Below are 144179 nucleotides of genomic sequence, written 5' to 3' on the forward strand. Positions count from 1 at the left end.
TAAGGTGTTTCTCCAGGTGGCCCAGACTTCGAGGGCAAAAGATGAACACAGGAAAAGACGAATGAAGAGTGATTTGCGAGCGATCATCACCTTTGGGCATCAGAGCGTTTAATCGATCAATGATCTCATAACGACAGAGCCTGAGTGTGACGCACACAGATCTGCATCCTGGTGTTTAACGTCTGTTCGGCTTTTTCAGGGAAGCAACAATGGACAGAGTGTGTGCGTGTGTGTGTGTGTGTGTGTGTTTGTGTGTGTGTAGTTTTTTTACATTCTCATTTCCAATCTGTCTGGTACCTGTATCAAACCTGGAGTAGCTGCCTCCCATGGGTGAAGCCACCTCTGCCTGTTTACCTCTTTTACATTCAATAACCCAGTCTGATACAAGACGTCAGGTCAACTTATACTGACTAATTGCAGTGAATGAAGGCGGGGGGGGGGGGGGGGGGGGGGGGAAATGCCATCAGCAGGCTAAATGAGTTTTAATTACCACCTCTAACCAGACACAGCAGATCTGTCAATCTCCAACTCACTCTGCAACTGTGACAAAGGGGGAGGGGGAGCTGGGGGGGAGCTGGGGGGGAGCTCAGAGGAATGACAGCACGAAGAGAAAATGAGGAGATGTGAGAAGAAGGTGTGAAAGGAAAGAAGGAAAGAGAGAGAGAGAGAGAGAGAGAGAAAGAGAGAGATTATGGTGGTTTAGAAAAGTTAGACGAAGACAGTGTCGGCCATCACATCAGACAAACATTGGTTTTACTGTCAGTGAATGTAACTCTGCTGCCCTCTAAAGGTTACAGCTCGCAAAATATGGGCAGTCTCAAAAGGCAGTGAGTGGGTCACCATGCACGTGTGGAATGTGTGTGTCTGTATGTGTGTTTGTGTGTATGTGTGTGATTGTATTTGTGCGCTCTGATTGCTCGTAAGCCCTTTGAAGACCAACCTGAGGCATGGTGGGTGCAGTGGTGGGGTTACCAGGAGGTAGAGAAGGGGGGTAATGGGGATGATGTGAGGTGTGAAGCATGAAGGAGGGCCAACAACAGCAACAAGGAAGAATGGATGAACACACTTGGATGAACTCTCCCATCACACATGCACACACACACACACACACACACACACACACACACACACACACACACACACACACACAGGGAGGTCAGTGGTCTGCAGGTAAATACGTTTTCTCTCCCGTCTTTCTTAGTTACCACAAAAAGATCCCACTTCTTTCTCATCATCCCTCAGCAGCAAATACTGAATAGACCCCACGGTGACATTTACAGGCTGTGTATAAAAGTCCTCAGCGTGAAAAAAAAAATACCGACTCAAGATGAAAATAGTGGGATTCATTGATTTCCCTCAAATGTCAGCAGTTAGTCGGACGTTACAATGAAACGCGGCTGCCTGTAAAATTCCACAGGACACATTGTTCAATCTGAGATGGCTCCCTTAAAGAAAACAGTGTGTGACGGCCAATCAAAGGCCTTGCAGTTATTGTGTTGTAGGAGCTTTGGGGGGTTGCTCATTTTTAGAGTGTGAGATTTCTCTGTCTTGTTTTCGCCATCATGTTCTTCCTCTGGTTGTGAAGTAGGCGGGGCTCTTTTTAAGAGAGATGATGATGTCATCTAGTTGTGTGCACCAATATGAATTTATATGATATTTGAGATGGGATCTGGAAACTTAAACAAATATAATATTTCAATGACCTGATACAGGGCCTTGTGGAGCCCCATTCAGTTGTCAGTCATAGTTTATTTAAAAATTGAACATATCCAAATATATCAGTGATGCAATCCAGTATTACTTCCTGTTGTTGTCTCTTAAAACCATAAGTAGAAATGCAGTTTATACCTCAGACCTTTTTAGAATGGATCAATGGGAGAGTCAGTCTGGAGCACGATGAATCTTGTGTGTTTTGAAACTGTTCACAGCAGGAGGTCTTCTGGAGCAGATGCAAACGTCAGTGCACGTCTCCTCAGAGCCGGTTTATCCTCAGGACGTACAGACAGTTTTAAGAGCTGGAGCAGAGGGAGGATTGTTGTGTGAGCTTTGAGCTCTTCATTGCTCTGCAGCTCGATGCCGTCACGTCAACAATCACAAATAGGTTCAGTTCATTTTGTTTACTTTTCATATCCGGAAAGTTTTTTTTCCCAAACTCACCAGTATGTGGCAGAAACTTGGACTATGGGCAGAGAAGGTCTCTGGTTCGACTCCACGGAGAAACAACAAAAAGACGAACCTGGATTGATCTGTCCAAAAATCCAAGAGGATTCTCCCTACCCTGTCTAGTGCCCCTGAGCAAGGCACCTTACTCCCTCAACATCTGCTCCCAGGGCGCCGTACATGGTTGCTCACTGCTCTGTGTGTCCTGCACCAGATGGGTGAAAAGCAGAGGTAAAATTTCCCTACAATTGCATGAGTGTGCCTGTGCATGTCTGTGCATGTGTTTGGGATAAATAAATGCATCTTAATCTTAATCTTAATCTTAATCATTTGCAGGATTTTGTTCTTTGCCGAGTGGGAAGATACAACGTGTAACGTGTGATATGGAACTTAGCAGTGATCCTATGATGCAAAATGTGTAATTTTATGATATATGTAATATCTGTTATGGGCCAGAGAGAAAAGCTGTTCTTTCTTTTAGCATTTTTCCATATCAGTGAAATCATTTGAATTTGTTTGGTTCTTGCAGCGCTGCAGATGTAACAAGACACAATTCTCCCTCTGGCTGAGGTTTCAGCTTTGTTGCTATTAGCTCGCTTACAGCAAAACCTGCCTGCGTCAGACTCTGGTCCATTGGGCACAGAAACTCCAACAAAGAATATTAACTTTATCGCAGAACATTTCTCCCACTCCTGTAGTTTAGCTCCATGTTTAGAGCGGTAATAACACGTCTTTACAACCTAGCCACACTGGTTTGTCTTCTGCTTCAACAAAACATGTTTATCAGTAGCTCTTGGAAAGCGCAGCACTTCATTTCTTGACAGTTGCCATAATACGTGTCAGCAAAGACATAAAGCAAAGATGTGCTGGTTGTGTTCATCGTGACCTGAAAGACAGAAAGTAAAAAACAACCCTGAAGACAACGTTAGTCTGTTTCAGGATATTCTTCTTTTACCACAGATGTCATGAGATTTTATTTCTATCTCTGAGTCTCTGAGTCCCAGGGGCCGAAAGTCCCCCCCCCTCCCCCCGTATTAGATCATGAAAATGCCACAGCCACCACTCTCTGACTTTTTCCGTGATGTGTAAAAAATTGATTCGCTTCATTTGTAAGGCAATTTCCTCTGAACGAGGGACCAGGAGTGAAATGCACCACCCCCCCCCCCCCCTCCCCCCCACACACATGCGCTGCCCTTTCTTTTTCAGATGAAAAAAAAAAAAAAATTAGATAGAAGAACTGTCTGAGTTACTGACTTATTTTTAGATGAGACGTGAATTTCCACAGCAGACAGTCGCTAATCAATTGTAATTAGGTCTTCTGCTGCTTTTGGTTCAGTATCGGCTCTGAGAGGTGTCAGAGAACAGAGCTAGGCAATATTGAACTTGGTCGTGAATCCATTATCAACATGTGCTGGACTGGAAATGTGACAAAACTGCAATCAACCCGCAAGATTAGATACAAATGAGGACTGGCCTAAGCACACACGGCGCCATTTTGGAAACTGTCAGTGATCGGAATACTCGCAGCTACATTTGTCCACAGAGGGGAAAAAACGAAAATCTAATTTCCCTGCAATTTGATCACAGATGTTTTAAAGTGTCACACTCCGCCTTTGTTGCAATGAGACTTCAGGTAATTACATGTTCAGACACCGTTCACTTCTGAAGCTCTTATCACATTACCTCCGCTAAACACATGAAAAGTGGACACGATTAGCACTTTTACTGTCGGCACCTTTAAAAACAATTAAAAGCCTTCCCCATCAGATACAGCGCTGCAATTGACTCCATCCACAAAAGTCTCCATTGCACGCAGAGGTTGGAATCATTTCATTTAGCAGCTCCCCCGATGTGTCCATAAATCAGATCTCAGGGCTGTTAACGGTTTGCCATGTGAGCAATTTGTCTTTAGCAACCCCCATGGGAAATACCCGGAGGGAAAAAAAAAAAGTGTTACTTTCACCGTGGGACATAATACATTAAGAATCTATAATTAAAAGCTTCTGGACTTTGAGCTGCTCTGTGGTCAGTGGGCTTGGTGAGACCTGGGCAGGTGGTGACTCAAAAACACAACGAGCTCCGGCTGCCAGCACAAAGTGTGGAGCATCCTTCTTCATCGTGAGGTGGTGTGACGGCATCGCTCTTCATCGGGGCCCAGAGAGGCATCGGGTCCCTTATTGTTTCCAATATCTCTGGAGGCACCGGCGCTGTCTCTCAAGGGCATCCTTTAAACAACTGTCCCTTTTATGCTTCTTTATTCTCCTCCTCCCTTCCCCCCCCCCCCCCCTTCCTCACAACTGAACACCATCAATCTAGCCTTGTACTTTAACTTTATTTCTCAGTCCATTAGTTTCTAGGACACAGAGCAGCACCAGGCAGAGCACAGAGGGGAGGGAGGGAGGGAGGGGGGGAAGGGCAGAGACAGTGTGGAAAAAAATGAAAAGAAAGGTTGGCCCTCCTGAGAGATAAAATGTAATTTCACAGTCAACTTGCTGTGATATATTATTTCACAACAATGGGGTGTGGGCTGATATGAGCCCTGCTTGGCACCTGTACAGAGTAGTTAGAACATCAGCGGTGGTTCTCTGGAGAGGTTCGTTGTGTGTGTGTGTGTCTGTGTGTGTGTGTGTGTGTGTCTGTGTGTGTGAAAGGATCAGAAATACACCTGAGCGGGGGAGGGCACCAGGAGGGTCCGACCTGCACATCAGAGCAAGCACAGTCGACTGTAAAATACGAGCCGTGATTAAACACAACAGGGGGAAAAAAAGTCTGTTTTGTTGACAGTTATTTAATATGAAATAATATTTCCAGTCAGCAGGTTTAAATAATCCCCAAACCAAGCAACAACAACAAAAATAGAAATTCACAGTGTTTGCAGCGCGTCGGCCAGATGAAAGACTCTGAACATCATTTATTCCAGTAGCTGCACTTACTCATTGCTCCTGCTTCACCATCACATGCAGTTATCAAGGAACATAGAAAGACATCGATAAGACGCCTCCTGCTTCATTAGCTCCGGTCTCTCAGCCTGGGAAACACTCGCACAATATCAAACACCTTCTGCCAGAAACATAATGAGGCTGAAAATAAAACCTATGTACTAAATACAGAAGATGGGATGAGAAACGTTAATGTGACAAATGGTCTGATTTCAAATCCAAAACATCATCAGCTAAAGTTAATTTAAAGGAGCTACCGGAGCCTTTTTTTTTAAATTAAATATCAAAGACAAATTAAACAAAAATAAAGATTTTCAGAATGTGATAATAAGATTGTGATATCAAGTGCTAATCTGTTTATGGGCTTCTCCTCGTCTCTCTCTCTCTCTCACAGTTTGCTGTTCTTCTGATATTGGGAAACGAGTCCCAGAACCTGGTCTGACGCCATGATGCTCTTGTTCTGCAGGTACACAGAGCTGTTCTTAGGCGTCTCCTTCAGGAAGTAGCGATAGTTCACCATGATGCCGCAGGAGTTCGCCACGCCCCTGGGGCTGGTGTCGGCGCGCCAGTTCAGTCGCCACATGGTGGCGCCGTTTTGCAGGTGAAAGTTGGCCACCGGGTTGAGAGCGTAGCCTCGCCTCTTCTCCCCGTAGAGGTACCAGGCACAGAGACGCATCAGGACGGGCTCCAGGACACCGGACAGCCGCTCAGAGCGCGTCCACTCGCTGGTGCCGATCAGCTTCCGGAGGGCGTCCACGGTCTGGGTGCCGGGGGAGGAGTCAGTGGCCTGCTCCACCTCCTTCCACTCCTGCTCAGAGAGGAGGTCCGAGCCCCGGCCTTCCTTTCGGTACTGGCTGAGGAGGCCTTGGAGCCAGGAGGAGAAGCCTGGGATGGGAGACAGGCTGGAGAACTGGGCCATGTGAGGGAACTCGCTCTGGAAGACAAGAGAAGACAGGAAAGTGGATTAAACCCCTAAGAGAGACAAACTGTTTTATGCTTTTTCAGATTTATTTTACTCTGTGTTATAAAAGCCCCACATTGTAAAAACTGCCTTAAGTCTATCGCACTGTTTGATGAATAATGAAACTCTTAAGGATGAAGAAGTTTGTTTCTTTCCATCCCCCATTTTGAAACACAACATCTTACATACAGTTCATGTAGATGTAGAAGTAGAAGAACGACCTCAATCAGAGACATAATAAGATATAAGGACTTAGGACGAAGAAAACAAACAAACAAGAGAGAGAGAGAGAGAGAGCAGAGATCTGATCCTCACTATAACGCAGAGAGAATCACATTTTTTATGATGGAATCCAGGGAGATGAACCCTCAACCTCGGCATTAAAACATGAAACACATTGATATTTCTTGTTTTCACTCAGGCTTCTGTTTGGGCCTTTGGTTCTTCAGACAGGATCAGAATTACAATTCACTTCCATCGCTCCATGATCCTTCTCTGCTGATGGAGATTGACGATGGCCTTTCTCCTCCCCTCCCTATTATTCTATCCTCCTCCTCCTCCTCCTCCGTCCCTTCCTCTCCTCCCTCTCCTCTTCCTCGTGTCTCTGTCTCGTCTAGACACCCCCACCCACCCTCCGCACGCACCGATCCATCTCACGTGTTCTCTTCCATCCCACTCCCCTCTCCTTTCGTCAGAATAACACTCCCCTCTCACACTCTGCCCGTCCTCGCGCTCCTGCGTCTGGTTTGATAAGTGATGGAGCGATGTGCCAGGCAGAAGAATAAAAGGCTACGGATGAAAGTGGAAGTGTCAGACAACCCCTGGAGGGACACGTCTCCGTCTGTCTGCCTCCATCTTTCTCTGGAACACTGTTTTCCTTTCTTCCCCCCTTGATTTCTCAGTCAGTTCGTTTCCAGAATCCAGACTTCTCACTTTCCGCGTCCTGCTGGCTCTCTCCTCCTTCTCACTGAGCTGTGTCATGATCTCAACCTCCACACTCCCAGCCTCCACGTTTAGCTCCACAAGTGTTCGGATGTCGAGAGTGGACAGGATTGACAGGGAAAAGACGGTGGAGGAAAAAAGGATGGAGGCGGAGGGAGAGGTGAAAAAGAAAACAGGGAGGATAAGCTGAAAAAAAGGAGGAGAGGAGGCAGAATTGCGCTCCAGGGTCTAATCTACAAAGACAAGTCAGACCTGCTCCCCCCCTCACCTTAAATCACAACTATGACCTTTTCTTTTTCCATTCTTTCATCTATCCATCATCATAGTGAGCCCTCTGTGGCTGCGCTCCTCTCTTCACCTTTATGTCAGAGAGACAGGCCCTCAGCAGAATACAAGACTGTTAGTGGTTCTTTTGTGTAACCTCGAGGGCAGGGATACGCACTTACACTGCCGGGGTCAGGGGTTCGATTCCCACTGGGGGCCGTAAAAAATAGATGCGCTCACGCCGCTTTTGATTAAGCGTCCACTCACTGTCTGTGCTTTGATTTCCTCAACAACTGTGTCTCCAATTAGGTTCAGTCTTGGCACCGCGGGTGTGTTTCTTAGGGGAAGGGCGATGTGGAGTGTTATAGAGACGGTTCTTCAGACCCCAGCTCTGACCTTAAACCTCCATTAATATATCATGATGGCAGTGACATCAGGATTTAAGATGGAGTGAAGACCAGCCGGAGAAGAAGTAAACAATAAATCCTGCGTCACTGCCATCTCCCTCCTTATTTTGTATTTTTATGATTAATATTTTCAGTTTGTCATTTTGAACCTTTTGAAGTATTATTAGCTGGACAGAGCGATCAGATCGCTATGGGATCTCAATGAGGACACTGGAGACACATAGTTATACCAGGTTTAAATGTATACAGGTTAAAATTAAATGTAGATACAATCTGGATATGAAATTCATTTTAAGGTGTAGCACAAATTAACATTTGCATTTTTCTGAAAACCTGTAATTTGTCTCAAGGTCACTGATTTGTAGCCGTGCCTTTGCAGTTCAGTACAGACACATAAAAAATTTAAATGAATTTGTTTTAAAGATGATGTTGGCTTATGAATCCAGAGGACAACCTGATGAGGACAACATTCTACGTCAGCAACGATATCGTTGATTTCCGACCTCTGACACAAACGGCCCCTAATGCTGAAAATGAAAATGCAAAACAATATCTGCTGTGATCCCCCCGAACCGTGAGTCCCCGTTAATAAAAACACCAATAAGTGAAAAGCTCGCAGTGATCACAGCAGTCGGGTTGTGTGAATAACCAAAGAGGCGTCGGCTTAAAGCTCCTGATTTTTATGAGGATTCACTACAAAGAGCCGTTTCCCATCTGTTGGGCATCTGAGTGGCTTTTGATTTTTTTTTCCATTCAGCGTTCCAATCATTTAACAAGTGCGAGCTGGAGTGGCCCGACATGAAGGGCTGCCGCGCTCATCGAGAGGGATGGATGACATTTCATTACTGGCTTTCCTCCTGCTCTGTTTGTGTCTGTATATGCATTCATGCAAGTGGTAAAACAAGCGGGAGATTTATGAGCATATATATATATCAGCATCGAGACTAAAATAAAAATAAAAGATAAGAAAACTTCTGAAAAGCAATCAAACCCAAATCTTCAGTCACAGCTCAACTTCACAGGAATGATGCCGAGCCAGCTGGACTTCACCTGGAGGCTCGGGGCCCCTTTTAATTGAATTCAGCATTTGGAGCATCTTTAGACAAACAACACTTTCTGATGCCGCACCATAAGGAGGCAGGTGAGTAGCTCTGCAGGAGATAACAGCTGTATCAGTGCACGTGTCATGTGCACCGTCATGATGTGTTGTTATTATCTCGCCGTTATGGGACAGGATGGTTAAAGGCTTCGCTGATAACACCCGAGGGTTATTGTTTCCAGATAACAGATGTTGCCTCTTCTCTCACCTCAAGCTCTTTCTCATATTCTCCTGTTTACTCCCGTTCAAACAATCAATCATTGCTGCATTTTAAAAATAGAAAAGTTGTTTTCCTTTGAAATAAAAATGAAAGAACAAAAGAATTTTATACACGGTTTATTATGTCAATGTGAAGAGAAATTGTGTTTAAAAAGCATGTTGCATTGATTCTGCTTAGTTTCTTCAGTTGTGTGCATTAAATTATGTTTGATACCAGATGTGTCGGTGTTCTGAGGACTGAAAAAAGTGATTTTGTGTTTCTCTGCTCGGACACAATCATGTCAGGGTGATGATTCAGGGTCAGGTTAGAGCTCTGTTGTGAAAACTGAGCCGAAAATGTAACAATCATTCGAATTGTGATGATTTCTCCAGTTCCCATATTGAGTATTGACTCATTAAAATAATATTTTCTGAATAAAAGGTGCTAAAAGACACAAATTTAAGCAGCAACTAGGTGAGAGAGCTTTTCACAAATATATCAGAAAAGAAACACTTTCATCTTCACACTATAAACAAAAGGATTGCGTGTTTAATTTCCATTTTTTGGCTGTATTTGTATTTATGGTTGTTTATATTAAAAGTTTAGGGTTAAACTGTTAGACATCAGTACAGTTATTTTGACAGCTTAATAATGGTATCAGTGTTTTTCTTGGCTGCCACATAAATTCCTACTTGTACTACTAATATTTCTTTCAGTAACATTTTGTTGTTTTGTTTTTTGCGTGACGTGCACCTACATTACATTCTGAGTTCCAGCCGCACCCACCTGCAGTTCTCGCACTACCCTCTTGATGAGGTAGTTGCCCAGATCGACGCCCTGCAGGCCGGCCTGGGTGGAGGAGATGGAGTAGAAGACGGCCGCGTTTATCTTGTTGACGTCCTCCTCGGAATCGAGGGTGGCGACCTCACGGACGATACTCTGAGAAAGAAACAGAGACGGCTCATTCAGACACGAGTGGCTTCTGGTCGGGAGAACTTGAGTCTGAACTCGAGTCTCTTTCAATTTTTTCAGAGATGCACTTTATCCCAGCCTGAAATACTCTCAAATTTCACTGCTGTCAAAACTCCTTTTTCTCCCCAGTACACAACATAACAGGTAGTGAGCTCTGAAGAGGTCGCTCCCACGGGGATCAGCAGTTTTAAAAGGTCTAGGTTTTGTTTTCCACACAGCAGTGATGCATTTGTCAGCAGAGAGGAGGAGGAACAAGGCGGCAAATCCCAGATGTTTAACTCTCAAAGCTAGACAAACCATCACAGCAGCCTGCAGCCGTACAGGAGCCTCTCACCTGGATGTTGTCAGAAATATCTTCGGTGAGGGCCACGTGCAGAACCACCAGGGGCTCCCCGGGCATGGCGGCGTGGGTGAATGCATAGCAGCGGCGGTACGGCCCCACTCGGCGCTTCAGGTCGGTCCAGTTCCTCACGGGGTGCACCGCCTCATACCTGACAGAACTGACTGTTAGTTTCAGGTTTTATTTGACTGTTCACTGAGCTGTCAAGCTTTACTTGCTCTTAAACGTGTACTGTATAATGATAATGTGGCAAATTTGACTCTCAAAATATATCTATATGTTGTTTTAAAATGTGACCTGCATCCCGATCTGTGTAGTACGGCATTTGGCTCTGATGTGTTCTGTAACGTGTATTAAAGATCTGATAGGTAAAGCTTAATCTGAAAAGAAATTAGACAAATGGTGTATTTTCACGCTGCACAATTTTTATGTAAGAAAATATTAAAATGAAATGAGATTGGGACAGAAACAGAGAAGAGAAACATTTCTCTTTTGAATGTTTGTTCGGGTGCATGAATGCTCTTACTGGCTGATCTTCTGCAGGATCTCGCAGGGGGACAGCCAGGTGATTCTCTCCAGTCGGAGCAGACCCACAGAGAACCACTCAGACAGCAAGCTCTTCAACGTTCCATTCAGGTCCTGAGAGAGAGACAGAGAGAGAGAGAGAGAGAGAGAGAGAGAGAGAGAGAGAGAGAGAGAGAGAGAGAGAGAGAGAGAAAGAAAGAGAAGGTGTGAGAGAGAGAAGGTGGGAGTTCAGAAGTAAGTTCATCTGATCATCAAAACAAAATCCACCACATTCTCTTCCTCGTTCCGACAACTCAGCATTCAGAGACGTTGGGGAGAGTTAAAGTTCAGTGCTTTTTTTGATGGTGGTATAGGGTCCTGTTTTATTATATGCAACCAAAACACTGGTGTGCAGGTAAATCTCATAAGCACTTGATGGAGAAGAAAACGAATAATATCTACTACAGTAAGTTTTCCGAGTCCTGTGTGAGATGTGAACGTCTCCAAAACACGAGCAAAGTGTAGAAGTTTCTCTCTTTATTTTATATCTTAAGCAGAGGAAGCACTAAAACTATATTCTCTAGACATATACGTTTTTTTTATGACTATTAAAAGAACTGGATAAGCACGTATTCCTCACAAGCGCTTTGGTTTCACCTGACAGCAATGATGTTCGGGGTTTTCTGTATGAAAGATTCCATATCCATATCTCACACACTTACAGAGTGTGTGTGTGTGTGTTCCCCTGGTAGTCTGAAATGCTGTTTGAATGCTTTCACATTATGAGCAGTGATTTGTTAGAGCTTGCGATGGGTGTAGAGAAGTCACTTCGATAAATAACTTGCCATTTCAAAGCAGGTCTGTCTCCCTGCAAAAGGTCAGACTTCATTTACAGCAAATCTCTTGCAAAACACACAAAACAAGCGCACGTGGTGCACGCACGTCAACGCACTCAGACACACAAACGCAGCTCATATCGGCTGCTCCGTGGGATGATTCCACCTCCGGCTGCCTTTAATGCCCAGTCGTCAGTCATAATAACGGCTGATGCAAACAAGCTCAAACACAACAGGGGGTTATAAGAGATGCCGGGTGAGATTCTCTGAGATTCACTATCAATACTCTCCACATGTATTCCACATTATTCAGCTGCAGAAAAAAAGATTAGAGTATGAAAAGGCTGCAATGGATATATATATATATATATAAATGTGTATTTATGTTCCTCAGACTTCACGAGGCCCCGCCAGAGGTTAAATAATCTATAATGGAAAAAATAATCCCAGTCTGGCATTTCTGTGGGGAAGCGCAGGGCATCAACAACCTGCGAGAGGGCAGCCGCTCACTTGGGGATAGGCAATTCTCACCCACACAAAAAGAAGGTGAGACGTGTACTCCATTGACCCAGCAGAAGATGAAGTCTTTTGAAATGTGAGGGTCTCGCATTCAAAGCCTCGGGTTAGGTGAGACAAGAAGGGGAAGGGGGAAGAAGAGAATCCTGGACTCCATTAGAAAGAGAATGAGGCTTTTTGACTCTGGAGCTGTATCGATGCATCGAGGCGCGGATGCAGCCTCTGCTACAAAGACAAGCTGTGCAGTGTGTGACTATACGGAGCGATAGACACTGCAGTGCCTGGATGGAGCAGTCTGTCTATCCGGGGCCAAAGGACCACCGGCTGCCAAAGTGTTAGGTCAGCCTCAGGCAGCGCCAGCACCTCTACCCCAGTGGGCCGCGCGCCACTTGTCAGCTGGGAGTCTATCTGTGGCGGGAACATAGCCCCTGTGATACTTTGTGTAATCCCCAGCGAGCCAACTCCCACTGACATCTTTGATTTGTCGTTAAATCTTTCATCCACTCCGTCTGTGGACAGGTGAGCGGGGGAAATGAAAGGCCTGCAGGTAGAAGGAGTGAGCAGCGATATCAAAAAATCAATTATCCAACCACGAGAGACTAATCTAGCGTAGAATTCAAAGTGACACGCTTGCAAGAACCAGGGTAATTGCAGCCTTTGCAAATTCCAGACTTGAGTCATTTTCGAAATTGTGTTTTTTTCAGAGCTACTTTGATTATTTGCCTTTTTTTTTGTTGTCAGTTTTTTCCCCTTTGCCTTGCACGTCGATACAAGTACTAAGAGCTTTTGTATTTCCTGTGACCTTTTCTCATTTTTGGCGCAATCGATTCTAGCATTGACAACAAGCAAATCTTGCTGTGCACCCCCAGAACCAAGGTGGTCAGTGAGTACGAGTGGGTTTGTAGGTGGCTCAGACCTTTTTAGCAACAAAAGCTTATTGACAATAAATGCATCATAACCACATCTCAGCAGGAATAAAACACATATTGAGCCGGAGAGTAGACGACCTCTGGTGAATGTGCAGTAAAGGCATCGAAAAAATAAAATCTTGTTACTCAACAGCCCTTACATTTGATAATATGAGTCACAAAGGCTTTGAAACTCAAAAAACCTAAAAGGACCTGTTTGTCCTTCTCAGCATTTAATGGCGCACGTATTGTACATGTTGATAAAAGCATCTCACCACAATGCAGCAACCATTAATGTGCCTTTCATTTTGTGTGATTGAGAAAAAAGTGGACACAACAGGGCATCCATCTTAGCTGCAGTGCGTTTCAGGTTCGGCCACCGTGAAGCAAAGTCTGCTTTGTTTTGTACGAACACAAAACTCAAGCATCTTTCTCGATGGTGAATGGTCACAGTCGTCTGTACACTGAAGGGGCTTTCTGGTTCCAGTGGCAATAACAGAGCTGCTGGTGGCCAAAGGCACAACAGGAAATCCAGCAGCACAAAAGGCTTTTAAAGCCACAGGTCGATGTATAATTGCAGTTTCATGTCGTCTCGGTGTTAGTCCATCTCGTAGGGAGACAGAGCCATCATTACGGATTTGAGATACACACTGGGGGTTGAATGGCAGATATTATCTTAAACACGGCTGGAGTTGCAATGAAAGAATTTAAATAGCAGCACTAATGAGGGAGAGCGTGGCCTAGGGGATAGAGCGGGTGTTCTGCAACAAGAAGGTTGCCGGTTTGAATCCCACTCTATCCCATCTGCATGCCTAAGTGTCCTTGGCAAGATACTGAACCCCTAAATGGCCCCTCATAAATGCTGAGTGTTCTAAAAATGTATGTCGCTTTGGACAAACGGCAGCTAAATGACATGTAATGACATGTAATGTAATGTAATGAATTAGACAACTGCCTCACACTATTGTGACTAGTGAAATGCAAATTTAAATACATCTGTGTCATTATTCAAGCTTTTTTTCTTATTAAAGTCAATAATTGTGTTAGGGGTTATAAAATTAGTTATAATACAAACTAGGATTACACCTGTAATCTGACTATCTAATGGGTTGAGTGCTGTTGCACGTGAAAAACAAGCAATTTAATATCATATTAAATCAATCATCAAAGCTTTTTAGTGCCGTTAGTTGAAAAAGGTAATTCCTAATAATTTCCTTATTTCAGACACATTACAGAGCTAATACTTTATCAACTATGTTAACAAAAGAGTTAACCTGTTACATTAACCCATGTGTGCATTGAATTAGTGACAATGTGTTATTAAACATCTATGGTATATTTCTTCTACCTTTTCAGCGGTCAAACCCAGTCTGTAGACACTTGACTGCAGAGAGAGAAGTGAGTGTGTTACACGGGTCTGTTCATTTGAATTCCTGGACAAACTAAGTGCCTGGAATTAACATGACAGCAAGATTGCCACCTGAATAATTATTCCAGTCTTATTTCAGAAGTGCATGAAAACTGCCTCATCTCGGTGCTGAGCTGAGCTGAGCACTGTAATTACATCTGACTGAACGTGAGTGATTGGGCGATGAGGTAAATGAGACTGGAAAGCTGGGTTTTCTGAAGAGGAAGTTGCCAAACAATGTGGCGTTAAGGGGTCAAACAGCAGGAGATCTGCATAAGTGTGTGTGTGTGTGTGTGATGGGGAAAATGGCCTTTCTTTTCAATTTTCATTTTCACTTTGTCTTCAAGAGATTCATTCAAAAAAATTAATTACATGGCTGATAGAGGGTCTATTTTAACAGAGGTGGAAGGCAGCCACACTGTCCTCTGATCTGTGCAAGGAAAATATGAAGAAAGCAGTGAAATGGGGCTTGAAAGTGAGAAGCTCGGTCGGACTTGTTTGCAAAAAAAGCCTTCCTAGCTTTGAGGAAATGGAAAAACATCATCTTTATTCTGTGCAGTTTCCTTCAGGAGGTGAACTGGAGCAAAGGTCGAGCTGTGATGGAATGTGAGCCGTGTGATGGGGGCAGCGTGGGGGGTGCAGCTGAGGCCTGTGTACGTGCAGCTGCTCACTGCTCAGGTTAAAACACTAAATCACTTCAAGGCCCAGCTATTAACGGAACACAAAGCCAAACGCGCTATTTGGCCCCTACGCGCACCCGTAGACAATGTAAACAAACGCCTTTTTTTTTTTACCTTTACGTGCGAGCTCTCGTTGGACTTGGACGCGAGTGTCTCAAGCAGATCGGCGCGTAGGTCCACCAGGAACTTCACCCCCCCTTCCACCCTGCTTATGTGGTTGAGCAGCTGCTTGTACCGGGGGGTCAGGCTGTACCGGAGCCGGTCCTCCACCTGCAGCACGGTCGCCGGGTCCCGCAGCTGAGAGTCCTGCAGCTTGGCGGCCAGCTCCGAAACGCCCCGGTGGTCCACCCCGAAGTCCCGCGACAGCTGGGCGAGGAGCCCCGGTCGGTCCTCCTTGTCCAGGCTCTTGTAGAAGTGCATGAAGTCCAGGCTGTGGGACTCAGGGGGCGGTGGCGTCTTGTCCCTGGTCTCGTATGTGGGTAACGGTGCCACGACCCTCGCCAGGATGTCCTCCATGCCCGAGAAGCCGCTGCGATTCGGGGACGAGTACCAGCGATGGGTCCCGGGAGACACTTTGAGGAGAGCCCGGTGTCGCCAGCACCTCACACCGCTGCGGAAGGCCCAGATGAAGGGGAGGGATGTCATCGCTGGGAGGGAGCTCCGCTTTCCGCCCTGGAACCTGTGACCGAGACACACAGGAAGCGAACCACTTCCGGGTTGCCTCTTAAAGAGATAGCGCAGCTGCCATGTCAACACGTTAGACACGAGGAAGTGTCACTGATCTGAAGAAATAAAAACATGTTTAAATCTTTCTAGAATGAGTTAAAATAATCAATTAAATAAAAAAACTGTTTTAGTTATTTGTCAAGGACCCAAACAATTCTACAAAGAAGTTGCAACAGAACAAGTTACCTATTATCCCATGGGTATTGGTATAGGTTTATATTATTTACTCAATACAATTTTCATAACAAACAAAGCATTAAAAACAGATATTTATTTAAATATTACAATATTATATGTAAAATAAATATATGTTTCTTAATAATGCAGTAATTTGAGGCACTGTTTTTCTTCTACTAGTATACTGCCCCTAAAATTTTGTTCAGGTACTATATGTGGTTGCTTTTGTAAATAAGGGTAGAATAGACTATACATTTTTTTTACAGATGATCTACTTATTGGAGATTGCCTTCGATTAGTATTTTGTGCATATGAAGTAAAATGGTTGGCCAGCTTGTGGTAAATATTGTTATTTGATTTATCACATTCATCAGTTTTCATAGCAGCTGAGGTTTTGGTAAAGGTGCCATATATAGAGCCACACTTGCTCCACATCATCTTAAGCCACTGTACATTTGTCTCTGTGACTTATTATTGCCTTTGGGGTTAAAGAAGGATATGGGAGGAAAAGAACTGCACTCTTCCACTTCATCCAAGGTGAAAAAAGACAGAAAATATTTCTCTCTACAAAGGGCAGTTAAAGTGAGGATAAAATACTGCAGACCTGTAGTCGAGATGTGATGATGCTTCCATAACATAAACCAAGAGTCTGGAGTGACACAAGCGCATCACAAGAGGTAAATCAGGAGTCAGGTTGAGGTCACTGTGGAAGATTTTCTTGTTTGACCCCTGTTGAGTGCAACTTTGCAGCACCAGTGCTTGTCTGCTTTTATTACATTATTTATCAGCTGTCGAACCATCTCTGCTCCTGTCACTGTTTTTATCATCATAAATATATAACCTTTATAGCCTACATGCAGTTCAAAATACATTTTACTCTCTCCAAGCAATACTATGCAATGCAACACAAAGTAAAAAGGATTCAGGTTTTGTCAGTCAATGACAAGATGCCTCATCCTTCCTATTTACAAAACATTTATTAATTTTCTAGTCATGTATTCTTTGTTGAAACAGGAACACCCTATTGAAATAGAAACCCTCATCTGCCAGCGAATCCTGGTCAAGATGGGCAAAAATGAAATGAAAAAAGTTTCATATATAAATATAAATAGAGACAAATAACACTAAAACATACTAAATCCCAGCAAACAGGTTAAAACACGGAACAGACTCAGAATTATGTGGGAATCAAAAGTAAACATGAATAATAGGAAATAAAAAGCCCATGTCAAAGACAGTGACATTATTCTATGGAAACTGACAAATATATTTTATGGAACCTAACGTATTCGAATTCAAGTTTTGTCAGATGTCAAATATTGATTTGAAAATGCTTTATTCATCATTGAATTAAACAAAGACAAACAATTAATTAAATTACTCTAATCTCATTAGAATTGTGAAGGCTGCTGCTTTCAATGCTTCCAGCCAATTTCCTTTATAAATAATATAATCATTGATATTGATTATCATTGATTATGTAACACACTGTCTTTTCACATGAATGTTGTAAATATTGATATTTTATTGTTGTGTGGAACTTCTGTCCGTCCAAGGACAGGGATTCCTCAGTTAATGATATATTGGATGTTGCACCATTGTAATTTCCGAATATGAACTAAACATATAAAATGTTGTTTATTGATCTATTGATTGATGGATTTAATAACTAGTTTTATCATATTAGCCATGTGAGTGAATTCTGATAGACAACAACGGATAATCTCAGCGACACATGAACACAACACAGGACATGAGAGGTCGTCGGAAGTTCTAAGTACCGGAAGTGACGTACTTCGCCGAAACACCTCTGAAGCCATGCAACCTGGAGATCTCTGCCAATCACAGCTCGACTCGGAATGACGTTATTGCGCGTTAAGGCAAGTTCCCCGCGCGACGTCTCGTCTTTTCTACAACCGCAGAAGTTTGTCTGTCACTCGGGAAACAACTGAGAACCCGCCGACATTAAACCCGGTGAGTGAGCAGAGTGATGAACTGTTGAGCTTCACCCCGCGGACATGTTATGGAATTTAATTAGCTAGACAAGCTAACGCGAAATAGAGATTGTAATTAGCTAATTAGCTTCAGTGCTAATGCTAAATCAGTCCTGACACGTTTGATACCGTGAACCCTGATTCTTTCTTTTTTAAAACATAAATGACCGGTTGGCTTTTCACTCCGCTTAAGGTCCGCGTGAGCGATGGGGATAGAGAAGGAGGCGAAAGGAGACGGGAAGCCCAAACACCGGAAGCTGAAGAGGCTGAGTGGCGATGAACGCGCTTTGGATGCAGGAGACTCGATCGAAATCACGATCAGAGACAGGTGTGTGTTTGTGTGTTGTGCGGTTGTGTGTTTGTGTTCAGCACTAACTGTTCTATGCACCAGACCTCAGTGCACCACAGTCCACACATGTTCACCAGAAAGCCAGGACACATCCAGACTGGTCTTTGCACAGAGAAAATGAAATTTGACGGCGCCATCGAAGGGTCAGGGTGAGGTCATTTATGAGGATTACTTTTGGGTTACCTTGCGTTACTTTTGCGTATAGCACTTTTCTGTTCCCATTGTGACAGTCATTTTAACGTAGGTGCTTAAGGTGTCAGCTCATAAAGCTTTTGTGTTGCTATCCTTTATCTATCCCATTGTACAACATCATCATCATCTTGTTATTGGTGCAGTCATATGCATCCAGTCAGTTTTCTGATTTACAAATGAATCAGACAGGATCCTGCAGATCACCGTACTGTGTTCTTCTGGAGAGACATCTGAAGCTAACTTTGTTTCAGGTTACTGTCACTAACCCTGTCTATGGAGAAGTAGCACTACATTAACATTTAAGTAAAATTCAATAAGATGATCCACATCCAACCCGCGGGGAGAACGTGAGTGGAAATGGGCTACATGTTAGAGTGTGAATACCCTACGCTGGTTTGGGTTTGGATAGGAATTTTGAAATTAGAATCAGGTTCAGGGTAGGTCAGTCATGATTGCTGGGTAAAGAAGGAATAACCATGTGTGTCAGGGACAGGGTAACAAAAAATGTTTTTGTTTCTGGAAGAAACAAACAGAATTATGGGTTCGGGGAGTTTTTTGGGGGGATAATGTATCTGTTTACATTGTCTCCATAAAGTTCAGAGCTTATTTAGTTTGACGGACTCCGTGTAAGTATAACAGTTATACCCTCTCCCGGAACTCCTGCGACAAAAGGCCAGTGGGGTTTTATTAGGGATGCACCGAATATTCGGCCACCGAATATATTCGGCCGAATATTGCAAAAAAGGCCACATTCGGCCACATTCGGTATCCGGTAAAATGAGTGAAAAACAAGGCCGAATATTAGCGGCGCGTTTTAATGACGCAAGCAAACAGCGTCTAGTGACGCGATAAACGTAAACAAAGATGTCCGCGAAGAACTATAAATCAAAAAGGGTCCGTCCGATCCGTCCGTCATTCCGAAACAGACTCGGAGAAGCATACTGAGGCCATGATTTATAGTTTTACGAGCCTTTTTGTTGTGAAAACAATTCACCGCCAGAACAGTAGATGGCGAAACGAAAGTCGAGCTTAGACAAGCCTACCTCATGAGGTATATAGAATAAGTCCACGCTGGTTTATTTACGTCCTCCCGGCTCCTCACACACAGTGAACGATGGCAACTAACAGAAAAAGGATGTTGATGACGCGACAGTTTTTGCTGAATAAAGTGACACCCAGCGGGTCAAAATGCTTTTGTTATTGTGTCTTAACGCAGCGGTTCCCCGGTCTTGTTTCCAAACTGCGTTGCTAATTCAACAGCTGCAACAGCTTGAAGCTACACGGAGGCAGCTAGCTCCCCCCAGCTTCCACACACAGTCAGCACGGACACCCGATACTAACTACTACCAAGTGTTTGCTTCTAACCTGACGGTGTTTGAGAAACAGTGTCATGACAGCCGTGGGATTAAAGTCAGCGGGTTTTTGCGCTGTTCCCACTGCAGTTAGCATGGTGGCTAGCCCGCTAGCCCCGTTATCAAAGTTCGTTATAACCGTATGTGACCGTACACACATGCTGTAAGTGCTCTAACCAGCCACCGTCAGCCGGACAACGCCGCTGGCTTAACACACTTGTCACATTAATCATAGAGTCGTAGTTGTGATTTTGGTTTATTGTGATGTAGGGAATGGAACAGGAAGTTTCCATTCCGAAATGCTGGCGTTAGCGGACCAATCACAGCCAAGTGCTATCCGTGGGCTGTCCGTCATTTCGACGTGTAGTTAGAAAAATGAGAGCTGCACGAAAAGCTCTCCGAGGAGCCTCGGAGAGGCACGGAGAGGGCGTTCCACGTTGGAGAGGGCGGTCCTATCTGTCCGTGTCCGTCAAAACGGAGAAGCATACATTGGCCTTAAGTAGACCTATGGCTTGATACAGGCACAGTTGTTTTGTTTTAATGTTTTTGTCTGTAAAGCAATTTGGGTTGTCTTGTCTCAGATGTCAGTTTCTTTCTGATGACAAATCTGTTCTGGTCAGGGATATGTTATGTACCTGTAAGTGTTTGATGTTACAAGCACACTTGCTATTTACCTCAGCCTTTACATTATTGTTTACATTATAGCCTACTGTTACTTAGTAGACTTGTGCCAACTTTTGCACTTTTTTGCACAACATGTCAGAAATGTTAAATAAACATTTACTTTCTTTGAAAATCATGTCTATGTATTTTATTTTTGCAAATTAAAAAAAATAAATAATGAAAAACTTAACCACATTCGGTATTCGGTATTCGGTATTCGGCCAAGCGTTTGATTATTATTCGGCTTCGGCTTCGGCCACAAATTCTCTATTCGGTGCATCCCTAGGTTTTATGTAACAACAAACCTGTTAATCAAGCCTTTGACAATAATGCACACATTTCATTTAACCTGATAATGTAATGTACTGCACGTTGAAGTATTTATAGCGGTCGAGCATAGTCATTTTCTGTTCCAACTCTAAAGTTAATTTGAGGGACCTGCATATAAGTGATTATTTGAATGACTGCCACGATTTAATGAAGTGTTCGACTAATTCAAGGAACAAAACAAATCAAACGACTTTATTGTGCAGTTAACAGTGATGGGTGTAGCCACCACCTGCAACTCAGACACTTAATCATCAACCTTGCATCATTTTTTAAAAGTGTCAATACTACTAGACCCACACTTAAATTATCTGACCGTTTGAATTGTCCAGAAAACATGTCCTGGAGAGTGGGACCTTGATAAATGAATCTGGACACAACAAAGGGTTACTTGTGCTGCACCCGCTCTCGAAGAGGACGGTGGCATCAAGTGCACGCATTAATTTCACGGAGTACAGTAGGTACTCCATCTTCATATGAATAAATTAATTTACCTTGATATCTGATACGTTTCTTGCCGTGCGTGTGTGAAGAGACAAATGAATGCAGAGCGATCTGTCATTGGCTTGTGTAATTGATGAGAGCAGAAAGATGAATAGACACCTGTAAGCACTGCTGGCAGCAGAGCAGGCCGCTCTCTGTGTGACAGCCCAGCTACCTTGTGTTATTTCACAGCACACTGACTGAATTACTGATTAAGGATCAGCTTATCATCCTCTGCTGTAAGACTCATGGAATTAATTTTCCCCTCAAAGAAAAAGTACCTCCTCCCTTAACTGTTAAAATGCCATAGTCAGATGTTCACAATTTGGATTAAAAAAATAAATAAAACTTAATTGCAGTGCTCACTTCTATGATACATCAAGCCCTGAAGTCTGGAAAGGTCAAATTGAAAAGAACCATGTTCAAAGCTGTTGGGGGATCCTCTGGGACACTGCTTGTCTGATCTGTGTCATTTTGTATCGTTGTCAGAAAGTAGAACGATGCTAACCAGGCAGAGTCTGGAATCTAACATCCGCTTAATATGCCCTCACTTGAAAAGTGCAGCTCAGACTCTGAGTCTCTCTCTTAGGGGCCTTTTCAGTCAAGTCAAAGTTATATGGAAAATTATTTCTTGCACTTGTACTATTTTTCTTGACTGCTCATGTGTTACAAATACTGCATCGCTAACCAGCCCTTTTCTCTCTCTCTCATTGTCATCCCATTCTCATCTCCACCACCTGACGAGCAGCACAAAGCCAAATAAATCTGCAGAGAAAACCGATAATGGAAAGTCTAAGAAGGTAAATCACATTTTCTTCTCTTTGCTCTATATTGAATAGACGATGTGCCCTTTTGGGGACTGATGCCAATATTAGGGAGTAAAAAAATCACAATACCGATGTGTGTGTCTGTATATATATATATATTTTTTTAAATCAATAATTTGTAAGATGTATTTATCAAACTTTTCGATAAAGATATGTAACTGTAGAAAATTTAATTTAATAATAATGATATATATGCGTTGTTCATTCTGTAAAATGATAGATTTCTTACTTGTACACATTGGTAAACAAACACTGACAGCGATATGCAAAGGGATCACATCAGCTGTTCTTATTGGCCAACTGATTTATCAGTCAGGCGATAATATCAAGCTTTTCATCTGGCTAAAATGTGACCTGTGTCACAATTACGTCAATGGAAATTCTGTGTCGTGGTCACGAGAGTCCTTCCATAACTCTCGCCCTCTCTGGAAGCAGCATATCAGATACCAGGCTAGAATTTCCAGCCCCTGTCACCTGCTAACCTCAGCTCACACTGACGCAGCCCCAGCATGTGCATACGCTTGTTCCAGCAGCTGTTGAAATCCTCAAGACCAGTTTGTGCACATGCATTTCAATATCAAGGCTTTTGGAAGTAATTATTTTAGGGAAGTGCTTTGATTATGTTTAAATGGTAACAATTCATCTGATAACATGACTTCATATTCCTTGCATTTCCTCCCATTCCTGTTTTTATCGAAAGTTGATTTGAAAGTTAAATATTTACAGTCAGTCGAATACAAAGTTGTTGTCTGTAAAATATCAGGAGATGCTGAAAAATCCCCATGGTGACATCTCAGCATTCCAAAATGTTTTAGACACATGTATCAAACGGCAGATTCTCACTTGGTAGAAGCTGGAAATGGTCAAGGTTTTGTATTTTTGCTTGATAATTGATGTTAAAATTGATTATTATCTTGCAGATAGACTGATCGATTACAGTTGATTATGATCTCATCCTCTGAGGCCCTCAGATGAAAGATCTTTATCAAAAAACAATAAATTAACCAGTCAAAGATTTAACATCAGAGTAGAAATCAACACACAAAGAGTCCTAGAAGATATGATATAACCTGTTTTGGTTAAATTAACGTTTGCAGACTACTTTATGAATGACTTTTTGTTTTATTAAGCTTTAAATGCATGTTCTCCCCTCAGGTCAGAACACCGAAGAAAGAGACCCACGAGTCAGCCAACGGTCTCAGGTAGGGATGAAGTCTTTATTTCACTAGACTGAACAATATACTGAAGAAATACTTGTGCCAAAAATCTTACTTTTCACAATTTAGACTCCTCTTTATCTCCTCTTCCTTCTTGAGGTGATGGAAAATAATCCTTGTGTTTTGATGTTCATGGGCTATAGAAAAAAAGAAGCTGTTTCCCATTTTATGCTTTTAATTTGACTGTGCACTGAAGACAAATATCTGCGGCTTGTCAAAAAAGTAATAAATGAGAATGCACGGCTTGAGTAGTTGGATGCTCAGCAGGGCGTAGCTAGGATGCCAGACTTTGGCCGAAGGCGTGCTGAGTCAAATCTGTCTCACAGCGGTGTTTCTATACAGCTGCTAATGGATTGTTTCCGAGATGCAGACTCAGCCCAGCCCCAAAAACAATGAGTGACATTTTAAAGGAGATGACTGTTGAAAAACTATTTTTTTTGTCAAATTCAGCCTTTTAATGTTTCCCCTTCAGGGTTTATTTCTTTTTTTCTCCCCTCAGAAAGGGCTCAGGTGGCAACTGTGATGGTTGAGTGGGTTTCATGCGGGGGAGAAAGTTACGGCAGCAGAGTTATGGAAGAAACACAAGGCTGTTAGAGCCACTGACTGTAAATGTCAATGGACGCAGTGACCCACCCTCCTTCTTATAGCTTTTTATGGATTTTGCTCAGTGGTGCAGTCGGTCTGTACGAAAAAATAACATGACCATTTCTACACACGCTTTTCTTTCTTATATCTTCACATTGAGTAGTAGAGCTGAGCAGCTTATCCTCAGTTACGATCTGAAAATACAAAAATAACACGGGGAATGTTCAAAAATGTGTTCTTCATTTTGGATATACAAAAGGCTTTTGTAGTTTGTCGACCGTGAAGGTTAAGAGCATAGACTTGTCAGTGCTCTTCTCAGGAATAAATGGGATTGGGACATGCTGTGACAGCTGATGGAAGGCAGTTGAGTTTCTGCATTACATACAGAAAAAAAAAAAAAACCTTCATCTCTGAGCGGGGACACAGATTCATACAAAGGCAACTTGATGGAACCAGTTTAATAATTCAAACACACAGTGCAAAGTTCGATAATTTGTGGAAAACTTGCTCCATCACAGTTTTTTCTATATTTTATTATATCTACTATATTTTATTTAAACTGAATGTCCTGAAACACACAGGCAGATTCTCTCCAAATCCTTACACCAATAGTTTTGTATTGTCAGTATGATGACTACATGAAGGATGTCATGAGAACCGGAGTATGGAATGACAGTGTGATTGGATTTTTGTGTAAGTGTAGTCAGTCGTGCACTGACTGTGCAGATTCTCCTGTGAGGATTTGCTGGAAGAAGAAATAATACTCGGCAGAAGGGTTTTTGGATAAATGTCAAAAAATGATGAACATGATGTAAAAGGTCAGTCAGTGCTCAACAATTAATTATAATATTATTGAAATTGCAAAAACTGAAATATCCCAATGGCCGGAGCTGCAGTTTTATGATAAAAGTAAAATCTGTCACAACACACCATAATAAATGAAGCCTTGTGCTACAGATTTGCCTCAGCAAGCAAATAATATTCTCCAGACTTCAGAAAAAAACCTCATCGTTCTTTCAGTGAATGAAAAATCACTATTCCTACTTATCTTGAGTCCTATTGCAAAATAACTGTCAAAAATCAACTGACTGGTTCATTTATACCTGGTGTCGACATCTGTCCTGAGAGATCTGATCATGAGTTGACAGCTTGTGTGTTCACACCTGGTATAACAACACCTCCTGAATCTGTCTCCTCCTGTGATTTCACCTCTCCGCTCTATATGCAAATACTTGTGTGCATCATTCCTCTTAGTGGAGACAAAAAATATATATTTGCCAGTCTGAGTAAACAGTTGTGTCTGTTGTCTTTTGTGTGTGTGTGTCGAGAGAGGGATGGAGGGAGCAGAGCCAGGTCACCGAGAAGCATAAAAACACTTGAAATAAATACAAAATCAATATCGCAGTTCTCCCTTCACTGAATGTTGGAGACCATTGATATTTATCAGCAGCAGTGACTGTAATTAGTTGATTTCTTAATTAGGCCCATTTTCCCACCCACCCATTCCTCACTCTGCAGGGAAATCCAAGCTTTCAGATGTAATTTGTTTTTCTTGTCTAATTGCTATAATTATGGCATTATCATTACTGTTTTAAATAATTCCCGTCATTATTTGTGATTTCTTGTGGTCAGTGACCACAAAAAAACTTATTCGGCATGACAGGCTAATTTTGTCTGACCATTCGAGGCAGCCGTGTGGCAGGCAGCAGTGAAAGCTCCTGCCTTGTTATTAGCATGTTAAGTCAGGGTGATTGAGAATCAACATTTAAAGTGAGATTTACAATACACGATAGAGGAGAAAACAGCAGTTAGGATCAGGGTCAAATAGGGAGGGTTTCAAAATCTATTTAAATTTAATTGGATTTTAAGAAGGGTGGGTAATTAAGCTAAAGCCTCATCCAGTATTTAACTATAACTATATATGGCCAAAAATCGTACTGTTGTCAGATAGGAATGAGATGACATGTAATGTAAAAACAGTATTAGCTAGTGCTAAGATTATACAGTCATTAAAATTTGAATTCTGTATTCTGCTGACTCTCTTCTTTGTTGTGGTTCAGCGATTCGGTGAAAGAGGAGCCAGAGGACGAGGACTTTGCCGTGAAGAAGAAAGGGTCGAAAAGGAAAAGAAATAAAGAAGAGCACTTGGAGGGTTCCTCACATCACACTGCAAAAACTACGTAAGTGTGACCTGGCATCTAAGCTGGCTATCGGCCTGAAATTACAGACGTTTTACCTGTAGGCTTTTCCTGATATTAGATTATGGTTGACAAAGCTGCATTTTAAAGGTGTTTATTTATATTTTTTGGTGAAAATAATCTCTTGGTAACTTCAGCTCCAAGGGGAAGAAAAGGCAACATGAGCCGGACGACGAAGGTGCCGGAGATGCTCAGAAAAAGAAGTCAAAGAAGAGGAAAGAAGAGGTAAACATGGGTTTTTTCCCTATGGTGATCTGTCTCCATCAACAATACTCCCACTATTTGAGGTTTTCTGGACATGAGGTTCACGGTGGGAGCTTTTTTAAATTTACATCTCGCTGTATTCTTCTCGGCACAGGTGGTAAAGAAGGAGGAAGGAGAGCACCCAGTCTCCAAAAAACCTAAGAGGACCAAGCAGCAGGCTGAAGACGCCAAACTGCTGAAGATCAAAAAGAAGGAAGAGGAGGAGCAGAGTCGCTGGAGATGGTTTTAAAATGCTTCTTTTTCATCTTGTATCTATCTTATACACACAGCTTGTCTTTGTGAGGATGCTCATTGACAGTATATTTCCTTACCCAAACCTAAACACTCACAATAACCCCCCTAACTCGAACCTAATTCCAACCTGAACGTTAAATCCATGGACTGTATATAAGGATGGTCGACAGATCTCTACTTCCTCAACCTGAATTTCAAAAATATCCTCACAAAGAGTGAAGTAAAAGTTCTTATACACACACAGACACACTTGCACAATCACAATCGAACTAAACAAGCTACTGGGGACCAGAGAGGAGCAAACTTCACCTTGTCAGAACTTATCCTCATTTTATCCGTCACTCTGCTTCCGTCAGGTGGGAGGAAGAAAAGTATGAAGATGGTCTGAAATGGAAGTTCCTGGAGCACAAAGGGCCGTCCTTCCCCCCCGAGTACCAGCCTCTACCTGACGACGTCCACTTTCTCTACAAAGGTCAGTACAACTCGAAGCTGGGACACGTGAGAGAGGTTGATCCGAACAGGCTCGAAAGTTCTTTATTACAAGCAGTTTCTTTAAAAAACACACTTATTTGTATTTGACATTCTAAAAAGTAGCGATGCCAAGGTGTATAATATTGCTATTGGGTTATAATTTGAGAAAACACTGGTGTTATTATTAAAAACAGACTAACTGTAAAAGACTTGGAATCAGATGAACCTATATTTGTAATTCTAATATAAACTCTAAATTAATTGAAAGGCTTATGAATTCTGAAGTAGGTCATCCCATAACTTAAGTGACGTAAGAACAAACTCATCTCCCTTTAAGTCTCTTCCACATTCTGACTTTGCTGCACAGAAGAGGAATTATCTTTCCACAGGACACTCAGTCCTGAACATATTAACATCCACTGATGCAACACCAGCATGTTTGACCTTCAAAGCCTGGAGTGTTTAAATCACACAGCTCGCTCTGCAGTCACACAACCACATCCACATGACCCTGACTCAGCAGATTTAGGAACTCCTGGAAAAGGGAGCAGGTGAATAATATTAGAAAAACCTTTGAAATTAAAACAGTGGAGCTCTGAGGAGGACAAACCGTGGACAAAGTTGGGATTTAAAACAAAGAATTCTATGAAGGTGGTACAAACTCAGTTGTTCACACACACAGGACACGCACGATCGGATCTTTAGGACAACAAAGGTGTATCGGGTCAAACGCTGATTGATGACTGTAATTGTTTTTGCTTTGTTTAGCAGTCGAGGCACAGCGGTGTCCTGTGGGAAGTTGGTTTGATCTGTTAATTCCTGTGCGTGCTTGTGCTTGTTTGTAGCTTGCTGGTAGTCAAGGGGCAGAATGTAGATCTTTGTCCTTGTCTCTGAAACGGCCAGTCTCTAAATGTATGGATTAGTCGGCCAGGATTGTGAAGGAGCTGAGGTGGATGCTGTTGCACGCTGGAGTTTCATCCCACTCCGGAAGGTGTGAACATGAACATGTTGAGCCGGGTGGACAAGCTGCATTCTGCCTCACTTCCTATAACATGTACGATGGGTCGGTAATAAGAATTGTAGTGATGTGCTTGTGTTTGTATCCGGACAGGTCAGAAGGTGAAGCTGAGCCTGGCAGCCGAGGAGGTGGCAATGTTCTTCGCCCAGATGCTGGACCACGAGTACACGACCAAAACAGTCTTCAGAGAGAACTTCTTTCAAGACTGGAGGAAGGTAAATGCAAAAGGCCTCATGTCCTAAAATCAAATTTAGAAGTAAAGGGCCTTAACATGTATTAGATTTTCCTAAGTTTGGAAGGGATGTGCTCCGTTATACCCAATGTCCTCAGTCTTTCTCTGGTTAAGTTTGTGTATTATATACTAATGCAATTCTAACCAACTGGTTAACTTGTTGATGAACAAGTGGAAATTAAAAGCTTGAGAATGCTGAGTCATTGTGGTGGTTACAGCCAGTGCCTGGAAGTGCTTCTGATACAAACTGCTCTTTGTGTCAAATCCTTCAAACGTGGGTCAATGGGGATCAAGGTGGTGGAGTCTAACCGACATAAATGTGTTTATTTGGAAGACGTATAATTTCACTGTTTGTTGTGTCTATCACGGGTTTGGTCTCCAAATTTATTTCATGGTTTAAAAAGTTTAACTTGTTTATAGTTGTAGACACCGTATGCCAGTTTTGGAAGGACCTGAGCCCATCAAAAAGTCTCTTGCACGGTTGAATGTTTTGTGACAGGTACGTAGGAGGAGAAGAAGAAGAGACATGTGGAAATGTTCTTCATTGAGCAGGTGTTGACAGTGAGCAGGTGTTTCTTCTTCCTCTTCTTCAGTTCTGGAAAGAAAAAATTCAAAAAACCCTAACTGCCTCTTACAGCTGATTCCCGCTGCTCAGAATTTTATCCCTAGTGATGAAAATGAAATAAACAGAATTTGACATCTCCATAAAATCTCAAATAAAACACATTCCCGTGCTGCACTAAAGTCTTCTCAGTATTTTCAATGTGAAATGTTGTGGTTGTTTAGTCCTGCAACATTTCCCTTGATTCTGCTACAGCGCGGTTGATTGCAAGCTTTGTTTGCCCTGGATAATTTGCTGTATACATGAATAAGTTGTCGTAGCTCAAACCTCCCTGTATCAGCTGTGTTTACTCCGCTGTTCCCTCGGTTGAACAATGCTTACGTTGGCATAAAAAGTACAACATCTAAACACTGTCAGCTTCTGAAAATGTCAGCTGCAAAAACTTCCAATTACAGTGTAAGTTGTCTGCACTTAGAGCTTTGTGTTAGAATATGTGTGTGTGTGTGTGCTGTAAATAGGAGAGAGTGTGAAAAAGTACGTGTTGTGTGTGTGTGCGACAGGGTGTCAGGGTGTCCTCTGTATAGAGGAAACACAAGTGCCAAGCCCCAAGGCATATCATGCAGAATTAATTTTGCGCTGCTTAGTGCTCAATGCACTTGAAAATACGATTTGTGTGAAGGCATTGATATGCTAATCCATACAAGTAGCTCCCCTGCATATGAACAAATCCAATTAAAGTGTTTTATTATAGCCGGAAAAAACCTCGCCTCGCTCCACTGCCCTCAGTGCCCGCCCACTGTCGGGTGTCAGTCATGCTTAGACACGCAGACTGACTGCGGGTCCACACTGTCGGAGTGTGTCTGCAGAGAGGTGTGTGTGTGTGGATGTGTTAGCATATATGTGTTTATGTAGAGGTCTGCTTTTGCACAACAAAACTTCAAGAGTGGTCCTGCTCTGAAAAACCTGATGGGTCATTACTTTTATCCTGGATGGATATGTTCAGGTTTAATCTGTCAATTTAAGTCTCCCTTATATTAAGATCTATGTTTATATGAGATAAATATTGTTGATTTTATTTTGATAATATGCTGTGGGGAAGAGGGGGGTCGTTAAAAACCATTTCCCTAATTTACTGATATAATGTTCTGCTCTAGGTCAATATAACCTTTAAAAACAAAAATGCCATTTTTGATGTCCGCCTGCAGTTGCTGCTGCTGCACCTTTCTGGCCCGACAGCACGAGGCCGTCTTAAAACGTTAAAACGCTGCCCTGTTAGTGACCTCGTCAATACAGTGACCCTGTGTGCAGCAAGTTCAGAAAGTTGAAACTCAGCCGCGGCTGCAGCGTCAACACGGTTGGTGAAGCTGGTACAGAGAGGAGATGGTCTCTAATCTGGCCTTTCATAACGACACCACTTTTTCCTTTTTTCCCCCTCGTCCTCTGCGCCTCCATAAAGAGGAGTAATTAAATGAAAGGTCACTGATCTGCTCCGATCATGCCCATCGTATTTGGTCTTTATGATACATTATTGTTGTAATGCGTTATTTGAACAGACAAAGGTTCTGCACACTCGATTAATAGCTCCCGGTAAATTTAATAATGTAATGTTGTGTGCAGACCTTTTGTCTGCCTCCTCCTCAAGTTAAAGGTTTCGGAGTCGGCACATTAGTATTGTAGAGGCGCTCGGAGATATTGGAGTAAAAGGCTCAGTTTCTAATAAAAGTGGGTTTATGTTTTAATCATATTATTTATACTCCGATCCTTCTGAGCTTAATGTATTGTTTTAAAGATTTTTAATTTAAATTGATAAAATGGCTTTTTAAAGCTACAGGAGATGCATATGTGTACATGATTTGTTTTAAACACTGATGGATTCCTGGAATATTAAGGTTGCATCGTATAATTATTATTATAATGGATCAATCCTTGATGATTTTGAATAATATAATTTGAAAATGTTAATTAGTAAAAAAAATCCCCTCACTTGTGTGTAGGAGATGACCCATGAGGAGAGAGCACTGATTCAGGATCTTGACAAATGTGACTTTGGAGAGATCCACGCGATGCACAAAGCCAAAGTGGAGGCCAGGAAAAACATGAGCAAGGAGGAGAAGCTGGTAAGAGACTCTAGCTTTATTCCTTCTGCACATGTGCTTGATGCTACTTTCACATCTTCCTGTCAACGTCTAAAGAAAGTTGATCATTTAGGTTCTTTGTATTTGTTTCTACTCGATATCTCAAGGCTTTGAAAGAAGCCAATCAGAAGATAGTGGATGAGTATGGCTTCTGTATGCTGGACCACCACAAAGAGCGTATCGGCAACTTTAAGATTGAGCCTCCGGGGCTGTTCAGGGGCAGAGGCGAGCACCCCAAGCAGGGCATGCTGAAGAAGAGGATCCAGCCAGAGGACGTCATCATCAACTGCAGCAAGTGAGAGTGAAACTGTCACGAGATTTATCCACTGACCTCAAGAAACATAAACCAAGACCTCAGTGCACAAAGTGTTTAAAAGTTTGGATTCACAGAGAAACCACTTCTATCTTTTCAAAAGAAAGCACATAACCATCGGAAGGCGACAAAGCGTAGCCTTTTTGACAGCTGCACAGATTATTGTAATACACTGCAACACAGAACCTATAACCACTAGAATATGGTTTATATCGCTCAAGAATTGTAGTTATGCATGACTTATTCACTCAGTGGCCTCGGGTGCTGACTGAACGTTTCTTGCACTCCTGTGTTTCTTCACAATGATTGAAATTGCATTTGCTGTATCTATATCAGGGTTTTTTTTCTTGCTCTGACAGAGAAGCGTGTGTTCCGCCGCCCCCTGCTGGTCATCGCTGGAAAGAGGTTAGGCATGACAACACTGTGACGTGGCTGGCCAGCTGGACTGAGAACATCCAGGGCTCCATCAAATACATCATGCTCAACGCCAACTCAAAACTCAAGGTAGGCCATCGGTCGGATGCAAACAGGGAAAAGCCTCCTACTGAGGTAGACACAGGGATACTCAGCAGTAAATATGTTTAGGTCGGTGAGGTCTTAATGTTGTCGGCTTGGCTGTGGTAAAGACTGGATACCTACTGTCTCTGCCTAAAGTATACAGGATAACGTGGCATATCAGGGTTATCCTCTGCTAGGCTGCTTCACCCTCTCCTTGATTATGAGAAGTTCTAAGTCTTAAATTTCATTCATTACCTCAGTAAGAGTTTTAAAATCAACTTGTTGAAACCTGCCGAACCCTAGGAGAGCATTTGACTGCAGAGGAAACGGATTTGCAAGGATGTTTTTATTTCTTAACTATAAAATCTCCATAATGCTGGTTGGTGAGTGCAAATGGAATCCCCCTGTGGGTTATCTTTGTGTTATAATCTCCCATTTTCATTCATGGTCTCCTCCTCCTCCCATTTTCCATCTTTCATGTCTAAAGGTTAAGTTATTCCACTTAGTCTCCATGACAATGTGTCTGTGTGTCTTCACTGATGATGGGTTTAATTGTTTTTTCACGGTTGCAATATAATAACCAACAGCATGAGAGTATGTCATTATAGTTGCTTGCATTATTATTGTGCTTTTACTTTTTCTTTTGTGCGACTTAACAGTCTGCACTCACCTCATGATTACCTTTGGAAAAAAAAAAAAATCTAATTTGACACCTTTCAAGTGAAATGGTGTCATCTTGTTGTTGTGTCTCTTTAATTCTTTGTTTTCAGAGAAAGCTCACCTTCACTTTGTATTTCTGCTCCTCCTATTCATCCTGTCTTGCTTCTTGTCATTCTGTCAATGCAGGGAGAGAAGGACTGGGAGAAATACGAGGTAGCCAGGAAACTGAAGACATGCGTGGACAGGATCCGTAACCAATACCTCCTGGATCTCAAGTCTAAAGAGATGGTCACTCGCCAGAGAGCCGTGGCCCTCTACTTCATAGACAAGGTCTGCTTCTGTGGTGGCGCACAAGGAGAAACTGAAGTTTAATGTTTGCACAGAGAGAGAAACCTTTGTCAGTGTCAGATTCTCCTTAATGCCCAGGTCTAATACCAAGGGCCATGTGGACGTACTGGAAATCAATGCAATGTGTCCTGATTGCCTCTTCTGTTTTCTCTCATAGCGAGATGGAAGATCTTTTACAAGGAAGAAATTGATTATATGTAGCCGTTTTCTTCCCCGAGCTAATCTCAGTCTGCACTGAGTGAAAAGATAGATCGAGTGCGTGATTGCTTCTGGCTCGTGCCGAAGACCATTTCTATTCAGATTCAGCTTTGTTTTGCGTTTATCACAGACTTTAAATCTACTTAATGTCACTGAGTATTCGTGTGTTGATGAAAACATTTAATTGTCGTCTGATTTTTCACCTCGGCTCCTTGAAAGGCAGGTTAGAGTGCTCGATGATTGTGTGTCTTTGGCTTTGACGTGTGTTTTATCTTTGCATCTTCTGAACAAATCAAGCTGGCACTCAGGGCTGGTAATGAGAAGGAGGAGGGAGAGACGGCAGACACGGTGGGCTGCTGCTCGCTCCGTGTGGAGCACATCACCCTGCACGAGCAGCTGGACGGCAGCGAATGTGTGGTGGAGTTCGACTTCCTGGGTAAAGATTCCATTCGCTACTACAACAAAGTCCCCGTCATCAAGAAGGTAAAGGGGGGAAAAAGACACACAAAGTGATTAACACCTCCGGCCCTGCATCCATCCTCTCCACCTGTCATTAGTTATTGTCTGGATCTGAAATTTAATTGTGAATAATATTTTTATGCTACTTAATGTAGTTCATTAAAACCCAAATCAATTCCCCATTGGAAAAGACATCAGCAAAAATACTCAAATATAAGGGCTGTTCGTTGAGATACAAAAAAAATAACATATTTCATTATGATAATCTAGGTGTTGCCCTTTGGGTTTTGGCAGAAGTCCCTGCAGAGAAGGTCACATGTGTGTATATTGACACATGAACGCACAGAGCCTGAAGCAGAGAAGGAACTGAAAAATGTCCTGGAGCCACAGTTGTAGATTGGATTCCTGTGGCTGTGCTGGTTTAATTTGTCCGTTAGAACTGCTGAACTGTCCCTGTGCTCCACTCTGCTGCTCTTGGATTACATCTTCATGGGGGGGGGGATTTTTAGCCTTCCAACTGGGGTAACCTGAAGCTGGTTATTGCATCCGGGCAACATGACCTGGTTTAAGTAAACTGGGTAGAGCACACACCTCGACCGAGGCTCTATAGTCCACTTACATTCAGTCAAGCTGCACCAAATTGCACCATTCATAAATATCAGTCCTGTAAAGGTGCGAATCAAGATCCATGAATTATCTGCATGAAACATTAGTGAAAAGAAATCTTCTGGATCTGTACCAACGTTTTTATGGGTTCTTTTCCTGACCCATGCCACTTCAATCCCAGTAGTTTTTGTGTAATGCTTCTAGCTCTGACACACAATCAAACACAGATAAAAACACAAGCTCTTAACGTAAGGTAATGATGTGTTTTAAGATTAAGAATTATTGTTCTAAGGCTCAGGGTTTTTCAAGTAGTGGTTATGGTTGCAGTCAGCTGTCGAGAGATGAATGATGAAGGGTTTTTAATGTTCCCTAAAGTGGCCTATGAGAAAGTGTGTCTGTGTATGTTTGTGTGCACTGCGGAAGCATATGCATATGCAAATTTCCAACCCCTCCTCTGGTGTCGGCCCCAGCTATCTTCTGCTCCAGAGATGGAGAAAGAAATGTTAGCACCTGACAGCCAAAGTGTTTTGTTTCTTGGCAGATCATATAATTATTCATACGTGCATTCAAAAGCAACACATTAGTTAGTATTAATTAGTCCCTCGCATATTTTAGCATTCTAAATTCCCAGGGAAATCAGTGGGATTGCAGCTAAATGTCACTCTGTATAAAACGGAAGGATAGCGGGAAGACATTTTCATTTTTAACCTCTGGTGGGGGTTGAACACATTTAATGATACTTGGGGGTTATAAATATTTGATGTATCAGATAATAAGCGATCCATATGTGTTTGCTTTGCCTTTCCAACACATGCATTCTTTGCCAGTGACTCGTTACCAGCTCAGAGAATCTGTTGTGTTGTTTATAAACGAGGACGTACTAACATCAGAATGACGCTGAACGACTTTATCAAACAGCCCCTGAATGTGGGGACACCTGCAGCTGCATAAATGTTTTCTGTTAGCTACTTTAAGCCTGTTAAATATTTATATATCTATCTGTTTTCTAAATGGTTATTCCCATTTCAGCAAATACACACAAACACAAAAAACACGCGCACACATCCAAACACATCACTCGACCAATTAGGGAAGTTCACTTTGGTCTCTGTGCTTCTCTTACTTCCAGACTTACATTGATTTTTTTATCCACTTGTACTTTTCTTTTTCTAATATATTTTTTCTGTTGATTTCTCCGGTTTGGGGGGGGGGGGGGGGGGGGGGGTTTAGCAAGCCACCAAGTGAAATATGTCCGTCTGGTTTATAAAGCAACACATCTGTTGCCATTAATTGGTGTCTGGCACATTTCACTGGTTTATTTGGGGACCAGTGCATCTGTGGAGTCGCTGGAAATGTCAGCAATAATTGTGTCGATATTGCTCAGGCTCCAGACACATGCACACCACAGTCCTTATGTGTAAAGTGAATTATATTGTGTATTTACTGTGTAATTTCACCATTTATATTTTAGATTTGACTCAAAGTAGCTTTTAAACAACCACTGCCACATTCCACCTCTCCTGTTGAATTTATTGATATTGAAGGTAATTGAATCTACAATGTTTTGCATCCGTCTTATTCAAATTGCCCCAGTCAGGCATGTAATGTTGGCAATGTTGAATAATTGATACGTGATTGGTTGGCTTCCTGTTCCCTTCCAACCATATAAACACACCGTGTCCTTACCAGAGAATGTGATTGAAGCTCCCTAAGGGAAGGCAAAGTATCTGGATTGCCCCCTGGTGGCTTGCTGCAGTACAGGTCCTCTTCCATGTCAGTGGATGGGACAAAAACTGAAAAGTCTAATTATACCTTTTATATATATATGTCTCAATGATTGTTTGTCGTTTTTTGGTAGTTCTTATGTTCAAAGTTTAATTTCCTGATACAGGCGGCACCTGTCTAGGGATATTTAGCTCAACAGGAGGAAATGTTTCACACTGTATGTAGATCTCAAGTGAAACAGAAACTTTTGAATAATTATTTCACCCAACTATTACTATTTAATAAAGTAGTTAAACATCAGGTTGGGTTGAGACGTACTTGAATTTTAAAATTTGTGTATCATTTCAGGTTTTTAAGAGCCTTAAACTCTTCCTGCAGAACAAAGAACCTGGAGATGACCTCTTTGACCGACTCAGTGTGAGTATCTCATCAACTGCCCCTACATTTCTTTCTTCAAATGTTTTGCATGTTTTATACCCATTATAAACATGTTAAAGATGATTTATTTTGTAAAAACATTGCCACGCTGACGCTCTACATCTTGCTATTGAAAAAAGGAAGCAGCAAACCAAATCCTCTGGTATTAACTGCTCACAAGTAAAGAGTAACGTATCTTTATTCTTTGTGGTTGTGAATAAAGTGTGAGAAACCCCCCGAGGAGAGTAATGTTTGAAGAAATGGACTGAAAGCAAATTAGAGTTTTTTTTTTTTTTTTTTTATATATATCTTCTGGGGGACAGAAGGGTAAAAGAAGAGCAGGGACTAAATTGTAAGGTGTGAGAGAGATGAGATGAACCATTGGTGTGGAGAGATGAAAGGAGTAACGTGAGGAAATGGAAGGTGAGGAGAAGAGGGAGAATATTGGAAGCGGCGAGAGTGAAAGCAGAAAAGGAGTTTCAAAATAGAGAGAGGGGGCATGGACTCTGGCAGATACAAAATGAAACTGCGCTAGTGAAAATTGAGAGTGAACATGGTGGGCAGATGAATTTCCACACCACAAAATAAAAGAAATCTGCCGTCCCTTCAACCTCTTCATGTAGCTGCAGGCTGCAGGGCCACACTGAAGTGAGGCGACTCCTCCACAAGGAGACGTGGGGCTTCTCAGGCTGCTTGTCATCATAAAACAAAAGATCAACAACATTGTTTGAATCTACACGTCATGTTGCCTTGTGTTAAGTGAAACTCTCAAAGAGGGAAGAGAGTGCAGGTGCGAATGTATGCAACAGATTAATTGCCACATCGGAAGAGAAGCATTTAATGCAATGCAGGGAGGAAGATATGCCGATAAGGAAAATCAGAAGGAAGGTGTGAGAGGCAGCAACGCATTATAGAGACTGACAGGCGGGAAAATGAAGACCCCAGACCGGACAGGAGTGAGAGGGTGAGATGAAGAGAAGGAGCAACTGCAGGGAGGGAGTGTGGTGCCTCTGCTCTCTGCCCTCTAGTGTGTCGGGAAATGTCAGGGTATGTTGGAGGTGGAATGGTAATAGCTGCAGTGGGCAGGCCTGATTGACACTCTGAAAGGCCAGGCCACACAGTGAGAGAGCGGAGGAGTGAGTGCGTGTGTGTCTGTGTGTTAGTGTGTGTAACAGTAGACAGAGTGGTAGGGAAATGACAGCTGGTCCAGGTGAGGGCAGGTTAGGAGGGAGAAGGTGGACAACGGCTGGGAAAAAGGTAGGTGTCGGAAAGATGGAGGGAGAAGGGGAAACGGCCAGAAGTGACAGCGCAGGCAGGTGGTGCACGTCGGAGGTGAGGAGGCAGATGTAGTAATAAGTGATGGAGGAAGAGGGAAAGAATGGAACTGTCAAGCGTGCTGCTGATTTCCTCAGCTGGGTTTTCAAAGGGAAGTGAAAGAAATCAATGGAATACTTGGACTAAATGTGAAATATGAAGAGTGAAGGGAGGTAGAGAGTTGTCGGAGCCATGTTCCATTAACAGCCTCTCTGATGTTTGGGCCATAACTGACTCGGCTGCGGAGCTTGGTTAATTGCCTCAGGGCTGCTCAAGTTTTATGTACAGTTTGGAAAGAGGTGACTGAGGCGGCCACATTCTATAGAAATATCCATAGTGTATATATATATATGCATATATTGTTATCTTCAAATTGCTTATATTAGAGCTTATATTATAAGTATTGCTGACCACGTCTTATGGTCAAACAGTTTATAGAGGTTCCAGCTGGAACTTGGGAGGTCACTCGTTGCTGGTTTTATAGAATTCAAAGCTCGTTCAGACGCAGTCCCTCAAGCCGTGGACATGCTTGGAGGATTGGTCATTGCGTGCACCGACTGTAAGGTGGAGACGCCGCCGCCTCCTTTCATACTCCAGCTTGAGGCGAGGTGACATTGGTGCCGTCTTCTAAATGTTAAGGTGTCACCACCGTGAAAGGAACAACCTCAACACTGGAAAAAGGCAAAGTTGAAACTGTGGGACAAGAGGGTTTCCGACAGTAATTGATTATCCAACAAGCGCTTTGCCTGAAGCATACTGATCATTTTTAAAGGCCCAGCATAGCCGAAAAATTGAGTGTCCTTTGTGACAGATTTCAGAAGAACATTGCAGTAACTGGAGTGAATTACAGAGTTATGTTGCCGTGTCATCGTCACCTGCATTGTTAGACAAGGAATGAAATGAATCGGAGCATGATGGTGCTTATTTAGAAACATAAACGAAGCTTGTGTCTACTGAGGATATTCCTCTGCCGGCTTCTGCTACTGCCTACAGTGTCTGTCAGACTCGTCGGGACGCCTCCTGTCAACAGAGCTGCAGTTCAAACACACAGGTTAACTGTAACCTCATTTCTTTAACTACACTTAGTCAAATCAATTTAATTACCACTTGCGGTGTCGTGTAGTTTTTCTTTTAACAGAACAGATGGAAACTGATGCTGAGAACACGCAGGGGGGAAAATACACAGATCATCGCAAGTGGTTAAGAATGGAAACGGTCAATATCAGTTGGCCTCACCACAAAATGGCTACCAGTGTGTTAAGAGTGTATCATTGAGGTGTAGAAACGATATGTTGTAATGATGCCTTAGGAAGGAACACGGTGAACGCACACATTGGTGCACACAACACACCATGCCAAGGGAGTTGGAGTGCAGCATCTCTCACACCTGCCCCTCACAGAGACCTTCATTAGCATTTCAGGGGGCAGAGTTAGGTTGCTCATTAGCAAGTCGGGCACGGCGGCAAATTGGTGTGCTAGTGTGCTCCCGAGTACATGTGTGCACACGTACGTACATGCATGGAAACCCGCCCTCGTCCTGTTTTTAATAGGCTCCTGCAGCGACACACACAGACTAACAGTGCTGTGGCCCCAGACGGCCGCATGCCGACCCCACGCTGATTAAACCAACCACATCATTATTGTAATCTTCAACGGAATTATTTTGTCCTTCTATCAGAGGTGTGAGCTCACCACACACACACACACACACACACACACACACACACACACACACACACACACACACACACACACACACGCAATTGTCTGCTTTCATCTATGTTTAGAAATCTGCCTCCCAACTCCTCCATGTGTTTGCACCTCATACCAGGACTTGTGCAGTGAGCGTACATGTTTGTTTTGTCCTGTGCCCTCACAGCCTGAACTCCATTTCATGTCTTGGCGGTTCTGGTGAAGCTGCAGCCATTTGACAGCAGCTAATTGCCATCAAACCATTAGCCGTGGCAGCTTCAACTTGTTATAAAAACCTAAAGAAGTGTCAGGGGGGGGGAAATAGCACTGTGATCTTTTTTTAATCTTCCTGCTCTAATGGATGATGATAATGAAGGCTGATATGGTACATTATGTGTTTTATTTGTTAGGGTATATTACAGGTGCCTCCAACTGAGGTCTTACAATACCACAGTGCCACCTAGTGTTCCAAGACATGTCCTGATTGTGGCTCTGTTCTTTGACACTGTCCCCCCCCTTTTCTCCTCATTGCAGACAGTCCTGATGAACAAGCATCTCAGTTCCCTGATGCCGGGTCTGACTGCGAAGGTCTTCAGGACGTATAACGCCTCCATCGTCCTGCAGCAGCAGCTCAAAGAGCTCACAAACAGTAATTCACACATTCACTACACTGTAAAGCAGGCCAACCTTAAATAAATCGCTCTGTGAAAAAACTCAAGCTTATAAAGGGCCTGCTCATATTCAGCTGCAGGACAGATACCGACCGCTTAAAGCAACACTATAAAACGTATTCACCTTGAAACGGCAGCTTCGATGGTTTGATGGTTCACTGACTTGGACATAGGGAGAATGTTTCCTCTTTCAGTCCCACTCCTCACCTTGAACGTCTGATCTCACTGTCTAACTTCTATGAGCAGGTACCAATCTCCTGAGAGAAGTGAGGGAGAGGCGCAGCTTCAATTGTCAGAATCAGGTCCAGCAGGTTGAAGAGTGAAGCTCAACTTTAGATCAGTGGAATTCATTAAAAAACAACGTTTATCTCCAACACTTTTTTAATATCAAGAATTCAAACAGTTTTTGCTGTATTCGTTACAGCTCTGCTGGGCCTGGAAGCCGGGGATCATGGGTAATATCCAGTGGACTAAACTCCACTCAACACTTTGATAGACGTTATGTTTTCTAGATATGAAAACTACTTTAATTTATTGGACAAAGAGCTTAATATACTTTGTCACCTGCAGAGGGCGCTGTTGCTCAGTAAATGTTACACAGTGTTGCTTTAATTACAGTCGTGCTTTATTCTCCTGCCTCTTTTGATTGTCTCATTTCCCAGCTGCATGTGTCAGGGAGTCGTGATAAAAAAAAAAACTACCGCACTTTTGTTATTTTTAGCCCGTTTGATATGAGATACCCTGACGTCACTCAGCTCTTCCAGCCATGGCAGGAGAACGTTATCACTTGACTCAGTGTGGTGCGCCTCTGCTTCACTCTTATCGGGCTCCCATGGGCTGAGTCTGCCACCGTCTCTCATTCAGAGATGGAAGTGTCACACTCGCTTCTCATTTCTGGATTGCCACTGAGAGCCAATCTGAAGACTGACATGTAGTTGCAGTGTGTGCTGTTTGAACCCCAGGAAGAAAAAGACAGAGCTACTGGAGATCTGAATGAATGAAATGAAAAGCTAGCAACCTGTAATTGTTTGTGTGTGTGCAGTAACAACACAGGGGAGGCCAGCATGATTTTATCCTCTAAACTTGCATGATTCGGGCTTAGATACATGTTCTCTGTTGGACTTAATTGCCTAAACTCAAATTACTCTTCTGTCGTCCTCCAAAGAGTCTGACAATGAGTCGGAGAAGCTGCTGTCCTACAACAGAGCGAACCGAGCAGTTGCTATTCTCTGTAACCATCAGCGGGCGCTGCCAAAGACCTTTGAGCAGTCTATGGCAAATCTACAGGCCAAGGTAACAACGTCTCATTCATCACATTAACAATTGCTTCACAATGCATAGACAGGAACAGTTGTAATTTCACATTTACTGCCTAATAAACGAGACCTTGAGGCTGACCGTAATATATATGTATACAACATGCCAAATACCCTGATGGGCTCCACCCAGATTGATGCTAGAAAGGAGAAGCTGGCCCTGTCGAAGACGGAGCTGAAACAGGTCAAGAAGGAGGCCAAGACCAAAGGCAACCCAGACTCAAAGTTGCAGGTGTAAGTATTGCAGTAGTGGAGAATCTTTTTCAATAATTGTCACGCTGTGGACATTAAAACAGAAGCCCTGCTACACACAGTTACATCATCCATAGAAAAGAACCCTGACAGCTCACATAACTGCTTGAGTGTGAATAATGAGCTGCAGTTTAGCCACAGGAAACACAAGATCTTGAAATTCAGCCTCGCTCTTAACTCACAGCTTCTCTGCTTTTTAATATTTTTGGGTTTTCTGCCCCGAGTAAAAAGGCAATTACCAACACTGTTGGTTGTACATTACTGTGCAGCACGGTTTTCACATTATGCAATATATAAATCATTTGCGACAGCAGAAAGGAAATTTATGAAAACTAGATTTAAGCCAGTACTCAAATCTACCTGGTGTTGAATGGCATGTTTTACATTTATGTATTTCTTAGGGTGGGGTGGGTGTAGTGGTTTTGTGAAGGCTGCAGTTCTTTACAAAGGGATCCTCACCCGAATGACGAAACACTCCTTCTTGCTCTTTGCTTGACCAGATCATGTAAAGAATCCACAGGAGAGGACTCTGACAAGTTTAACTGTGTCATTCTGTTGCACTCTCTTGTTGGGCCTGTTTTCTGACAGGCTGGTGGAGCGGAAGAAGTCAGCGGTGCAGCGCGCTGAAGAGCAGCTGATGAAGATGGAGGTCCAGGCGACTGATAAAGAGGAGAACAAACAGGTCGCACTGGGTACCTCCAAGCTCAACTATCTGGACCCACGCATTAGTGTGGCTTGGTGAGTGAATACAGATCTGGACTCTGGGGTATTGGTTAAAACACAAATTCACACATGTGCAAAACTACAAAAAATCTCCCAAACGTAGGTTTTACATTGAACTACGACCTCCTCTACCTGGGGCCACGATTACTCATCAGGCTTTTCTGTGTAATGACGATGGTTTACTTTTAATCTGAGTGGATCACCATGGTAACTTGCTCATGTTGGTTGAGCTCAGTGGATCAAAGTATTAACCCACCTACTGATGAGTCAGTGAGAAGAGAAACTGTGTGGCCAGGTCTACATTTTCAGTTCAATGGATTTGCAATGATTTCTGACGTTTCTTCGGTCATGCATGTAAACATTTTTGGGGAGTTCAAGCACTTGTGTTCTCTGGTATCGTTAAAAAGAAAGATTTCACAACCTACTCGAACTGTTTGGTTGTTCAATGTTTATTTTACAGTGCATACTTGACAGTCTTGTTTCCTGTGTGTTGTAGGAGTAAGAACATGGAGGTACCTGTAGAAAAAATATATAATAAGAGCCAAAGGGACAAGTTTGCCTGGGCCATCGACATGACTGAGCTGGACTTTGAGTTCTAACTTCAAACTTCTGAAACTGTGGCAATTAAGGAACCATTCACTTTATATAACATACAGTACTTTAATGTTGCATCAGTACGTTCAAAGACAGCTGATGTTGAACTCTGAGATCATGTGACATGATCGAGCTCCATCCTTGTGACATGTTTTGTTTACTGCTGTTAATCCATCCTGTTACTTTTGGCACTTCATTCTGAAAAATGTTGGTTAGTCATTTTGTTTTTACAATTTTTGTGTTTGCATTCATTTGAATAAAGGTTCCTGTTATGCAGTGACAGTGTATTTACAGTTTGTCAAAAAAATCAACCTTTTGTGCGCAAATGACAAATATCTCTAATTCAATCCGTGATAAATGTGACTTAACATTTTTTTTACGATATAGAAGATTAAATCCCTGTTGCTCAGCTCAGCAAACCTTAGCGTAATAATAAAGTCATTCCAATACATCATGAACAATGTAGAGCCAACAAAACATGCAACAAAGTCATTCCAGATAATCTGCTTCTAAAAATACAGCTTGAAAAAATAAACTGAAACACACTGAGCACCTCAGAGTTAGTTAAAAAAAAATGACTCAGCACCTGGACAAATATTTTGTGATACATGACAAACAGCGTCGTATTAAATAGTTTTAATCAAAGAAAATCAGAACTGGAATGCATCCAACATCTTGGTCGTTAACGGTGCTGCTTGTAAAACACTGCAGGCTTCAGATGTTCATGGTGGTGGGGGCGGAGCTTCTACTGGCCCGTCAGCCGGCCGGTTGCACTTCTCAGCCGAGGCTTGAGCAAAGCTGTCCCCGTCGGCCTTCGCCTCACGGGACCGAATTAACTACGACAAACGATGGCAGCCGGGAAAAGAAAAAAAAGAAACCTCCAAGTCGACACACTAAAATCCAAAGTTGCATTCCTGCATGTGAGCATTTAAAGTTCCAGAGGGCTCGTCACACTATTCTAGCCTACAAATAATGTTCAGCTTTCCAAGTCATTACACAACTGTAACCGTGTATCACAATATTCAATATATATATATAAAAAAAAGCATTTCACACAACGACAAACCAAATCAATAGAAGTCATTTCCAGGGATGAGAAAGTCTGCTGCTCCCGGAGTCGGGACCGACTTCACACCTCGTTATCTGCGGGACAGACAAAACAAATGGTCCGAGACTGAGGAGGCATTGGTTCACATTTTACTACACTAACAGGACCGAGATGAAGAGAGAGAAATGTGAAATCCCAGGTGGAAAGCTCGATGGACGTCGTTCTCACCTTCATTATGACCCTTGACCCTCTTTCGCCTTCTCTGGGGGTGCCTCGATCTCCTCCACACCCGCCTGGGTCATCAGGTCAGCGATGTTCTTCTCCAAGTCGTCTATACGTGTGCTCATCTCATCGAGTGGAAGGGCGGTTAAGGTAAATAACTTAAAACATTACTATTAAATGGGCAAAAGGATGTTTGTCAATCAGTATTAATTAGATAGAAAGTCCAGCAAGAAGGATATGTAGGATTAAACAATGAACAAAGAGTTAACGAGGCATTAAGCATAAAATGAGAATTCAACTTTGAATGTAATCAATGAATAAGTAACGGCTGGTGTTTTTCATGATAGGATATTTCTGCCGATGATCTGGTCTGACATGGTCTGGAACTTGTCCTGCATCTGTTGCAGCAGAGTCTGGACCTGGAACACAAACCAGAAACAGACACTGTGAGTGACTGGTCCACAGAAGATGGAATTTAAATTCTAACAAAAGCCAGTGCATGAAACAACACAGGGCAGTGGCACCACCGGCTATAATTCACCACGCTGGAGCTCTATGAATAATTTGAAAGACGGGGGGGGGGGGGGGGAAGGCAGCAAGACAATGATAACATAAGTTTCTTGTTTCCTTGACAACAATGTAAAAGCTCTGTAACCATGGGAGAAATAATTTTTGATTCACTGCAGAACAGTGAAGTCAGTTCCTTCACCCGACACTGATCAGTGCTGATTAATACACTTTCTTGAATTTAAATGGATTGCATTCGTATATTTCCTTTTAAAGTAGCTCTGATCTGACCCACTGTTTTAACTTGCATGTGTTATTTTATTTAGGTTTGACCCTTTTCTCCTCTGTAGAGTTTTATTCTTATATCTGTGCCCTTATGTTGCTTTAAATCGTTTCCTGTCGTTCTTCAGTTTTAACTTAGCAAAGCAGCTTATACAGGTGTTTAAATGAAGGAAGGTTATTTTTTATTATCCAGAATATTACATTGCATTTCATTTTCAGACGCATTCCGTGAAACTGTAATCGTGAGACAATATATTGATAAAATAAATTGAGTAACTGAAAACACAACTCCCATGGACACCTCCTTTAACATGTATAGGAAAAAGAGGGGAACTTTGTATAAGCTTGACGCCACAATTTCAGAGAACACACATCGCGTAAGATATTGTAAAATTTATATACAATATTTTTTAAGAGATTTAAATTTTGACCGAAACTCGTGGCCTCTTCTTCCAGCTCATCACCATGACAACACTTAAAAAACACAAGGTCAGCTATCTCTTCACATTCCGATGCACGAGATTAACTTAAAATCAATTATGTGATTTATTGTCGCAAATTATTCCACACGAACGACATTGACAACTGTACAAGTTACGATTAATGCAAATGAATCTGTAGCGACACAAACACACACACGAGCTTGAGCTGTTTATGTAACACTAAGCGTTTCACTAGTTGTGATGGGAGTTATGCGACTCTGAAGAGCGACAACATCACAACACAACGTGGAAGCGCAGAAACAACACAACAACGTTCATTACACACGCGCTCTGTTATTATACAGACTAACACAAACGGAACGAAAAGCTACACGTTAGCTAAACTCCAGCTAGTCGTTGCTTGCTAACAAGCTAACTGTAGCTAGCCAGCTTTAGCATCGCTGTTGTCGTTGCTGAGCCAGCGCGGTTTAAGAGGACGAAGCGTAATGGCGACTCACCACGTTAGTGAGGTCCTGCACAGACTTGGGGTCAGTCTCAGCCATGTTGTGATGATTATCGGCGCCGACACGCTGATGAAAAGTCAAACAAAATTTCGGGAGGCTAACTCACTAAAAATGCTAACTGCTCGAGACGTCGCACCTTCGCCTGCACTGTCAGCTGATCCCACACGAAGTCTCGCGAGAGTTGACCCGCGTGTGGGAGTTGTAGTTTTTTTGAAGGACACTGTAGTTCACTTCTCCTCGTGGCCTCAGGAATTTTCAGTGCTCCTTGTTTATTTAATACTCAACATTTTTTTTATATCATATTTATTTTACATTATTATTATTACCTATTTGAGGACACTGTTTTTGCCTTATGGGGACACAATAAAGTCCTCATCAGTAATTTACCTTTATTGTGAAGAGATACTTTTTAATGTTGGATTTAGTTCATGTCAAGATGTTTTACTTCAGTTGAATACAAACCTGTAAATTATGTAATATCATATATATAGAGACCTGCCCCCCACCTTTGAGTTGTATCAGTCAGCTGGACAACACAGAAGAGGAGGAGGGGGGTCGCAGTGATCTACTTCTCACAGTTAATGTGCAGTGACCTGGATGAATTCACATGATTTCAATATAAAGCTGCTGAGCTCAAAGCGGAATTATCAATATTAATCATCACAGTATGTCGGCCACCAAAGTATTCACTGTTATCTCTGCAGGAACTCGGAGCTGATATCACTTGATGTCACCGTTTTTTTTTTATTTTTTATAAGCATGTTTTTATTTTTATGTATATTGTATATAAAGCCCTTTGAGCTGCATTACTTGTATGAAAGGTTCTATATAAATACAGTGTATTATTATTTATAAACCTATTTACATGTATACTGTATATCTACACACATATTTTCTCCTATTCTCAGTTAATTACACATACATTTTCAGATTGTATATCTGCATATTTTTGTCTACATGCACAAATAGTTATATCGATTCTAATTAAATAAATGTAAAATATAAAAGTGCTTTCAAAGGTTGTAGGAGCCAAAGTTATCAAAACAAAACAACGTGTTAGTGCTGTAAAATATACAAACATAATAATACCTCATAATCACAACATAAAACACACAATAAGTCAGTAAATTTAAAACAAGGAAAATACACTTACAGCATTTGCTCTCTATAAATATACATTTGTCATACATTTAGATCTAAATAGCATTAAATGAATATAAGTGAGTAATTTTCTGTTAAGCAATTGAGACCAGATCGTGTGCGCGTGTTGTTGTGTGATCGGGCGCGTGCACGTGTCTCCTCCTCTCGTGAGCCCGAGATTTGAAAGTGAAGCTGTGTCAGGAACAGTGTGTGTGTGTGTGTTCTCACCCTGATCCTCAGTGTGTGTTTGTGTGAGTGTGTGTGTTTTAGATAAAGTGGGGACGTGGATGAAGCTGAAGCCCGGTGAGTTCAACTCAAACATATTCATCTGCAACATGAGCAAAGTTTAAATCCGGGGATTGAATCCTCCCCGGGAGCGATGGACACTGCGCGTGCTGCGACGGAGCGTTTTAAAACCTCACAATTATGAGGAAAACACGCACGGAGTTCCTCTGAGGATTGGAGAGAGTCTTTGTTATCTCTGCTTCTGAATTCAGCTTCTCACGCGTGTTGGAGCTGCTGACGCTGTAAGTGTGTGTGTCTGTGTGTGTCATGTTACTGGAGCTGCTGCCGCCGCTGCCCCAGAAGCCCAAAATTGATGTGTGAGAGCTCAGGCATGTTTGGCCCAACCCCATGAAGCTATGCTGTGCTTACATAACAACACACTTCTCTTACAGGACGTGGATCAGTGTGTGTACACACACACACACACTGCAGAGGGAAATATCCTGGATGGTTAAATTCTTGAACAATGTTTAACTCCAGTTAAACTTTATGCACGTTTTTTATTGGGTGTGTTGTAAGTTTGCATCGGCTCTGCACAGTTGGTGATATCTAAACTTTTAAAGTTAATGAGACTATGCAGACTGTGGATCTCTGTATGTGAGTGACAATTATATATCAACAATATCAGTCGACATCAATAATTATCAGGATAAATGTCATATTATTATTATTATTTCTATTATAAGTTTATAAACTTATTTTGATTCCTGCTTGGAGGGCTCAGTTGTAAACTCTTCTTTATTGTCAGAGACTTGATAAATAGCAACACATTTCTATAAAACTGAGGTTGATCAGTTCTTCCACTGTGCTTCTTGAGTCTACACACATTATATCGATATACACATTTTGTTATATTGTTATTATGGAAAATCCTATTGTTATAATTATTGATATTGTACTGTTTTACTTTGTAAGTGTGGTCTTGACTGGATCAGTATTGTGTTGTTACTTACCACAGAGTAATGTGCAATAACAGATGTGTCATAAGTAGATTTCACTATGCAAAGCTGCATCTGCTGTGAAACAAACTTTCATCAGCAGGGAGTTGTACAAAAGGAACTTTCTGTAAAACTGTTGGTGAGGTTTACTTTTTATGAAGTCACGTTTATAGTGCTTCCTCTTCTTGTGTTGACCCAGAGTCGACTGGATTGCTGATCCCTTCATAATGACTCATCAGCTGACCGGCTGCCAAAGATGTAGCCTGTGGGAACAAAGGGCTTAATGTTTACATTACGCTGGCCGTCTGTTTTTAGACGGGACGCATGGAAATAGTTTTGTGATGCAATAAACAAATTACACAGCAACAAGAAACATGCCACTGATATGGATTATTGGAGAAAATGCTGATATTAGGGAGTAGACTTCACAAGTTGTACATAAATACAACTGGGTTCAAAAGATAGAGATTTCAAGAATGTCATAATATTACAAGAATAAAGTTGTAATCTACTTATAAGCTTTGACTAAATAAGTAGCAAGCACAACCAGTTTCTGCTGGAGTATATATATATATATACACCTTATAGATACCTTATAGATACCTTGATATTTCACAGTGTAGAACTACTCGTACATTAATAACTATTGATAAAAAGAAAACACAAATGCAACCACATATTTACAAACTGAATTAAGAAAATAAACATTCTTTTTACTGAAAAATGTTGCTGTAGATTAAAAGTGTTTGTATTGTTAACAATCATAAACACAGATAAGTATGTTGTTTATGGGCTGAGACTGTTTGGACTCCACACCAGCTTCAGTGCTTCTCACAGTTTGCTCAGGAAGTGTAGATCATGATTGTGTGTACACAGCAACACACTGGCAGTAACAACACATTCACAAGCCATTTCCAGTACACAAAAATAAAATGACATTCACTGTGTCTTAAACCAGTATTTGTTATGTGTTATTATCCCCCTCAGGAATTCCTGCAAACACTTGGTATGAAATACCAGTAATTTCAGGAGTAGTTGACTCAACCAGTGGTGAGGCAGACAGAACAGTTGGGTCATATTAAGTATTAAACTGTGTGCAATGTGTTGCAGTCTGATGAAAGTTGGTTTGTATTTTGACTTGTTATCTCCGGACTGTGGCAGCTAACACTGACTCCACCCGCCGAGGTCACATCTGCCACGCTCCCAGTGCCCTCCTGTCGGATGTTTAACCTTTCACTTTACTCCAACTGGTATATTTCACACCTTTGACTTCTCTTCCGCCATCCCACTAACTCATAAAGCCCAAAAGCTCACTTCTACAAGCATTTTCTGTAACATGATTATTTTATCAGTAATGTTGACGACTGCTATTTAAGTGTTTAGAAAAAAGTTATGAGATAACTAAGTAAAAAACAAACTTACTGGGAAATTCATTGAAACTACAGCAGCTAAATGGAAGCATTTTTATATGTACACCTCTGCTTTCTTACTGGGACAAGTCAAAACCTCTTCCACTAAAAAGGAACATTAGTCGAATGTTTGGCGTTCATCTAATTTAAACCAGGCAAAATAAAAGCATTGTCATATATAACAGACGTTTTTTGAATGTTATCAGATTTGTAGTTTTTGTTTGCCGTCATAACTGATGAATCTCGTTCTCTGTGTCTAAGCTGTGACCTCTCGACGCCGCTGAGCTTCTCTCCACGTGATGGATGCAGAGGATGTTCTGCAGGATGAGGACCTGGACGCCTCGTGGACGCTCTTGTCCTGGCTGGCGTCCTGCGTCATGGTGTTCGGGGGGGCCCTGCCCTACGTGCCTCAGTACCAGGATATCCAGAGGAGCTCCAACACTGAGGGCTTCTCCACCCGAGTGTGCCTGGTGCTGCTCGTCGCCAACATCCTGCGCATATTCTTCTGGTGAGCGTGAGAGGGGAAGAGCTTTCAGAATGATTTCTGGATATTCTCCTGGTTGCTTTTGTCCTTGGATCATGGTCAGAAACTAATGGAACAGGGATAAATAGATTGATTATATTATTAGACGCACATGCTGCTCACTCTCCTACTTATCTTGCACAACAGAGCATCATCTAGTTCTGCCTGTGCTACTTTGCTATATGTCTGTACAAGTTCCCTCCTGTGACTGGTGTTTTGTTCATTTCTTTTCAGGATAGGAAAACAGTTTGAGGTGACCCTACTGCTCCAGAGCGTGGTGATGATCCTCACCATGTTCGCCATGCTCCACCTCTGCTGCACGGTCCAGAACACCAACCGAGTGAGCACCAGGCAGCACAGACTCACAGGTAACACACTCTGTGCCCAAAACCCATGAAATATTACCAGACACCATAACCGTATCATATACAGGGTGACGTGTATAATCATTTCAAGGCAGCAAATGACATATCCACCACTTCCCTGTGTCAGCAGTTTAAATACTGAACTCCTTCCGCTCGCCAAAAGATGGAGCTATTGGAAAAGCTTTCTTTTCAAGGCTGCTGTTTTCAAAATGCTTTTCCCTGCGTCAGCCACTGTGTTCCTGTCCTGTCTTATTTAAATTTTCCTTATGCTAAACTGAAGCGCTGCTGATGGCTCTGTGTGTCTTGACATTGAAACATATTCTTTTGTTCACTAGTAAAAGTAATAACAGTATTATAGATGTTAAGATATGGGAGAAAGTGCAAGGCAAAGCAGAAATGTCCAGCGGATGTATTAGTTGGTGCATTTTTGTGTGTTTTTGTGTGTGTGTGTTTGTGTGTGTGCATGTGTGTGCGGGGAGAAAGTGAATGAGGCATCGTTCTTGGGTGAGATGGAGGAGATGAAGAGAGCTAAGATTAAGCAGACCAATATTGGCTGGTGTGTGTGTGTGTGTGTGTGTGTGTGTGTGTGTGTGTGTGTGTGTGTGTGTGTGTGTGTGTGTGTGTGTGTGTGTGTGTGTGTGTGTGTGTGTGTGTGTGTGTGTGTGTGTATCTGTGTCTACGTTTGTGTGTGTGTATCTGTGTCTACGTTTGTGTGTGTGTATCTGTGTCTACGTTTGTGTGTGTGTATCTGTGTCTACGTTTGTGTGTGTGTATCTGTGACTACGTTTGTGTGTGTATCTTAGGTCTTAGGAACACTATGTTCAGGGTCACTCTTTATAGGCGTCTGTCTTTTACGTGTAATTGTATTTTTTTCACAGACCCTCGAGTTGATTGCTTTTGTAAATGCGCTGACAGGAAGTCCATCATTGTGTAGTTTTTATTAGGTATCGCTGTGATCATGCAGAGCAGGAAGCGTTTATTAAAGCCATAAATTATCATAACTGTTTGCGTGATGCGTAGAGGATGGAAGTATTTGTTTACAACGACATAATGCGAGTGTGTTTGTTATCCTGTCAGTGACAGGTTGTTTAAAGTAAAGTTTGGTTCAGAAACAAAACATTAGTTCTGTGTAGACCTGTGAGTTATGATCGTGTTTATATCTCATCATCAGCCACTGTCTCATTCAAGCCTGTGCTCGAAATTGGTCAATAAAAGACGATCGGTGGAAGATTCTTATCGGTTTATTGTTATGCCCTCGTGCCAGCGACACCCAGTGGCTGGAGGAAGTATGGACGCCCGTCTGTCCATCCCACACGATATCTCAGGAACACCTTTAGGGAATTCTTCAAGATTGGTACAAACACTTATTCGGACCAAGAATGATCTGATTAGATGTTGGTGGTCAAAGGCTTATCGCCACTGTGACCTCACAACTCATGTTTTCCCCTTGTGAACATCATATCTCAGGAAAATCTCCAGGAATTAATTTAATATTTGGTACTTTCCTAAAATTTTGACCAGTTGTCACATGGATTCAATGATTAATTGATCAGATTTTAAGTTCTCAAAGGTCAAAGGTCATGATGACCTCAAATAAGTCTGACAAAAAATGTACACAGACTGAATTTGCTGTGGTTGGCGGAGACATACAACTGCAGGGCTGTGACTGTAGTTTATCTGAACTCACATGTAATATTGGTTCACAAGTTGGTTTGCAAATACAGCGAACAATAAATCCCAGAGATTTTAGATTCATCAAGTTTGAGCCCAGGATTAATTCTTCATCCACTGGTTAGTCCAACACTAATACTCAGCTGGACCAGCCTCTCACGTCCAGGACCCTGACTCTGAAGGGCGATCCTGGGATCCTGTTTCACAGAGTGTTGGTTTGATGGGGGGGATGGTGGGGCCGGGACAAGAATAGCTCAACTGCACTTCGTCCCATCTCTGCTCCTTTTACCATCCCACCATCATTCAGTCTGTCCAACAGATCAGGGTCATCTCTATGAACAGTAGCTTCCTCGCATCACATTTGTTAGCATCACTTCCAACTAAGTGTCTGTTTTTCAGTTCCCTTCACGCTGCTGTCAATTCACAGCTTCCTCTGTTGCTCTTTCCTTCACTTCCTTATTATTTCCCCACTTCCTTCCCCCCTCTCTTCCTCTGTCCCCTCACCTCATCCTGCCTTCCTGTTTCTCTTCCACCTGCTTCCACCGCTTTCCCTCCTCTTCCCCCTCTGGTAGGGTCGTCTGAGACCACCACAGAGCGTATGTGTCCTACCGAGGTAACTATGATCCCCCCCCCCAACAACCCTAACCCCCTGCTCGCCTGCCAACACCTGTCCCCCACTTACTGACCTCAACTTCCACTTCCTGCAGACACACTCACAAACAGAGTGATAAGGTGATGCACTTTGTCTGTGCAATCACTGGTAACACAACTGATTCCTGTTACAACAGCCTCAACCCGTCTGGTTTCCTCTGTCCCTGCTTGTGAGAGCTGTCTTACTTCTTTTTGTGTTTCAGTGATGTGCAGTGTGTCTGATGACTGTGATGTTCAATGTGCCTGATGAACTTTGACCCACTGCTTTGATTCATGTGGAGTCCAACCTCACATTTACAAGATTTATCCTTAAAATACAACTCGCTCATCATCACTGATTTGACCCTGGATCCTTTAATGTGACTAAAATAATCTTGAAAAGAATCACAATCAGGTTTCGTGTTTGTTTGTGTGAGTCTGTTGTCGTACTTGTTTCCCTCCTGCGTTTACATGAAGCTTTATGTGGAATTCAAGCTCCATGTAGTGATGTTAGAGTTATGGTAATTGTAATGGGAATAACAATGATGACTGTGATAATTATAGCAATATAGTAATAATAATGACATCAATAATTATAAGACTAATAGCAGTAATTGTAGCAGCAGGTTTCTCCTCCTTAGAAAATAATAGTGTTGCATCAACTTTGAGGTTGAATGTTATTGTGTGTTCATGTATTGAGATATTTTTTCATATCGTCACGGCATGAACGTTGTTGTGTTAACATCTCATGATATGTGCGACTAAATATGAAAACCACACAACTGACTGACTGGAACCACAGTTGTTCAGGAAGAGTCAGTCACTGTTTCTTTGTCTACTCAGTTTTCATAATTAATTGGAAATACAGAAAAATGTCCATAAACTAAAGTTTTTGGAATTCATCTCCCTCGACTAAACTGATATTCACCTCACATTTATAAATATTTAGTTGAAAAAACATTTGTCATATTTTAATACTTTTAATACAAGAGCCAAATGAAAATGCAGATTGTTTCATATTTTCATTTAAGTGAGAATCCAAATAGTTTACTTGTCAAACCAGGTCACTTTCATTATTATGAATGACTCGCTGAATATGGATGTTATTTTGCTGTGTGTGTGCACATTGGCATGCTGTACATAAGCTTTTATTTATGCTGCACTTTAAATGTTGTACTTCACGTAATCTGAGGTCATAACCTCTAGAAGTACAACTTTAATATATGTGTTTAAATATTGTTCAAATGTGTTTGTGCTAGAGTGAACAAAAGTTAAAGTTCGGTCACTGCAGTTGGAGCCTATGAGCCTCTGTCGTGGTCCCTGCCGAGCTGAGTCAGAGCTGTGACTTTGCACTGACTTCCAGTTGTGGCCCCTGGGTTCCACATTAACAGTCCCAGCCTGATGATACAGGGATAGGGAGGCTGATAGGAGGGAGAATGGAGAAGAGACGTTCAAAGACAAATGTGACCCGAGGCTACGGTGCAACCAAAGTTACTTTGAACAAGTGAAAATAGAAAAAGCAGGAGCTGTGGAAATGTTGAGTAAAGGCACTTTGCTTATATCTAATTACAGCGTTAATGTGCATCAATGATAATTAAAAAATTATAAATTTAGGGGTTCATTCTTTGTAACTGGTGCAAGTGAGTCCGTCTAGGATTTAATAATAAATAGAACGACCCCCCCCTCTTCTGTTTGGACTGAGCCTAAGCACACACTAACTAATATTTAAAAATGTATCTCAGCTTTCAAGATATTTGGATTGTACTCTGAACGCACAGTTTTACAGGTTTATCTTCTTCTCTGTAAACCAGCCAATGGCAGCTCTTGCCACACAAATCCCATTTTGTGAGTCACTGGGCACAGAGCCACTCTTCCTATTTAAGATGCAGTTTGTGGGAGTGAGCGAGTGCTCACCAGACCATAAACAGAGGAAGAGATGGGACTCTTGATAGCCGGTGCTGACCCTGCGGTTAACCTTAAAACCGTTACCATTCAAGTGGTGAAAGCAATTTCAATTTGCTTTAGATAACCTCTTCAGAGTTTGGACGGAGGAGATATTGGAAGCGTGATATGAATTACTTAAAGAATATGGGCTCGCAGGGTCGCCGGCTAATTCATCGTCTACTCTGTAGTGTTGCAGGAATTGAACTCTCACTCTGCTTTTATTCTTCCAGGTGAGAAAACATCTGGCAGCAATTTATTTCTCTACAAAGCACAGCTCTGTTTTTATGCAGCTACGGCTCAATTCAGCACTGAGCAGAGGAAACCGACTCTGGCTCTTCAGGCTTCGGTCTTACAGATGGAAAACCACTGAGGACCCACTGATTTGATCCTAATTAAAGTAGTGATTTATCAATAGAGGAATAAGCAGTGCAGAGGGCGCGGTGGAAACCTTGATTGTAAACAAGAGTGGAACATTTAACCTCTTTCAGTTTCACCTCTGCTATTTCAGAATGTGTCTGACTCAGTGGTCGTCATATATTTCATTTAGACAAATCTCAATCACCTGAGAGCCTCAATAAACCCACGTGTTGTAAAAAAGACTTTGTCCCTGTTTAAAAATTAAGAGAGACAAACTAATAGTATATTTTTAGATTTTTCTGCTGGTATGTTAGATTGTGAACCAGATGACTAAAACACTACTGGACAGAGATAACTGGGAAACTTGGTTACTGGAAAGATGTTGTCTGGATCCAGGAATTATTAATTACTTTCTTAAACATTGTGAGGTAAGAGTCGGACAAGCTTGTGATGACGGGGGGGGAGAGTCTCCAGTTTGGAATTCAACCCTGCTTATTCTGATGCTCTCCTCGACCAGGTGGCATCTGTCAATAACAGCAACTTCAGCAGCCACTCTGGGATTCATTAGGCTTGTAAAAAATTCAGAGAGTTTAGGCAAGAGACTCCAAAACCTCCCCAGTCCTCAGCACATCTTACTATTCACGAACAAGTCCCTGTGTTTTATCTCACATTCTTGTGACAATTCCAATTACTCTGGTGATTCAGGGGTGAAGTTAATCAGATGTGCAAGCGGCTGCGTTACTTTCTCAGATCCATGTTCTTTGGTTTTGCCAGGAGCTCTTCCCGGTTGAATAATGCAGTAGATCTGTGGTAACATTGGGGAAATATATCCTTCCTCCCAGTTCCTCTACAGGCTGATGAGACCCATCCCTTTCTCTCATATTGTTGTTGTGTTCACGATTCCTCCAGGTGAGATTGTCCTCATTGGAAAAGTTGTCACCTGCATTTATAACGGCACCTCTCCTCTCTTATTGAAACTAAATCATTTGGCAGATGACAACACTCCCTCACAATGTCTGCAAAGTAAACATTGTCTCATGCGTCACTAGAAACCTGCTGAATGTGTCACTTCTCAGAATCATTCAGCAACCAGCAAATTGCACCATTTAAAAACAGACTTCCCATCATCCTCAACTGTTTTCTACAAAGAAAACCTCATTATTGCATTCTGGTGTAATTTCCTGCTGATTTTCTATGGTGCAAGCGTCTCTCTTTTAACTGAAGTATTCTCATTCTCTTCCTCTTTATCTTCATCCTGTGTCTGTGAGGTGTTTGGCTGTTGGTTCCTCAGGCTCCTTTTTGTTTTATTTAAAAAATGGATTATTTCAACACGTTACCCTCTAGATTAAGTTGAAGCATACACGGCAACTAGAAGGTCGCTTGGAGAGCACATGCTTCCTCCAAGGCTATCGCCCTATCTCACCACGTCAAAGAAAGAAATCCTGGGTCCACAGGTTTATCTCCTCCAAATTAAAAGGCTCCTCCTGGGTGAGGCCTGTTCCCTCCACATAATGACCAACTTCCAAACAAACAAAGGAACAGCAACGACAACACAACCTTCTCGGCGGAGGTAATAAAGGTCAAGTGCTGCCCCCAAGTGGCAGCAGGGTGACGGTCTCTACAGACATTGTTTGAATTGGAAATCATTGGGGGGGTTCAGAGGCCACGCAAAGACCACCAGTGGTCAAGCGTCTCAGGTCGAGTCAAGTGCATAAGTGGCTGCCTCACACACTTGCACACAATTAGATGTTGTGAGTCACATTAAAGGTGAAGGTGTGTTTATTTTCCCCTTCATCTTATAGGCAGAGACAGTGAGCCTTCACACTTGTATGTGTATTGCATTTGCATTAATTTGTGACTCTGCAGATGACGACTCTACTTCGGACTCGTATCTGCGACACTCAGGCAGCACTGCAGCGCAAAGACATGCACACGCACAGTTTTTGTGCAACTCAGCCAAATACATTTATATATCGTACTCCACCCAGGAAAATATTCTGTTTGCTCTCGTCGAGTGTGTTTAATTAAAACTCCCGATAACAGTAAAGTTTAATTAGAAAGTCAAATTAAGTCAGGCAGGTGAGAGCCGCTTTATTAATAGACGAGCGTATTGGATTACTTGAGGAGAATATTTAAAAAATGCAAATAAACAACACGCCTCACAGAGGGAGGAACGTGTGGAGATGAATGTTTTGCTTTTTAAATGATCACAGGAGAGCAGCAACGTGCAAACATCCTCCTGAGCCACAGATGAGTTGTGTAATTACCTTCAGGATGGAGGAGGCTGTTTTCCCAGGTCATTGTTTTGCTTTGTGTAAGAGACATTTGCAGTCGTGAGTGTTGGGAGGTGTTCACAGCAGAGGGAGGAGCAGTGACTGTTCCTCATGTGTGATGGCTGAAGGTGACCATGCAGCTCTCATGGTTCTGTCACAGGCGGCTGGAACACATGTCCCAGTTCCTCCATGTGATGTCGTTTGTCAAATGAATAACCTGTCAAAGGGACTTAGACTCTGAAGGGATCATCAGCTCCTCCTCCTCACAGGGGACAAGTGCAAGCCTCTAGTTTCTACTCAACTTTTATATACATTTCTGTATTACTGCCAGCATTTTCTTTATTGTTTCAGATTGACACTGGAACTAAGATCACAGATTTCTCTTAATATTGGAAAATATGTATATTGCAAATATATATTTATAAAATGTTATTTTCTTTATAAAATGCAGTTCAAAAATGCTTTGCAATAACATGCACTTTATTAATGTAAAAAAAAAGACTGTATAGGACGGATATCATAGGTCGGATAGGTTCAATAATATGTTATAAAAGTGCCCTTTAATTATGACAGATAAAAAAGTGGTTTATAGAAAATGTGCTAACATGAAAGAACTCTTGTGTCCTTTGGTCCTTGTCTGACTCGTGAATTAAATGGATGAAATGTAACTTTCGGAAGGATCCACCTCAGATCTCTTGGTCAGTCAATGTCACAGCCTGAATAGATTTCCTCGTTTCACAGGATGAATTAATGAGGAAAAACCTTTTTATCAGACATTTCATGCTGAGTCTGAATCAGATTTGTTCCTAGTTGACCCACCTTGTCCAAAGAGGTCGCATCAAACAGGACGGAAACTCTTTGCTTTCAAATTGGATTTTATTTGATAATACTGAGCAAAATGTCCCAGCTGCCTCTCTGGGGGTCGGCCCTGATCCCCGCTCGTTATTTATGGACGTGGGTTAGTAATTCATGAATTTACCTCTTGACCCTGTCGAATTGTTTTGGTCATTCAGGACTAATGTGCCGCCTCATTAGACCGGCACAAGAGAGAAGACCTAACCAACAGGCGCCATCTTTCACCATCCATTTCTGTCATAGAACCACCAGGTGTGTATTTGTGTGTTTGTGTTTATTTGCGATTGTTCCTTTAAGAGAAAATCCTATGTTTGAGATCTGTGTTAGTGTTATACCAGATTGTGTGTGTGTGTGTGTGTGTGTGTGTGTGTGTGTGTGTGTGTGTGTGTGTGTGTGTGTGTGTGTGTGTGTGTGTGTGTGTGTGTGTGTGTGTGTGTGTGTGTGTGTGTGTGTGTGTGTGTGTGTGTGTGTGTGTGTGTTTATTTGCGAGTGTTTCTTTAAAGAGACAATCCTATGTTTCACATCTGTGTTTGTGTTATACCAGATTGTGTGGGTGTGGGTGTGGGTGTGTGTGTGTGTGTGTGTGTGTGTCTCCGTGGTGTCCATTAAGACGTCCACGGACAGCTTCAGGCGGCCAGATATCTGCTAACAGAACAGTCGATACCTTTGAGTGACGGTTCAGTCGATGGGAGACTCGGCCTCAGCTTGCTCAGTACGGCAGAGCTGACTGTTTTATGTGGCAGAATATATCAGAACAATAAACTGTCCTACCTCGCTGATACGGATATTAATCAGTACATTTATGAACCATAATTCAATAGTATTCAAGCATTCTGAATACTTGAATGCAATTGAATTATGACTGAAGCTGGAAGGTTCTTTCTGGTCCAAATGTACATATCTCAAGTTGTGCTTGTTGTGTAGCTGTTGCGTATAAACACTTATTGCCGTTCCTGTCACTGTCGATGTGTCAGGATTGGCCTCCATATCGATCAAGGACGGAACAAATAACAGAAACCAACCAGAGAAACAGGAAATAAGAAGGTTGTGCCCCCCCCCCCCCCCCCATCACTGCGGAGGGAGTTCCCTGTAGAGGACTCGATACTGAGCTCTTTGGCAAAAATGAGATGAAAACACCACTTTCAGGCCCATTTTCTCTGCAGCAGTAAACACGTGGTTGTTGTTTCATATCCACATCAGCAGGTGCTCACTCCGTCTGCTCAGCTTCATTTCCCACTTGAATTAATAAAAAATCGCTGAAACATTTTGTTCTTTTCAATCAAGGCCTTTTTTCTGTTTGCCACTGAGTCACAGCTGAGGCTTTTTATTCATTTCTTTTTAATTCCGATGTGACACAATATTGTTTACGCATCACACAGGTCTCTCCTCTCCTCTGTCGGGGGTTTTACTTTCATTAAGTGGGAGCGCGATGTAATCACATTTAACTCAGTTAGTGACCATCGCTTGTTAATTATTTTCGCACGATGCAGTGCGGGATACAATGAGTCTAGTGTGTAATGTATAACACACACACACACACACACACACACACACACACTCAGCTTCTCATTCTTAACTGATACCGAGCATCAGTTTAATAGACACACATTACCGGCCGTACTGAACATACTAGACGTCTCTAATAACTGCTCATTCTTGTAAGTGACTTTATAAAAGGCCTGGCTTCTACCCCTCTACTGTCAGTGCTGCTGTCAGTGCTGCTGTCAGTGCTGCTGTCAAAGTTAATGGTCGAGGGAAGAGCCTTTGCCAAGTTACACGTCTTCTTTCAAGCGGATGTTGTCACGTCACTGACACGTTGACGTTCTCACTGATTCATGAACTGAATTCACTTTTCAACCACGACGGGAGTATTTGATTGAAGAACACAAAACAGAAACAAAGCAACGTGTAAGATGAAGTAAAGGTGTCAGACACATTGTCTGTTTAATGTTTATTGAAGTGTGACGTTTTTTCTAGGCCTCGTTGCCTTTAAATAACAAAACCACATCTGTATTACTGCACTAACATTGTTTAACCGGCTCTGTCGGCAGTTTCCTCACGTATGGAAAAGTATAATCACTTTGACTTTCATTGATTTTCTTGCTCCTGCAGGTTTTCCTCCATACGCAATTCAGTTTTTTGTTATTCTGGCTGCTGACATGGATGTAAGCAAACTGCCGACTAATCAGCTGCGATTATTAACCCCTTGTAGACGGTGTTGCGAATTTGCCTCAAACCCGATTCTGGTCTTAATGCCTCCGAAGTGACGATTGTGCCTGATAGTGCAAATACTACACATACCTAGGAAGCAGTCTGCCGTCATCTAGTGGTCGAAGTGGTAAATACATACTAGCCTCTTGGAACTGTGCAGCAAAGTTATTTTGAGGTATTAAGCTGTATTTGAAATACTGTGATGATGGAACAGCAATGATTGTACAGAAACATATGTTGTTATTCAATTTCAATCAAAAGCAGCATCAATCTACATACAAGAGAAATTTGTTAAATTAAGGTTATGCCCCATTATGCCTGATGTCGCTAATTTGCCTCATACCTTAATTTTATATCTACTGTAAATGCTATATTGAAATTAACAATCTCAACTTAATTTAGCATCTGTAAGACAAAATAATATATTTTTTCTATAATTGGAAATTAATTCAGGCAGTCTGTTAAAGCCACAAACCGAGGAGCACATTAAACACACACTTCTGAAGTGTTCCTCCTGTAATGAGACGATTTTAACTGTCATTGTGTCCTTGCAGGGCAGCCGCTAGCAGGTGAAAGAAAAATATCCTGCACACATTCGCTCGTCTTCTCATTAACTTTTTTTAATCGTATCTGTCCATCGTATGTTTGTTATCTCTATTTACACATTCTCACACATCTATAATATATAAAAGCTTTGTCTCTTCCTCTCATTATCCTCTTTTTTATCGAAAGCAACTAAGATTTTTTTAGTTTTAACGTTTTGCAGTTTTTGTCCCATTAGCTTTTTATACCTCAAAGACAAATGATGACTAAGACCTAAATACATAAAGTAGTTTAATAGCCGACACTGCAGAGGAATAACTCTAAACGTCCTGCAGCGATGGACATAGGGGTGAGCGGAGCTGTCTGGTGACTCATTCGATTCTCGCAGAGTTAATGCACATTAGTCCTTGACTCGTCCATGTCAAGGAGGCGGAGTGATAAGCACGGATCCCCTGTGAGGTCTGAACTCATTATTCCCTCATGGAGCCGAGCAGAAACGAGCACTGCCTCCACAGTTCCTGCTTCCTCGTCTCTGGGCTGCGTCGCTCAGCGTGTTGTGCTCTGATCAGACCTGATCAGGAGGAAAGCGAGAGACTCAAACTTCAAAAACCCTCCAGCTTGCTTATTAAGAGGGAACTCTGACTGTTCGCACACATACAAATCATGAATACTCGTGGCCCCGAGGCAAAAAGCATCACCATAAATGAATCGCTGGTAAAAACACATGATTCTTAATTGTTTTCTTTCTCTCATTACAGAAATAATTGGACAAAATACGCCGCTGGTGTCAGTTAATCCTTCCAGCTAAGTTCACGTGTTCGGGAATTTGACATACGCTTGAAATGAATACACACGGCCTCACATAGAAAAGTTTTCCGACTCTAAACTTTCCGGGATGATGCATCGTGTAGAGGAGCAGGAACCTGTGTGTAGACGGTGGTAGAGGAACCGCAGGGTGCTCCATGCCCTGGGCTCTGTGTCCTCCAGGAGACACCGGACATGCACTGACTTCCTCTGACTCGTCTCCAGCTTGTCACACTGTGCTACTTGAGAACATGAGCGCCTGAAGGACTGCCCTCAAACACTGACACACACACACACACACACATCTGTAAAACTCAGACAATGACAAATACACAAACCTGGCAGGATATTTTCCTCCATCCCTGATAAAACAACAGGACACCAGATAATTAGATAACAGTCTGATGTCTTGTGAATTTCCTCTTCTTGTCCTTTGACCGTTGCTGCAGATCAAATAGCTCCAGCAGCTCAGATCATTATCAGAATAACAACTAGAGTAAAAAAAACAAAAGTTGCAACACAAACAGGTCCTTGTTAACTCGTCCCACTGCGTCTCCGCGAGTAGGAAGGCTGTGGCCAACAAGCTCAAACAAGAGGGCCGCCATTTTGTGCCTGACGTCATTAGGAGCCAGAGTAGATGTGATCGTGGTGTCGAGTCGAGATGTCTTTTATGTTTCATCCTGGTTTTATAGCATCAAGCAACTGATAGAACATGAAGTTTGGTTCCCATCTACTAACATGGAGGAGGCCGGGTGCATCAAGATGATTGGTCTCCACAGTCTAAGGTTCGAATTCAAGCCGAGAATTATCTACAACTTTAAATGATTAGTTATCAGAGAGAAGAACAGATTATCTCTGCTGTGGAAGTCATTCGAACTGAGTCCATTAACTTCGGGGATTATATTTTACCAGACAGCTAATGACGCTTCAACATGATGAACACGAACTAAATGAAAGTTGTCCGACCCCACTGTCCTCCTCTTTGTCCTGTCCAGGATAATGATGAGGAAAATCAAATCTGTGTCCATATTTATTAGGGATGGGACTAATCCAGTTTATTTACCCTTTAGATAAACTGCAAACCAGCAGACCATTGGGAATAGTCAAGGTTACCACTGCTGCACAGATTAATCTATTTACCGACTGCCTCGTAAAGACGGTATTGATGTAGAACACGTCCCATTGGCCTGAATGTAATTAACACTTTGACAGCCGCCGATAAGCGAATGTCACAGGGCAGAACATCGCTGGGATATCAAAACATTTCACAGTCTCTCCCTCTTAGAAGACCCCCCCCCCCTCTCTCTCCTCTCTGTTGTTTTCACACTTCATCCCTCTCTCTCCCTCTCTCTCTATTTAATTCCCCTTCTCTCCACCCAACCCTGTAAATCTCCCTCGATATCTCTGCAGTCTAAATGGTGGAGGCAAACCAGTGGACGCTGATGCAGCCTCACAGCATCGGCGTGTTTTCTAATCCAGGGATCCTCTTCCATCTGCATCACGATACAGAAGCAAACACTGACAGACAGAAATCATTCCCCGAACAAAACAAGAAATTCCCCGAATCCAAATGGATTGTGAAGTCTAGTAAAATATGTTTTATGGACGAGTTGAGTTAAATGTCAAACAGTGTTAGTGCTGACGTGGCTCTTTTCACTTTGACAACATTGTTGTTTTTCCACCTCTGCACAGTCATCCTCATAAAATGAAGTATTTTCTTTGCTATGACAAGAAATATCTTTTTAACCAGAGCAGCTCTTCATTCTTTAACTATTTCTTAACTTTTTACATATGAGGAAGTGATAAACATGTAAATACAAACGCTTGCCGACACTAATTGATCGCTAACGAGCTAGCGCTGCAGGCGGCCGAGCTGCAGGGAGCTCAGACACTTAAAATAAGACAATGATAAAGACAAGTTCTCCTTAGAGCCGACCCCCCCCCCCCCCCCCCAAAAAAAACAAACAAACAGATGGACCGACAGGGTTTGCTTCTGTCCAAGCTAGACCACAATCTAACCCTAACCAAAACAGGTGTTGTGTCCGACATGTGCCAACATGACCGATACAAGTGTTGTTTTATCAGTGTGACAGGCAGTCTCACTTCTTGCTGCAGATTTATGTTTGTAGAGAATATAGTGTTGCTTTATTCTTTCTGTTTTGTGTGATTTTATTATTTGGGCCTGGTTTATTCTCTGCTGCTGCTAAAACATTCCGCCTGGTAGTTGATAAACGTATCTCAGTGTGTCAGTACACGTGCATAGCAAGAGGGAAATAACAGAGCGTAGCCAGCTGTAGTAGTGAGGAAGGTCAATGGACGTTTTATCTAAATGACTTTTAATGAGACCCTGCCGAGCTAATTACTGTGGACTGAGTGATGAGCAAATAGTTCCCTGAGGAACCTTTTTATTCTCCTTTTTGTGTGAGTGTGTGTGTGTGTTTGTGTGTATAAAGTCCTGATGAGACCACACCACATAGAGACATAATGTTTGTTGCAGAAAATAATGTATTTCACGTGATTCCTCTGATCGCTCTCCTGTTGCAGCTCCTGCATCGTGTTCTGCATTTTCCCCGTGAGCTGCTCAAGCGGAAAATGAAGCTGCCACTTCTGTGTGCATGTAAAGTCGATGGCAGCCATGTGTAGGTTATAGAAAATTGGATATTTTCTGCTGTGTTCTTGATATTGCTTTTTGCATTAAAATGAACACCACACAGTCTGCTACCTTTCATGACCGTTCCCTGTACAGCTCATCATCTTTACGTTCATTTAATCCAGGCTGAATATTTGTTTACAAGGAAATCCCAGCACTGTGACTAAACAGGAATTGCAGAGTCCTTCTTAAAGGTTAAGATGTCACATTGTGTTTATGGACACATGAATCCAGACTGTAGAGCTGTTGGTCCAAGACTCTCAATGATGTGATTTAAGGAACTGATTATGTTTCCGCCCCCTGTCCACGGGTTCAGGTCTTCATCAACAGGGTTACACAAAAACTACTACACCGAGACTTAAAGTCTGGAATCCAAATAAAGAGGCAGCAACGTTTTCACAGATTCCCCACGGAATAATTTATGGATCTTGATGAAAACGGCATCAGGCATATTTAGTGGACTAATCTGCAACGGGGCAATTTGGTGCAGATTCACATAAAGATCTGGATCTAGTGGATTTGATGGTGGTTTCATTGGGGGTTGGCTTTTTTTCTAGCTGCTGTACTGAAACACATTTTGATGCAAATATGGACATAAGGGCAAAGCCAGGCACTTAATCACTGAGCTGCTGTCAGACATGAACTTAACATCTGGGCTTTTTCCTGAAGAATCCCGGAGGGCTTGTGTCAGATGCATGTTATTCGCACAAACCCTGGGTGGATAATGTAATGCTGATGTAATGCAGATCCCTGCTTTTCAGGACTGTTTTCACTTTTGTGAGTCTAAATAAATGTTAAACGTGAGCTTCTCCTTTAACCTTGACATGTGTATCTCTGGCTGTGAAGGTCACATTGAAGCTTTTGACACACACACACACACATAATGGGATTCTGCAGCTAGTAATTGGAGCATTATCTGCCATTTACACATGCTTATCTCTGTAGGAAGGCCCCCCCCCCCATTGATAATGTGTCTGCCCTGTTAGACCCAAGTATCTAGTTAGGATCCTCCCCCCACCCCCCACATTGCTGTCTCCTTATCTGGACGTGGGGATTCGTCCATCTGGTCACCAGCTGATCATTATCAGAACAGATCACCTTCTCACACACACACGCACACACACGCAGACACACACGCAGACACACACGCAGACACACACACACACGCAGACACACACGCAGACACACGCAGACACACACAGACACACACACACACACACAGACACACACACACACACACACTAACACACACACACACACACAAACACTAACACAGGCTTAACTTTCCAGACAGAAAGGCAAAGAGAAACAGTATATTTGCACCTTTGTTTATATCCGTACATCATAGACTGCAGCGCTGCATTTCCACCCTCGTCCCTGACGTGTGTGTCTGTGTTTGTGTGTCTGTGTTTGTGTGTCTGTGTTTTTGTGTCTGTGTGTGTGAGACGGAGCGGGTGAGGAAAAGCCAGGGAGCAGAAGTGTAGTTAATTTGATCTCCTCCTCCTCTGTCTCTGTCATGCTCTCGCAGCATGTGTGGGGAAAAGGTGGAGCGCTTCAGTGATGCTTCAGTTCCACTCCCCTTCATCCTCAGCGCCAAGGTCACTGCAGCTCAGCCCTTTGGGCTCGAGAGTCGAGGATCCATTGTCCGGCTCGTCAGGGCCCGTCTTTATGTCTCCTATAATCAAAGCTGTGAGAATATCCAGTCAAGCACATTTGTTGTTACATGAACACAATGGGCTTTGTGGAAGAACCACTATGTTCCCGAGAGGCCCACACAAGTAAATGAACAAAATTAGTTGTATTCATCAGTTTCCTCATACGTGGCATTTTTTCCCCCTCTTGGGTAAGAACAAGATGTATGAGTTCTATATATCATTTGACTTATTTGAGGAATTTAATGTGTTTGTGTGGTTTTCTCTGGGTTTCGTTCATAGTCCAACAACAGCAGATTGACGTTAGGTTAATCAAAGAGTCTAAACTGAAGATGGCCACGTGTGAATGGTTGTTTGTCAACCGTAAAAATCAAACCAGATGAAAACGATTTGGTTCTCTTTGGCGGTTGAACATATGTAATTTGTTTTGCTACCATGTACAGCATGAAGAAATTCCTTTGAGCCACGTGGAGATAAGGAGGAACATCTGCACTTCTCCATAGCGAGCCGATGGATTTATTATCAGCAATTACGTCCCGTTAAATAAAAAAATCGCAGCCGGGACGTCAGACATGTCGCCCAAAGCTGGGGAATTTCACACCCAGTAAGCTATCTCAGATTCTCCATCGCTGAGCCTGAACAGTTTTACATTAAATCTACAGGAGGTGAATACGGTTACCTGAGTCTATTTTGTATTTAGTGCTGAGCTCCATCTTTTGAATCTCTGGTGGGAGGAAGTTGTGTGGATAATGTTGAACTGTAATAGCTCAGGGCAGCGGTTTTGTGGGAAGGTTTATTCCTCCTCTCAGTGATTCCCAGTCATTGTCGTCCTTAGTACAGTGCAAGTGTTGCTCCAGTTAGATTCTAACTAGATTCTCCAGTTAGTGGTTTAATTTACTTTCGTTATGGAAACAGAAATTCTGTTATATGTTAAAGACAAGTTGCCTCAGCGGTGGTTTCTATCTTTTAGACTTCTGTCAATTGCTAATCCACGTTAAATCTCCCGGGATTTATTACATCCATGCATGAAACACTCTTAATCTCAGAGTTATTATTTCATTTGTAATCCAGTCTTTTGAAATGGGGCTTTAGCAAAAGAAAAAGTTTATCACTGATCGCATACTGAGGGACTCCATTGTGTCTAGTCCCAATTATGTGAGTAAGAACAGTATAAAAGACAGTCTTTCCTTCTCGGTGTCAGCAAAAAGAGGAAATATCACTGAGGCCAGGGCTGTTTTGCCTCATCTCAATCTGCCTGCTTAAGTCATTGTTCTTCTGCTGGTGGAAATGAGAGTCAGATCAGTGTGTCTGGGTCTGTAAAGTTTCTGAGAGCAAAATGAGTCACAGTTAAAAAATGTAAGAATCTGGGCTGCACAGTGTCCGTTATGCTGTTGATGCCAGAGATAAAAATGTAAAAATAAAAATATCCTCTGTGTTCTGGATTAGTAGATAACAGCTCCTCAACTAGCACCCGGGATTAGAAAACGTATCTGCTCACTCCTCAAGACGAATAACCTTCGAAAAGTAAGAAAGGGAAGAACAGTGCTTCCTTTGAAAAGTCAAACTTTCATTCTGCTGCAGACAGCAAATCCTAAACAAGCTGAACTTCAAACACGGAATGCTTCTTAAGGCCAAACCACCGGCAGAGACGAGTGGCATTTCGTGAGATCTTGAAAAGATTTGAGCTATTTACGGATTTAGCATGCAAGAGAAGGTGTAGAGGCTTAGACGCCTGCTATCAGGACGAGTGAAGGACTGAGAGGCCGGGTTTTAAACTCAAACTAAAACAGAAAAACTGCTGATGCAGAAGAAGAGCGTGAGGTAGAAGGGGGGAGATGTTGGAATTAAAAGGGGTGAGAAGGCAGAGGGCAGGTTTCAAATTAGATACAACCTCCCCTGAAAGCCTTTGAGACATTTTCCGGGGGAAGCTCTGGAACATTGTCCTCTTCAGTCCCAGACAGGCAGACAGAGGAAGACAGATGCCTGCTTGCTTTTCGTGGTTGTAAGACTGAAGGAAAAGGACAGGGAAGTGACGAGACAGCCATGGAACGAGAAACACATCTTTGATATCGACCCCCCTGCTGTGTGTCATTAAAGAGAGCTCCCCCGAAAGCCACTGTGTAATTCTGATACTGAGGAAAGGATAACGTTTTAAGGGGAAAGAGGAAGAGAGAAATCTGTGGGAACCTTCCTGGGTCCTCTCTGCTTCTCGTAAATGAGACTCAACAGAGGTCCCAGGACCTGGTGCACTGTAACACACAGACAGCACACTGTGTACAGCCCGAGTGACAACCGGCTTCACAAACAGGACCAGTGTCAGGCTCAGCTCTGCCTGCCTGCTGAGGATCATAACAATGTTATGGATTATTTGATGGTCCACCGCCCCGCCGATGCAGCAAGATTTATCCCAGTGGTTAAAATGACCAGTCTGACGGATGGGTTCGATGTCAATGTGTTTGTGTGAGAGAGGGAGAGAGAATGATAGAGAGGGAGAGAGGGAGCAGGATACCTCAGTCTGTAGGTAATTAATGGGAAACACTGGGTCTTCCTTGATTATCAGAACTTGCATATTGTAATTTTGACTTCTGACCTATGAAGGCAGACATGAGGAATGAGTTAAGGAAATCAATTGTGATGACATTAACATAAGAACAGAGCATTAGTTGAAATCACAAGTGGATCATTAGTAAAACTAAATCATTGTTCTGAGATGATGATTTTTGTAATTTTTCTTGCCGGAGCAATTAAGAAGTCGTTATCTGTACATGACCTTTTAGCTTCTATGGCTACATTGTTCCCAGGACTGTTATCAACTCTGATCCAGAGCCAATCAGAATTTCACCAACATCCTGTAAATTTCCACTTGTAGCTGCATAGGTGTGATTTATGTTTTTCTTTTTTATCTTTTTGTGAGTCTTTAAATGTCAGAAAATAATGGACTCTGAAATTTGTCCATGAGTCACAGTTTATCCAGCAAACGCTCCAGAACCCAAGGATATCCAACTTTCTGTTTAAAAGCTAAACAAATCCTCATATTTGATTTAAGTGTCTGACCTTTTTTTTCGTTTCACTGTTGTACATCAGACAAATCCCTGCCTATGCAAAAACATCTTTACTCATAACTTACTGAATGACTTCTGCATAACATGAAATAATCACAATTAACCCCTTGTGGACGAATGTCGTGAATTTGCCTCATTCTGGTCTTAATGCCGCCGAAATGACGATTGTGCCTGATGGTGCAAATACTACACATACCAAGGAAGGTATTGGAAGCACTCTACCGCCATCTAGTTGTCGGAGTGGAAAATACATACTAGCCCCTTGGGACTGTGCAGCAAAGTTATTATTATTTTGAGGTATTAAGCTGTTTTTGAAATACTGTGATGATGGAACAGCAATGATTGAACAGAAACATATGTTGTTATTAAATTTCAAGCAAAAGCGCCATCAATCTACATTTAACAAATTTAGTGGAAAATTTGTTAAATTAAGGTTATGCCCCATTATGCCTAATGTCGCTTATTTGCCTCATACCTTAATTTTATATCTACTGTATATGCTATATTGAAATTAACAATCTCCAATTAATTTAGAATCTGCATGAAAGCCAAAAACACAAATAATTAAGAATTGTAAATTAATTCAGGCATTAAGGGGTTAAATCCCTTCCCAGTTTTACACAATGCCCTGAGACAACAGTGTACATGTAAACATACTGGGTTCATGGCAGGAAACTGGTCAGTGTACTGAACGTCTCTTTGAGTGGGCACGTCAGAGACCCTTCTCATTTATCTCCCAGCTGCAGGCACCGGCCATGCGGTGACTACTAGGGACGGACGTGGACAGAGGCTCTGGGGCGTGAGTGACTGTTAAAGGTAGATTGAATGGTGCCAGTGGATGTGGGAGTTTGACAGAATGCCGGAGCTGTAAGTGGAGCTGAAGCTGAAACAAATGGTGTGGAGTCACGTCGCCGACTGTACCGACTGATGTATGGTGTTCTGTCAGGATGCACACAAACAAACAGGAGTGTGGGTCCTCAATCTTTTCTGTCTCGCTGTCTTCACCACTACGTCAACAAAATTGACGTTTTGTCCGTCTCTATCCGTTGACAACACGTAGGAGTGGGTCCCTCCATGTGGGATGTGTTACACTACAGTATGTTGTGACTGTAATAATTAGCAGCTCGATATCTAAGTTACTGTTTAAAGAAACAGATGTGAATGTGGGAGCCATTAGTGATGCCCACAGCGCTCATTAGCTGAGCCTCCTCCAGGTCAAGAGGCTCTAACAGACACACGTGTGCTCAGTGAGCGAGCAATCAGCGATGGAAAAACACAGCCACAGTTCAGCTGCAAGGTCAAACCTGCCCACTCGGAGAACTGCTACTGCAGCAGAAGCTCAAAAGATGATTTGTGGCAGAGCATGAATAAATTAAATCGTTCTCTCCCACTCGGAAATATCGATTTTATGAATCCACTTGTTTATTTTTAGGGATTTTTCCCATTACCTTTGTACAATGCAGTGAAAACAAACCAATGTATCTCTTATTTTATATCGAAGATGGCTTATGTTCGTCTCTCCCATGTATCAATTGGTTCAGTAAGTCTTAATCAAGGATAAGGACCCAATTTACCACCTTGTACCTGTCCACACAAAGTATAAAAAGTAAATACATTATATTTGTACCTACAATATATACATTTTATTAATGTTAAACAATATTATCTGATTTCCATCATTTACATTTTCATGAGAATTGGCTTAGAGTTAATTTTGGAATCTCATCCTCTTGCCATATAACCAGTTACCTTGGTTATCTATAGAGCAATTAAAGGATACGACATCAATAAAATCGTTTCTCTATTGATAACTCGGTTTATCTGTCATCTTTTAAATCTGACAAGTTCATATGAGGAAGTGATTGGCCAGGTAGCAATGGGTAGAGATATAACCAATAAAAGAAATATCTAAAACCATATTTTAAATGCTAATTTATGTTGTTTTTAAGTTTAAGTTTGTTCTTTATTCCTCTGATAAAAGTCTCACAATTCCCTTCCATTGTGCATTCAAGTCAGCCACTATGAACTGAACCCTGTTTGTGCATGAACAACTTTTGTAATACACAAAATATTATGCAAATGAATGTCCCTGTTGTCCCTGTGAATAACAGACACAGGGAGGCTTTTATGTTTAGACAGATGTGTCAGGGACTGAAGAAAGAACGTGTTACAACTTGATTTTCTTAATTTATCTCACACACAAGATAAAAATAGAAGCTGGAGCTCGGACAAATTGGGCAGCGAATCAACAAATCCAAGTCTGTATCAAACGTGTGAGCTGACAAGAGAACACAAAAGGAACAAATACACAATGCAATGTACCGCTAATCACAATATTCTACCTTCCCTTATGACAAACACAAAGAATGAAGTTGAATCGTAGAGCAATTATACACTGGGATTCTCCTGTGGGTGCATTTCTTTGTACGTGTGCAAACAGGCGTGTGCAGTTGCATGTTCATGTCAGTAAGACACTTAGCAGCAAAATGCACGAAGAGGATCAGCCAGTGACACAAGGTAAAACATAAACCTGCCTTCCAGTGTGAGAAAGACCTAAACTCCAGGTACATGTCACAGCTTATCACTGTCTGTGCACATGTTCAGTTATTGTAATGTCCCTTTATTCTCATAAATAAGCAATTCAATATAAGAATAATACATAAATGCAGAAAACAACCTTTTTCTTAACCAGCTGGTATCACAGAATGGGTTAACCATTGCTGTCTACTACTGAATGAGCCTAAACCCACTAGCATGTATTTCTCAACTTTTACTAAGTGTTGAGTCGCATATAATTGTACAAAGATTAGATGTTGTCAAAAAAATCGATTACCTTTGGATGATGAGGGATTCAAATTGCTCCTTTAAAACCCAAATTAATTTCAGATTCATAGGGAATTGCTTGTCAAGCAAGGCAGCCAGAATGTACACGAATGCTATTATCATATAGAACCTAACGCAATGCACCTATTGTAAGTCGCTTTGGATAAAAAAAATTGACCGGGAGTGTGGTGTATAGGGCTCGAAAAGGCACATGATCTCCTTTCACTTTTTCGCTTTGCCCTGTGAAACCTTCTGTAAAATGAGCGGATCAAGGTAACGAAAAGTGGACAATGAGTGCCGAGTGTTTAAGACGAAGTCCAATCGAACGCTGTATGCCTGATATGCCGAGAAACTGTCGCAGTTTTCAAGGAGTACAACATCAGCCGTCACTTTGCTACGAAGCATGCTAACTACTCTAGCAAGCAGTCAACACAAGAACGGGCGGCTACGGCTCAGAGGTTGGCGGCTAATTTACAGACTCAGCAACATGTTTTTCACCGACAAAATGCGATTCAACAGTCAACTACCAAGGCAAGTTTTTTGGTGGCATTCAAAATAGCAAAGGCTAGCAAGCCTTTCTCCGAAGGCGGGTTTTGTTAAATTGCCTTGCAAATAAATGCTTTGCTACTTGTTAAAGGCCAAATCCTTTCATGTAATGATTTTTCCATGTCATTTATATTAGTTCACAAAAGCACTCCATCCATCTGAGTCAAAAAGTTTGCCCATCCCTGAGCTAGACGGTGATGAGCACTCACTCTGCAGATATTTCTGAGGACATTTCCACGTGCAATTTCCAGGTTTCTTTTTGGAGGATTTGTTTAAACAAGATGTTTTTATTCGAACAAAGACTCAGTTCTGCCCAAATCTGGAAAAACCAGGTCAATCATCATCACTACCATCTGACATCGGCTGCCTCACCCACAGAAAAGCATTTTGGGTCATCGCATTAGAACGGTTAGTGTGATATATGTGTTCAGTGATTTAGCATGGCCCTCGAAGGATGTTATAAAAGAAATTCAAATGGGCCTTGATAGAAAAAGGTTCCTCACCCCTGTTTTAAAAGCTTTTGTATTATTCAGAGAGCTGTCAGAGACAGAGGGAGACACAGAGAGCCGTGGACCTGCTCAGCTGCTGAGCCGAGTTTAGAACAGTTCAGCGTCTCTCTGTCCGTCTCAATGATCTAGCAGCACACGTGTCCCTCAGCACTTGTCTGGTGTATTTGTGTCGTCAATACTCAATACTGCGTCTATGAATAAAAGAGCCGAGGCCGTCTGAAGACTCAAACCACAGACGATGCCAAATGGTCCTTCAACAAATTTCAGATCTGGGAAAGTGTCAATTTAAGTTTTCATCCATTTGTCAATATCGTTTTTTTTACACATCACACACTAATCTGAAAAGATTAAGTCCATCCTCCATGTCCTTGAAGAAGCTGCACTTATCCTCAGATTAGACCAGTGAGCCGAACGCAAGCAGCCTTTTTCACACATCCTAAAATACACGAGCAGCCTCCACAGAGCCGACCTCTCCTGTTCATGGTCTGTTAGTGCTGAGTTGGCATATCTCTAAGCTCTCCATCCTTGTCTCTGCTTTTGAGTTTACACGCTTACCCCTGTGCTGTCATTTCTCTGCTCGGCCTGATGGGGAAACACAAGTTTAGCTTCCATCTACGATCGTCCTCTCCCCGGCTCGTGTCCGTCAAAACCACCTGAGCAGACAAACACATACGTACTCAAATGGACTGACTTATCCTGCCTGAGCGACTTCCCATCACCCCAGAGGAACTTCATACACGGGTATTGACTTCCTCGGGGCTGCCTCCTCTCCCCGTTTTAGTAATTGAATTGTTTGATCTCCAACGGGGGCTTTGAGCTTGTGTGAAGAAAGAGCCCCTCGCCTCCTCCTCCCCGGCACTGCGGGTATTTGAAGTGTGAACCCGGCGCCGGCGCTCACCAGACGGGAGGAAGCTGTTTGGAAAAGGGCCAGGGCACCGGTGCTAACCCGGGGGTGACATCTCAGCACCGGCGTGATGTGTGGGGGCGGCCGTGAAGCCGAGATGGGGTCGCTCTGTTATCGAGGCGAGGGTTTGAATTGAAACAGCAAAGGGAGAGAGAGAGAGGAGGGAGCCGGTCGGGCCGAAAGGAAGCTGAGGATGATGCATTGGTTTATGAGAGGAGGACAAATGAAAGAGATGACTCCATGAATGATGCATGGCTTTCTCTCTTCATTATATTCTGCCCGGCAATTTGATTATGCAGGTAAACATACAGCGGCTGTATAACTGAGTGATGAAAATAGGCTATAGAGAGAGAGAGAGGACAGAGAAGAGAGAGAGATGAAGGGAGGTGGGTGTGTTGCTTTATGTTTGAAAACAGATTGGAAGATGGGATTGCCTTTGTAAGGGGATAAGAGAAGAGTGTTTTTTTTTGGGGGGGGGGGGTTGTGTGTGAGCCTCAGGGCGGAGGTTTGAAACCCTGAAAAGTTGTCATTGTTGCCGCTGTCAGCACGTTTCCATGCTTCACCCTCTTGCACTCTCTCAGAAGGAAATGAAAAGGGCTTTTATGTTGTCAAGAAAAGTGCACGGCCTCCGAGCCCCTCCGGTGTCGCTCTGCCGTCCGTGTCACAGGTTCGATGCCGTGTTGATGTGAGAGGGCAGCGGGAGTGAAGAGGGACTTGTGAGTAAGAGCCGAGGAGCGGCAGCCTCTCCGTCTGCAGATCTTTGGATTCTATCAGCGTCAAAGTTAGTGAGGACAGACATAAGTCATGTCCAGAGTGAGGGAGCCGAGAACTGTGTGTTTGTGCGTGCGTGTGCGTGCGTGTGCGTGTGCGTGTGTGCGTCTGTGTGGTGTCTCTCTCTGTTCCCTCTGTTCTCTCCCACCTCCCGAGTCTGTTGTCGGTTATTGGTGATGTATCTTTTGCGGCTCTCAGTAATAAAGCCATTAATCACATTCCCTGTTCGCCACGTTGCACTCGCTGCAAGATGTCTCACTCTGTCTGTCCCAGGACGCCACAGTCGAGGCAGCTCGCTGGAGCGGAACGGAAGACGTCCCGGCCTTCTGGATAGTGTGTGTCTGTGTGTGTGTGTGTGTTCATTATGTGAGACAATATTAATCTACTGTTCACACATGGAACTCATTCAGGGTTTTGACCTTGACCAACACTCAGTATTTCACCTTAATCTGAATCTTTCAATAGTCTTATCATAATTGAGTCCATCTGCTAATTGAGAATTGAGTTGTGGTTTTAAGTTTTTTTCGCTTCACCTGTATGTATTTTTTTCTAGTTGCTATCGAGGACAGTTACTAACCTTATGTTTTGCGATGATTTTAAAGAAATAAAGTATTTAATTAGTTTATAAAATGTCACATTAAAGCTGACCACAGCCTTTTGTCAGCAATAAAACGTCCAAATATTCAAGAGGCTGTTAATGGCAGAACATTTTATTGATCAATTAAAATAAAAGAGTTCGAGCTGATTTATGAATTTTTTAATGTGAATTGAATGATGAATGGTTCTGGGTTTTAAAAAAGGTTGAAATATGAGCGTTTTGCATAGAGAAGAAAAAGAGAAGTGAGAAATCAAAGGGGCAGTGAACCAGGGTTGTTGCCACAGTGTTACATGATGTGTGTCTCGGAGCGCTAGGGCCCATTTCTTTCTGTTCAATAGATCAAACAGTTAGTGTCTTTTATTAAAAAAATATAACCCAGAGATTAATCAATAATACAAATGATTTACTGCAACTCTGAAAGTAATGATTCGTTAAACGAGGGAAGGAGACTTGATATCCACGTTTGAGGGGATGTGACAACGTTAGACCTTCATCAGGACAGAGACTCAAGGACACACACATGGAAATGCAGCAGGAATATACTTTGCTCTTATGGGGGGGGGCAGCCTGTGGAAGTTAGAAAGGGAAACGCCAGGTGCTTCGCAGTACACTTCAATCCCCATACTAACTAATGTGCTCTTATTTAGCCATCAATCCCCTTTAGCTAAAGTCAGCGGGTTTCCACGGCTCCATGGTCATACATAAGCAATGAGAGCTCGTCGATCATCTCACATTATGGTCCATTGAGGAGATGGCTGACGGTGACAGGAGTGTGGATGACGAAGCAGAGTGGTTCCTCTCATGAGATTTCACTGGCTGCTCCCACACCAGGCCTCATGCTGGGAGCTTACATCTACTGAAGCTATTGGGACGGATATTATTACTGTGATTAAAGGGGTTTTCACTGTGTGTGTGTGTGTGTCTTTGAAATGGTTTCCTGGAGACGGCTGCTGTAGTGGGATGTACAGTGCCTTGCATAAGTATTCACCCCCTTTGGACTTTTCTACATTTTGTCATGGGATAACCACAGATTAAAATGTATTTCATTGTGAGTTTATGTAATGGACCAACACAAAATAGTGCATCATTTGGAAGTGGGGGGAAATATTACATGGATTTCACAATTATTTACAAATAAAAATCTGAAAAGTGTTGAGTGCATATGTATACACCCCCTTTACTGTGAAACCCCTAACAAAGATCTGGTGCGACCAATTACATTCACAAGTCACATTTGCAAGTCACATAATTAGTAAATAGGGTCCACCTGTCTGCAATTTAATCTCAGTATAAATACACCTGTTCTGTGACGGACTCAGAGTTTGTTGGAGATCATTACTGAACAAACAGCATCATGAAGACCAAGGAGCTCACCAAACAGGTCAGGGATAAAGTTGTGGAGAAATATGAAGCAGGGTTAGGTTATAAAAAAATATCCAGAGCTTTGAACATCTCTCTGAGCACCATAAAATCCATCATAAGAAAATGGAAAGAATATGGCACAACCGCAAACCTACCAAGAGGAGGCCGTCCACCCAAACTGAAGAGTCGGACAAGGAGAAAATGAATCAGAGAAGCAACCAGGAGGCCCATGGTTACTCTGGAGGAGTTGCAGAGATCCACAGCTGAGGTGGGAGAATCTGTCCACAGGACAACTATTAGTCGTCTACTCCACAAATCTGGCCTTTATGGAAGAGTGGCAAGAAGAAAGCCATTGTTGAAAGGGATCAATAAAAAATCCCGTTTGGAGTTTGCCAGAAGCCATGTGGGAGACACAGCAAACATGTGGAAGAAGGTGCTCTGGTCAGATGAGACCAAAATTGAACTTTTTGGCCTCAATGCAAAACGCTATGTGTGGCGAAAACCCAACACTGCCCATCACCCTGAGCACACCATCCCAACAGTGAAACATGGTGGTGGTAGCATCATGCTGTGGGGATGCTTCTCTTCAGCAGGTACAGGGAAACTGGTCAGAATAGAGGGAAAGATGGATGGAGCCAAATACAGGGAAATCCTTGAAGAAAATCTGATGCAGTCTGCAAAAGACTTGAGACTGGGGCGGAGGTTCATCTTCCAGCAGGACAATGACCCTAAACATACAGCCAGACCTACAAAGGAATGGTTTGGATTAAAGAATGTTAATGTCTTAAAATGGCCCAGTCAAAGCCCAGACCTCAATCCAATAGAGAATCTATGGCAAGACTTGAAGATTGCGGTTCACAGACGGTCTCCATCCAATCTGACTGAGCTTCATCTTTTTTGCCAAGAAGAATGGACAAACCTTTCCATCTCTAGATGTGCAAAGCTGGTAGAGACATACCCCAAAAGACTTGCAGCTGTAATTGCAGCGAAAGAGGGTTCTACCAAGTATTGACACAGGGGGGTGAATACTTATGCACCCAACAGATGTCAACTTTTTTGTTCTCATTATTGTTTGTGTCACAATAAAATTTATTTTGCACCTCCAAAGTACTATGCATGTTTTGTTGATCAAACGGGAAAAAGTTTATTTAAGTCTATTTGAATTCCAGTTAGTAACAGTACATAATGGGAAAAAGTCCAAGGGGGGTGAATACTTATGCAAGGCACTGTATCACTGAGGGGATTAAGAGGAGCCCACGGTGGAAGGTGGTAGTCTCACTGTGGACAGATTGTCACAGATTGTCACAGCGAACACAGTCCTGGGAACACAGGTGTGTGGCTGTGATCAAGGTGAAGAGTGACCTTCGAGGTGGATGTGGTCGAAGCTCGGTCCCTGAGCGCTCACGTGTCGGAGTGTAAACATGTTCACGGCCGGTTTAATCCTGTCTCCCGTTGGAAGATGGTCTTTAATAGAGCCCGACTGATTTATCTGTTGGCTGATACAAATTGGCCAGAATGAGCCTTAAAGGGATAGTTCACCCAAAAATGATAATTCACTCATTATCTACTCACCAGTATGCTGATGGAGGTGGGGGGTGAAGTGTTTGAGGCTGGTAAACACTTTCAGGAGCTTCAGGGGTAAACAGCGTTGCAGCCAAATCCAATACAAATGGTGTTATCCAAGTTTTTAGCCTAAATAGTCTTTTGTATTATCTTTATTCATCGTTTTAAGGTTTTTATAACAATAATTCAGGACTTATTGGTAAATGTCAGCCGACATATCAGAATAATTTCTCCCTTATTGCGGTAACGGCAGCAGCTCCCAAAGAGATCCCACCGGTGAGGCTCTACTCTTTATTTGTTGAGTTGTCATCCAGAATCTCTCCCTGACTTCTGACCCCTGGTCTGTTGCCACCTCCTCAACTCAATTTGACCAGTTTATTCAGAGGATGAACAACAGCTTTACACACTGGTGGTCTCTATTTATCAGTGAATTGTAAAAGTCCCACATGAAGAATAGGTTCGCGGCGGTGAGGAGGAGATAGCTCTGAAACCAAAAGGTAATAAAGTTTCTGAATGTGCAGCCCCGGCTCCGCCGAACGCGAGGTTATTCCAAAGTAATAGAAATGTGAAAGCTTTCCAGAATCTCATTTATCTTTGTTCCGTTCACTTAAGCATGTGCAGCGTATTGATCAAGGAGTGCTGTCTTTGCAGAATTTCTATGCGTGCTTTAATGAAACACTCATCCCTGCTCTTCCCGCCTGCCTTCCTCTCCTTTTTTTTTCTATCCATTATATCATCCTCACTGCGTTCAATCTCTGTCGGCCGCTGTGGCTCCTCTGTTTCCAGATGCAGACTCTGTGGCATCTTCCCATTCTCCAGCATCACACACACACACACACAGACACACAGCAATAACACACAGTTCCTTCCTCTAGCTCTTTTTCTTCTGCCTCTCGTGTTTGCTTTTTCTTTAATTCCTCCCCCAGCTTCTCTATTCAGTGTGTATTTATCTAACTGTAAACTACCCGATAACAACTTCTGAATACAAGCTTGTTTTCTTTCTCTCTTTGCTTTGTCCAGATTTGGACTTCCGGTACTTCTGGAAGTGGAGTGCGTTCGAGGACTACCTGCTCTTCTGCTTCGGCTTCACGGTGCTGTGTGCGGTGGTCACCCTGCTGCTGCTCGACTCCCCGGTGTTCGTGGAGGCGCTGGGCTCCCTGGCTGTGATGTTCGAGGCCATGCTGGGCCTCCCGCAGCTCCTGCAAAACGTCCACAACGGCTCCACCAAAGGCATGAGGTACGGTGTCCTCCGAGGTCAAACTGAGCTCCACAGAAAGCTCGTAACTCTCTGCACGCATACCGGCGCTCGCTACTCCCACGCTGACTTCATGAGTGCACAGTGAACCACATGCAGCGTGCGATCATTAACCTGGAAGTGCAAGTAAATTACATTCTTATGAACAAATTATGCTAATAAATATGCTAATCAGATAATTTATAATCATTAGAAGCTATATAAAACTGCAGGCCAAAGATTAGATAAACCCAAAGGCCTAAACAGCTATTTAATTGTCAAGGGTAAACGCATTACCAGTGATGAACACTTTTGAAATGCACAAATAATGCAAATAAGTAGAAAAAGTGAGTGAGAGAAGGTGATGATGATTCTGTTATATTATTATTTATGTGAGCGTCTAACGTCAGTTAAAAGAATCAACAGACAACCTTCCTATAACTGCCGTCTGTAGTTATTATCACATGCAGCATTTTAAGGTACTTCGTGTGGTTTGAATCCCCGTTTAAATTCAAGGTCACCCTGACGGCAGAGAGGGAGCCGAGGGTGATGGAGCCGGGCCAGCGAAGTGGTTAGCCGGCGTTATGGAGGCTATTTGTGTGGAGATTATTGCAGAGTGTGCAAAGGTCAGTGAGCACACTGCCTGGCCTCTCAGGTGGAGGACTGTGAGGTCAATTACTCCCCTAATGGCACAGAACTTCATACTAATTATCATCATTACTTCCTCATTATGCCTCTTGTCTGTCATCAGTGCAAAAAAAACATGCATACAATGTGTGTGTGTGTGAGTGTGTGTGTTTGTGTGTGTGCAGTGGTTGTTACATGCTCTGCTGGTCACCTGTCCTTTATAAAAAGTCCATAGAAACAAAACAAAATGTCACAGCTTTTCTCTCTCAGACAACTATTTCTTGTTTGTTGACAGCAGGTTGTTTAGAAAGTGAACATTCAAAACCAGACGTGTGTTACGGTTTAGGTTAGGACTGATGTCATTTGGAGACATTCATTCTCCCTGTGGTTGTGGAACTGGTTTTGCTTTGCATATATCGACTCATAATGGTTTTCTTACGTCGATGCCCAATGACCAGATGTATTTCATCATATGGCTGCAACAAACAATTACTGTCATCAGTGATTAATCTGCTGATTCTGTTCTCAATTAATCAGGAAATAATCGGGGTCATTAAAAAATCAGAGGATGATGAAAAAAATCCCCATCACAGTTTACTACTACTAAACTGGGGGGGGGGGGGGGGGGATTATGAAGGTATCTGAGCCAAGGAGCGGATCCAGGACTCATAGCTCTTTATTTAACTTTGCAAGATTGTGTGTTTCTTTGCCATTTCCACTGATTTCCCAGGGAATCATTCATGGGCCTTGATGAAAACAGACATATGGGCACATTTAGGGAAGTGATATGTGAGCAGCTTGGTGCAGCTTGATTGAATTTAAGGAGACTTTTGGTCCTTGGCAGACGTATTTGCTCTATGGTTTAGTTTTTCTCCACTTACTCTCTGCGTTGTGTTTGTATCTGATGATTCCTCAAAGCATGAGAACACCAAGGAAATCATGGAAAATGCAAGGAGTAAAAAAAAAAAAAGAGAAGGGCCTTGATTTATGATGGTGCTGTTTGGTGTAAATAAGTAAGTAAGTAAAGTTTATTTAGTAGAACACCTTCCCCAGAGCAAGGCCACTAAGTGCTTCACTAAAAGTTAAATAAAAAACATACTTTTATGGGAGGAAATGAGAATCTGCAACAGAGATACTGAACAAGTATGAAGCACAACAATGTCAAAGGCACAATCACCTTTTTCTTTTAGACGTGCACTTGGGCTGGGGGGGGGGGGGGGGGGGGCTGGAAGGATAATGCCCAGAATTATGTGCATGTCACAAGGGATTGATTTCCTTTTGGAGAATCCTTTTCTCTGCAGAAAACTGGCCGAGGTGTCATCTGCTGTTTCCATTCTCTAGTATATCTGTCGCTCTGCATGTCCTCTCTGGATTAACTGTCTATAAATCTACTGTATATTGAACCTCATGACTACAAATCCAGTTCAGTCTTTAAATAAAGCAGCAGTAGAGGATATAATCTTTGAATGGCAAGACGTACGTTCTCAGTAATATGGCCCATTTCACACGGAGCGTCCTCAGGGAGCACATCTGGGCCTGCACCCCCTTTCAGCGCCCGTTCAGCTCGGAGTGAATATCGTGGCAGAGATTAAAGACGCAATAACACTACATTAGGCTCCTCAGATGACTGATGAAGAAGGAGGATCATCGGTTCTCTAAACTCAGATCTATGGTGAAGTCCCTGGACGGTCATTAACGCCAAAATATTATATCGGCATCCAAAAATAACACCGATTTTAGAAAGTACGTCACGGCACTGAACCAGATCAACACTGCAAATTAAACCCTGAATATTTGTCCAACCTCACTATTGATCTCAGAGGCCTAATTGGACAAATGACCCTGCCGCCTGGAAACGGCACATTCAGCACTTTAGCTCCCTGGTGTAGTCGACCGCGTCTCAGATCTTCTGACCCTCGTCACGTATCTAACGTCTCTCTCCCTTGTTCGTTTAAGCGCGGACAAAATGTTCCCCGAGAAACAATGACCGTTGGCATTTCGGCTCATGTTGTCCCATGTGAAGCAGCGAGTGTCAAATTCCCACGAGTCCGATTACTGAGGCGCAGAGGTGAGCGCATGGATCCGTTTAATGGAGGGCGGCTCACCTTTTCCAGATTAGCAAATAATAGTGACACAGGGGGAGACACACACACATGCAGAGAATTATGAGTATGTGGTCACTACGGACTCTTTGCATGTGTGCATGTGTGTCTCCACCCCTTCACACTCATTGCTACTCCGGGGGAATCGAGGAAGGGACCGGGTGGCGATGGAAAGACGCAATAAACGAGTCGCTGAGATCCAGTGAGAGGCAGAACCAGATAGGGAGAAGAAAACTGAAAGACAGAAAGGTTTTCATTGCAAAGGAAATGTAAAGTCGTGGACAGGGAGCGATCATGCTTTGATTCAGCTGCCGTTTGTTTACTGGTGCGTTCACGGTGCTTTCACACAGTGGCCCAGTTCATCTAGTTCTGGAGTGAATGCTGTCATTCGGATTTTGGTGACGATTTATACGAATGTGGGTCCCAATCATATGTGATTACCGTTGAGTTCTATTAGATTAACTCAATCCATGTGCTGACTTTAGAAACTGTCGAGGAAGCTGAATGAAAAAGTAGATAATTATGCCAAGTGCTTGGTAGCGATGGTAACACACCAGCAGGTCAGTAAATCGAGAGGAGGAAGTTTCCCTGATGCATTGAATTAAAATAAAGGTTTTTACAACTGTGATGTGTTGAGCTTGTGTTCCTCCATGTGTTCTGGCTCATTAAAAATAAGAGACGCCCACACAGTCTTACCTTTAACCACCGTGTCACTGCACAACAGGTTGGAGCATAGAATCGAATTGAGCGGCCAGCAGGGGGCGACACTACTTGTTTGCAAAAAATAAGTCAGTTTCTATCGAGTTCAATGGGAATAGATTCTTTTTCTCACTTGATTTGCAAAGAGCAAAATGCAACACTGGGCTCGAAACAGCAGTTCGATAGGTGACGTTAAGGTGGGGGGTGAGCAAAATGTCACCAGTTTGATTCCCTTTACCAGCATTATAAGGTGGGTGGGTAAACGGAAAGACCTCAGTCTGTCCCTCCCCTGTTTCAGACTATGTCGGATCTCCTGATATGTCGGATCTCCCCCCCCCCCCCCCTCCGCTGCCTGGGGAGCCCGCCGGTTACTCTCTCCCCTCTCATTAAACTTTATCAGTTTTTGCCTCCTCTCCTGTTCCCCTCTCCCTTCTCTGCACACAAGCTGCCAACTTTCCACAATGTCACAGTGACAGTGGACGGGGACACTGACAGGGTCGGTCTGTCTGTCTGTCGCTGTCACGTCCGTCTGTCTGTTGGTCTGTGACTGACAGGAGAGTGTTGTGGCTCTGCTTCCCGTCTCAAGCGGGAGTCGACTCTGCTGACAGGTCGTCTGCTTTTCTTTTTTCTGTCTGTCTCAGTTTAATTTACACTTCTTTACCATTAGATTGTGAGAGTGGAACCAGTGTTTGTGCGTCTCAGCTGTGTCTAAGTTTTGTAAAGTTCTAACTTGACAAAACTGGGGCTGGAGAGGAACCAAATAAAAAAAGACACAAGTTACTTTCATACTTTTTCAAAATGTCTATACTTAACTAATCCTAAATTGCAGGGACTGAGACCCGGATGTGTGATGGGTAAACTGTTGTTTTTTTTTTTGACCCACCTCAACCACTAAAATCCAGTCTCCCTCACATGAAGACTTCCCAACCTCCAGCTCTCGTCCTCATTACCACCACCACCAGTCCCTCGGCTCTGGGGGATTGTCCTTCCAGGGTCGAAGCCCCAAAGTCTGTTCCCTTGTTCACAATAAGATAACTTCATTTATTCTCTTTTCTTCATTCTCTCTTTTTGATTTTAAATATGTGCATATATGTATAAACGAGTGGGGATTCATTTGGAGCTTGTAAACAAGCCACATTTTGTAGTGTTTTTAAGGGTGTAGTTACACGATCAAAGCCTTTATGGTGCAAGTCCCTGCAGGAGCTCTCACTGCTCAATTAGTGTCCAGGGGGAAGACGAGAGGAGATGTTTTCAGACCTCACAGTTTCTTTGTTTCTCTGTTTATACAGTTCCTGGTGGGGATTTGGAGAAGAGCAATTTGGGCTGTTGTTGCAGTCTTTAGTCTTGTGACTGTACAGTGAATGGAATTCTTATCCGTGGAGTAAACAAGTTGTAATGTTAGGATCGATCAAAAGCAGAGCTCGGAGACCAGATGTTCAAAAAGCACTTTTATTTTTGTAAACTTGGGTTGGAGTAATTTTGAGAATCAAAGTAAGGTGAGACGATAAAGCAGAGCAGGAAACTGGGGTGTGGGCCAGGCCTTACAGTGCAGCAGGGCAGGATGAGGAGGCAGAGTAATGGACCAAAGGAACGAGGCATGAAGAAGGGAGCACAGAACATGATGGAGCCAAGGCACAGACAAAAACAAGATCAGGCAGAGGTCAAGCAAAAGCAGAAACTTGACTGAACAATGTGGTGGAGAGTCGGCAGTAGAACCAGCTACCAGTCTGCAGGTGGATTGTCAGCAGGAGGGAGTTGGATGAACCAACACTTTGAGACGACAACTTAACTATTTAAAGCCCAAAACACTGGTTACACTGGTAACACTGGTTACAGCCAGCCCCATCATATTCTTCAGAAACCCAAAGACTGGTGCAATAGTGAAAAGCATAATCTTTTCAGTCTCGTCCTGGTTCCTCTGCTCCCAGTTTGTCTCGTTGGACACTCGCACCCTTATTTCTTGTCCCGGTTGAGGTTGAAACATTTTGACATCAACAGCCCAAAGTCGAAAATCAACCATCAGCCACATTTCTTGATGAATCAGAGCTGGAGAGGAACCAAGAGAAATAACATAAAAGCTGCTGAAGCTGGGGCAGCACTGCAGATCTAAACTTTATATCATTGTTGTGTTGTATCAGTTTGGTTCTGGACTTAAAGCTGATTAAAAACAAGAGAGGAAAACATCACAAAGTACCATCACAGCAGTGGTGGTGTTCATATATTTTGACAGGAAGTAATCTGCCGGTGAGTTTGCTGCGAGCAGGGCCACTGATGTTTCCAGCTGAGGAAGATCAAGTGAAAGAAACATGAGCTCCATGTTCAAGGGGAGATTTCCATCACATTGTCAGATGTATTTTTGAGTGATTTCACTCTTTTCTGATGAAATCCTGCTCGCTCGATAGGAAACTCACACTTGTTTCCTACAATTCTCCAAGTTTGGGTGTTTTCATGCAGATCTAGATCACGACGCAGACACAAACCCAACCGCCGAGCACTTTGTTAGGAGAGAGGGGCTCCCTGCTTCGAAACGCCTTCAGCTCTTCACACCATCGTCTGGAACTTTCCTGTTCGATGTTGACATGTTTTCTTTACACCATTTTTGCATCATTTGTCAGCTGCATATTCATACATGCATTTATACTTTCACAACCAGCTTCCTAATAAAATAAGTGTAATACTTTGACATTAAATCAAATACAGGCAAATATACTTTATGTTGCCTTTTAGACGATCGTCGGTCTTGTGTGACGTCAGACAACAGCTTCTCCATGAAGTCGAGGTCGATTGATCTGCCCCAAGTTCACACATCAGAGCTGTTGACTTTGAGTGGTGTTGAATCGTTGTTGTTTTTTTCTAGTTGGTGTTCAGAAAATCTTGAGTTACCTAAAATGGAGCAGAAGTATTCCATTCTTAGTCTCGATGCACCTGATTGGTCACTGATCAGGAAGCTGGGGCGGAGCTAGGGAGAGGACAGGGACAGAGGTGCTAACACAGCAGCAGGAACACGTCCAGCTGTTGCACTGTTGACCCCAACATCTGCTCAGGAGAAATCCAGATGAATCAGACCAGGCTGTGTTCTTACAGTGTTTAACTGCAGCGTCAGGTTTCTGTTCTGCTGTCAGGAGTGAAGAACCTGATGGTCTTCGGCTGCTGTAGCTCATCCGTCCCAAGGTTCCAGAATGTGTGTGAACTATGGATTACTTGCTTCTGCCATTTATCTGATTCAGTACGTGCTTAAATACTTATTTGATGTGAAACTTCTGCATTTTTTTTGTCGTTCTATTCACAACTTCCTTATTGTGCTCTGTGCACTTTCTAAAATAAATATTGTTCTGTTATTGACATATCTTCTTGAGGAAGACTTTGTTGACTATGTTTGATTTTATTTCCTTTGAGCAGTTTCAGGTGTGGTTTTTGTGTCAGCAACACAGCTATGACAAATAGACCGGAGCTTTAGATTACATAAGTTTATGAACGTAATGAATATACTGCAAAATGTCATCACAACAGGCCATCTCATCTATTCGGGCTTGTTTACATTTTATAAGGAAAATGTTTCTGTAATATCCTGAGGCAAACTGTGCGGTACTCCTTCTTCTCCCCACCCTCTGCCTCATTTTGTGAAGTGTAATCCATCCTCTTTTTTTTCTGGCAGGTTGGGAACTTTTCCGTGTGTTTGCCTGTGTGCAATCGATCAGCATGCATAATTCATAGTTAGTGGGTTAAGAGCAGCTCCACTTCGCTCTCGCTGGGCCCTTTGATTTTTCGTCTCTCTATCGGCCCCTTCTCAGGGAGCGCTGCAGCCCTGCCGCTAAATCACCGAACAGACACACACACACACACACTCCCTCCTGTGTGGGCGCACACTTGTACACACATGCATAAAGCGGCATACATGCCTGCTGAAGACGAGATGTAAGAGGTGATTGAAGCTCTTTGAAGCTTTGAGCCCCGGCTGCTTGAGTGCGTCTCTTTCCATAGAGCTTTGCATTAGAATTATCAAGCAATTATGAAGACTCTCAAACCCCCTCTGGAGACTCTTTAAGTCACGCAATATGTGATTCCCCACTTTAAGCTAAAAGCCTGCACTGGGTTTAATTTGTGTTCAGCTGCATATTTACCTCCATTGGTGGAAAATGTTCAGTGTCTGCAGAGATACAATGGAAAACTTTGGTTGTGGAAAATAAGGTCTTCATGCGACTAACCAGTGCATCAGTGTGTCTCAGTCCTACATGGAGAAGTAGTTTATTCCAGTGAGTTCAGTGTTGTTCACTTTACTTCACAGTGTTTCTGTTTTCTCTACTTTCACATTTGTGTTTCAAATGGCTGCTTTGTTGCACAATAGGAGGAAGTAGAGGCACGTTGTCCATCTTTATATTCAAATGCAGTGGAGACATGACAGCCTGCCAGAAACCTTCAACCCTCAGGTAGCTTTCTATCCGTCCATCCATCCCTTCATCCATCCCACGCAACAAAGGATCCTGGTACCACAACATAACGGGCAGAGGTAAAAAAAAGAAGGTAGAGACGGCTGCGGATGAGGCTTTAGAAGCATGTCGAAGGGGGGGGGGGGGGGGGAGAACTAATGGAGGAATAGAAACAGAGAAGCTGAGGATGTGAGGAATGAGAACAGATAAACCTGCAGCAATGGACAATTTGCTGAGAGATCAAAAGATGTGAGAAAGACAGACTGGAGGAAACCTAGATGCTGTTCTAATGAAGAACATCAGGCAGCAGCTCTAATAGGTATCCTGCTGGCCCTCTGATCCCTGGAACCCAGCTGAGATACTGGTCTACTTTAGAAAGCTGTGGATCTGGACTAGAGTTTAACGATGAAAATCTATTTCTGTGTTGTCCGCTGTCACTACTGATCATTACACTACTGAAATTGATATATCAGTTTGTTCTGTAGTCATTTTCTGTCTGTCTTATTGCTCCATCATTGCTAAGATTGGATTTGTTTGGATCTGCCTGCCTCGCTGGTCGTCCATTAGTCTCAGGAAGCTGTTTGTTCTAGTTGCATATGTAAGATTCTGGTTTCACAATTGAATCCATTCTTCCATGTTTCTGTGTGATTTTGTGAAATTGTCCAACTCCAATATTATGCCTGACTAAAGCAACATGCTTTTATCTGCTGATGGCATTAGTAGATTAAAGCTCTGGTGCTATAATAAGCTCTGCTATAACAAAAAGTTGACTTTTAATTCCTTCTAAATGTATTCAACGAATTAACTAATCGTAGAACTTCTGTAACATTCAGTTTTATAAAGTCACTCAGCCCTGTTTTCTGTGGTTCTGTTCCACTTGTCCTCTCCAGCCGCTCAGAAGCAGCTAATAGCCGGCCTGACAGCACTCGCTCAATCCACAGCACAATTACCAAGTGGCCCACATACGGCACAGTCATCCCACCGTGCAATCAAACCTCCCCCCCGCTCTCATTCTCCATCGCTCTCTCCTTGTCCTATGGTTGGCTTCGTTTCTCACCCCTCTCCACATTTATCCCCGTCCACCTAGCCAGGCCGACGTCGTCATCCATCTCTCGTCATTCTCCTCCAACTTCCGTCCTCTTCTCATCCATCTCCGAGCTCCCCCATCTCCCTCTCCAGCCCTAAAGGGCCCCGTTCACTATTTAACCCTTTCCTCTCTCATCTCTTTCCACTTAGCTCGGATGAAGGTGTCAGGTCAGTAGTGATCAATGAGAGGTGTGTCCGGGCTGAGCTGAGAGTGAGTCAGCGTGAGTGCATGTGTGTGCATGAGTGTGTTTGTGTGTGAGTGTGTGTTTGTTCTGGTTTTAAAATGAAGCAAATGCACAATTTCACGGTTTGCATTTTCCGTCTCTCTCTCTCTCTCTCTCTCTCTCTCTCTCTCTCTCTCTCTCTCTCTCGCTCTCTCTCTGTGTGTTTTTGTGCAATTTAAAGCAAAAGGTCACACGTGCTGGTTGATGGATACGTGTGTGCGCATCTGTGTGTGTGTGTGTGTGTGTGTGTGTGTGTGTGTGTGTGTGTGTGTGTGTGTGTGTGTGTGTGTGTGTGTGTGTGTGTGTGTGTGTGTGTGTGTGTGTGTGTGTGTGTGTGTGTGTGTGTGTGTGTGTGTGTGTGTGTGTGTGTGTGAGCCGGTCGCTCAGTCAGGATTCTCAATCAATACCGTAATCACTCCTTCCCCCTGTGGACACTGGAGGCTTCCCTCAGGCCCAAGTTCAGTTGTTTGTTCTGTGTCTTTCATCAGCTGTCCACCGAGTCACGAGTCACGAGTACTGACGTCTCTGACAGACGGAGCTTCATGAGACTAGAATGACAAACAACAGACGGTAAAATGAGGAAATGGCGTGTTTGTTTGTTTGTGTGTGTGTTTGTGAGTCTGTGTCCATTCCTCTGCTTCTTCACAGATGACCTGCCCTCCTTAATTACAATGAAAATGACTCATCTGCATTAATGGTGTTTGAAGTCTCTTGAGAAAAGAAATTAGCCAAAGGGGGAGCGGAGGGTTTGGGAGGGTTGAGGGAGGGCGAGTGATGGGAGAGGGAAACATAAGCATAGAGGCTACCAGAGAAAGAAAGAGGCAGAGAGGAGGGGGGGGGGGGGGGTGATGGTCTCTTGAAGGTCAGAGGGCTGCAGAAGGACAGAGGAGCCATTGTTCAGTGTGATACTAAAAGTGTGAGGTGTAAAAAGGTCTGTCACAGCTCCAGGCTACTTCTGTTCCTTTTTCATTGTGATATTCCCTCTGCATGTTTAAGCAGACAAGTCGGCCATCTTCAATCAAGTGATCCTCGTATTAAAGTTAAATATGACTTCGGACTTTTTCCTCTTAAAAAGCTGAAATATCTCCAGAGCGCTGTCACTGCCCTACACCAGGTTGTACTTGGTGTAAAACAAACCCATATTTCATACTGTGCCTTTAGCCTAGCCTTTAGCTTAGTCTTTAGCTTAGTCTTTAGCTTAGTCTTAAAACATAACCTTTTCCAGTCTGACTGTCGTAAATTGCTGCTGTAGGTCATAAAGACGCAGCAATATTAAAATAAGACAGTTTCATAACCAGTTAAATTCTCCTTGTTGAGGCTTTAAATTAAGGATCTGAGTAATTCATCCATTATTGCTAATCTTTGAGATTTTTTCAAAGTATATCATTAGTATACATAGGTTAGCCTTACCATTTCCAGCGGTAGTAAGGAATCCAAAATATGTCTTCACATTATTCCTTGGTGTTTATTCAGTCACCAAACTATGTTTTTCCATTCAGCATAAATTGTACTAAGTTGTATTTCAGCATTATATCTGTAATTTGAGATCAGTTGAATATTACATTTTCCAAATTTTGAAATGGTAGTTGATTTGGTATTTTATATATTCCATTATTTCAAATGTATGAAACTGAAGGATTTGTTCCTCACTCTGCTGTAAAATGATTTACCATTTGACATCATGGTGGTTCCAAGCAGCAGAAGAAGTCACGATGACTGTGTGACAGAGGCAATGAGAGCAAAGATGACAGATGAAACTGAGTAAAGAAGAAAATGGCGGGTGAGAGGAGGAAGATGAGCAGAGAGATAAAACAAGACATGTCAAGTGTAATGATGAGAAATCTGAGGGGGGGGGGGAAATACTTCAGTGGAACAAAAAAGCAAGTATTTCCCCCGAGGATCACTGGCAGCTTAGAGAGGGGGGGGGGGGGGGACACTTATTTTTTGAGCTGTTCAATCAAAACCTGGAGTGTTTACCCTGAACGTTTAAATTGTTCGGGGAGGTTTAGAGGGGGAGCCGGGGGGGGGGGGAGCCGGGGGGTAAATAGGTGGTTCATTTTTTGAATCTCATATTCAGGCGTCACCTGTTGAAGCATTGCAGTGAAATACTACATCAACGTTAACCCTGTGAATCGTGACTTTTCATGCTGACATACCGTCACTGCTTCGTCCATCACAGATCAACCTTGGTCCGCTTCACCATTTCCATTCCTGCCATCAATGGTGCTCATTATTACCTTCACCAAGGACGTTATGTTTTTATCAGCATTTCTGTTTGCGAGTCAGCAGGATTACTCAAAAAATACTGCATGAAATTTTGTGGAGAGATGGGATATGACCCAAGGGAGAAACTCATTAAATATATGAATTAGATCTGGGTAAATAGGCAGATTCAGGTAAGCTTCTGGTTGTTTTATGAGCAAAATGTTTGATTTGCAAGAGGAAGAAAGTGTTATTTTCAATATAAAAAAATTACATTGCTTTGTACAAATATGGGACGATGGTGTGGACGTTTGTGCTGGACTACTAACAAGGCCTTTCAGGAGCTGTTGGGAAAGAGGCGCACTCTTTACCCTGGACCCATTTCAGTCAGACAACTCTAAAACTTAAAAAGTTTATTTCAGCAGGAGCAGAACAGAATATATAGAAAGACTTTTTTGTCATTGTGTGATTATACAACACAATTTATAGTTCCATTTCATAAGGTGCAGAGGAAACTATTCAAATGTATAGAAAGACACAAGATAAAACATATTTCCTACAGATTGCACCAGACACAAACACATAAAAAGTAGGATTACCACGCCACCAGATATTATTACATCGATATATATGAGTATATAAGTTTATCCCATGCACTGTAAAAGCCTACAGTCTGATGCTGGGCTGGTGGAGGGGCTGATTCAACAAGCAGCAGTACAGACACAGGGCAGACGAGGCATTTACAAGAAAAAGAAGGGATTGGGATTCTTTGCAGCTTATATACATGAGGGTGTAGGTGACTGTGTATATGATGGAGGATTGTGGAGAGCGATGTCACCTGATTGGAGCAGCACAGCTCGAGTCCCTGAACTGTAGCTCACGTGCATCGGAAAGTGAAAAACTGGAGAGATTCTCCTTTAATGAGTGAACTCACGAGTGCAGACATGTCTCGATATGAAAGTGTTCAAATCCTCAGCCTGACTGTCCCAACTTTCACTTTTTACACACACTGAAGCCGTCCTTCCCAGTCAAAGTTTCCAGTCTGCAGCAGTCGGGGCTGTTCATTAGAATTCCATACCACGCGCTGTGCAAAGATTTGGTACGATTTCAAATATAATGAATATTAATGTCCTAATTTCTATGCCAGGGCCGGATTGTTTGCCACTAATGTTTCGGTTCGGGGGCCCGGAGGGAACCCGGGGGAGAGTTGGGAGTTTGACGTGACACCGCGAGGAGAGCTGAAGGATAGTGCAGGACATTCGTCCCTGAAGTCATTAGGCTGCCTCTAACCCAGAATGCACTCATCATCCATGTCTGTCCCGAAGAGGTCTCTCGCTCGGTCTCTGGTGGATTCGTCCTCTCAGCTCTGTCGCTCTCACAGCACGCCGGATAAATGCCGTCCTCTGCTCCCTCTTTGTCTCCGTCCGTCCCCTTTCCTCCCCCCCTCTGACCGACCGGTGCAGTGCTGACGGATGGCCGCGCTCCGTCCCCAGGCCCAGTCAGCTGTAATAAAAAGAATAAACCCATATCACATTCATACCTGTGGGACCTCGCCCTCCAGAGAATAAAAGAGTGGGTGGAGTAGGAGTGAGGGGGCAGAAACTGTGAAAGAGATAAAGAAACACGGCAGTAAACGAGATGACAGCAGAGAATAGGAGAGGAGACAATGGACAGAAAGTGAAGAATGGTGCAGGCGATGTAGTGAGTGATAACTGGAGGAGAACAATAAGCAGCGATACAAGGTGAAACGTGTCTCTTCTGTTCTCCACCTGCTTCTTTCTGTGAATTTTTCAGACGGCTCCTCGAGGGCTTTGTATCGGCCACAGACTTCTGTTTTCTTCAGGGTCACGGTCTTTTCAGTTTAGACCATAATCATTCCTGTGAATTGATTTTTCTCTGCTCCATATTTTCCACGTTTGGACCTTCTCATCTCACCCTTGGCCAGAAAGGTAACTCCTCCTTTACGATAGACCTTATTAACTCTATCCCCCCCCCCCCCCCCCGTTGTGTTTTCTTCCTCCAGTGTGAAGATGGTGCTGCTGTGGACGGCGGGCGACGTCTTCAAGACCGCCTACTTCGTGCTGAGCGAAAGCCCTTCTCAGTTCTGGGTGTGCAGCTCGGTCCAGATCCTGATCGATGCGGCCATCCTCCTCCAGGTGCCCTTCTACACCCAGGACACACGGGTCAAGCTCGGCTGAGCCCACGTGTTTCTCTGGGCTTTTTAAAAAAACAACCGGAACTGAAAGAGGAGAAGCAGAGTGCCAGAACATGGTGGAAAAACCAAAGTCCATGTGTAGATTAGTTTTGGAAGTCAGGCTTTTAGTAAAATATTTTCTCTAGTATCATGCAGAACCAACCAAAGAACCATTAAATCAACAAGATTTTTTTAAGTCACTTTTCTGCAGCCCTGCACTGGAATCTACTGCTGATGAGCCTCCTGATTCCCACTCCACACCTCTCCGATGGTCCTCATGATATATTGTGTGTGTTTGTGTGTTTGTGTGTGTCTATGTGCCAGCGTGTTGGCTTGCTTAGTTGTGCGTCTGCACCCACGATTGATTTTTGCTGTTGGCATCCAGCACCAAGCCAAGGCCACAGAACGAACAGCAGGCCACGGTGACTTCTGAAGATGGGTCGTCCATCTGTGGTACGACTCTGCTCACGTGGTTTGACTCACAAAGCACCGCACGTCTGTTTCCAAAGAACACGTGAGGACGCCGCCATGTTTTCACTTTACCTCACAAAATCCTTTGCAGACGCCAAATAACATGTCAGACATGTTTCTTTATAAAAGATATGAAAATGTTACTGAATATATTGTTATATAAAAGGAAAATTACATATTTCTTTAATGTTTATTTTTGTCTAGAAAAGTCTGGAGTACCCTTTATCCCAATATCTCAAAAATAACTTTAAACCCTATTTTATCGGTATCATCAAACAATAATCATTTACTTAACCTTGTTATCTTTTGGGAACACTACCAGAGCTCCCAATACACACATGGAAGAGTGTGAAACTGGAGATTGGCAAATGTAAATAAGTGAATATTTTAAAGACTTAGTAATTAAGGACTATATAAAGCGGACAAAGATCAGCACCTGATTACTGATTGGTTTATTGATTATTTTTAGCCTGCGCCCGATTCCAACCAGAATACCCCCCCCCCCCCCCCCCCCCTTTCTGACCGCTCAGGTACTTTGCACACACTCCCTCACTTGAGACCATTTACTTTCTCTTCCATGGCACGTGATGCTCCTCCTGCTGGTGCCATTTAAAGTATTGATCAGATTAAAAGCATCTTCATTAACCCGGAAATATTAACATATATTAACTTCCGTAACTAATTAACTAATTAAAAATCTTCAATCATCCATATTAACTTCCTTAAATTGCAAATACTTTATTCAGAGGATCCGTTCAAAACACTAATTTAACCATGTAGCCTGGAGGAGTGTTGAGTCTCCTTCACCTGTTTCTCAACGGCTTCTTCTAACAAGAGAAAAAGCTCTGCAGGATCAAACACACCAGCAGCTGATCTGCAGTCAGTGCAGGTTTCTCTCCCCTCAGCGGGATTTAATTAAATAATAATGCTCCCTGCCTATAAAGTCTTTCTGTCACCTTGCAACTCACTGACTCATGTCCATCAGTTAATCTATACCACTTCACTACAAAGTGCCCATATAATGCCTGTCAGGGTTATTTGTCTTTTTATTTTGTGTTTTTTCCTGCATGTAAAATGTGCTAGAGAACAAGGACACAGTCAATTGCAGAGGAATTTCTTTTCTCCCACAGAAAACTCTGCTCTTGAAGTGCCTGCAACTCTTTGTGTGAAGCTGAGACAGGTTTTTCATAAATGTGCTGGATGAGACACAACGTGGACTTTGAACATTAAAGCATATAAATTCATTCTTATTCTCACAAACTAGTTATCAGGACTTTAAATGTCACCTTCAGAAACCAGTGTGCCTCAGCCATAGATATAGATGGGATTTAGAAATATCCTTAGTCTGATCTGACTTTTATTAATTGAAAATAATGGATTATTGACAATATTCTGATCCTTATTTAGGTTTTTAATTGTCACTGAGTGTATTAAAGGGATAGTTTGACATGAGGCATTCCACTCAGGTCTATACAGGAAATATGAAGCTATGGGCAACAGACGCTTCACCACAAAAACAAGGGTTAAATGCCAGATTATAGATCACGGTAAAATCACAATGGTTTTATTTTCACACTATGAAATCAAACAAAAAAGATATATCATGTCAATTTGTAAACTTCAGTGCCGATGGATTATACTTCTATAAAAACTTCTATTCAGACCCGAGAGTGTTATTGATCTCCTCCATTACATTTCAAGTTTTGTTATCAATCTCTGTAACGTCACAAACCAAAGTAGAATCATTTAACTCTGAAAAAAAGAAGAAGCGCTCCCTCTGTTTTCTTTTGTCACAGAAAACTTAATCAGGGTTAATGTTGCAAAATCTTGGGATTATGCTTTAATGGGAGCTCGTGGACCTCGGGTCATGTGCCACATTATGCACGAGTCTTTACAATCTTCTCTACAGGTGCTGTAATGTCTAATATATTGTGCATCAGTCAAAATGATATTCATAAATCCACTTCATGTGTGTGTGTCTGTGTGTATATATGCAAAGACTCATGCATTCTTCAGTTTCAATTACATCTGTTCGCTCGTATTGTGAGCCGTGTGAATCTTATCGCCTCTGCCCTGCATGCACATCACAGCTGTACTGCAGCTGCATTACTCCTGTTCTCTATATGCTCTTATCACTTCATCCAGATGTGTATCTTTATATTGTTTTCCCTCCGGCAGAGGCTCCGAATAGAAACAGCAGTTTAATATCTGTTCTCCCTGTGGCCTGCTCCTCTCGTGGGCAGTAGGAGAAATTAACACACACACACACACACACAGACACACACACACACACACAGACACACACACAGACATTGAGATCATCCCTCAACCAAATTCTCATTATGGTAAACATACCTTTCGCCTCACTGCTACATCATGAGAGCAAGTGGGTGATTTGTCTTCTCTGAGGAGGCCGAGGGGATGAGACTGTTGCTTCCTACTCATGCAAGACACATTTGCATATTTCACAAATATCTTTAAATCATTTTTCAGTAAACATCAACAAACGGAAGCCTTTTAGGAATTGATGTGAATTTCAGTTACTGTATTAATGTGTGCTGATGTTTATTCAGGTGGTTTATTTTGTAATTATTTTATTTTCATTACTTTAAAATGTCAAAACAACCTCAGACGGCTCAGTTTTATGTTCTGTTACTCGACAGCATCATGGTCACATTAAAATGTTAAATAAAAAAACAATGACAGTTCACACGAGACTGTACATGAATGAATGTGAAATATTTATCATGTCATTTTCCCAAATATAAACTATTTATATTCCAGCATGTGGTCTTGTGTTACAAGCATCTGTCTGTCTGTCGGTTCCTGGGTCCCTCCCTCCCTGCTCTGTGTGAGTGGGTAAATTAGTGTTTTTTGAGTGTGTGTGTGTGTGTGTGTGTTGTATGGTCATGTAGAATCTGTGTGTGGATATGTATGTCTATGTGTGTGGGTGTGGGTGTGGGTGTGAGAAAAGGCCAAGTAAGGATATGCTGCTTTTTATATTTATGATATATAACAGTGACGAGGACATGGAAACAGCCAAATCCACCAAAGCTAAACTCATGGCTATCAATAACTGAACCCATTTGAAGTGAGTACATATATCAATCAGAGATCACACAAATAATTAAATATGATTTATCTTAAAGATAGAATCTGTAATATCCAAAACAACGTCATATTTAATCCAACACACAGACAGATCTTTCCCCCGGCCCAATAATCCCAATGTCCCCTGTCCGACCTCCCCCTGCCCTCTGTTTGTACCCCGTCATGCCTCTCGGTTGACTCTATTATTTATATGTTTTTTAGCTGAACTCAAACTCATAAAGAAAATCTCATCAGATATGAGTCTGCTGCTGGATTTACACACACAATCTGTCCTGAAACCTCACGTGAACCTGCCGAGTGTGAGCCAGGAGAATCAGCCCTAAATCCCATTCTGATAAAAACACCTGCATATAAATCTCTTCTATACACCAGCTCCCACAGCTTGAAGTGTAGTGTGTGTGTGTGTGTGTGTGTGTGTGTGTGTGTGTGTGTGTGTGTGTGTGTGTGTGTGTGTGTGTGTGTGTGTGTGTGTGTGTGTGTAGTATGTGTGTGTGTGTGTGTGTAGTATGTGTAGTGTGTGTGTCGGCTTCCAGGAAAAACCTTTGAAATCTCCTGTTTCAGAGGATCTACAGAACGAACCAGTACACCAAGTAAATCACAGAAAACACAGAGGTTGATTTAGGACTGTGTCTTCTGCCAGATGTGGAGACTGATGAGTGCGGGTTAATTAACATGTGTATTCCCTCAAAACTTTAATCCCCTCTGGGTAATGCATCACACACATACACACACACACACACACACACGTGCACACGAGCATGACAAGGTTGCAGCACTGCAGCGTGGATAGTAAAATATTAAAGTGGGTACAGTAGATAATGGGAGGCTCAACATGGTTAATAGATGAGTCGGACAAGGACGGACTGGGCTGCACCTGTTGGCGCCTTCACTCTACTTATCTCCTGACCTGGCTTTCACATCCATTAGTAATAAGCTCTGGTTGGAGGCCGGCCGGAGCCTCACCGTGTAGCCGCCTGACGCTAATATGTCTTACGTCCTGAAGTCTGTGTGGTTGTTGTCACTCGTCTCTTCTGCTAACAGTGACACATGAGTTTGCTTACCTTGAATTTAAGACGTATCGTTCGTGATGGAGTCGTCTGGTAGCCCGACACCGTCAGCGGTGGTGCACCCATCCATCAGCGGATCCTCTGACACGTCCGTCTTTACGGTGGCGTCTTTTAATGATGGATGAAGGCGGCTAAAATAGTCCACCTGTCCTCTAGGTCTGCGATGTGCTGCACTCAACCCCCGTGCTGCTCCATTTATTAATGATGGTGTGGCGTCACGCTGCGAACGGCAGGAATGTGCACTTTTCATCTCTCAGTCAAGTTTTGCCGAACTTTAATTCCTGAGCGAAGCAGTTTGAGTCAGGTGCGCGGTGCAGGGATATTCTGAGCAGATCGGTAAAGCAACAAAACTTCAAACAGCATCGCCGAGCACAGGACGGCTGTGAAAGGGAAGGTGGTTGAAAATTCACTTTGCATCACTCCGCTCTTTGAAATGTCTTCTTTGCATCATTTGATTTAGTTGCTGAACCAATAGAAGAGTCAATATATGTAAGAAAACCAGATTCTCAGATCTTAAGGGACCTAAATGGTGACGTCATACTTTCCCATTATGTATCACTACTGGAAGCTGATGAAAAGCTTCAAGAAACTAAACTATATATAAACTATAACTGAGGGTGTTTTGCTAACTTTTTTATGTCCATCAGTCCATCGTCCTTCCACCCGTCACGTTTCTTGTGAGCACGATATCTCAAGAAAACCTTGAAGTTCTTCAATTGGGTACAAACTTTTAATTGGACTCAAGGATTAACTGATTAGATTTGAGTGGTCAAAGGTCACGGTGACCTCTTATGAGTCTGGAATAAGAAATGATGGAGACTGAAACTGCACTGGTTGGTGTAGGCGTCCAGCAGCAGGAGAGTAAATCTAGATTATTGCTAATTAAGTTTTGAATATTTAACCTGACAAAGAAATAAAAAAGATAAGAAGCTTTAATTTATACATAGAAACTCAAAATGATGTATTTAGAGGATCCAGCTCGAACCCTTTCTCCAAAACTTAGCTCAGCAAACTTAATGGCTTCTTTCCCAAACCCCTTTATCCCGTATTTGCATAACCTTGTCAATCACAATCAACCATAACATCTGCACCCAGATGTGTGTGTCTTCTCATTGATCCTTTAAGGGCAACGTGGAGAATGGACTAGATCCGTCTCTGCTACTTTCCTGCTCTTTGTTTTTTCAGCACCTCATTCATCACACCAGACACACGGCCATCCATTATACTTGCATGTTAAATAAAAGGCCAAAAGAGTCAAAAGACAGAAAGAAAGAAGGAGGGAGCGATCAAACTCACTTCACTTTTGAGGAATCTATGCTCGTGAGAGAAACTTGTCCTGTATCTTCTTACTAAGACGAATAAAAGACTTTTCATCGCTCGTTTTGAAAGGAAAGAGCATCTGAGAATTGACCTTTGACCTCCTCTGTAGTCAAGAATTGACAGGGTGGATCGAAGGAGAGAGAAAGTTCTGGTAACAGAAGAAAAAACAAAACATCGTGTTTGGAAATTCATCAGGCAGATGGTTTTTAACCCTCACTGAGGTTCCACAGCCTCGCAGGCATGTGCTAGAGAAAGGAGAAAACCGGAGAGGAGACAGGGCAGACGTAGCCAAGTGGAAAACAACAGACAGAACTCTGCTGCACAGATTCAAACAGAATGTGTCGGGGTCACAGACTGGTTGAAAGGGTTAAGAATGAAAAGCACAAGACAAAAGGAAAAGATGTAAGGCACCGGAGGGAAAGTGCAATTCAAACTGTCTGCTTTTGGGAAATGTAGCGTAGCCAGATGGCTGTGAGCTGAGAACAGTCTCATCTTTGGTCCCCCGGTCCAGGACAGGCAGTCCCCGTCCCCGTCCCCCCCTCAGGCATGACAGGCCTGGCACAGCGGGACAGGATCAAACCCTCGAGATGGATGAGTTTTCGTGGAGGTCACAGAGAACAGAGAAGTGCAGCGAGGAAGAGAAGGACGAAGAAGTCTGAGGTAACAAAGTGGAACAGGGACTCAGGTGTCTGTCAACAAGTTATTGCATGTGGATCATGTGTGGTTGAAAGTGGTTGGATTGGTTTGTGTCAGCTGGTTTTAGACCTGTGTCTCTCTCCTACTGTCAGTCCTCAGATATACTGTATTTTAATTTCAGCCTGATTCTCATTACAGCTGTTCCTCTTTTGCAGTTTCTGTTGTTGGCAATAGAACAAGTAATTAAATGTGACCAAGACACGACCCTTTAAGACCATGGGGCAATACTGGCGACTGTCCGAAAAAAGAAACTGCAGCGTGGTCACTCATTCATTCAAGTCAGTGTTTAAAAGACTAATTCTGCTGGGGTCCAACCAAATATGAAGTTCGTAGAGAATTAATTTTAAACACTCTGCACTTTGAAATATTGTCTCTTTCCGCTATATTTCTCTAGAGTAGAAAATATGTGTAAGAATGTACAAAATGTCTGATGTGAAGCTTTCACTTTGCACTTTACTTTTTGCTCAGGTCATAAAGCTTCTCTTTGTCGAGACCTTGTACGTCCATCACAAAGATGATTTGAGTGAGTGATGCGCTGAGGAAAAAGCAAAACTCAGTCAACTTCATATTGATGATTATTTATTTATTTTACTTTCAACCTATATATATAGAGCTGCACTTTAATTTTTCTGCTTCCATCAACAGGATCTGTTTGGGTTCTGGACAGGCGACAAAAGCCAGTTCGACAAGTTTGAGTTTTTTAACTTTTTGAGTTTGTATTTATTTAAATTTAATTTTAAACCAGTATGTCCCTCAGAAAAAAACATATTTTCATCAAGGCCCGACTTTCCACTTGATTTCAGTCAAGCTGCAGCAAATGTTAAACACTTAAAGACATCAGTTGTCGAAATATGCAAGTTTTTTATTTCCTAGGAAAATTGGGGAAATGACACAAAAACACTCATTCCTGATCCAGACCACATCCTCTCACCATGTTCCATGGTCGTCCAGTAGCTATTGTGTGATGCTGCTAACTCACAAACCAACGCAGATGACAACATGACCCTCTTTTAGTTTTCTCCTGATATCAGTTTTTTCTCAGTGCTGCCTCTGTGTGAACAGCGTGAACCAGCCCTGACTCAGGCAGATGGTGCAGAGGCTGCTCACAGCATGAAGAGGATGAGGAGCAGGATGAAGATCAAACAGCCGCAGCACAGATCACAGCGGAGCATCACAGGTCACCTACGACATCACAGACTAAACGTAAAGGATGTGCAGCCGGGTGGATCTCTAAATATAACTCCTGTATCTGCACTGATTCACACACACATGAGTGATCCCACAGTTAAAATGCTGCGGCTGAGTGACTGATGGAGAAACTCACAGGTTTGTCCGAGGCTCTTTTTTTCTTTGGTCTGTGAAACTGAGGAGACGGGAACATTTTTTAATTCTCCTCGAGGATAAACAAGCTTAGCTGCCCTTTCCTCACCAGCCCCCCCCCCCCCCCCGTGGAGCTCACGTCCTCCTCTGCTTACGCTGACATTTTCTCCATCTGAACATCAAGTCCACAGATGGTTTGATCGCTCTTTTCTTTTTTCTTTACATCCTGTTCTCGCTCTGCAGTTTTTCTTTTGGATTCATTAGTTTGGTGAAGGAGAGGCTGTTGATTCTTTTCTCTGCCTGTTAGGAGTTTGTATGACTGCAGGGCACCCATCAGTCTCTGTGTGGGTGTGTGGGTGTGTGCATGCTGTCTGTAATGATGGAGGACGCAGCCGAGCAAGTGTCCTGTTACATGGAGCGAGGACATTAGTTGCCGTTACGGAAGGAAAGCTGAGCGGTAAACTGATAAGCAACGAGGAAGACTCAGCTCAGAGGAAGAGGAAGATGACAGGAGAGGTCTTCACCTGCTAGTACTTCAACTTTCTCTGAATATCCGCTCGGTGCTGCAGGATAATACAGATAAAGGTCAAACAGACTAAATGTGTTTGTCCTTGACTTTGAAAGAGTTTCTTTCCGTGTTTGGATGATTTCACATATCCCTTTAAACAGTGATTTCAGGCTCCTGAACAATAACTAAAGAACTCAGGGAGTCAAATAAAGGTAAAGGACGAGATGTTCTACTGAAAGAAGAACAGAATATAAGGGATTGGATGTTTGAAGGATAGAGCAAAAGCTCAGGGTTAGAGTTCCATTGGTTCGGATATTTCAGGGTATTGCAATCCAGTATTTATATCTTTTTTTTAAACCCTTTAAAAAACGAATTCACTGAACATGATGCAGGGCTCTTGTCTGGTGATGCACGGGGTTGAAGAGATTGTGTTTTAATTGCATTGAAACAATCAATAATCAATAACAATAATAAGCTAGAGTGGCGCTCAGTAGACTGAAAACCTCCACCGAGGTCCAACAGTCTCCTCAAATTGCACAAGACAAGCTGCACTAGATTTAAACAGTCGCAGAAATCAGCCGCTTAAATGAGCCTAATTTAAAAACTCACAAATAAACCAACAAACAAATGGACGAGGGGTGAAAACATAACCTCCTTGGGATTTTGATAATCATATGCAGAACTGCACCCACAATTTTGATGATAATCGAAATTATGTATTGTGTTTTCGGTAATGTTATCAACCCAAATCAATAACCAACGAATTAAAACACATAAAAATGTTAAAATCATATATTGGATTATATTAACATCAGTACTTTAACTGTAACAATGAGTGACTTCATTGTTCATGCTTCTAAAAGCCTTCTTGTTTCTCGTCTCTCTCTTCCTCTCTCTCCCTCTCTCTTCGGATCCCGTCTCCTCAGCTGCAGATGACTCTGAGTCGATGGAACAGAGAGGTGAGCGGTCTGAGAGTTTAATATCCACCTTGTCGCGGCGCCACAGCTGCTCCCCGGTTCAAAAGAATTGCCAGCATTTTATATCGTTTGTCCATATGTTCTCTCTCTGTGTGTGTGTGTTTGTGTGTGTTTGTGTGTGTGTGTGTTAGCAATCTGCTGCCCCCTTTGGCTCATGACTCCTTCATACTGCGGCACTTTGCTGCTCTACCTCCTCAATTCACTACTTGTCATGTAAGGTCACGCATGCAGCATATAAACACATCTACTCACACGGACACACACACACACACACACACACACACACACATCTACACACACACGGACACACCAGCTGTTTTCTCTGCACTAAAACAAAATGCCACTGCAAATGCAGCCAACAGGGAAGCTTCAGTGAAAATCTCAGTGGCATATTTAACATAAATTCCTCTGCCCGTGCACATTAATGGCTATAGGGGTAAAGACTCTCACACAAACACACACATTCAATCCCTCCCTTCCCCGAACAATTAGCTCAGGATTAGATTGAGGTCAAATCCGTTGCTCTCCCAATTTAATCAATTCCAATTCCTTCCCCTCTCAAAACAACTTTCCGTCTCACTGTCTTCTCTGTTTTACGTTTCACTTTGGATTCAAATGAAGCCACGTCTAATTTGGCTCCTAAACCAAACACTTGAACTCCATAGTAGCTTCTCGCACTGTTACTCTTCTCGTGGAAGCCATTTCCTGCTCCCAGGTGAGGTAATTATACTGTCTTTTAATGTGGGAAGAGGTTTTACGAATCGAGGGGGTTGCACGTCCCGCTGAGCACACCGTCAGCCGTCCTGCAGTGGAGGGGGGACGTTAGCAGAAGGGACTGAAGATGACCATCATGAGCGTGATGAAGATGATGATTACACAGGTCATGTGAGCCGAATGTGAGCAGAATGCAGTATTCCACAGTCCATAGCGTTTATGCACCATTACTGACTCTCACAGACGGCTGTTGGGACCGAGGCTCATTTGCATGTTTTAGTGCTGAATTACGTGGAGTATTTCAGGCTTTATATCACATCTCAGAACATGTGGCTGATGGGGATTCAAGCAAAGGTCGTCCGTATGATGTTTGTGCCAAGATCACAACAGTTTCTTCAGTTCTGCTCGTCATTAAATCCATGACAACTGTTCATTACAAGCTTCTTTGTGGTCAACCCACTGAGGTCCTACACATCAATACAGCTGTAACATGTTATTGCACAGCTTATAACAGGCTGTGTGCTAGTGACATTGACGAAGCCTAATCCTCTAAAGTCAATGTGGTCTCTTTCAAAGTGCTTTTAAATGTCAGCACTAAGGCGTTCAGCCTCTAAAGACTAAATTAACTAAACCAAATTAACGACTTGTAGTTCAGACCAATCATTGGGGCCAATTCACCATCTTATGGGCTTACTTGTTCTGTTTGGGGCCATTAGACAAACTACAATAACGTGGAGATGATATATAATTGTGAATGATATCATTTACTTATTAGTACCATTTTGGGGACTTTGCAAAGGTCTGGTCTATCGAGGGTTTCCTTTATGTGTAACCATGACCATCGGTCGCTATCACTCTGCCGCTATCTCTCTATCTGGTGTCTGAGTCGTTTAGGTTGAAGGTAGAAGGACTTATTATTTACAGTAATACTCCGTCTTTTATCTGAATCAACTTGTTTTTTTGTGAACGTGTTTGTTATTGACAACTTAAAAAATAGCAGCAATCAGCATTTTGACGTGTGGGACCAGGAAATAGATCAGAGGCATTATAAACTGACACCACTTGTGCTTTCACTCTAATAACCAGTAAAAGTATTTGAACGTGTACGAGACTGACGTGTTGCTGTAGTGACTGGAGGCTGCTCTGTGTCTGTGTGTGTGTATCACATTACCGTCATAAGTACAAACTCAAACGCTGCCGTAATGAATCATTTCACCAAACCTCACCCCCGACCCTGACTTGTAATAAGCTTGTGTCAACATTGCGTCCTCACCCCTGTTGACCCCCGAACGTCTTTCTGGAAAATCAAACTTGTTCACCTCGTGCTGGAAAGTCTTCACAGTGCAGTGGGTCTGCCGTGTGTGCAGGCACAGATGTTGACAGTGCTCTTGAGAGCCAAGGGCAGCGGTGTCACCCCCAGCTTCACCCTGCAGGAGATAACTGATGGACAGAGACTGTGAGAGGACCGAGGAGGGGAATGAGAAGGGAGGGGAGGAGGAGGAGGAGGAGGATAAGTGAAGAGGAGGAGAGGAAAGGTGAATCTGGCTGTGAAGAAAAACAACTTTTAAGGACACGACAGGGATGAGAGGACGAACAAGACTAGAAACCGAGAAAAAGCCACAAACAGGAAAGTGAAGATATTTACTGTGCAGGCCTGAGCTGTGATAATGGCTTGAATGTTTAACCTTTAACCCCATGATTGTACATCAGATTCCATGTGTATGTCAGCTGTGCAGTCGTAATCCTTTAATCCTGCAGTTTCACACAGATCACACAGTAGTTTACATAGAAGTACATGTGGCTGATTTTAGATTACGGCGCCCGGCTGTCAGTAAATCATTACGCGTCAGTCTGTGATGATTTGATGTGATTTATACTAATTGATGTTTAAGATTATGCCTCATTAGTGCTACTCAAATGACACTTTCTATATTCATGATGCTGATCAATGAGCGACTGCCCAAGTGCAGCTGAGTCCACCAGTGCTTTGTGACTTCAGATGTGGTTTTTGCAGGAACGTCATTTTTTTATGTTTGAGATTCAAGGACGGTCCAGATGCTCAGCGCCCGACCTTGGGTGAGGGGATGGTTAAAACATCTGAGTGTGAAAGAGTCTGAGTGGGCAGGATTATAAAGGCCCTGAAAAAACGCTTGAACAAGCAGCTTCTTTCTATGAGCGATGGAGTGCTGAGCGGTTTTGGTCAGTTCACGTAAAAAAGGGTTTATAAGGTGAATCTATGTCAGATGTTGTGTTTGCAGCTTAATGCATTTCCCCTTGTGGCGAAAACAAACCAAATACCACAGGGTTGAGATTTGCTTTAGAGAGGTTTTTATACTGCAGTAACAGAACATCCTCATGAGCTCAAACACAGATGTTTTTCATGTAAATAAACCCCTTCTTTGTAGAATTAGTGCCGCATCAATGCCTTCATGCTTTTAAACCTAAATTGCCAGTGGTAGGAGAGGAAAATTAACCTTTCGGGCAATTATCTGATAATAACTTGTTTACTGAGACTTATGCAAACAGAATAAATTAAACCAAATCAAACAAACAGGTCAAGTTTACATTTTGAATATGTTTTATAACTCATAACTGCAGAACACTGTACATTGTGCAATGTGGAGAAAAAAGTTGCCTCTTACCTCGCTGCTATTTCAGGAGGTCTAATGGACCAAATCTTCAAATGATCTAATAGTGTTTTTCCACCTCATTAGGTTCCTCTGCTGAGACATGACAGTGACTGGGAAGGTAATCTCACAACCTTCTGTTTGTAAAAGAACATGAGACCTGGAGCAGAGACAAAACAAACCCCTATCAGTTTGGTGGTTGGTGAGTGGGTGGTTTGGTTTGTTTGTTGGTCGTTTGGTTGGTTGGTGTACTGGTCAGTTGGTGAGTGGGTTGGTTGGTAGCTTATTAGTTGAATGGGTTGGTTGGCTGGTTTGTTGGTTGGTTGATTGGTGAGTGGGTTGGTTGGTTGTTTAGTTGATTGATCAGTTGTTGAGCCGGCTAGTTTGTTGGTTGGTTGGTTGGTTTTTTGGTTGGTCCGTTGGTTGGTGTGTGGGTTGGTTGGTTGTTGAGTGGGTTGGTTGGTCGGCTGGTTGGTTGGTCAGTTGGTTGGTGTGTGGGTTGGTTGGTTGTTGAGTGGGTTGGTTGGTCGGCTGGTTGGTTGGTCAGTTGGTTGGTGTGTTGGTTGGTTGGTTGGTGGTCGGCTTGTTGGTTGGTTGGTCAGTCGGTTGGATGGTGTGTTGGTTGGTTGGTTGGCAGGCTGGTTGGTCAGTTGGTTGGTTGGTGTGTTGGTTGGTTGGTTGGTGTGTGGGTTGGTTGGTTGGTGTGTTGGTTGGTTGGTTGGTGTGTTGGTTGGTTGGTTGTTGAGTGGGTTGGTTGGTCGGCTGGTTGGTTGGTCAGTTGGTTGGTGTGTTGGTTGGTTGGTTGGTGGTCGGCTGGTTGGTTGGTTGGTCAGTCGGTTGGATGGTGTGTTGGTTGGTTGGTTGGCAGGCTGGTTGGTCAGTTGGTTGGTTGGTGTGTTGGTTGGTTGGTTGGTGTGTGGGTTGGTTGGTTGGTGTGTTGGTTGGTTGGTTGGTGTGTTGGTTGGTTGGTTGTTGAGTGGGTTGGTTGGTCGGCTGGTTGGTTGGTCAGTTGGTTGATGTGTTGGTTGGTTGGTTGGTGTGTTGGTTGGTCGGCTGGTTGGTTGGTTGGTCAGTTGGTTGGTTGGTCAGTTGGTTGGTGTGTTGGTTGGTCGGCTGGTTGGTTGGTTGGTCAGTTGGTTGGATGGTGTGTTGGTTGGTTGGTTGGTGTGTTGGTTGGTCGCCTGGTTGGTTGGTTGGTCAGTTGGTTGGATGGTGTGTTGGTTGGTTGGTCAGTTGGTTGGTGTGTTGGTTGGTGTGTTGGTTGGTCGGCTGGTTAGTTGGTTGGTCAGTTGGTTGGATGGTGTGTTGGTTGGTTGTCGCATGGGTTGGTTGGTTGGTTTTGCAGCAGGATTATGAAAAACTATTTAACAGATTTCCACAAGACTTGGTGGTAGGATGGGACGTAGGTCTAGAAAGACTCCATTACATTTCTGTGTGGACCTGAACAAGGGGGTGGATCCAGGAAGTTTAACTGATTTTCCTGGGAATAATGCAAGGACCATTAGGAAATAAACATACGTAGGGGACCGATTGACTCTTTGCAATATGGTGCAAAGTCCATGTCTAGCAGATTTAAATGTGGTTTCATAAAGGGACAGTTCGGCCTTGGCGTGCAGATTTTTCATCATGTCCAGCTCTTATATACACACTCTCTTACTTAGCAGTGACAGACAACCGGAAGCAAAATCATGACTAAATTGAGTATCTATTAGCAAGGCCTTGCTCGCCATTGACTGGACCATTATGTTGATTTACAGGGTGAATACAGGAAAGAGGCTTCTGAACAGGATGCTCCTAATGAGTGGAGCAGTGGAAGAACAAGAAGAGTCCTATCCTGGAGATTTTAGAACATAGTACAACATGGAGAATCTCATTATCATCGCTGGCTTTAAAGGGAAAATTAGAGTCACTGTATATCAGCAATCATTCATCCATTTAACAAGATATCCCTTATGGAAAGAATATGATTATATACACAGCTGAGAGGCTTATTACACAGCTCATTGATTTCCAACCAAATAATAGTTATTAGAAATGCAGCTCAAATGGCTGCTTTACATACAATATAGATAAAACATTCCAATTCTACACTTAATCTCATTGCATTTCAATCCCTCTCCCTATCGTTGTACATGAGGTAAAAATTCAGCAATATTCATTTAAAAACTATCATAGATTAGAGTTAAGTCACACAAAATAAACTTTGTCAAGTATGTAAAGCTAGCTGCACCTCAGTCGAGCTGGTGGGTGGTGTATGCTTCAAACTGTTACTGCAGTAACAGAACATCCTCATGAGTTCAAACACAGATGTTTTTCATGTAAATAAACCCTCTTTTGTAGAATTAGTGCCGCATCAATGCCTTCATGCTTTCAAACCTAAATTGCCATTGGTAGGAGAGGAAAATTAACCTTTCGGGCAATTAACTGATAATTACTGAGCCTTATGCAAACAGAATAAATTAAACCAAATCAAACAAACAGGTCAAGTTTACATTTTTAATATGTTTTATAACTTATAAATGCAGAATAATGTACATTGTGCAACGTGGAGCTGAGGTGCCTCTTATCTCGCTGCTATTTCAGGAGGTCTAATGGACCAAATTTTCAAATGATCTAATAGTGTTTTTTCCACCTCATTAGGTTCCTCTGCTGAGACATGACAGTGACTGGGAAGGTAATCTCACAACCTTCTGTTTGTAAAAGAACATGGGACCTGGAGCAGAGACAAAGCAAACCCCTATCAGTTTGGTGGTTGGTGGGTTGGTGGTTTGGTTTGTTTGTTGGTCGTTTGGTTGGTTGGTTGGTTGACTGGTCAGTTGGTGAGTGGGTTGGTTGGTAGCTTATTAGTTGAATGGGTTGGTTGGCTGGTTTGTTGGTTGGTTGATTGGTGAGTGGGTTGGTTGGTTGTTTAGTTGATTGATCAGTTGTTGAGACGGTTAGTTTGTTGGTTGGTTGGTTGGTTTTTTGGTTGGTCCGTTGGTTGGTGTGTGGGTTGGTTGGTTGGTTGGCAGGTTGGTTGGTCAGTTGGTTGGTTGGTGTGTGGGTTGGTTGGTCAGCTGGTTGGTTGGTCAGTTGGTTGGTGTGTGGGTTGGTTGGTTGGTGTGTGGGTTGGTTGGTTGTTGAGTGGGTTGGCTGGTCGGCTGGTTGGTTGGTCAGTTGGTTGGTGTGTTGGTTGGTTGGTTGGTGGTCGGCTGGTTGGTTGGTTGGTCAGTTGGTTGGTTGTTGAGTGGGTTGGCTGGTCGGCTGGTTGGTTGGTCAGTTGGTTAGTGTGTTGGTTGGTTGGTTGGTGTGTTGGTTGGTTGTTTGTTGAGTGGGTTGGCTGGTCGGCTGGTTGGTTGGTCAGTTGGTTGGTGTGTTGGTTGGTTGGTTGGTGGTCGGCTGGTTGGTTGGTTGGTCAGTTGGTTGGTTGTTGAGTGGGTTGGCTGGTCGGCTGGTTGGTTGGTCAGTTGGTTGGTGTGTTGGTTGGTTGGTTGGTGGTCGGCTGGTTGGTTGGTTGGTCAGTTGGTTGGTTGGTGTGTGGGTTGGTTGGTCGGCTGGTTGGTTGGTCAGTTGGTTGGTGTGTTGGTTGGTTGGTTGGTGGTCAGCTGGTTGGTTGGTTGGTCAGTTGGTGGATGGTGTGTTGGTTGGTTGGTTGGCAGGTTGGTTGGTCAGTTGGTTGGTTGGTGTGTTGGTTGGTTGGTTGGTTTGTGGGTTGGTTGGTTGGTGTGTTGGTTGGTTGGTTGTTGAGTGTGTTGGTTGGTCGGCTGGTTGGTTGATCAGTTGGTTGGTGTGTTGGTCGGTTGGTTGGTGTGTGGGTTGGTCGTCTGGTTGGTTGGTTGGTCAGTTGGTTGCTTGGTGTGTTGGTTGGTTGTCGCGTGGGTTGGTTGGTTTTGCAGCAGGATTATGAAAAACAATTGAACAGATTTCCACAAGACTTGGTGGTAGGATGGGACGTGGGCCTAGAAAGACTCCATTACATTTCTATGTGGACCTGAACAAGGGGGTGGATCCTGGAAGTTTAATTAATTAATTAATGGGAATAATGCAAGGACCATCATGAAATAAATATATGTAGGAGACCAATTGAGTCTGTGCAATATCGTGCATAGTCCTAATCTAGCAGATTTAAATTTGGTTTCATAAAGGGACAGTTCGGCCTTGGCGTGCAGATTTTTCATCATGTCCAGCTCTTATATACACACTCTCTTACTTAGCAGTGATAGACAGCAGGAAGCAAAATCATGACTAAATTGAGTATCTATTAGCAGGGCCTTGCTCGCCATTGACTGGACCATTATGTTGATTTACAGGGTGAATACAGGAAAGAGGCTTCTGAACAGGATGCTCCTAATGAGTGGAACAGTGGAAGAACAAGAAGAGTCCTATCCTGGAGATTTTAGAACATAGTACAACATGGAGAATCTCATTATCATCGCTGGCTTTAAAGGGAAAATTAGAGTCACTGTATATCAGCAATCATTCATCCATGTAACAATATATCCCTTATGGAAAGAATACGATTATATACCCAGCTGAGAGGCTTATTACACAGCTCATTGATTTCCAACCAAATAATAGTTATTAGAAATGCAGCTCAAATGGCTGCTTTACATACAATATAGATAAAACATTCCAATTCTACACTTAATCTCATTGCATTTCAATCCCTCTCCCTATCGTTGTACATGAGGTAAAAATTCAGCAATATTCATTTAAAAACTATCATAGATTAGAGTTAAGTCACACAAAATAAACTTTGTCAAGTATGTAAAGCTAGCTGCACCTCAGTCGAGCTGGTGGGTGGTGTATGCTTCAAACTGTTACTGCAGTAACAGAACATCCTCATGAGTTCAAACACAGATGTTTTTCATGTAAATAAACCCTCTTTTGTAGAATTAGTGCCGCATCAATGCCTTCATGCTTTCAAACCTAAATTGCCATTGGTAGGAGAGGAAAATTAACCTTTCGGGCAATTAACTGATAATTACTGAGCCTTATGCAAACAGAATAAATTAAACCAAATCAAACAAACAGGTCAAGTTTACATTTTTAATATGTTTTATAACTTATAAATGCAGAATAATGTACATTGTGCAACGTGGAGCTGAGGTGCCTCTTATCTCGCTGCTATTTCAGGAGGTCTAATGGACCAAATTTTCAAATGATCTAATAGTGTTTTTTCCACCTCATTAGGTTCCTCTGCTGAGACATGACAGTGACTGGGAAGGTAATCTCACAACCTTCTGTTTGTAAAAGAACATGGGACCTGGAGCAGAGACAAAGCAAACCCCTATCAGTTTGGTGGTTGGTGGGTTGGTGGTTTGGTTTGTTTGTTGGTCGTTTGGTTGGTTGGTTGGTTGACTGGTCAGTTGGTGAGTGGGTTGGTTGGTAGCTTATTAGTTGAATGGGTTGGTTGGCTGGTTTGTTGGTTGGTTGATTGGTGAGTGGGTTGGTTGGTTGTTTAGTTGATTGATCAGTTGTTGAGACGGTTAGTTTGTTGGTTGGTTGGTTGGTTTTTTGGTTGGTCCGTTGGTTGGTGTGTAGGTTGGTTGGTTGGTTGGCAGGTTGGTTGGTCAGTTGGTTGGTTGGTGTGTGGGTTGGTTGGTCAGCTGGTTGGTTGGTCAGTTGGTTGGTGTGTGGGTTGGTTGGTTGGTGTGTGGGTTGGTTGGTTGTTGAGTGGGTTGGCTGGTCGGCTGGTTGGTTGGTCAGTTGGTTGGTGTGTTGGTTGGTTGGTTGGTGGTCGGCTGGTTGGTTGGTTGGTCAGTTGGTTGGTTGTTGAGTGGGTTGGCTGGTCGGCTGGTTGGTTGGTCAGTTGGTTAGTGTGTTGGTTGGTTGGTTGGTGTGTTGGTTGGTTGTTTGTTGAGTGGGTTGGCTGGTCGGCTGGTTGGTTGGTCAGTTGGTTGGTGTGTTGGTTGGTTGGTTGGTGGTCGGCTGGTTGGTTGGTTGGTCAGTTGGTTGGTTGTTGAGTGGGTTGGCTGGTCGGCTGGTTGGTTGGTCAGTTGGTTGGTGTGTTGGTTGGTTGGTTGGTGGTCGGCTGGTTGGTTGGTTGGTCAGTTGGTTGGTTGGTGTGTGGGTTGGTTGGTCGGCTGGTTGGTTGGTCAGTTGGTTGGTGTGTTGGTTGGTTGGTTGGTGGTCAGCTGGTTGGTTGGTTGGTCAGTTGGTGGATGGTGTGTTGGTTGGTTGGTTGGCAGGTTGGTTGGTCAGTTGGTTGGTTGGTGTGTTGGTTGGTTGGTTGGTTTGTGGGTTGGTTGGTTGGTGTGTTGGTTGGTTGGTTGTTGAGTGTGTTGGTTGGTCGGCTGGTTGGTTGATCAGTTGGTTGGTGTGTTGGTCGGTTGGTTGGTGTGTGGGTTGGTCGTCTGGTTGGTTGGTTGGTCAGTTGGTTGCTTGGTGTGTTGGTTGGTTGTCGCGTGGGTTGGTTGGTTTTGCAGCAGGATTATGAAAAACAATTGAACAGATTTCCACAAGACTTGGTGGTAGGATGGGACGTGGGCCTAGAAAGACTCCATTACATTTCTATGTGGACCTGAACAAGGGGGTGGATCCTGGAAGTTTAATTAATTAATTAATGGGAATAATGCAAGGACCATCATGAAATAAATATATGTAGGAGACCAATTGAGTCTGTGCAATATCGTGCATAGTCCTAATCTAGCAGATTTAAATTTGGTTTCATAAAGGGACAGTTCGGCCTTGGCGTGCAGATTTTTCATCATGTCCAGCTCTTATATACACACTCTCTTACTTAGCAGTGATAGACAGCAGGAAGCAAAATCATGACTAAATTGAGTATCTATTAGCAGGGCCTTGCTCGCCATTGACTGGACCATTATGTTGATTTACAGGGTGAATACAGGAAAGAGGCTTCTGAACAGGATGCTCCTAATGAGTGGAACAGTGGAAGAACAAGAAGAGTCCTATCCTGGAGATTTTAGAACATAGTACAACATGGAGAATCTCATTATCATCGCTGGCTTTAAAGGGAAAATTAGAGTCACTGTATATCAGCAATCATTCATCCATGTAACAATATATCCCTTATGGAAAGAATACGATTATATACCCAGCTGAGAGGCTTATTACACAGCTCATTGATTTCCAACCAAATAATAATAATAGTTACTAGAAATGCAGCTCAAAGGGCTGCTCTACATACAATATAGTTAAAACATTCCAATGCTACACTTAATCTCATTGCATTTCAATCCCTCTCCCTATCATTGTACATGAGGTAAAAATTCAGCAATATTTATTTAAAAACTATCAAAGATTAGAGTAAAGTCACACAAAAAAAACGTTGTCAAGTATGTAAAGCTAGCTGCACCTCAGTCGAGCTGGTGGGTGGTGTAAGGTTCAAACACACACACACACACACACACACACACACTCACACACACACACACTCACACACACTCACACACACACACCATTTTCATTGACAATAACCACAATCCTTCACTCACCTTGACTTTACCACGTGTCCACAGGTGATGGAGTTGTTTCATACAGATATCCACCTGTGTGTATATGTCCAGTGATTTGTACCATATCCACAGTAGCTGACAGAAAGAGGGACGTCCTCTAACAGCTCACAAAATCTGATCATAAAAAATAAAGAGGATATGAAATGTGATTGAGCGGCTCGTTATGCAGCAGCATCCCTCTGAGTAATCTGTTTTAATAAAAGAAAGATTAACAAACTGCTGATGGCAAACAGATCTTTTATCCATTTTACAGCCACATCACCTGTTTTATTTTATTCACATCCCACAAAACAGTGGTCACTACTGAGCTGTGACAGGGAACAATGTCACACACACATACACACACACACACACATACACACACACACACACACACACACACACACACACACACACACAGAGAGAGACAAACACACACACAGGGGATGCCCACTGCGCCTGTTCTCTGCTGGTAAACAACTCCCTGACCTTTCTCCACTCTCACATCCCATGGTGTGACTGATCTTCCCACATGGAGCGCTGGCACAAACACACACACACGCAAACAGACACACACACACACATTTTTGAATCTTTCACATTGTTTCTCTCTTTTTGTAACTCTCGTTTCGAAAGGTACTTTATAAATAGAGTTTACTGACTTATACACACAGCCTCTCTCCTGCAGATCCGTGGCACAGGGAGAGAGTCGGGGACGGGTGAGTGAGCTGTGGGGAGAGTGGACTTTTTCCTCCTCCCACACACCTCGCCCGTCTATAACAGGCCCGTCTCCTCTCTGTCTCTCTCCTCCTCGTATCATCGCAAGCCATTATGGACCTCTTGTTCCCACTGTGAATTATTAACCATCGCTCCACAGGCTCAGACAGGCTGCTGAAGACGAGTGCAAACACACTCTCAAACACTCAGCTTAAAAGAGGAGAACTTCACTTTTTGTTTCTGCTGCAGCGGCTCCCTGTCACTTTTCCAGCCTGACCGTGCAAAACACTGTGGAGTCATGCTGGCGAGGTGTGTGTGTGTGTGGGGGGGGTCTTCCTCCTCCTCCTCCTCCTCCTCCTCCTCCTCCTCCTCCTCCTCCTCCTCCTTTCTCTCCTCCACAACTCCATGCTCTACACGTGCAGCAGCGTTTCTTGTGTTATTCCTAGACTCAATAATAAATAATCGAGGAAACCTAACGCCAGGTGACGGAGGACACTGAAATCAATAAAAGATGCCAGGTTGGCGTGTGTGTGTGTGTGTGTGTGTGTGTGTGTGTGTGTGTGCAGTTGTAGAGGTAATCCTGTTACTCCTTCGCTGCTCTAAAGCATCCAGCTCTCATTTCATTAAGCGTCTCCAGCCTCGGAGTCTCAGGCTGCTGGAGGAACAGGCTGAATGGGCTTGTGATCTTCTTTACGGCTCTGTCATGCTGTTTTAGCTCAGACTTCCCAGAGCTTGATGGGAGGAAACCCCAGCTCAGTGCTTCTCTGCCTGTGTGTGAACGAGAATCACTGGAACGTCACGGGGGAAAGAAGTTCGGTTTCAGGCAGAGGGAGAGAGGACACAGGTACATGCAGGTGATTTTCTCCCTGTTCACCTTTTGCACTGTAGTTTTAACGAATTCCTCAAATGCATCACCGGGTTTGTCAGGGGGAGCCACTGAACGACATCATGCAGAGTCCTGACTGTAGGAAGGGAGGTCGTGTTTCGCCTGCTGCCCACGACAGGATTCTCGGCCCAATTCCAGGTCCAGTCCAGCTCCCCTGACGATCACAGGGGCGTCAGATTTCCTGGGACAAACAATCCTGTAGTGTGAGGTGTTTACAAACATGATCTACACGTCACTGACTGAATCGGAGCCTCGTAAATTCAATTTGAGATTCGAAACCCAGGAGTCTTGTGTTGCATGAAAGGAACAGCGATTAAGGCTCTTGCTGGTTAATAGAAACCAGCAAGAGCCAAGGAGAGCGAGCTGACTGGGAAGTGTACAAGAGTTTACAACCAGAACATGGCTGCCTACAAGTTTTGTCTCCCGCACCAGGTAGAAGATGACAAACAGATGAAGTTGTGGCAAGAGTACGAGTGCTTGTTTATTGCCTCCTGCAGAACCACCTACTGATGCCAGCCGTTTCGAAGTAACATCTGATCGCGCAAATCGCTGAATTCCCACAATTGTGTGCGCTTTCAGGACTAAACATGTATCTGAATCTTTGATGTCCCATGTTTTGGAAATCATTTAACATTTTAAAGATCCTCCAGTGTGCAGCAGGCATGAGAAGACATGATCCATGTAGCTGCACGGTGACCCGTGTCCCGAGCCACAGCCGAGGCCGCGGAGTGCAAACGCTGCATTTACTGCAGATCACGGCGAGCCTGTGGTTCAGCGAGTGGAAATCATTTGATCATCTGATTATTATGGACCCCCAGTTCTTTTGAAAGTATCACTTCAAGCGTGTGATATGTGACTCTTCGCCTGTTCACTGATAGGCTCCGATAATCAAAGAAGAGGGGCTGGATATAGACCGGAGAAGAAAGGGTCGGCTGGTCGTGCTCATGAATGGTCACTTAGCTTTAAGTTCAGAGGTTTTTAGATTTATATCTTCGAGTACAATGGAAGTAAAATGACTTCGTTCTAAACGGAATTTAATCCCCAAGGAAACTGTTGAGTGTGTTTTCTGTGAATTATCCAGAGAAATGGCGGCGTTGGTTTATTAAATAGATGCTAATGAGGGTTTTTAATTTTAATTTTATATTTTCCATTGCTGTCAATACATTTAAAGTTACGTTCATGGTGTGGGGACGGAGGCTGACAAACGCACAAGGGAAGCACAGATCGGCCATTTTTGCAATTATTTTAATTTACATCAATTATTGAATCATTACGATTAATATTTAAACAACTCTTTCTGTTAAATTACGTGACTTTATCTTGGCTATTATAAGAAAAACTAATGTCTGTGTGATCTCTCCCACTTTATAACCGGATAATTACCATGTTTCTACAGCGCTCTGTTTCCTGGTGCAGTAAGTACTCTGTGGAACATAGAATATATGGAGTTAGATGAAGCTTGGGAAATGTATCATGTTTGCATTATGATTGTGACTGTTGTCTGTGAAGGACACAGGATAGGTCTTGACCACAGAAGGGCCTCATTCACCAATATCTTAAATTTGTTATTAGGAAAGTTCCTGTGAAAACTACAGAGTTAGATATGATGAATGATATAGTATTTACATTTTATTATACATCAGTAGAATTGAAGAAAACTCAATAAACTAATTATTTTACACAGACATGTCAGTACCTAAGAACAAATCCCAGAGAAGATGTCTTCTTTCTAACGATCGGTTTGACTCTATTAATTTCCAGTTTTCTCCTCTGACGTTAATGTTTAAACTTGTTGTTTGACGCAGAGCTAGTTAAAGATGTTTAGCCGTTATGACTCATTCCCTCTGTGGTTTATTCCTCCTGGACGTCGGTTACCCGCCGCCTCGGGCTCCAGGTAGACAGCTCATCACCGTGAGTGACAAGCACTGAGGCAGAGACTCGGCCATCTGAGGGGGAGGAGGCCAGGACTAAATATACCTCAAAGTGAAAAGTGGCAAATCGCACATTGAAGGGAACTCCGCGGGCGTGTGAACACAGCCTGGCTTGTTTATCACTTATATAACATCCTGGAGAAAATAGCAGGCCGAGAGAAAACCAACAGAGGAAGTGAGCAGATTAAAACTGGAGCAACGTGTTAATTTGCATCTTTTGAATTAGCCGTGCGATGGTAACCACAGCGCTGCGAACCACACAAACTCAAAGAGCAGAGTTGTAAAACAGAAAGTTACAAACGAGCCAATTAGGGTTTCACTCCGGGACGTTGTGTACTTCATGCATTCGGACGAGTTGTTGCAAATAAGAATGAAGGGATTACAAAGTATGCAAAGAGGATGAATAAATAGGAGAAAGCTGCTGAAAGTAGATGACTCATTAAACTTTATCCTGTTTCTTTCTTTCTTTATGAATCCATTGCGTTGTGTACTGTATGCCCCCCCCCCCTCTCTTGTGAACCCGCTAACCTGCCTGTAGCTCTGTGTGCGTGACAATTACAGAGCAGTCGGTCTTCTCCGCCTCCCAGAGCAGCTCCGCCCGTCCATATGTCGAGAGCTCCGCACAACATCTCCGCACCATTCAACAGTGAACAATGATTGTGAGGTTAATTATATATTAATACGGCCCCTCATTACTGTGTGCACACTGTAATTTGAGAAAATGAGAGCACCAGTGATGGACATTTGTTAGAGAGAGAAAGGAAAACGGAGGAAGCCGGAGAGAGAGAGAGAGAGAGAGAGAGAGAGAGAGAGAGAGAGAGAGAGAGAGAGAGAGAGAGAGAGCGAGAGAGAGAGAGAGAGACAGAGAGAGAGAGAGAGAGAGAGAGAGAGAGAGAGAAGGAAGGTGGAGATATAGCGTGTGATGAGATGAGAATGACGAGAAAGGAGAAAGAGTGATGAAAGGATTGAGTGTGATCTCACAGCTGCATACTCTTCCTTGGGTTTTCCTTCAAGTCATGTTTCATCACTCGCTCACACGCATACACACACACACACACACACACACAAACACACGAGCATACACACACACACACACACACACACACACACACACACACTGGCTACCTTTTGAACAGTTTCTCCTCTGTGTTTCCTGTGCCTGAGGTCAAATGTATTGAAGCATATAGATGCCTTTCCGGAAAGAGAAAAATGGATCAATATCACATTTGTAGCGCTTTAACGATCGTATATTTTCATTTAATAACAATATAGTATTACTCTAGTCTAATCTAAGTATTACTGAAAAGGTATTCATTATTTTTATAAATTTTAAACTCACTTTTGAATGGGGTAACGTGTGGCCCAGGTCGAGACATCTAATGAAGATGAAGCCAAAACATCTCACTCGCCCCCTGGTGGCTGGATGAGGTCATGAACTCCGCCTCCTCAGAGTTGGCAGATGGGACATGTGTCTAAACAGTTAAAGTTCAGTAAAATAATCTTTCTTTTAGATGGTTTCATTTATCATTTTAGGTTGTTTTGATTAGTTTGGTTTTGGTTTAGGTTTTAATTGCTACTGTGAAAAGGGGAGGAGCTTTCATGATTGACAGCTGAGACTGACTCGCAATTGGTCCCTGAACAACTCTTTCTGAAAAAACTGCAAAGCTTTAAAGAAATTTTTAAGCATTTTGGGGGTTACATGTATTCACACTCTTGCTACGAGTCGGATGAGAAGAAGAATTACATTCCGACTTCTCAATGTGTAGCTGCAGTAGATCCAGCAGCCAGTTAGCTTAGCAAAGGTCAGTAATAGTGAAACAATGCGTGGTAGTGATCTTTTTAATCTGGCTCTCGGCTAAAAAGTTATCAAGCCTCTGTGAAAAAGGTCAAACTATACAATTTAAATCTAAACTACGCAACGGGCAAGTCGGGATTGTGTGTGGTTTGTTGCTCGCAGGTCAAACGCACACTTCTGAATCTTTTTCATTGCCCCACGTGTTACCATACACGTACAGAACAATATCCGAGGAGGATAACTGAGGAGTAACCTGCTCACTCAGGCGGATTCTATATATAGGCGACACTGGGATCAAATGTTTCCGCTCTCCGGTTTCCCTCTCACGATTTTTCAGTTTGGCCCATTAATCTAAATCAATGGAGAAACAGGACTATAGATGCATGGTATGATACATTATTGATGGCCCATTCATGAGGGACCTCATACAGTTCTCTTACAAGTAGCGGCCCGTGCTGCAGTGTACATTGAGGCGGTGCAGTGCGCATCGCAAGTGGAAGCAACACTCGATCTGACTCGCGCTCCGGGTTTTGTGCGAGAAGCCGTCAGGTCCACGAACACAAGCGCAGAAATGAAACAGCGAAAGGCGGCTTCATGGTTTTCTTCTTCCTTCACTTTTTTCCGCCTCTTTCTTCTCGCTTCTCTTATTATTCTGCTTGCGGCTGACACGGCTCCCCCCCCCCCCCCCCCCCCCCAGCTCGCTCCACTCCATTCCTCACGTCGTGTTCTAGGGTGGGAATTAATTAGGGCTGTGGTTTGAGCCTGGGATGGGAGCGAGGATGGAGAGGGAGCTGGGGACATGGAGATGGATCTGTGGAGTGGGTATGGATGTGGATGCATGTGTGTGTGTTTGTGTGTATGTGTGTGTAAAAGGAAACACACACTTCCATTTAGTTGACTCTAGAGGCCCATGTGTGTTTGTGATGGAAAGTCTGAGCCCCGTCCCAGGGTCAAACACACACCGGCATCATCACACACACCTGTAATCCATCTGGAAAGTCCCAGTTTAAACTTATTCTTCTTTATCCTTAAAGAAGTTTAGTTGCGTAAAAAAGAACGATACCACCTTCACCTCTGTAAAGTGAATGAAGTTATGTGGTCACATCCAGGTTAGTGTGTGATCTAAAGACTTGAAGGAAACCACATGACGATCTGTTGAGGAACACAACCAGGAGGTGTGAGTTTCACTTTGTCTCTCGCTGTCTAATTCCACTGTGTGTCTGTCCTCGGATCAACTGAGCCTCCCCCCCGACTCACACACCTGATGCCAGTGTCCCCCCCCCCCCCCACCCCACCCCTATATACATACCTGCGTTTGTCACAAGTTTGCAGTTCCTGTTACCTACCATCACTGTGTCTGTGAGTCTGTGCTCGGCTCCTTTCTGTCCCTATTATCACAGTGTCTCCCGATATATCCTGTCTTTATGTGAAGCTCAGCAAACAGAGCTGATTGGTCCATGCATATATTAACCACATGGTATTTAGCTCCGAGCAAGAAAGCAGCTGTTTCACACAGATGCTTTAAATCACGTCCGGCATTTTGGAATTTCATCGTACAGAGTCTGTACATCAGACAATAAACGCTTTGAGCTGGGTTATAGATGTGACAGTGGTAAATGTAACTGGTTATCCTCACCTTCATGATGATGATGAAGGGCGCAGCGATGCAGGTGACATTCTGGTGACTCACTCATTTATTTATCATGGCTGCTTCTTTAGATGATTCAGGCGTTAACAGTGTCAAACTGAAACACACCAGACGTGTTGGAGACGGTTTGTTTGGAGTCAACATTAGACCTGGTTGCATTGTGCTCGGTGTTATGAGCAGTAGAAGGAACGAATGAAAAAGAGTCAGATATGATGAGTCAGTGCTGCCACAGGGAGACAGACTGAGGAGAGAGGATCCATCTGAGTTTTGACCGAAGCCTCAAACGAGTGACAACGATCCAGCGTGAACGATCAGTGTGAATCGAACCGACTGTGGGCATGTGCTCCTCTGCAGGCCTCCACTCTGTGATGGAGGGAGTCTGTCCCCACACTGTCCCGTGTCCCCACCTCCTGTTAGCACATTCTCAGCAGCTTCACTTCCTCTCCTCTGTTTCTGCCTCTGTCATAGAGACTGATTAACTGCAAGCGGCTGGCAGCGAAAAGCACAGCAACATTCGTTCACCCTCCAAAAAGCCCACGGGCAGCGAGGGTGGAAAAAAAACGACCACTCGGCACGCACTGGAACATGCTGACATGTTTGGAGGGGACGCTCTGATTAACAATGAGGGCAGCTGACTCTCTCACACCAGGCTGCTCAGATTAAACAGGGAAAAAGGGCAAACACACCACTGGCAGGACACAGCAGCACGCTGCACGGCCACAGGCCAACACGCTCATTAGAATAATGCAACATGTGCAGATCGAGGAATGGTTATGTATGAGCCTGTCAGAGCACACGCCCGCAGCAAGGAGAGAGAAGGGATGAAATAAATTGACGCTTCCTGGAAACTAACTGGAGTTAAAGTTTAGATTCAAACAAAAGGGCTGATTTAAAAGTTTGATGTGAAAATAACCTTTGTAACCGTTTGCTCATTTGTATCCATATTCAAAAGTTATAAATCAGTCTGTTCTTTTATCTGAGTCGGATAATTGAGACGGACAAGGGCCCTGAGTTCAGTTTGCACAGCTCCACAGGCAATTAACTGATAACCATCAATTTGTTTGAGTTCTTTACAACTGAGCTGGAACTTATAATCCTTCTGTCGAAGTTCTGTGTGTGATGTGCTCACACCTTTGCCCCCGAAGTTCCTTGAAATGCCCCTGGAAACGAGAGGGAGATTTTAGAAAGTTTAATATAAATGTATCTGGAGCTTCTTTTGCCCAATTAGGACATTTAGGCTTAAAAACTTGGTGATAATGCCGTCTTGAGTTGAATTTTAATATCAGGGTTTAAGGACAATTGGATGACACCACAGTAGCAGTATGGAGACATTTCATATATTATTTGTCTGTAGTTTTTTTACATTTTAAAAAATGGTCACGAGTTACTTCAATTGTATCGATTCAAATTTTCGGTATTTATCCCTTTATATAATATATTGAATAGGATTGAAGTTATATATTCAGATCTCCATCATTGTGTTTATCAGTATCCAATCATAACACATTATTCACATATACACAAAAACACACTTTGACAGACAGAGACAATCCCAGGCATGTGAAAGTGAAGAGCCACACTGCATCGACCTGCAGAGCTGTGAAATCAACTTAATGGAAGTCACTCAACAGAATCAATACCCATTCAATTAACTTCACACAGACGCCGTCCACATCAGATCGGCCGGGCGAGATGAGGTTCTTCTTCTCACCCGTGATAGCATCACTCCTATCAAGGGCTCTGTTTTGATCCCAGCGCGCTCCAGTGTGTATTCAGTTACCTGTGATGACACAGAGACGGAGACGAGGCATAGACCTGAGTGACAACTTGAGAGTGTAATCAGAGGCTGCATGGATTGTGTTTCTTTGCCTTCGAGGATCCGATCGGGGGCAGAAGGGAAGATGCTGGTTAAACTCTCACCAAACCTCTACTGAGGCACAATATCATCTGGGGACATGTGAGGCCAGGTCATAGAGGAGAGACCCCAGGTTACAAGAACCCAACAACATGAGCGGCTGTGGCTTAGGGGGGAGAGCGGTCGTCCTCTAACTAGAAGGTTCTGCTTTGTTTCCACCAAATTTTTGTGTTAAGTTGTTTTTGCTTAATGTTGCTTACAAACCAACAAACTGACAGGGATGAAATCAAAACCTCCTTGGCTGAGGTATTAAATGTTATGTTGACTCTTGTGAACTCAGGGAGGACTAACAGGAGACAGGCTCTTCTCATTACAAGTGGAAACACAGACAGAAACGTCCCTTGTCTCAGATATTTCAGGGGGAGAACTTTAGATTCTAGGAGCTTTGGTCTTCAGCTGGACCACCTTCATGAATAAAAGTCTTCCCCCCCCCTTTTCATGTGATTTTCTATGATGTAATGCACCTGGAATTTAACAGTAAGTCTGAATCTGATCCAAGTCTTGATGCACGGGTCAAGAGTATTTTCTCAGCTTTACCTTCTTTAGCTGGGAGAGCTCTGCAGAATGAGCTCATTTATTTTGCTCAGGCGAAGTACAAAAGAACTCCACTTTCTTCATATCTCCTCTGTTGTGGGGAGATATGCCCATCTCTTTATTCCCGACCGTGCACGGCTCCTCACTTCTTTGGGCTCGGAGTATAAAATGCAGCCGCAGAGCTTTTCAGCCAGAAGCTGAGAATCAAATGGAATGTTCTTTTCTTGCGGCTGCATGATAGTTTTGGAACCTTTATCCTCAAAGATACCTGAGAGCAGGAGAAACGAAGAGCGGTTGCTTTTGAAGGGTTGGTTCTTTTTTCTTTTTATTTCCATTTATTTATTTAAGTGGATTGAAATAAACCCTCCTGCACCTCCGGGCCAGAAAACCAGCTGAGGTTTCAAAACTGATTCCTATGGAGAACACAGTTTTAACCACTCTAATTAAACAAGTGTTGGGGAAGAAGAGGGACAAGAGGATGTACAGCTTGAATCTGAATGCAGTTGGAAAGAAGATTGTGAAATTAGTGGCAGAGATGGACGCAGCGAGGAGACAGCAGCCAGTGTTGCCCACCTGGCGGCTGCTGTATAGGATTCCCTTTTATGCTGAACAGGATTTTGAAGTCAGTAGGGAGCCTTGTTGATAAGCTGTGAACCTGCTTTGAATATGAATTATTTCACCCGGAGCGGCACTCGCTCATTTGGACTGGACTAACCCAATGGGAGGGTTCGCAGGTCTGAATAATTTCACATTAGGAGCACCCACTATAGGATTCTGTAAGTCAGCCATCACTCATTGTTAGACGGACTGATGTGGTATTTATCATGCTGCTCTCATATACCTCTGCAGAGCCCAGTCCAGTTTAATCCAGTTCATCCCTAGCATCCACCATTACTCTAAAATATGAGACACAATGTTTAAAACAATAATCCACCAAATATCGTTTGTAGCTCCGAGTAATACATTGACCTTTTTCAGTCTTCTTTTGGTTTTGCGATGTTTTACAGATGCAAGCACGAGAGCCAGTTAACTGCTACGACCAACAGATGCTAATCTTAGCACACGTTGATTGAGTTTCTCTGTGGTTTAATTAAGAGCCGGCTTGAGAAATGCAGCACTAACAGAATGCAGACAGGAGTTAATTGAATATATGCACGAGAGTGTTGACAAACAGATAAACTGATATAATTATCTTCACAGTTTTATTGGTGCTTATAGAAATCCACCCCAGTGGTCAAACTGATATTGATTGTTCACATTTCCTAGATTTAAGAGTTGTTATTTACTGTATTTAATTGCACACACTCATATCAGTCCCCTGTGCCTGATTATTTTCACCTTGATTCGTGCTTCGATCCCTTGGAAGTAGGTGAAATTGCAGGAACCTTGCTGGATCCTTTGGGTTTCGTCCAGTTTAATGAGTTTGTTCTGGGCTCACGTCCCATCCTCCCACAAAGTTTCATGGAAAGTTGCTTGGTTGTTGTTTACGTCATCCTGCTGAAAAACCAACGAACAAAACTCACTGACCCTCTAAGACAAAATCACCTTTATGTCATTAGGAGAAGCTCTTTGGAAATTGGTTTGAGTTTACAGCCATTAACAACGTTTGGCCTATATTTCAGACTATACAATATTTCGCAGGGTGCCAGCAGACCTGGGTGAATGTGGTGCTGGAATAACAAATGTAAAAAAGTTGGCATTAAAGAGCTGAGTTTGCAGAATCATCAAATATTTATATTCTGTTTTGCAGTGAGCTGCACAGTGATGAAGTTATACCTCTGTGTTTCCACGTCTCGTCCAAAAGCAAAAAATATTTAAATCCATAGTGCAGCTTTTCAAAAACTATTTGGAAAACGATAAAGTCACAACATCACACCCACTGTTGCTTTGTGTAATGAGCATGCACCAAAAACAACAACAACAACAACAACAAAAACAACACCAGTGGCTTCATTCAGGTTTCTCTACATTTAGTTCGCACGGCTAGGTCTAATTACAAGTTTGCAGCTAAATTCATAATAACTGCACCATATTACATCATTCTCAGTCTGCCTTGCTCAATAGCACTTGGACCAAGATGATCTGTATTGCCACCTACTGGAACCAGCATGCTTGTTTGAATAAGTTTAGTTGTTTTAGTTTTCCCGTCTGGACGGAGATATTTCGTAAAATGAAGGTTTTCTGGATCGAGTTCTGTTTGTAAACGTAGAGGAAAAAAACTGTTGTTTCAAGAAATACCCAGACCTGCCTGTCACACTGTGTTTCTTAGCTTTTTGTCAAGGTCATCAGGGTTAAAATGTGTCACTGCTGCAGCACATCCACATCTGTCCAGCCTCAAATACACGTGAGTGTGCACATTCTTTGCTTTGTGGTTTTTATCTGGCAACAGAAGAAACGAACCCAAAGGATTTTGCTTATTCCTTCAGATATTTTATTCTCTGCGGTGACAATCCCTGGCAAAGCACATCAGCCAGTGTGGAGTCTCAGTCGATGTGAAGGGACAATAACAATATTATCTCAGGAGAAAATGAACCCTGCTGTCAGAGACACTAAGCTGACTAAAGCTGATGTAGATGCTGTCTTCTCCTCTCAGCCCAGTGTTCCATCAACCTGTCTTCTCCTTTTAATTCCACTCCTGTGTCCCCACTCGTCTTCTCATCATCTCTGTCCCTGCCCTCTAAAAGATGTTCCCCCCCCCCTACGTCAACCTTCCCCTCTCTCATCCCCATCAAGTGTCTTCCCTCATCCTCTTGACCTCCTCCATGATCCTGATTCGGTCCCTTTCTTCGGCTCTCCTCTTTCCTCCTGGCCTCCTTTCTCGCTCTTTGTTCCCGCCCTGGTGTTGAGTGTTCTCTATACACACAGTCTGCTGAGAGAGCAATTAACCTGATCTAAACCTGGGAGGGCAGAGATCAGTGTGGGGGGGGGGGGGGGGGGGGGGTGGTCAGAGAGGGAGACACTGCAAAGTCGGAGGAGACGCAGAAACAAGTCGGTTTTTGAGTTTAAAGGGTGAGACATCCGCACAAGACCATCGGGTGGCCACTGGTTTGAAAGCATGGCCACCGAACAGCCCAGTGACTCATTGCTCCTCTGCTGCATGCACCTCACACCGCCGCCCATCAGACCCCAGCACGCCGGCTGCTGCTGCGATCGTATCTCAGCCCCCCCCCCCCCCCCCCCCCCCCCCCTCTCGCCTGTGAGGGATTAAACTCTTAATCCGCCAGACTGAAGCCCGCTATTAGTACCGACAGGGCTGCAGCTATCTTTGCGGGTTTTTTTTCCTGCTGCGTGTGCGCATGTGGCGTGTAGCACTGTGTGTGAGATGGATGGTGGACAGCTGCAGGTAGAGGTGGGTTTGAGATTAATAAAAGAAATAACAACGAGGCAGGGAAATAAGTTAGCAGCTGTAATCCATGGAGGACTGAGGGTGCTCTCCTATCTGCCTCCTGTGCCGGATCCACACCTCTCTGTGGTGGAGGTCCTGCCCCGGCCGGTGTGTGGTGAAACATCAGGAAAATGGCAGATGGAATAAAAAAAAGGCTTATTGCAGGGCACCTATGTGAAAAATAACAAAAACAACCTGTCTGAGAACTAATAACCCAGCGTCTGTAATCAGTCTCATGTTGCATACACTAACCAGCCCTGGGCATAATGTAACACTGTAGGTTAATGAATAGTAATGGAGGGATTGAATAAGCTGAACACCTTTGTCCTCTGCAACACACACACACACACACAAACACACACACACGCAAGCAAACACACACAAACCCCCACCTCCCTACCTCCTCATTTTCCATCTCTACCCACTAATGTGCTGTCTGCTCCTGTAGCAGCCATAAGGGCCTGGACAAAGTGTTTGCTTGTTTTAGCAGCTCCCTCAGGCGCATGCAACCTAACGAGCTGCCTCTCAAGGACAAGGTGTTCGCCAGGTCGCCAACGCAGGGGAAAATCTGTAAAGCGTAAATGATGTTTTTATTCCGAACTTTGACCTCGTGCGAGTTCGGTGCCGGTTCTGCAGAGGGTTTGGCGTGACGCGTTGATCCGGAGCGGTCAGAGTTTTCAAAGTCAGGCCTGAACATTGTGGTGTGTTTACTTATCACACAGCCGGGAGTTTGTCCAGCTGTTCAGTGGCACTTATAATCAGTGAGTAACCTCCCGTCCTTCTTAAAACAGAAAACATCTTCTTGTAAGTTTCATCAAATGCTCCATTGATATAATGCTCTAGGCATTGTGCAAGCAAGGTGCATATTGGTTTTGATGCTCTACCGTTTATCCAGAGTCTGTAATTCAAAAAGAGTTGAAAACTTCAACCAACTGATATGAGTTTATTTAATTACTTTCAACTATTATACAGTTCTTATGTAGACGATATAAACAAGATAACTGCTGTGGGTGTTACTTCTCCTTCAGTTCATCCATTCTTTCAGTTTTCATCCACTATTTCATTATTATCCAAAGTCTGTGTTGCTTTTTGGGGGGTTCTGAATGATTTCCGTTTCTCCCGCTTTTCTTCCAGCTGTGTTTCTTGTCCACTGAAATGCTGATGTCTCAATTTTTGGTTGGAACGATTTTATCTTGATTTTTTTTACCATAATGATCTAGTGGCATTCATTGTTTTGGTTTCTTTTTCTGTGTCATGTCTGATCCACATGCGATTCAAATATATTTATTTTAACATATAACATGGATCTCCTATGCATTAAAAAATATTATAATAAGAATTCAAAAAACAGATTTTTGTGGAGATCCCACTAATGAACTCGACATCAAAATAACTTGAACACGTCTAAAGCTCAAAGTTAAAGTTCTGATGAAGTTGTTTTGTGCTGAACTCCAAGTGAAGCAAATGTTTCATATTTTCACAAAATGTGTCCAGAGGTAAAAAACGGATCGAGCCATTCAGACTTCATGTTGAAACATAATTTAATTCCATCATGAAGAACTTAGAACATCAGGCTCGTGTTCATTCACTTCACTGCAGATTTCTAAGCAAAAACCTTAATTCAAGGTAATTCTGGAGGGAACCGCGCCCCCTGTTGCGCACAGAAGAGATCAGGACAGGAACCACCGAGCCTCTCCTCAGTGTGCTTCGATATTTATAAAACCTAAAGGCAGAAGAAAAGATTTGGAGCGAACTCTAAAGACTCATTCTTCTCTTGCAGTTTCATTAAAATGCCTCGCGCTTGTCGTCACCTTTACGCAAACTTGAACTTGGGCACCCGGTACACTACAGTCTCCTCCGTTGTGCACCGCGGCTTTGACTCCCTCCCTCCCCTGCTCCTCCTGCTCCTCCTCCTCCTCCACCTCCTCCCTCTCCTCCTGCAGCAGCACCACTAACCGAGCAGTAACGGGACACTTTCATCGCACCGAGCCTCCAAACCCCCGCTGCCATCTCTGGCGTGTCCGGTCTCCCTGCGCGCCTCCCACCGGCTCGGATGATGAGGATCCCGGAGAGGTGTGCGTGTGATTCTTTAACATGTGTCGCTCGGGAATGGTCGCTGACAGCCTGATCTGCCGCTGAGGGATCGGAGGGACCGCGAGGCGACTACCGGGGGATTTCTCACCGGGCTGCTTTCGGACGTGTGGAGTCAGGATGGTAAGCTGCACTTCACAAGTTGCACTGATGTCTGCGGGGGCTCGATCTGCAGCTGGGCATGTGTCTGAAGTTAACGTGTAAAATAAAGCATGCTGGGGTCTTTTCCACAACGCAACGTCCAGGGGAAGAAATCCCAGTGTTGATATGGACTGGGAGTGTGTGATTGGAAGTGGATGCATCCAGATTTGGAATTAGTCACTGGTTTTAATGGGATGTTACATGTCCTTCAACAACATCTGACTTTGACTTTAGGTTATATATATATATTAAACATGTATTTTCCTCCTCCACACAATTATCTGAACACATTATCGGTATATAATCTGAATTAAAGGTGTGTAATTAAGTGCCTGGTAAAGGTGCAAAAGAGCAGGTGCTTGTTGTGCAAGTGTGTGTATGTGGTTGTGTGGTTGTGTGTGTTTGCAAGTTAGAGAGAGAGAGAGAGAGAGAGAGAGAGAGAGAGAGAGAGAGAGAGAGAGAGTTTTCCTGTGGTGCATTAAAGCAACCCGATCCATACAAGACGTGGGTCTCTCCAATAGCTCTTGGCAAATGCAGTCACTGTTGACATGCCCATGAATATAATATAAGCTCACTGACTGAGAGCTGAACAGTGGGATCCAACCATTGAATAAAAAAAAAGTCATTAAAAAAGAACTCCATCTCTCTACAAACAGAAATACAATAAAAATGTGTGATTGGTTTATTGCTCGCGCTCACATTTGTCAGACAACTTCACTATAAGTTTGTCAATTTGTTTAAAATCAAATCAATCCTGCACAGATCCTTACAAACTCAAAACTCCAGATTTACAGGAGAATGGATTGAGTTTACGTCCCCCTCTGATATCCGTCCCCAGCTGTCTGTCCACTGCAGAGGCTGGACAACACCACGTGTCCTGCTCAGAACACCTCCTCCAATTAACTCTCCACCAGGAAAAAAAAGCAGCCAGGTCCTCAGGGTTTACAAATCGATTAATAAATAGTTGATCATACTCGGCCGCCCCCCCCCCCCCCCCGCCTGCGAGGTGGAAATGAAACACCAGCGAGGTTGACAGAAGTGATATATTGGTTCCTCCGGTTCAGGATCCTATCCCTCTGGATCTGAATTAGTGACGCATGTTTGGTGCGGTCCAATGCTTCAAACTGTCTGAGCCGTTACTGTAGATAGATCCTGAGCAGGAGGACGTGAGGGCTGACGTTCTGCTTACAGTGCAGAGTGTCGCTGGGACTGATTGTGAACGGTTGCGAGTCAGGGCTGGTCCCAGTGACAGATGAGTGTTGTATTAGTGGAGGGAAATGCCTTCTTACATATGTGTGTTCTGAAATGGGTGGAAAACGTGGGGAATTGCCTTTCGGAGCTTCCGGCTTAACCTAAATTACTGGTGCATGTGTAGGAAATCTGTTGTAGCCGTACAGTCTCAACACAAGCTGGCAGGGAGGGAAGTGCAGGGCAGTCGGCCAAATGTAAGTCCGCTCTGCTGCGAGTAGCTGGACGCTACAGAACAATGGGTCTCGGAGGATAACGCCAGCTGCTTCTACCCAGGGCCGGACTCTTTCATCATCTGCCACCAAACCATTCAAACACGGAAAACACACAGATTTCTCCTTTGTAGAAGATGTGTAGGATCTATACATCAAATACTTGGAATCCTTACATGTTCTGCAATTGAATGAAAGATACAAAGATATTTTAATTTGTATGTTGTGCAACCTTTGTTCTGTAATAATGAAATAAAAAAAGCAGTACATCTCCTAACCTATACATGAGATCAGTTATATATATACCATGATCCCGTACTGCTTCAAAAAAACACAGGAGTATCTGTTCTCTGATATAGTTGAAAGGAATATTTGTCACCGTTGAGTAACCCTGAAAATGATTGTTTTCATTCACAAATATCTGCTGCTCATAAATATAACTACTCGACGTGTGCCTGGTTGTTTTCATAGAGATCTCCTACTACTTGAGAAATTCAAACAATGGGTAAAAACTCTCTGTTTTACATCGTTAAGGAAAGTGGAAAAACGATAAATAGTGGATCTTCCCTTTTAATCGAAACCAATCCAAAAGTGAATGGGTTCCTTCTTGGCCACCTCCCTTCCACCAAGATTCAATAAGATCCGTCCAGAGATTTCCACTCCCTCCTGCAAACAGACAGAGAAAAAGCAATAATACAAACGATAGAAGGTAAATACTGATAGTGTGAGTAGACACCAGGTTCTCAGAATGCCGATATTTTGCGTAGCCATTGCAAGAAACTCACAAATATAGATTACACAGCACAGACGATGGTTGAGAAGATGTGTTTTCTCAATCGATCGTCCTAATGACACAAATGTCAGAAAGGTGCAGAAGGTCCTTTTCGTGTTCTCCTTCACTGTTTTGCAAGCAGCTGGTCTTCACGCTCCGTGTGAGCAGAAGTCAAATAAATGAACTGTGAGTTAGCTGCAGTCACTGAATGATAAACAACGTTATAATAGGGCCCAGTTTAAAAATTAACCACAACTATTAAGGGCTTCGAAACACAGCAAACCATTCTGGGCAACCGACACAGCCGGCAGTGCCAGTGCCAGGAAAATAAACTTTGGTGCGTTTTTTTTTCTTCTATCTGTTGCAGGAATCTTTGACAGCCAGTAACTCAGTGTAAGTGTGAACAACCTGAATGTTCTTTTCCTGCTGTTATTCCCCCACATTTTCCAACACCTGAGCCAAGCACGGCAGCGGCAGCCGTCGTTAATGTGATCTGATTCGGCCGTAAATTCCTCGGCTGTCAGTTGAAGTCCTCCGCTAACGACAGCCACTGCCCTTTTATAGCCGCAGAGCTGATCCGTCTTGTTTCCCGCTGAAAGGAGGTGAAACGCGGAGGGTGGAGCGCTTGCACAATCATCTCCTCCTCAACCTTTGTCTTCTGTCTCGTTCTCACTTTGTCTTGTGACACCGGCCTCCGTTCCTCTCTCTAGCCTGACATTTCCCTCTCTCTCTCTCTCTCTCTCTCTCTCTGTCTATGTCTCTCTCTCTCTCTCTCTCTCTCTCTCTGGCTCAGCGGCTGCTTGATGGCACCACATGTCCAGGCCCTCCCTAATCCCGCCTCAGTCCCTGGACACATCACATTCGGCTCCTTGACTTATCTTGTGTAGCTATCAGCCAATGATCAATCCTAACGCACTCTCTCTATCCGGGCTTTCATTCTCCAGACTCTCGCTTCAGCCCAGGATTACCCACTGATGTGATGCTGAATCCTGAGGCACCGGCTGAGTCGACTGCAGAACTCTGACAGCAACTTCAAACCCACTCCCGCTCCGATGTGACAGCGGGTTCCTTGACTCCCCTTCTTGGGTTTTTTGCTCTGTTGGTTGGAATCTAAAGCCATAGCTCATCTCTCATCGAGGGAGGGAAACTCCTCTGCTATCAGGGAGCAGTGAGACCAAAGACACTGGAGTCAAAGCTGCAGCTGTTTAGTTATTCAGTCAAACTGAGCTGTTGCAGTCAAAGTTTTTCTCATGGACACGTTTTAATGTGAGTCGCTGCACAGCACAGATTGTTGTGTCCTGGGACTGAAACCTTTTTTAGCCTCCTTCTGCCATCATCACCTGGTTTAAGCTGCCCAGTCCGGAGCGGCGTGCTTTCCAGATGCCGCCATGCCCATCATCAGCAACGCCAACCATGACTTCAGCAACCTGTCGGTCAGCGATGACAGCAGCCTCGACCGCATCTTCACCGAGATCCCTGAGACCGAGACCATCAAGGTACGAACAATGTTCATCACATCATATGAGTGATGAAGTTCTGGAAACATATTGTATCCTCAAAATATCTTGAGATGCAGCTGCTCATTCATTGAAGCTTTTGTTTTCACTCTCCAGGGTGTGTACTACCAGAGGGCTCAGTTCATCAAGCGGCCAGAGGACCTGGTGTCGGTCGACCACGGCCTGCTGGCGGTGATCAACGTTGGGGGGAATCGCTACACCTTCCCTTGGAGCACCCTGGAGCAATTCCCCCTCACCCGACTGGGCCGACTCTCCGGCTGCCGGTCCCCCGAGGACATCGCCAGCGTCTGTGACGACTATGACGAAACGTACAAGGAGTTCTTCTTCGACCGCTCGCCGTCCGCCTTCAGGGTCATCCTCAACTTCCTGGCCGCGGGGAAGCTGCGCCTGCTGCGGGAGATGTGCGTCCTGTCCCTGCACGACGAGCTGACCTACTGGGGGGTGGAGATGACTTACATGGAGCGCTGCTGCAAGAGGAAGATGTACACGCGCATCGAGGAGGTGAACGAGCAGGAGCGTCGCGAGGAGGAGTGCCGGCAGAGGAACGCCATGCAGCGGGTGCCGGTGGTGGAGACGAACTACCGTAAGGTGATGAACTGGCTGCGAGACACGATGGAGAATCCACAATCTGGTTTACCGGGGAAGATCTTCGCCTGCATGTCGGTGATCATGGTGGTGGTGACTGTTGTCAGCTTGTGCATCAGCACCATGCCCGACCTCAGAGAGGAAGAAGACAGGGTGAGTGATCCGGAGTGTGCACGCGGTACTTATTCTGCTCAAGGACAAAGGTGATCATGAAGTTACAGAGATGCTCAAAACTTAAACGTGACAAACTGGAGTACCATCATAATCTCCAACACTTTCTATTGAAAACTAAGGCCAAATTTGACCACATGTTTTTGTACAGTTTGTCCACAGCACTTATTCTTGTTTTATTCATTTCTGATTTAGGGAGATATTGTAATTCTCCAATTTAAAAACTTGTTGGCGTCACCCCCTCTTAAATATCCTTGTGTGTGTGTGTTTGTGTGTGTGTGTGTGTGTGTGTGTGTGTGTGAGAGAGTGATGGCCGTGGACGTCTACTCTGAGTCTACCCATAGCTGTGCGGGATAATGAAGCCCAAGCTGCTCGCTGAGGCCTGAACTATCTGTCAGTAAACACTGGGGAATAATGAAACAGTCTCACTGTAGCTTACACAAAAGAGAGATGCACGCACACAGATTTGCACGTAAGTCGACACACTTACAGTTTGGGGAAAAAAGGCCGCGCACGTAGGAACACACACAAAAACGTGCACTGGCAGCCACAAGCCTACACACACATTCACTGTAACAGATGCAGCTCTCTCTGTTTTTCAGTCTCTCTGTTTTCTATTTGGTCGCCAGTTTTCCGTTGCCCTCTAAGTCAAATTGTACCGCAGCAAATCCACTGCTCAGTTATGAACGGTTTCTGCTGATTAAATGAAATTACAAATACAGTTTTTCCTGCAGGCAAAGAGTAAATCAATCCATGTCTTTGCGTCAGAAAAAGTTTGCCCATATTTTCCCCGTCTGGTTACATCGGTCCTATATGTGTGCAGAAAACCCAAGACACTTGTTCAACAGCAGCCCCCCCCGTATTGATTTTGCTGTGAACAGTCACAGACTACTGATAGTGGAGAATTCAGGGAGATGGAGGAGAGCAGTAGCTGCAGAATGCTTGATGAGTCGAAAAAAGGCTTAAGAGAGGATTTAGAGAGCCCTGCCAGGAGGAGTCCGGTCGTCAGGGACAGTCATAGGAACGCAGATGGAAGAGCTAGAGTGCAGATGGAGTCTCGAGGAGGCTTCAAACCCTGTTGGACTGGGCGGTGCTGGACCTTTTAGAGTTGATCGGCTGCGGCTCAGGAGATAGACAGGGGTAGAGAGGGGTCGTCCACTAACATGAAGGTCAGTGGTTCAGCTCCTCTGCTTTCTGAAGAGCCCCCTGTGCAAGACCCTGAACCCCAGATTGCCCCTGACAGCTGTAAAGAGGGTGTGATGGGAAAGAAAAGCACCGTGGATGGAAGCACTGTTTGAAAGTGTGCACTTACGGGTGAATGGGACTGGTACTGTAAAGGACTTTGAGTGGTGGATAAGACTAGAAAAACGCTGCACGAAACACATTCACTATGATCAAAGCAATCTGTGCGTATAAGAAGAGCGGAAGGGAATCAGATACCTTTGCACATTTATATTCTCCGCACTCACACTCAGCACTTCCAGTGTATTTCCTGTCACGTAGTATCATCGATGCATCTCTGAATGAAAGTAGGAAATTGAGCTTTCCTGCGTGTGGTTCTCTCGAGTAAACACAACAACAGTGACAAGGAGTGGGAAGTCCCTGCAGGGAAACATCAAGCTGTCCTCAGGGGTGCACCTCAGCTAGCCACACACACACACACACACACACACACACACACACACACATACTTATGATTCTTTATTGATTTGTGGCCGACAAGTGCCATCAGAAAAACCTTAGTTTGTGAAACAATATATATGGTTATCTACATTCTGGGTCGTAATGGCATCATAGTTGTGTATTTGTGTGTTGGGTTGTGTCTGACATCGTACTGCCTTGTCAGGACAATGGGAATCGCAAGGTTGTCTCAGATGTGTATAGATGTGTCTCCAATGAACGGCCATTGAGGAGAATGTGTGTGATAGTAGAGTCTCCCTGCCTTGTGAGGACTTTGTATATTGTGATGACACCTGAAGGTTAATTTAAGATGCCTTTATTGAATTAAAGACAAACGTCCCTTTCGAACTCCGTGCATCCTTTACGTTAAGCAGTGCAGCCACTAGAGGGCGACGTAGAGTGGAGAGTTCCTGACCACAACATTTGGGGGAACCTGTGACAACGTACCCCTGCAGTGGTTCCATTGCATCATGTGGTTGGTGAATTCTTTGTTGGGATTGTTTCCATCTTTCTCTGCACGTCTCTGCCCGTTTCTTGGGAAGGAGGATGGTGTTCCTCTCCAAAGGTAAACAAACCCATCTGCTGCTCCCATGTTTTTCCAGTGCGAGCTCCTGAGCCTCACCATCCTCCCATGTTCGGCCACTGAGCTGAATCCTCCGGGTCCCGCGAGCTGGGTGAGGCAGGAGCATCAGAACTCCTGTCATCTTTAATTTACAAGGCTCTGCTGTTTGTCTTCGGTCCCCACTTTTGCGCTGGAGTGGGCCGAAACTCCCTCGTCCACTCATCATTCATCCTGCTTCTCTGCCTGCCTCTGTTTGGGTTCAGAGCGTGAAGAGAGAGATAAAGTTAGTGGGAGACGGAGGCGGAGAGAAGGGCAAATAGAGGGTAGGGTCTAAAGATCAACAGACTGAATTAACAAGAGATGAGAGTGACATTCTGATGGAGGTAAACACCATGTGCACATCCCTACAGCGTGATGGGGGTCTACAGGTTTACTAATGCAGCTTCTTATCTGCTGGGAGCGTGGCTGCCAAATCAGCTATAACAGAATAACCTGACGACAGAGCTAAATTAAACCTGGATGTTTGTGTTCTCCCTGCACACAGCTGTCCTGGGTAGTGACACATGTTCGCAGCTCAAACAAATTGTGCAGATTGAGACGGCTTAACTTTTCATTTGATGCAATTAAATGAGATTGCATCGTTCAAAATCAAAGTTAATTGATGTCCTATCCATAACTGAAGCTCATAGACTTTATATTTTTGTACGGCTAGCATTAAGAACAAGAAGCTAATCGCCTACAGCTGTTTCATGTCAGTGTGTCAGTTAAACGAGCCATTTAATCAAAATTAAGTGTGAGATCAAACCTGGAATTGGCAGATCACCAATGTTAAAGGACTTGGATTAGGTCCAGAGAAACTTGAACAGGACATGACTCGTATTAAATTAGAATGTAGAAAGGCACTCAGAGCCAAGGCAGTCCCCCCCCCCCCCCCCCCCCCACCCTTGTGAAACCACATTTAAATTCACCAGACACAGATTTGTGCTTTGGATCCGCACCAATTTGTTCGAATAAATATCAGTCCCCCGGCTCGGCCCCCTTATACGGAGCCGCACCAAAATATAACGGGCTCCTCCCGGACTCACACTGCGACGTTCCAATAAGTTTCATGGAAATCCGTGGAGAAGTTTTTGCATAATGCTGCTAACCAACAGACGCAGATAGTTACAGCAGGGACTGGAATAACAGTGTGTGTATGTGTGTTTGTGTGTGTGTGTGTGTGTGTGTGTTTGTGGTGGGGTTCACCTGCCTGTCAGGGGGTGCAGGTGAACTCTGCACAACTCTGATATACACTGCTTTGTTTCTTCCTCTCCTCCTGATTCCCTCCAGTCTGTTCTGTCCTCAGTTGATCCCTTCTTTCTGTACACTACATCTGGATGTGCAATACATGGCTGTGAGCTAAATGCTTCGGGGCCGGCCTTTATCTCACGGCTCGTTTTTTTTTTCTCTGATAATGGCTTCATCATTCCTCCATCTCCTGCTGTGGGCGTCTTTCTCTTGCGTGTGTCTTCTGCTCTCTATGTAAAAACTCTGACTTAAGGGAGTCAAGGCAAAGTTTTGTGTCTTTTATGCTTAAGATAAACACAACAGCAGTGTTTGGATTGGAGGGAACGGGACATGTGCAGTTTTTTCTTAAACTCTCTCAACTCTTAACCTGTCTTGAGTTTACGTCTCACTGCTGGTCAGGTACCACCCAAAGATTGTCACTTTCCAAACTGTGTTTCTGAGTTAAACTTTGCAGAATTTACTTTCTGCTATTGTCCCTCAGTTGCTGCACATGCATCACAGTTCTGGTTCCAGTTCTTTTAATATTCTCACCGGTCGATGGTGTATTTCCGGACAGGCTCCTCAGATTTGCTTCCCTTTTCCTAATTCCGTCATATTCTGGCCTGGGGAGTAATTGAAGTGAATCTTTTATGTCCCCAATGCCATGAACTGGAGTGGGACATGCTGTCCAATTATTACGTCCCCGGACATCAATTCCAAGTAAAGAACGAGAGAGAGAGGAGCAGAGAAAGAGACTGAGAGAGAGGGAGACAGTAGCAGCTCTGGATTGTTAGTTTTAACACGTTTCCTGATTGACTATCCACTCGTTCTCAAGCAGAGACTTGTCAATACTCTTATTGAACCGCAGAACCTGTCTGGGTAAGTGATTATTAGGGTGTGTGAGTTCTCCTTCTATCCAGAGACAAAAAAGAGAAGAAAGGAGGGAGAGGGAGACAGTTGGAGATAATGTGTCTCGTGACGTCTGAGGGGACGATAAGGTAATTGTTTACGTATCAGGAGGAGGGAATAAGAGGAGTGTGCTTGGGTTGAGGTGAAGGAGCAGGAGATAAAAAAAGAGGAGGGTGTAAACACTAAACCAGCCATGGATCCTCCTTTCTCTCCTCTCCCTCCCAGTGGAGCTGTTCAAACTTTAAACAGTGAGACCAAGTCCTTGGCACGTGATGAAGAGGAGACACACGTCAAATCAGCAGAGCACAAAACATGTAAATGTGATGTACGTAAGAGAGGACTTGCAGTAGCAGAGAACAGGACATGCATGTACTGTCTGTCTATGTTTTACTACAGCCAGATTTGAGCATTTTTTTAAATCAAACTTTAACAGTTTAAGTGAAATAAAAACAAATAAAACGATAGAGATATTCAGATGATGATGCCAGTTAAAGGAATTGCCTCAGAAACTGATGATGCTGCTGACCCACGACATCTGCAAGTTCTACAAATCGATTTGTTACGCTCCAATACCACGTCGATACAATTCTCTTCTTCATCATCATCGCTCCAAAACCCCGTTTGTGCTGTCACTCAATAATTCATGCCACTGGTATGCATCCATCTAACTATCCTATCATCCATTCATCCATTCATCCATCTCTCCATTCATCCATCCATTTCTCCATCCATCCTTTCATCCTTTCATCCTTTCATCCATTCATCCATTCACCCATCGATACATCTCTCCATTCATCCATTCATCTATCCATCCTTCCATCTTTTCATCCTGTCATCCTTTCATCCATTCATCCATTCATCCATTCACCCATCCATTCATCTCTCCATTCATCCTTTCATCCTTTCATCCATTCATCCATTAATCCATTCACCCATCCATTCATCTCTCCATTCATCTCTCCATTCATCCATCCTTTCATCCTTTCGTCCTTTCATCCATTCAGCCATTCATCTATCCATTCATCCATCCATCCATCTCTCCATTCATCCATTCATCCTTTCATCCATTCATCCATTCATCCATTCACCCATCCATCCATCCATCTATCCATCCTTTCATCCTTTTATCATTTCATCCATTCATCCATTCATCCATCCATCTATTCATCCATCCATCCATTCATCCATCCATTCATCTCTCCATTCATCCTTTCATCCTTTGATCCATTCATCCATTCATCCATTCATCCAATCATCCATTAATCCATTCACCCATCCATTCATCTCTCCATTCATCTCTCCATTCATCCATCCTTTCATCCTTTCATCCTTTCGTCCTTTCATCCATTCATCTATCCATTCATCCATCCATCCATCTCTCCATTCATCCATTCATCCAATCATCCATTCACCCATCCATCCATCTCTCCATTTATCCATCCATCTATCCATCCTTTCATCCTTTCATCCTTTTATCCTTTCATCCATTAATCCATTCACCCATCCATCCATCTCTTCATTCATCCATCCATCTATCCATCCTTTCATCCTTTCATCCTTTTATCCTTTCATCCATCCATCCATTCATCCATCCATCCATCCATTCATCCATCCATTCATCTCTCCATTCATCCTTTCATCCTTTGATCCATTCATCCATTCATCCATTCATCCAATCATCCATTAATCCATTCACCCATCCATTCATCTCTCCATTCATCTCTCCATTCATCCATCCTTTCATCCTTTCATCCTTTCATCCTTTCGTCCTTTCATCCATTCATCTATCCATTCATCCATCCATCCATCTATCCATCTCTCCATTCATCCATTCATCCTTTCATCCATTCATCCATTCATCCAATCATCCATTCACCCATCCATCCATCTCTCCATTTATCCATCCATCTATCCATCCTTTCATCCTTTTATCCTTTCATCCATTAATCCATTCACCGATCCATCCATCTCTTCATTCATCCATCCATCTATCCATCCTTTCATCCTTTCATCCTTTCATCCATTCAGCCATTCATCTCCCCATTCATCCATTCATCCATCCATCCATCCATCCATCTCTCCATTCATCCATTCATCCATTCCCCATTCATCCATCTCTCCATCCATCCATTCATCCACCCAGTAGGTTTAGCAGGGTTTTCCAGACATCCCACACTTTCATCTCCTCCTCTGGGATCTGGTGGAGTTTCCAGTCCAGAATGAATACACAATCTTTCGATCACTTCTCAGATCTCATGACTGTCTGTGTGAGTCGTAGATCGACAAATAAAATCTAAAGCTTTGCCTTCCAGCTCAGCTGCCTCTTCAGAGCTACAGTCTGGTATAAAGCCTGCATTAGTGCTGATGCTGCACCGATCCACCTGTCCACCTCCATCCTCCATCCTCCTCTCACTCGTGAACCAGACCCAGAGAAAACTAAACCTCCTTCCACTTGAGGCAGCGACTAACCCTCAACTCGTAGAGAGAACCACGGCCTCCGATATGCTGCTCGCTTCAATTTGAGTGAGCATAATGCAATCAAGGTTTTTCCCAGCATACGATTTTATAATGCATAATGTGATTCACTCCCACACCTGAGATGTGATACTGTAACAGGAGATGCAAAGCTCTGTCAGTGAGTCTTTAAATGACTCAGTTTGTGTCTTTGTATTCTGCCTCTTTATTCACTGAGTCTTCTCGCAACGTCGTCCGAGCCGTGACGACAGAGCACCATCATCAATCATAAGCCCTGTGTGTGTCTGTGTGTGTGTGTGTGTGTATTTGTGTGTGACAACAGGGACACAGAATTAAGAACGCATTCTTCCCCTTGCCTCATTTAATCTCCCCGCTCCTTGTTATTTCCAGCCTCTATTAAATGAACGTGAAGGGAACATGAATGTGGTGTTTGTGATGTCTGTTGGCTCGGCAGGGCGACACTGTAGCCAGTAGCCAGACACAGAGACTATAAGTCAAGGAAAGTAAATAAGAGTGTAGTCAGCTCTGGTTGCTTTGGAGAAAGAGAACGAGGGAGAGGATGGAGAGACTGAAACAGAAATAAATTCAGTCCATAGAGTGGTGGTATAAAGCCGGTGGGAAGTTTAGAGTCAGAGGGATATGATTTACAGTAGATAACTTCATCAGAACTGAGATACTGTGACATAGATAACTTTTATCTTCAGTATACGTCAAAGTTATACATTTATAAATTGCAACTCTCCATTTACGTCTGTGCTAAAGAGACAAGGCATTTCTCAGTCTTGCACACCCCCAATTATTTATTTTCATGGTTGAACTATATGCTAATTACCAGACTGTGACTAAGCATTCACTAATAATAAGAATACAGAAGCCTTTCCTATACTTTCACGTCTGCAGACTTGCATGCACAGCGTCGAGCAGACTCTCTCCCTGTTACAGCCTATCTGGTCATGAGCTGTGTTCCCGGTGATGTGCTGCACGGCTGCCAAGTGGGATTATGGAGGAGAACAGCGGAGCATGAGATGTTTATCCTGTCTGTGCCGGGACAGGATTCAACTGCATCGTCACACAAAAGCCCAACGCGGTCGAGTTTGGCTCGTGAGATCTGAACATGTGACACCGGAGAGTGTTCTGTACTGTTAGCTGGAGAGAGAGGGGAGGACTTTTGTAGTTTTGCACATTATGAAGATGTAGAAATACCCATATCTATTTCCAACACTCTGGTTCCCTGCTCTCAGTTTCCTACTTTAGTTTCTACTTGTTTGCACCGACAGCTCCTTGTTTATTCTGCTCTCCCCCTGCGGGACATGGACCAAACCAAAATGTCAGAGTCAAACGTTAATGAAGGTAAATAAAGGTCATTTATTTCATTGGACTAAAGATCATAGGGTTGAGCATGCACAAGATGTACCAGGTCAAAACATATGGAGTTTGCATCAACAGACAAACCAGTGGTGAATTCTATATACTGTATACTATGTTTGAACTGGATTCTTTAATTGCCAGATACAAACTGGACTGGTAACATGTTTGTCGACCAGGTTTGGCTGGACAGTCTCTGGTCTTGAAACACAGACACTGAAAACAGACAGTGTTCGAGAAGCAGGCACATAACAAGCAATCTAAGTTTAATATACTGTGTTGCTACATCTCGCTTCTCAAGGGCAGATCAGCAATGAAATGAAAACTCGCCTGAGGCTGAATTAATTTGTCATTTAGTTTTGCCCAAATACAACAACACAGCCGTGCTATTCACGTACTTTAAACTCGATTCAATGCCCCATTGATCTCACTTAATATTCTTTAGTGCTGTTTAGTTTCATGGTGGCCTCCCCTGACAAAGAGATATCTCTAATAAAAAGACTTTACTTGACTGAGACGGCAAAACCAAAAGAAAGGAAATGATGATTTAACATTTTCCCACAGACACACACAAAGTTGTGCAGATTGTTGAATTGGAAGCTCACAGTTTGAAAAAGAACATTACTGCAGCAGAACAAGTCGCTGTGTGTGTTACTAGAAAAACTTTGTGCTCAGATAGTAAACTTATTACAAAACAGTACATTAGAACTCATCCATCCATGTCTCATCGACTAACATGGAGGAGGCAGATTCTATGGTCTGTACTGCAGCCAGCCCCCAGAGGTGATAAAGACACTTTGGCTTCACTTATCAGGAGCTGTGTTATGTTGTCTATCTTTATATACAGTCTGTGTGTGGGAGTGGGACATGATACCCCACTGAGGACACACACCAGCTGGACAGGTGAGGGTGACACAGGGAAAAGAAAAAACACAAAGTGCACAAAATACACAAATGCAAATACAAAACACAAAACAAACACACCATCAGCTCTTTCCCCTGAGATTATATCCACCCCAGCAGGTGTCCGCCTCTGCAGGGTCGCCCTCTCTGGTCACTGCAGTCCATCAGAATCCAATTCTCCTCCGAGCCATCGAGGAATCAAACGGCCGGCCTTCACACTGCTGCTGCACGCTGAAGTCAAACGCACCCCGCACACCATACCGCCTCATAGCAGCAAAACCTGCAGGCTCTGCAGCAGATGTGTGTGTGTGTGTGTGTGTGTGTGTGTGTGTGTGTGTGTGTGTGTGTGTGTGTGTGTGTGTGTGTGTGTGTGTGTGTGTGTGTGTGTGTGTGTGTGTGTGTGTGTTGTGTGCATTCTTTCTCTTTCAATCCAATGGGAAACAAAGTCTGTTTATTGCTTGCATAACCTTGTGAGAGTAAAAGTGAATGTTGCTCTCTCACTCTCTCTCTCTCTCCATGTGTGTGTCTGTGTGTGGGTGTGTGTCCGTGTGTGCGTGCGTGCACTACATCACTACAGCAACTTTGATTTTACACCACTTTTAACATTATTGAATGAGGAACTAAGAGAACGACACAAAGCAGCTTTTGTAGCATTTGTCAGAGGAAATTCAAGGCTTCATTTAAAGTGTTTAGTAAGTTTGTGTGTCTTGTGTGTGTGTGTGTGTGTATGGGGGGGGGTGATGGGTTCCAGCACAAAATCTATTCTGCGAAATGATTTTTGAGGTTTTATAACGATGCAGAACAATTTCTAATCCCATATCCGTTTAAATAATCCTGAAACAAAGACCTGAACAAACTGGATAGTGAAGCCCTCAATGTGTGTGTGTGTGTGTGTGTGTGTGTGTGTGTGTGTGTGTGTGTGTGTGTGCGTGTGTGTGTGTTGTGTGTGTGTATGTGCAGCATCCTGACGGATGGAGAATAGAGACTTATGGGGTGTGAAGGGATCCCCATGCCTCATATGTCACCTCATCTTTTCCTCATCAGCCGATCTTGTAATCCCCCCCGCTCCTCTATCCTTCCACACCACTTACCCGCCCACTCTCTTTTCATTTGTCCTCTCCTCTCCTCCGTCGGCCCGTCGTACCGCACCATCCCTCTTTCATTTCTCTCCATTAAGGTGTTTGGGCGTGAACAAGCTGTTGGTCTGTGTTGGTGATGGGCCCGCTTGGCAGCCTCTCGCATGGAGATGAAACTGGTCGGCTCGGCTCTCCCACTCATGTCTGTGTTATGGTGCTCGGTGAATGGAGTCAGTGGACAGTACAGACTGGTTGTCTGTAGCTCTTTTATTATTATTGACCACAGCTCGACCGATGTCTGCGTTTGTTTGCCAATTTGACTTTTTTTATTTTACAGAATTAAAAAAATGCATAAACAATGCATTCTTCTTTACATTTTAACAAAATATTAGTTTATTAGCTTCATTCAAGCTCTACACACTTGGTTGTATTTGAATTTTCTTTGGATTCATTTTAAAATATGTATATATCAGCCAATATATTATCATAAATGTTTCACTCCCTTATTTAACTTCCCCATTTAATTTCTGTATCGGCCTTAACCCCCAGAAATCTATCGGTCGGTCTCTAAATCAATTCTTGACAATGACTGTGTGGAAACACACGTGACTACATGCTGTATCCTGTGTGTGTTTGTGCGTACATGCGGATATCAGCTTTCAGGAGAACAGCCCGATGACGAGTGGAGGTGTCATGGTATACAGGCCCTTCAATAACCCATGACTAGTGAACACGGCACTCGATGTGCAGTATTTCAGGTAGTGTCCGGTGCTGTGGCGTTCAACCGCGTCCCTTCTCCTTGTCTTTCCGTGTCTGTCTCCGTCACCGCACTCCCCTCCGTCCTCAATTCTTCTTGAGAAGCTTTTAAAAGTGAGCGGAAGGTCTCAGCGCCTCAGTGGTGCAGTGCATGTTCATGGTCCACTGCCAGGTGAAGTGGATTGATGGGCTGAATCTTTTCTTTTGTTCCCCTTTTCCAAAAACCTCTGGATCCGGAGGTATTGCTGAATCATCATTTTTTCACCTCTTGCAC

At 43.3% G+C, this 144179-nt stretch overlaps 5 protein-coding genes across 6 annotated transcripts in view; 3 read left to right on the forward strand and 2 right to left on the reverse strand.

Moving 5' to 3' along the window:
* Positions 1–5056: 5056 nt before the first annotated feature.
* mlycd (malonyl-CoA decarboxylase) lies at positions 5057–15828 on the reverse strand. Its single transcript, XM_053426971.1, has 5 exons — positions 15250–15828; positions 10810–10922; positions 10278–10434; positions 9758–9910; positions 5057–6033 (listed from the first exon to the last, which is right to left on the reverse strand). Exons 1-5 carry the CDS (start codon positions 15778–15780, stop codon positions 5488–5490), a joined length of 1500 nt encoding a protein of 499 aa, XP_053282946.1. The 5' UTR covers positions 15781–15828; the 3' UTR covers positions 5057–5487.
* On the forward strand, positions 15488–43218 carry zgc:173742 (DNA topoisomerase I, mitochondrial). Its single transcript, XM_053426975.1, has 19 exons — positions 15488–18360; positions 22147–22198; positions 23381–23427; positions 26088–26207; positions 26363–26450; positions 26584–26711; positions 27080–27195; positions 28306–28427; positions 31001–31123; positions 31249–31436; positions 31814–31958; positions 32799–32942; positions 33456–33641; positions 36297–36365; positions 39906–40020; positions 41208–41335; positions 41492–41592; positions 42199–42348; positions 42830–43218. Exons 1-19 carry the CDS (start codon positions 18239–18241, stop codon positions 42930–42932), a joined length of 2247 nt encoding a protein of 748 aa, XP_053282950.1. The 5' UTR covers positions 15488–18238; the 3' UTR covers positions 42933–43218.
* Positions 42762–46051, reverse strand: hsbp1b (heat shock factor binding protein 1b). Of its 2 annotated transcripts, none has more exons than XM_053426972.1 (4): positions 45927–46051; positions 44550–44616; positions 44204–44330; positions 42762–44070 (listed from the first exon to the last, which is right to left on the reverse strand). In XM_053426972.1, the coding sequence occupies exons 1-3, from the start codon at positions 45969–45971 to the stop codon at positions 44209–44211; spliced, it is 234 nt and encodes a 77-aa protein (XP_053282947.1). In that variant the 5' UTR covers positions 45972–46051; the 3' UTR covers positions 42762–44070; positions 44204–44208. The 2 variants fall into 2 exon arrangements, with proteins under 2 accessions (XP_053282947.1, XP_053282948.1); XM_053426973.1 differs by having other exon boundaries at positions 42762–44082.
* Positions 46052–47244: 1193 nt separating this feature from the next.
* Positions 47245–94095, forward strand: si:dkey-246g23.2 (solute carrier family 66 member 2). The gene is made up of 5 exons (XM_053427136.1): positions 47245–47375; positions 49966–50212; positions 50462–50595; positions 79341–79557; positions 92945–94095. The coding sequence occupies exons 2-5, from the start codon at positions 50004–50006 to the stop codon at positions 93117–93119; spliced, it is 735 nt and encodes a 244-aa protein (XP_053283111.1). The 5' UTR covers positions 47245–47375; positions 49966–50003; the 3' UTR covers positions 93120–94095.
* A 37933-nt stretch (positions 94096–132028) lies between these two features.
* Positions 132029–144179, forward strand: part of kcng4a (potassium voltage-gated channel, subfamily G, member 4a) — a 24292-nt gene continuing 12141 nt past the window's right edge. The window contains exons 1-2 of the mRNA XM_053427697.1: positions 132029–132136; positions 132254–132895. Of these exons, the coding sequence (XP_053283672.1) occupies positions 132029–132136; positions 132254–132895 (750 nt within the window). The remainder of the gene's footprint in view (positions 132137–132253; positions 132896–144179) is intronic.

Source organism: Pleuronectes platessa, chromosome 7, assembly GCF_947347685.1.
Source record: "Pleuronectes platessa chromosome 7, fPlePla1.1, whole genome shotgun sequence".
Lineage (NCBI taxonomy): Eukaryota > Metazoa > Chordata > Actinopteri > Pleuronectiformes > Pleuronectidae > Pleuronectes > Pleuronectes platessa.

Bases quoted from the DNA above. Each gene is read 5' to 3' on its own strand.
- mlycd (XM_053426971.1), bottom strand. From the start codon at position 15,780: ATGACATCCCTCCCCTTCATCTGGGCCTTCCGCAGCGGTGTGAGGTGC. The intron at 10,435-10,809 runs GTAAGAGCATTC...CAGTTCTGTCAG, and splicing joins ATCCTGCAGAAGATCAGCCA to GTATGAGGCGGTGCACCCCG. The intron at 9,911-10,277 runs GTGAGAGGCTCC...TTTCTTTCTCAG, and splicing joins ATATTTCTGACAACATCCAG to AGTATCGTCCGTGAGGTCGC.
- zgc:173742 (XM_053426975.1), top strand. From the start codon at position 18,239: ATGGGGATAGAGAAGGAGGCGAAAGGAGACGGGAAGCCCAAACACCGG. The intron at 23,428-26,087 runs GTAGGGATGAAG...GTTGTGGTTCAG, and splicing joins GAGTCAGCCAACGGTCTCAG to CGATTCGGTGAAAGAGGAGC. The intron at 26,208-26,362 runs GTAAGTGTGACC...TGGTAACTTCAG, and splicing joins CATCACACTGCAAAAACTAC to CTCCAAGGGGAAGAAAAGGC.
- hsbp1b (XM_053426972.1), bottom strand. From the start codon at position 45,971: ATGGCTGAGACTGACCCCAAGTCTGTGCAGGACCTCACTAACGTG. The intron at 44,617-45,926 runs GTGAGTCGCCAT...TTTGTGTTCCAG, and splicing joins TGCAGGACCTCACTAACGTG to GTCCAGACTCTGCTGCAACA. The intron at 44,331-44,549 runs ATATCCTATCAT...CCGCCCTTCCAC, and splicing joins AGACCAGATCATCGGCAGAA to TCGATGAGATGAGCACACGT.
- si:dkey-246g23.2 (XM_053427136.1), top strand. From the start codon at position 50,004: ATGGATGCAGAGGATGTTCTGCAGGATGAGGACCTGGACGCCTCGTGG. The intron at 50,213-50,461 runs GTGAGCGTGAGA...ATTTCTTTTCAG, and splicing joins ATCCTGCGCATATTCTTCTG to GATAGGAAAACAGTTTGAGG. The intron at 79,558-92,944 runs GTACGGTGTCCT...TTCTTCCTCCAG, and splicing joins GGCTCCACCAAAGGCATGAG to TGTGAAGATGGTGCTGCTGT.